This window comes from Manis javanica, chromosome 3, assembly GCF_040802235.1.
Source record: "Manis javanica isolate MJ-LG chromosome 3, MJ_LKY, whole genome shotgun sequence".
Taxonomy (NCBI): domain Eukaryota; kingdom Metazoa; phylum Chordata; class Mammalia; order Pholidota; family Manidae; genus Manis; species Manis javanica.
Window position 1 is genome coordinate 71,639,242 of NC_133158.1, and position 144,179 is coordinate 71,783,420.

The 144,179-nt window shown below is 40.0% G+C and overlaps 1 protein-coding gene across 4 annotated transcripts; it reads left to right on the forward strand.

The window, feature by feature from the left end:
- The first annotated feature begins 61,533 nt into the window (after nucleotides 1–61,533).
- CD47 (CD47 molecule) lies at nucleotides 61,534–104,978 on the forward strand. 4 transcript variants are annotated; one of them, XM_017672169.3, is made up of 11 exons: nucleotides 61,534–61,966; nucleotides 73,787–74,134; nucleotides 82,613–82,702; nucleotides 90,343–90,450; nucleotides 93,093–93,185; nucleotides 94,171–94,263; nucleotides 95,597–95,689; nucleotides 100,753–100,784; nucleotides 102,193–102,217; nucleotides 102,842–102,874; nucleotides 104,753–104,978. In XM_017672169.3, exons 1-11 carry the CDS (start codon nucleotides 61,855–61,857, stop codon nucleotides 104,755–104,757), a joined length of 1,032 nt encoding a protein of 343 aa, XP_017527658.2. In that variant the 5' UTR covers nucleotides 61,534–61,854; the 3' UTR covers nucleotides 104,758–104,978. The 4 variants fall into 4 exon arrangements, with proteins under 4 accessions (XP_017527658.2, XP_017527659.2, XP_017527660.2 ...); XM_017672172.3 differs by lacking the exon at nucleotides 61,534–61,966 and adding an exon at nucleotides 62,115–62,574; XM_017672170.3 differs by lacking the exon at nucleotides 102,842–102,874 and having other exon boundaries at nucleotides 61,560–61,966.
- The last annotated feature ends 39,201 nt before the right edge of the window (nucleotides 104,979–144,179 follow it).

The window sequence follows — 144,179 nt, forward strand, 5'->3', positions numbered from 1 at the left end:
ACAGGGGCTAAAAATCATAGCCAGAGTTTATTAGATTTTCCTTAGTTTCACTGACCTTTTTTCTTGCATGTGACCTTATTTCTCATATGCTTCCTGGACCTTGTTAGTCATTAAATGTTAGCCTATACTTATGCCCATGACTGGATATTTTATTTCAGATAGAGATTGTGATAATTTTTTAAATTATCATTTAGTTATTGAAAATCACTCTGTAATCCATGAGATTTACAGAAGGTACTGCTTACCCAAAAGTGCCACCTTCAGTCATGTTACTGATCTCTTGGTTTAGACAGATGCTATGTAGTATAAATACAACAAAAATGTGATAACTACTTTATTTTGAGCACAGAATTAGGTGCTGAGGGAAACAAATACAGTAAGATATCATCAGCTCTCCCAAGAGCTCACAGTCCAGTGGGAAAGATATGGGCATATAATGTTACAATGGTAAGTTTCATAAAAGAGAATAAACCAAGTGTTATTGAAGCTGGGAAAAGAAGTAAATCTAAGTTGGAGGAAACAAAGAATTCACAGAGTTGGTCCTTGATGGATGAGTTAAAATTCCAGTAGGAAAGAAAAAAGATAAAGGCCATTCCAGACAGAAGAAAAAGCACAGTCATGTAGGTATGGAAAGGCAGGAGGGGATCAGGTGGTGGAGACAAAGTATTAGAAAAACACAGGGAGAAAGAAAAGAAGGGTAAATTGGAAGGTTTTGAATGCGAAAACAAGGAGTCAAGCCGGAAAAGTGGTAAATCAAATAAGCATAATACAATAGCATATAATAATAGACCTGGCTGCAGTGGAATACAGGAGGAAACATGAGCACCCTGAGAGGAAAAGATTTCAACCAGGTCTCCTAGAATTCTGCAAAATGGAAAAAAGGAGAAGCAGCATTCCAAGAAGACCAACAGGAACAAAGGCACAGAGAGAGTGATAATGATCATTCTTAACATTATGTGTGCCAGGCACCGTGCTAAGCATTTTATCTATATCACCACATTTTATTTTGCAGCTGAGTAAGGGAGATATTATTTCCACCTTATAGATATGAAACTGAGATCCCAAGAAGTAACACGGTCAAGGCCATATAACAATGGACTCAGAATAAAGAAATGTAAAGACATATGACATAGGAAGTCAACAGTAAGTCAAGTTGGTTATAATTAAAAATTTTTTAAAAATTAGAATTACCTTTTATTGAACTGTTATTATTTTGCAAAGAACATATGTATGTATCAAATCATCATAACAGTTTGAAGAAAAATGACCGAAGTCACCTAAATAGTGGCAAAGCTAGAAATTCCTGCCACATAAAATGGGCAGGAAATGAGGAAGGGAGAGAGAGAGGAGACCAGTCATGACCTTCCAGAGAGGTATCAGTGGAGAAATAGCAAGAAAGTTTTATGGGTGACAACTACACTATTCCATGCCTACTCCCTTTGACCCTTCTTACAAATACACATGAAAAAGGAGCCAGATTCAGGGTCAGGAGAGACACCCTACTTGAGCTCAACCTTGTTGAATTTGAAGCATGCTGAAAGCATCCATGTGGATACACTCATTTAGACAGCTGCAAATACTGTCAGTCAAGAGTAGTAATGCAGTATCCTGTAATGGGAGATGGAGGAAGGACCTGACAAGCCGCCAAAATGGAACATGAGAAAATGGACCAAACTTCCGTTTCCTTACATGGGACCAGTATGTCCAAGACTAAGTTTTCCCAGGGCTGTCATGATTTCCTCCCGTGTGGAATCAGGAAGTGGCAGTCCTGGAGTTCCAACCCAGAGGCAGCAGGCTAGGGATCAGAGACAGTATGGTACCAAATCTAAACTAGGTAATGTCAGGTCATGGAGGAGGAGGGTAAGATCTGGTCTTCCCAGGGTCTGGGGCTGATAGGGAAAGAAAAAGTAGGTAGGGATACCGGTGGGATTCCCCTGGCAGTGACCACATCGCACAAAAAGTCCAGGACTCCAGAAAACAGCATGGCCTTCAGAAACCATTCAGCAGCCTCCCAGCCTTATTCCGGAAGGTGCGGCTGATCCAGAACTTCCCCCTTTGGTCTGATTTCTGATCCCTAGGTTTAGGCAATGCTCTTTAGTCCTAATCTCACTGGATTCTGGAAAGGCCAGAGTGACTCTGGCCCAACACATCCCAGCTGGCCATGAGCACTCCAGTTCCTCATTTGCAGGTACAGGCGGCCGACTGGGAGCGGACGAGCCTAAGGTGGCTCTGGAACGTAGGACAGAGGCTGGACTAGAGGTGGGGGTTGTAGCGTGGGTAAGAGCTTTCAGAAACTGAGATGGGGAGAAGAACCAAGAATTAGAAATACTTAACCTTAAGGACTGGCAAGAAGAAGGAAACTAGGGAGGATTAACCAGATAAATTAGCAAATGAAGAGAGTGTAGCTTCTAATGATTCCCTTTCTCCCCTTATTCCTTCATTCCCTGTGTGTCACTTTTATTTCACACCTTGATTTTGTAATTGTAACAAACCTTCAAGAAGAACACTTGCTTCATTGTAAAATGATGTACTGATGCCCCGGTCTGGGGAGGACGTGATATCATAGGCAACTACACCTATGAGGGGCTCAGTGTGTGCTCCCTCTTACCACCTCTGGCTCCACGACCCACCTTCCTCTTTCCCTGGGTTTATATTCTTTAGCTTATAAATCCTCTGATCTTATCAAAATAGAAGCAGATGTGATTAAATTAGTGTGGTTGATTTCTACATACAGGCTTAGCAGTGAGAGGAAAGAATCCGAGCTTTGCTTTCCAAATCAGCCTGTGCAGTGTATTGAAAGGGTGTACTTTGGCCGTACCCTTTTATGGGTGAGAAAATTGAAATAATCAGCTGAACAGAAAGACCCTTTCCAAATTCATAGTTGTAATCTGTGCCCTGGCAGTCACATTCTTGCGGGATGCTTGGCATTTGGGAAATTCCAGGGAGTTGGAAGAAGCAAGATAACAAATCCCTGGTAGTACTTCTTTCAGTTCAGGAGCAAACCAGGAATCACCTTAGAGAAGGTCTGCTGTTTAACTGTTGTATTTCAACGCTGCCTTTTTACAAATGCACAGATGGTAACCATCGACCTGTTACCTTTCCCCTAATTAGAAGCAGCCCATGTTTATGATGATGGGGTCATCGTTAGGTCCACTTCATGGACTCACCTTTCCTGTAATATGGCTCACATAGTTTATCTGAGAAACTCACATGGCTTTTAAAGCCTAGTTCCATTATCCGCACACGTTGTCTCCTATGGACGGAGGGACCCATGATCTTTGACAAACCAAATGGATCTTAAACAGCAGTAAAGGGGCCTTTCTCAGCTGCAGTCCCTATATAGCAAGACGATCATGTCCCAGAAGCCTCTCTGCCACGCCTTGGAGGCGGGCAAGCTCCAGAAGGAGTGAGAGTGACAGCGCTGCGGCTGTGCTAGGTTACATGCAGTCCACTCCTCCTGGCCGGCACTACGCTCCCCTCTCCACCACCAGAAGGTCAAAGGATCCCCAAGGAGATCACTCCATTTTGCCTCACATAATGATCTGTGGGTGTATGCCCGAGTATGTATATATACACACTGACATTCAAAAAAGAGGAGAATGTCACATAAAAATCCAGCTTACACACCTTGATTAAAAATCAGAAGATGCTACAGCATGAAGCCAGTGTCCTGCTGGTGATGGCGAGACCAAGCGGAATGATGCCCTCTGCCATCCCTCAGCCCTCACCACCCCAGATGCAGCCCAGAAGCAAGGCCCTCACCTGCCGTTGTGAATACTAAAGGTAATGGTGCTGGGGTAGAAGAACCCTTAGCTCACATGACTCTCTCTTCTCCATTACCTGCTTAGCCCAGGAGGCATTTAAATAGCAGCAAGGGAGTTCTCACTGCCTGCTAACCTCCAAACACCACCACAGCCACCAACACTACAGGCCCCACTTAGTCATCCATAGATTTTTTTCCCCTCTCAGTGAGTCCCTAGCGTTCTTAGGATCTGTACCAGGCTCCTAAGGCATCCAAAGGCCGCAGGACAGTTCCCAGGACTGGAATGCATGCTGGCAGGGCTCTGAGTTCAGCATTGGGCCCCTGTGACATCTCCTTGCTCTTCCAAAGGACAGAAAACCAACTCCCCTCAGAGGCCAGTTCAACATGACCCAACTGAAAGGAAGACTCTTTCTGTTGTTTTTATTATTGAAATATTGGTGTTCCTGTATTTTACACCTATCAATGCATATTTTTCATATACCCTAGGACATATTTATACATATATGGGCCAATATGATTTTGAAGTATCACAGTAGAAAATTTAGATATGTTATTGATCTATAGTTCAGCTGTGGATGGGAAGCCCTGGCCTAGAGCAGGCAGACCTTGGTGCCCAACATCTCAGTTTTATTTCCAATTTGAGGAAGTACCTAGTATAGAAAAGTTTAATATTCATATTAATCTTTAATGGGCTTTCTTCTTAGGAAAAAGCTGTGTATCTGTTCTCACTGCACTTCCCCATTCCTGCACAGAGATGCACAGAGCAGAAATCACTATCCTGCTTTAATGACAGGGAAACTGAGGCTCAGGTGGAGGGAGCTGCTCCCGGGCATTCACGTGGTCAGGGTGGCATCAGAGAAAAGGAGACCTCCTGGCCGGCACCCTGGGGCTCTTTCCAGGACTGATGCCTCTATTAGAATCCAGGGAACACTTAAAACAAATCTCCCGATTCAATAAACTCCCCACTGTCCCTAGTAGTTAGTACATAGGAAGATAAAGCAGAATATTAAGAACACATATGCACAGCACTGGCAGTTCCTGGATATTGTACTGGGGTTGGAGGCATAGACCAGTGTCAAGGTGCTCTATAATGAGAAACAGTCATGGTTGGACAGTGCTCCTTTATCTGACTAATTCTGTAACCCAATTTTTATCAAGGACCTCAGGCCTGAAGAGCTCAAAATGCACTTTGAAGCTTATCTCATTAATATTCACCACCACATCCTCAAAGGGTAAGGGGCCTATATTACTATCTTCATGTTTCAGATGGAAATAAAGCAGTGGAAAGAAGCACAGCCCTGCGTATCTGGGCAAAGGATTCAGACACTGTTTTCTTTTAGCACCATCATCCATGTCCAATTCAGCTTTGCCGTTCCCTGTAAGAAATAATACTGACATAAACCAAGTGGGAAGCTGTCATTTCAGCCTGATGTCCCCAGTGTCACAGTCTGACCCAAATAATAAGATCAAAGCCCCAAAGCTAGGAAGGAAATGAAAGGGTATGATAAAGCAAGATTGGCAAAGAAGTATTAGATATTGGCCTGGGTGCTCAAATGTACTTAGGAAAATATTAAAAACACAGATGTGTATTATCATACAATAGCAATTAAAACCTATATCTCTCAGTGAAAACAGCCAGCCTAGAGGTCCAAGCAGTGGTCACATTAGAGCCAGGATTTTAAGTCTGATTCTACTATGAGATTCCAGCATGATTATGAGCAAGCATTTGTCAATTTCACTGCTTCCAGCACTTCTCACTGTTTCTCATTCTACAAATCTGTGTTTTTTTAAAAAGCAGGGAAAAGATACCTGGCATTAGCAACCCAAATGACCACTGAGAAGAACATAAGAAATGTCAGTGGGGCAGATCAGTGGTTCATTGCTCAAGAATTATGTCACCATTATCTAAGTCATTTGGGGGTGACTACTTAAAAACTGGGGTTGTACTTCTTGGAACTTATCTTACAAGCTCAGAAACCACACAAGCTTACTCATTGCAGGAATGTTTAGAATAGCAAAACCTTGGGAACAAAACAAGTGGCCGTTAATGAAACCGGTTGAATAAATTATTGTACATCTATCTATGCAATGGAATATAACTCATCTCTTTAAAAAAAAAAAAAAAGATAAAGAAGGTCTTTATGTGCCAGTAAGTAAAGGTCTCAAAGACATATTGTCAAATAAATAAAATAAGATTCATATAAGTGAGTGTGTATAGGATACTACTATTTGTTTAAAAATTGTGAGAGTGAATATACTGGATCATTTAACATATATGCATTGAACACCTTTAATGTGCCAGGAATTTTTCTAGGCACTGATATGTCAGTGAACAAAACAGACTGAATTCCCTGCCTTCAAGGAATTTATTTCTATTTGCTTGTATATGTACTTAAAAATTTTTTTTAAAGACACACTGGAAACTCATAACAGTGATCACCTGTTGGGAGAGGCAGGAACTGGGCAGATGTGGAGACACAAGAGAGTAAATTTTTACTTTATGCCCTTTTATATTTCCTAAATATTTAAAACAAATGAAATACAAATGAAAAATAAACAGAAAAATCTTAAATGCCTTTCCTTATTAATCTGATGTGGATTTTCACTCACTAATTTATCCAAACCTGTCTTGAATCTTTTTACCAATTTTATCAAGTATCTCACCCCATAAGCACAGCCTTTTCCATACATTTATTTGCAGAATTTAAATAAAATAGCATTCCTTTTGCTTATCCCATAGGCATTTCTTTCTTGTTTGCAAAACACCCCTTTTATCTAATATTCTGAGATGAGATGAACATGTTTATGTTTATTGTCCTCAAACCATTCATTAATCTAAAGTCTTAATGAACTCTCTCCATTTGCTTTTTCTTACCAGAGAGTTCTTGTTGCTGTTAATAAATTCCTTATTTCCATTCTTCTAGTTTCATAAACCAGCTTCTCTGCTTGTGATGAGGTGACTAGGACTTCATTACTCCCCCTACTAGAACCAGCAACCACCAGCCTTGACTACCTTTCACTTTCATTTTTATCCATGAACTCCTTTCCCTCAGAAAACATTCAAAAATGATCATTCTGGAACATAGAAATTCTTTTAAAACAAATCCTGATGAACAGTAAATTCATCTTTTCTTGTCCCCCATCCTTCCTCTAACTCCCAGTTTCCAGCCTGTCACTCATTCCCTTTATACAGTCGTCTGTGGGTGACGCTGTGCTGTGGGCCCGTTGAGTTTCATGGTACAGCCGCTCTGAATTGTACCAATGTGATTTTCACTCCTCTTCTCTCTCCCATGTCCCTAATTGCTAAACTAAAAGATGTCTCCCCACTCTGATCATCCTCAAGCCCTCTGCAGTGTGTGAAATAGTCCAAAACTATTTACACCTGTCACAGGTCCACAGGCTATTTTCACTGAATGTCCCCTTGGCTGCTAGTTGAACTCCAGCATCCCTGGCCTCTTACAGAGATGTCTCTGTAGGGTCCTATGGGCCCCACTTACTCCAAATTGCAGGTGTTCATGCATCCACTGCCCAGGCACACTGGAATCCCTTCCTAGGATGGCCAACTGTTTGGTTAGCCTAGGACAGAAGGGGTTTCCACATATGGGATTTCCATTTTAAATACAGATAGTCCCTGGCAAACCAGGATGAATGGCCACCCTGTCAATACCATTTCACAAGTCTGCTTCTACATGTGCCTTCACTCCCACAGGGCAGCACCAGAGTCCCCTTGTTAGAGGGCTGCTAATATTCCCTAACCTGCTCCCTCAGGGAGCCAAAAGGGACTGGGAGTTTACATATCCCTGGGGCAGCTCCTAACCAATGACCGAAGGGTAGGGGAGTTTAGGTTTCATTATCTTAATTTCAGTATCTCTCTTTGACCCTGATAGGGACACAGTTAAGACTTACACTGTCTCCAGAGCTCTTTGCAATATTAGGCCAAGCTAACTCTCCTGGGACTTCACTTGGGGCCGCCCCGCACTTGGGTGTCTCCTCTTTGCTGTCCCACTTCCCCATGCTACTTCTAGTTTTCCTTGATATCACACCCTAACAAACCACTTCCTTACCTCAAAGTCTGCTCCAGGATCCCAGATATTTTGGTTCTCCATTGCTGTGCAGTATGCCCGCCCACAATGCAGTGGTTAAAAGAACCATTTCATTCTCTCTCACAGCTGACGGGCTGGTATTGAGTGGTCTGGGCTGGGTGATTCTTTTATTTCACATGACAGCAGCTGGGATTGCAGTCCTCTGAGGGATGTACTGCTCTGGAATTCCAAGATGTGCCATCCATGGACCTTGTGTGTCTGAGGCTCCTTGACAGTTTTGCTTGTCTCCCTTGGGATCTCTCGTGTGGTTGTGGTCAAATGGCAGCTGAGGCCAGAGCCATCTGAAGGACCAACCAGAGCACTGGGTAGCGAGTCTTCATCCCCTCTCTGTGTAGTTACAGGAACCTCCCCTTGAATTAGTCTTTAATTAGTCTGCTGAAATAGATGACCAAAAACTGGTGGCTTAAAACAACAGATATTTATTCTGTCATCATTCTGGAGGCCGGAAGTCCAAAATCAAGGTATCAAGGGGTCATAATCCCTCTGGATGCTAGGGAAGAACCCTTCCTTGCCTCTCTCTAGCTCTCGGTGGTTGCCGTCAATATCGGTGTTCCTTGGCCTGCAGCGCAATCACTACAATCTCTGCCTGTGTCATCACACAACTGTCTTCCTATGTGGTCTGTGTTTTCAGCTGGCCTTCTTATAAGAATAACAGCTATTGAATTGAGCTTCCATCTAATCCAGTATGACCTTATTTTAACTTGATCACATCTGTAAAAACCCTATTTACAAATAAGGTCTTGTTCATAGTTTCCAAGTGTGCACATGATCTCTCCACGTGGTCTCTCCATCAGAGGAGCTAAATTTCTTACAGGCTGGTCAACATTCCCAGAAACACAGAAGTAGAAGCTACCAGACCTTCTTAAGACTTACCAGGTCCTTGTAATGTGCCTCTCCTGATATTACAGAGTAGAAGAAACCGGCAAGGTGCCTGCTGTCATACATTTCCAGTGTAGCAGAGAGAATATCATTGGCTATTGCCCTTGCCTAGAACTCTTTGAGTTAGTGTGTGTGGGAGTGCGTGAAGAATAATGAACTACATCTGACACCTGGACTCTGACAACTGTGCTTTGTGTTCCAGACAGAATAAAAGATAATATAGCCTAACTTCTGTATCAATCACATAATATCCCTGGGCCTCCATTTCTGCATCTCCATAATGGAGGGTTTGAACTAGATAATCTTGAGTAGCTTCCAGCTGAGGTCTCCACCATTTACACAACTGCTTTCCTTTGTCCACACAGCTTTCAAACTCTCATCTCCTTCAGGTCTTGAAAGTAGCTAATGCTCTGAGGGATGAGTAAGGAGGGGATGAGAATTTATAGAGGAGAAGGAAGAAAATGAGGTTCCTGGGCAGTTGAAAACTACCTCTCCCATTACACAAGATATTCCATATTCTTTTACTCTTTCCTTTAATTTATGACACTTCCATAAATTATTAATACACATCTGCTCAAATTACGGTTTCCATCTCAACTGACCCATTTGGCAGGAGTGACAGGCTGCAAATTGTGATCTGGGCCAACATCATATGATTTTTTACCATTGCTATCTTGAGCATACACCTGTTACAGAGAACACCAGGTGTTAGACAACAGATGTTTATGGGATTCACAAAGAAAAACAGGTAACTGTTTCTCTATGCTTATTAGCATAAAAGCACAATGATATCCATTAATACACTTATAAGGAAGGGATTAGAGGGCTAGCCTATGTGTTGACACATGCATATCTTTCATCAAGTAAGTCAATAGAGCCAGAAATACAAGTTGTTTTTCTTAGAAAAAATGTTAACATTTCTCTAAATAAAAGGTGTCTCTATGTGTATTTTCTCAAAGCTCAGTATAGAGACCATATGCATCAAAATTACCTGGACTACATATTAAAATACAGATTTCCATGTCAGTGTCAGAGTTTCAGAGGTAGTAGACATAGCCCTAAATCATTTCCCCAAAACACAGTGTAAATAATGAATCCTATAGCATCTCACCCTTCCATGCTACTTAGCTACTCTCTGCTCTTTCTTCTGGGCAGTCCACCACATTCCAGGTCAGAGCTTCACAAATTCCCCTCCTGCCAGGGGCCAGGAATTAGCTCAGCCATCAGTTAGTTCACCACCCCCACTCTTCACTCTAGTCAAAGCTGTAGGGACAAAAAAATCCAAGGCTACAGCAAAAATCGAGTCTGAAGAACCTTCCCAAGGGCCAGCAATAGGCCCTGACTTGAAGGCAAGATAGCTAGGAAGCCCAGAAGGTTGGACGTGCAGGGGCGTGTGATGAGTCGGGGGACAGCGGAATCGTGGCCCCCAGATGCAGGGCATTGTGCTCTGCTTGCCACACACTGCACGGGCACCAAGGCTCCAGACCCAGGGTTGGGTTTCAGGACCAGGTCATAACCTATAACCTTTTGTTATATGAAAACTAAAAGGATTATACATTGAGATATTCATAGTGTGTTAAGAAACATGCAGTGCAAGAGAGGAGCTTTGAGAGGAAGAAAATTAAACCTCCTTAAAATTTAATATATGACCTATAGTTCAACAGAAATTTAGTTCTTATCATTTAATCTGTTACATTTCATATTAAGTCTGGTGCCTTTAGATCATTCATCTTACTTATTCAATGAATATTTATCAATACCTGAAGGGGATACAGTGTTCAGCAAAACTGACTTGGTTCCTGCCCTTATGGAGTTTATATTCCACTTGTTATTGGGCAAATAATTACATAAACAAAAGCATAGTTACAAACTGAGTTAAGCCTTATGACAGGAGCTTCATGGTATTATGAGGCTGTTATTACAGGAGAACCAGACCTACTCTGGGTGGAGGGTGGGGTAAGGGGAAAGAAGGTGTCTCTGAATAATTGACTTGTGGTCTGAGAGCTGAAGAACGAGTAAAAGTTAACCAGACTTGGTGGGGGTGGGGAGAGCATTTCAGACAGGGAATAGCATGAACAAAGGCTGTGCCCTCAGATGAAACTATACAAGTGAGAGATGGTGAGTGTGCCTGAGTACAGAGAGTAAGCAGGAGGGTCCCACCTGAGGCTGGAGTTTTAGGCAGAGGCCAGACATTGCAGCACCTTGCTGGTCATGTGAAGTAGACAGGTCTTTATCTAAGAGCAATGAGAACCATGAGAGACTTTAGGCAGGAGATGATGTCAATTTGCATCTTGAAAAGCTTCTTAGATTGCCATGTCAAGCACAGATAAGAGGGCCAAACCTGGGTGTGAGGCCAATCAGGTTCTATGGCGGTGATCAGATAAGAGATAACACTGGCTTGGGAGAAGGTCGTGGCTCTGGTGATGGAGAGAAGAGAACTGCTTTTTACACACGTCATAGTTATTAGGGACAGAATTTAATAATGGATTAAATAGGATTGAAAGAGAGATGAAGAATGAATCAAGTATGATGCACAGGTGTCTGGCTTGCACCACTGACTGGAGGATTGTGCCCTCTACCGATGGAGAGCGCTTCAGAGGACTGGGTTTGGAGGGGACAATAACTGAGTTAACTTCAGGATGCATTTAACTTGAAGTGTTTTTGACATTATCAAGTGGAGACTTAAAGCAGGCAACTGGACTCATAAGTGTGGATGAGATCACCATGAGATTCCATATAACCTGGTAGTGTTAGAGAGCACTGTTGGAAAGCAGGGATCCTGGAGTTAAGCTGTCTGGATTTGCAGCCCAGATAACACTTCCTAGCTGTGCACCAAGAGGAAAAAAACTAGTTTCCTACTCTAGTTACTCTAAACCAAATTTTCCCACAAATAAAACAGAAAAAATAGTATTCACTACCTTATAACACAGTTGGGAGAATCAAACAGCCTGATGCCTTTAAAACTCATAGCTGGTTCTCAGGATCTAGTAACAACTTTATTAACCAGTCAGTAATTGTGGACTGGCCTTCTTCCAGAGAGCACACAAAGTTAGCAAAGAGGACCCAGAACTAGGCCTGAGGAAATCCAATGCTTAATGGCTGGATAAAGAAGGATGAAGAACAACCAAGTTATGGTCTGAAACTGTGCTGTCCAAATCCACCCAACAGAAACTAGGTCAGCAGCCACATCTGGAGCTCACTAGGAAGGGTTATCCCTCTTAAAATAGCTAGAAAGGGAGGCAAGAGTCCTTGCAGAGAGCTCAAAGTGAAAGGCTTGGTCCAAGGAATAAAGGGAGATAATAAAGCAGAGTTGGGAGAAGCCTGGAAATAGGCTGGGAGCTGGCTGGACATCGAGGAGCTGGGGGCTGGGGAATGGTTACTAGCTGTGGGATGGTCAGAGCTTCCTAATAAAGGCAGGAGGACAGGGTGGGATAAGCCACAGTATTTCATAACATTCTTAGAATGTTACTATATAACATGCTACTCAATCATCTACCCTAGAAATATTTTAAATGTTGCTATATATATAAACAAGGAAATAACAGAATATGGTAGCCCTTCTAGTTCGAGTTGAAGAGTGTCCTCTTCTCTATGAGTTTAGTCATGACACAGTATGAAATTTTGATACTTATAAATTAATGTAATATTACCTTTAAAAATATATCTTCTCTAGTATTCTCAATTAGTATTATTGTATTAGGATACTATATCAGAGAGGAAATATTTACTTTATTCAAAAACCATTGACAGCCACATTCAAAGTGTTCTAACCATGTTCAATATGATAATGGTGACATAATAATGATATCATCAATATCATTATCAACGTTGTCTAGTGACTATAGGATCTGGCAAAATGTGATACCTGTGCTGTGAAAAAAGCTTTATATATATATATATGTGTGTGTGTGTGTGTGTGTGTGTGTGTGTGTGTGTGTGTGTGTGTATATATGTATGTGGTGTGTATATGTGTGTATAGAAAGAGAGAAACATACAATGGCAAGAAAACTTAATTAAAAGCAAATTTGGATTGAGGCCAAATACACAGCAATAGAATTTGCATTATTAAGTAAAGTATTGATATTGGCTCATGCTCCTAGCAGTCTATTCTCATTATTATGATAGCTTCTATTTCACCCATTAGATTGATGAATTGCTGAAGGAAGCAAAAAGCGAATTGGTCTCAGTAAATGAAAATCATTTCATTGAGCATGAAGTTCTTTTGGTCCAGCCCCAATACTAAAATGGCCACAGACTGAATATCAAATGGTCGCTGGCCTGGCTAACCTGTCAAAGCAAACATACAATGCTTATTCAAAGGAAGATATATTATCTGCAATTTAATAAAGCTCGTGGGAAATATTTAAGCAGACTAAATATACCTTTCATTTTTATTTTCCAGAGTAGAAGTGTTGTTCTAAAAGGTCTTCAGGTTGACATTGTCTGTCTACTTATTGATTGCACATTTCCTACTGTGCCAACAGCCTCATAGTTTAATAGGGATCATTTTTGTGCATAGCTCTTAAATTTTTTAAATTAGGGCATTGAAATTTATTAAAAGAGGAAGAAGTGAAAAGTAACTCTATCTCTATACACACCCATAGGCACACATATGCCCAGGTAATAATCTCTCTTCTCCACCTCCACCCCACCACCGTGCCCTGTCCCTAGTCTCCTTGCTGCTACCCTGCCTCTCTTCAGGAATCCTTGGTTTCTATGGGAGTTTGGGGACAGGGTAAAAATCACTCCCCTAGTCTGCACCTTCCAATTCTACAGCTAAGAACTTGGCAGAAGGAGCAAGCGGAGGATCAAAGGACAGTATCAGCTTTACCAGCAGTAATGCTGGATTGAATAACACTGCACGATCCAAGCCCAGCTTCAGCTTTACGTTATGGGCCAGAGAACACAAGGCCCTTTGTTAAACTGTGCAAGAAATAGAGCCCAGACTTAATATTCTCTGCTCCAGGTCTACACCTGGGGCCCCACTAGGCTGTTACTTATTACCCAGCTATAAGTGGAGAAGCAAGAACCAGAGATGTAGCTGTACCCACCAGTGACATGCTAACCAGCTGGAGTCTTGAGGCAGGCACATGCAGCTCCAGGGAGCCCTCAGGTCTGAAAGACCATGACAAGAAGAGCAATCTTATCAACTTATCAAACTTACCTTTGCCCAGTAAAGATATATGGCCACAAAGGCGGCATGTTTTCCCTGGTCTAACCAATAGGAAACTGTCTTCCTCTCAAAAGAACTGGGTATTCAGGGAAAGGCAGGGCTGTTGCATCTTTCCCAAGAGGGCCACTGACTTTTCTTGATGCACATAGAGAAACTATCATACTTCATTATTTCTCAATGGAAAAAAACACAGAAAAATGTTTTAACCTTTCATATCAAGCACTGGTTATAGATGCCCTAGAAATCCAAGGATGGGAAGGACTTTACTGAGGTAAAGTTTACTTATTCATGTTTACCATTTCAGTGATTACTAACCCTCTTTCTCAATTGGCAGAGAAGGATATCTGGAGATCAGCTAATTCATTCTCTCTGAAGAAGCTGATACAGTTTGTTGTAAATGTGTTTTGCTTCACAGACAATAGTGCTGTGATGGAATCTTTAGTCCATGAGTCTGTAAATAAATGAATAAATCACACACCTGTTAAATTGGGTGCTGCACATAATGAAGGGGTTATGATGTGTCTTTTTTTTTAAAAGCAAAATGTTGCTTCTCTCCGTTTGGTGCTCCCAAACAATTTCTAAATATAATGTCTTGTACATCTACCCTTCGGGTGAAGCTCAAAGTACTTCATGGTGTTTGTGCATATAAAATCTAACTTTATTTATTCTCTCCATCAATTTCCAGAATTGAAAATATAAACACTGCAATTTGGCATATGAGCAAATTAAAATACATCAACATTCTAATTTTCTACCAGGTCATATTGTAAGTCAGATGTGGAGGAGTAGGAGCAATAGAGTCTGACCAGGTGCCCCAGGCATGCCGCTCAACTGAGCAGGTACCCTGTGGAAGGGCGGACAGTGTGCAAGATCCTGGAGGAACCACGTAAGCCCTCGAGTCTCAGGCGTCAACTCAAGAACACCTACCACGGATGAGGTCTTCAGGCCAGGAACGCAGCCACTGTGTCCCCTAGTCCAGGCCAAAGAAGGAAGGGAACCACAGGGCTGCCGGCCTTTCAGACTCATGCATGGGTATCTTCTGAGGCCCTGTGAGTACCTCGTAGCTCTAAAGCTATCTCCTCTTCCAGAGTAGGGAAATGCACTCCATTATGAATGAGGAATTACAACTTTATCCAAGCTAAACAGTAATCACAACATTGGTTTTGTCCTATTTTGTACCTACTGTCTCCCAAGAGATGCAGGGAAGGGTGTATAGGCTTTGGAGTCAGACAATTTAGCTTTAAATTCATGATCCACATTCTAGTTGTCATTGGTCAAGCTACTTACTTACCTGAATTTGTTCACTCATACAAAAAATGGACATAAAATTATTATGGAGTAGAGCTGTTGGAGGAATTAAATGATATTAGGTATGTGTGTGTGAATAAAAAAGGTAACACTCAGATTAAAATAGATCTGTTTAAGTTAGACACTTTCACTGTAGCCACTTTATGTACTAAGCTATGTGTTGGTCTACCTGGTTCATATATGCTTATCTATAACAGCATCAAAAGAGGTTCTTTAACTTGAAATATCATAAAGACAAAGGAAGATGAGAGAGAGAGAAAGGGGATAAAGGAAAAAAAAAAGAATTGAAAACGACTGGATGTTGTTGTCTTGCCAGTAGGTTTCAGCACCAGATAAATTCACTATGGATTCAAGGAGACTGAAAAAAAAATGAAAGTGGAACATTCTTGGGGTGAAAGGGTTTACATCCAACTTTATTTCTACAGTGGCAGGTCAATCACTAAAATGCCGTTCACTCAGAGCGAGTCTGCATGCAGCAAGCCAGTCTCTGCCTCTGGGCCTCTCTGCCCACACAGCTGTCTCAGTCTCTGGCCTCTGGCCTTGTCTCTGCTCTCCTACAGCCCTGCAGCCATGCCAGCATGTCACCCAGAGCACTAGGCGGGGCTCTTTACAGAGTCAATAACGATGTATATTGCCCACACGTGTGTAGTGAGCCAGCTGACCAGGGCCAGGCGAGAATCCTAGCCACCAGAAACTTCACTTTCTTCACACTGTATTACTAAGAACTACATACAGTTGACTTAGCCACAGTTGCACTGAAATCTACATTTTATATATAGTACAGTTCTGATATAATTTATGCAGGGAAGCAAAATTTGACACTCCAAAATGTGTCTCTTTGCCATGTGGATATTTCTAGGAGGATTATTTTTAAGAAACAGGGGCCTCAGGAAGAACCTTTGACTTTTCCCTAACTCCCGGAAAGAATTTAGAGAGGACCACTCCAGGGAGGGAACTATCACCTCAGACAACTACAGCATCATATGAACTAGGGGTGGTAGACAGGAGGAACCTGGCAAACTCTTGGTTAAGAATTCCTCTCTGCGTCCCATTGTTTCTATGTGGCCCAGCAAACATTTGTTTACCAAACATCGAGCCTTTTCCATCTTCCTGTGAATTGTCTTTCTTCCCTCCGAAGTCCCAGACACCTACCCTCTTCTCTTTAGTTCAGAATGGCATATGAGCCTCCATTACCTGACTACCTGTGGGCCTCATATTCTTATGGAGCCCCTGTAGGTAGCTCATTAAATTTGATTTTCTCCTGTTAATTGTCTCATGTCAATTTAATTCTTAGACCAGCCAAAAGAGCCTTGAGGGGTAGAGAAAAAAAATTTTTATCCCCAAACACTTAAAATTCCTCCTCACCAGAACTGAAGAAGACTCCCACAGGAAAGATGAATAGAGTAATCTCTGGTCTGGCCACCTGCCTTTCCTCCTCGTATTAACTCAGCTGAGTTTTCCCTGACTGAGAAGTTGCACTCTTCCAGCTGTCCGCAGTTCTCAGCGTTTTCTCATTCACTTGAGGTTCACTTCACTTTGAGAAGAGCTCTTATCTCTGCCTTGCTCAGGTCTTCATACACTCTTGTAACTGAGTCAATATGCTAGCTGTTATTTACTTAGAATAACATTGAAATACTTCTCTTCTTATTTTTGTTTCCCTGAAGCTTTCTTTCTCTTTCTTACATGGCTGTTCTGTCACAGTGTGGGTGTGTGATCACACGTCTGGTCGATGCCCAACTGAGCGAGTTGTGAATGGGAACGAGCCCAGGAGACCCAAGCAAAGACCCAGAGACTGCATATGAGACATGAGGGTTTATTGGGACTGACTCACAGGGAGTCAAGGAGCCCCCGGCTGGACAAGGATGAGCACCACTATCGTGGACAAGGAGGAAACTGCTTAGGAGGAGCAAAACTTTGGTCAGAGATCTGCCTGCCAACAAGACGTCTCCACATATAAGGTGGGCCTGGATGTAGCCAGCTGCAGGCCATCAACATACTATATACTTAGCAGTCGCAAAGGAGTGGACTCTGGGACAGAAGGTTACAAGTGGGTGTTGCCTGTCCCCCCAGTGGGAGATGGGGAGGTTTTACTTTCGATTTTCTTTTCATTCTCTGATTCTGTTGTTAGAAGGAGTAATTTCCACATTGGTTGCAACCCAAATAATGGATTCTCTTACCAAATAAAACACTACTGCCATTGGCACCTGCTGTATAAGTTCTGTACATTAAAAGTAGCTGTAGCTATTGCAGAGCAAGGCTCTACTCCTTAACCATTTACACCCATGGCTGAGTGAGTTTCTAAAGCACTTGAAGTGGTATTGAAACCTGTACCTTTACCTTCTGGTAGCATTTTCACAGGCCTGCCAGCAGAGCCTTCTAGCCTTATAAAATACCTACTGACAAGGCATTAATGAAAGCCACCCAGCCTCCAAAATCCTGCATACCTCTTCCCTCACCTATCACTTTTCTACAGCTAGTGCAGTGTTCAGCATTATTCATTCATTCTTCAGTCCGTAAGTGTTTACTAAGGCCCTCCAAGTGTTTAATCACAGAACTAGGTGGCAGGAAGTCAAGTAATGCTATGTGTATATGAACATATATGTAATATGTGTGTATGAATATAAATAAACTCTTCTAGAAGACAGGATCTCTGGTTGACCCATGAGCTGTGACCCAGCACCTGGACACTACCCCCTCTTCCCCTGTCCTTAGAATGTAGGCTCTGCCTGCCTTCGCACTCCCAGAGGCTGCCTCAAGGATGCAGCCTTGAGATAGTGATGTGGCCTTGAGACCATCTGGACAGAATGCGTGACTGAGCCCAGTTAAGGCCTCCATATAAACTTGAGATTCTGGCAGGCGACTGTAGTGACCTACTCATCTATCACCTAGTAAGAAGCCCGATGTGTAAGCTCTCTTGCTTATTAAACCTGCCACCTACCAATCTGGAGTGGCCTACCTCTGTTTTCAGTCTCTCCTTGCCCTCTGTGTATGTGGAAATTATATTTGGGAAGCTCCTGAGGAACCAGTAGGCTGTACACACACATGGCTATACAGTCAAGCTGGAAGGGGGACAGTTAAGTGACTACAATAATGGGTGTTAAGTGCCATGACAGGAAAAATACACTTTGCTTCAGAGCATTACTAGGAATTTCTAATCTGTGGAGGTGGAGGGAGGCAGGAGGTACTTCCTGGCAAGAGTGGTATTTTAACAATCCTATGGTGTCATTCTTTTGACTGAAGGCATTTTTTTTATACCCTTGTTAAAATGCAAACCACTTCCTTTGAACAAAAAGACTTTTAGACCAAAAGAAATATGTGGATATTAGCACAGGTGAATGTCTGTAAACAAAGGCTCTAAATATTAGAATTGTTAAATCTCAGATGGCTGCAAAAGGGAGACTATGCACAGGGTACTGTTTAAAGAGCAGGTTGCTGTTTCTGTGGGGGACTCTGTATCTGCAGAGATTTGGAGCACCTGGGAGTAAGGATAGGTCTTAACACTCAAGACACTGAAACAAGATGTAGGCTATAGCAATAATAGTAACACACAGCAAGCTACATTATAATTTTACCTAAAACCTATTCTACTTTTGAGCTAGTCTTTACAAGACCCACTCATCAGGAAAATGCTTCTCCTTGGCTCCTAGATAGTAAAAGTGAAGTGTGAGAGGAAAAATATCTTTATAAAAATCTGACAATATGTCCAAGGCAGACAATTGTGCACCAAGACAGGTTTGGCTACAAAAATTCATCTTGTTTTCCTATAAGTTATATCTACAACCCCCTTCTATATAAATTATTTATGTATAACTGTATGATTCTAAACCTCAGCATAAAAATTGGTTGTTCATTATTTGCTTACATTACATGCACACGTGCCAGTACCTACACTTCCCCATTCCGATTGCATTTCTGAAGGGCCAGTGAATGCGTCTCTTGCTTGTAGGTAGAAAAGCTTTCAACTAAACATCACTGCAACATAATTTATAAAGGCACTCCAGAATGTAATAAAAATCCCTAACCCTAATCTCAACCTATGTCCTTTTTTAATCCAGTTCAAAACATTCCTCAAATGATTTCCTCTTCCTGTTAAGCAACAAACAAGAAATATTTTCCTGTGCAAAAAAGAGAGAGAGAGAGAGAGAGAGAGAGAGAGAGAGAGAGAGAGAGAGAGAGAGAGAGCTCCTCCCAAGTCATCAACAACTAGGAATTTTGTCTCTGCTCCCCCTCCCGCTGTGAGAGATGAGAACTCTGCAAGCCCGGGTCCCTGGCTCGCGCCCTGATGGCGGTGTGTGTGGGAGTGGGCATGGGTGCGTGCACGCATGCGCATATGTTTGGAATAAAGAGGGAGGGAGCGTAGAGTTCTCCCACCTTTGCTGTGGGATGACGGCCTGTCCCTGGCGTCCCAACACAGCAGTGCAACTATGGGGCGTGATTCACTGAAATGATTCACAAAGATCCGAACAACATTTTACAGTTGCACTTTCATTTCCCTTCAACAATAGACCTGTGAATAAAAGCAGATTTGCAGATGCCCTTCTGTTTACAGACTTCCAACCTATGGATGCTCACAGATAAAAACAAAGCTCTCCTGAGAGAAGTAAAAACACACTACATGGTACCATGCTGCCTCTTGGACTACAGAACTGCGCTGTTTGCCATCAATGCATTTTGCTGCGTTTGTGTTTATTTTGAGACGTTTTTCCAAACATCATTAACCACATAAAGTCCAGTAAATTCAAGAGCAGTGATAGTGTTAAAAGTCCTTGTCAAGATATACAATTGCCATGGAAACAAGAGATTTCTAAACACTGAAAGTGGTCAGAAAAGGAGGAATGTTTCATGTGAATGTAGTATGAATTATTCAAGAGCAGAAATGATTCTGAAGGACAAAGAGCAAATCATGTAATGTGCAAAGTGTGTCGCCTGTGCTAATGGACAATATCAACAGAGAAGGGACATTTCTGAGGTGTGCAGCCAGGCACTAGGAGACTCGTGTCAATTCCAGGGTGGGCTAAGAATTGGAGAAGTTTAAGGATTAGCAGCAGGCTGGGACCTGATCCTGAAATTTTTACTCGGGCCAGGAGAAAGTCTCCTCCACTCTGGTTTGCACCCACACCAGGATAAGGTGGGGGAATAGAGACTGTGGCTCCTAGGGGACAGGCCAGGACAGCTGGGAGATCTCCAAGGAAGACATGCATCTGCAGACTTACGTAGACACAAACAAGGATGATTTGGAGAAAAGATGTCATTCACTCATTCAAAATGGGTATATTTAATGCCTTCTATATGCCAAGCATTTTTCTCTCAACTAGGCATACATGGCATAGGACATATGCATGAGCAATAAAAGCTTTAAGAAACTGATTCATTCTCCTATTCCTGGGAGTGCATTTGAGACTTCATGCTTAGCCACTCTGAACTTTTCAACAAATATTCACTTCGAATTTGATTTAAGTACAGGAATTTCTATATTAGTGTTTCTAGTCTACTGATGAGGAAAGTGGGCCTTGGAGAGGTTAAGGAACTTTCCCCAAGTAGTCAGAGATGGAATGAAAATTTAAATTCAGCTGATGACTTCAAACCAGTGCTCTCCTCTACTACATCATAATTCTTTAAAATATGGTCCAACATATTATCCTATAGATGGACCAAAAACTGATACCCCAAATTTCCCTCCTTCAGTTAGTAGGAGCAAATGACATTCGCTGCTCAGATTGTCTTGTTTATATACTATGAGAGCTACTTTCTAGTAACCTACAAAGTTTGTTACTAAGGATTACTAAAATATGGTATTATGACCTAAAACTAACACATTATTAGAGTTGCCAAGGACTTAATTCTATATTCTAGCATACATTTTGAATAGCACCAAAGTATTGTCAACTATGGCATGTGACTTACTAAAAGACATGATAATATTAGTAAATATGCTGTATATTTTGAGTGTTGCTATCATGAATGGGCTGGAGGTTTCAACTTCTACATCCTCACCTTTAATCACAGTTCACTGGTAATTTAATCTTAGAATTCTCAATTTAATTTGTGGTTAGTTGTTGGGTTAATCCTAGAGTGAATAATAATGTATCAATGGTATTTTGATTCAAAATTATCCAATGACTTTATTTTAAGACATAGGTTCATTGAAGCTCAAAATAAGAATTTATTTTGCTAAAGCTCATATATGTAGAATGCATCCTCACTCAACACATGTATTTGTATAGTGATACTTGATTATTTTTATCAAACTTTTTAATTGGAAAGTGGGACTAAGTAAAAGAGTGAACTCAGAGTATTTTCTAACCTGTGTTCAAAAACATCTGAGAGTCACTTTAACCAGTAGAATATGATTACTATTCTTCTTCATTTTTTTATTACTATGCCACTCACTTTCAGCTTTTCCAAAGCTGCTCCATATCCCTTTGCCTTTGCTGTCTCCCACCAGAGGCTGGAAAAACAATACATGGGCTTTCCCCATTTTTCTTGAAGCAGTTACGTGATCCTGCCTGGCCCATGAGATATATAAGTAGAGAAGTCTTCTGGGGGAGGTTACTGAGACATCTTTCCTTTTCTGATAAATAAGGGTACCCCATGCCCAAATCTTCTGGCATTGAAGGCAATATCTGGAATGACAACAGCCACTCTGCAACTATGAGGAAAATAGCAATGATTGTGAGGATGCATTGTTAAAACCCTGAACCTATGCAGACAGTTGCTTACCTACAAATTTCTTACTATGGGAGACAAAACAAACCCATATTTAGTAACGTCAATGGGTGTTGGTTGAGTTTTATGTTAGGGTGCAAGAACATCTTCAACAAATACTTATGTACAAGTAAAGATTTAGGTGCTGACTTTTGTGTATAGGTCTTATAATATTGCTTCCAGAGGGGTAAGCGTGGGTTCAAACAGATTTACAAATTTAAGATTTGCAACGTAACTCCCTAACTGTTAAACAAGTTCAAGTGTTCATTTTCATTATATCTCCCTCAACTCCCTCTCTTGCTAGCAGTCACACACACACCTGCTCAAAGACCTATATTTGCCCCTATTACCTAGTGTTGGGATGATAAATTGATTTCATCTCAGGCTCCAACACTGATAGATTGGTAGTGGCTGTTTGAATCACTATGCTGAGAATAATTTTGAGGCAGACAACACAACTCATGAGGAAGAGTGCTGCGATCAGTCGGCCAGGGCCACCATGAATGTGAAAAATGGAGTGGTAGCACCTTTGCTTTGGAACAGTTGACCTGATCCAGTGAATCAAATTTTAATTGCACAACCTAATGTAATCCTTTCTCCTCTCTTAACCCTGTAAGTAGGAATTTAGTATATTCAAACTGGGATATTTAGTCCTTATGTGGGCTATGTATCCTAAATAAATCAATATTCAGCTAGGGTACTTAAACTGAAATTATGGAGAAAATGTCATGTATTATGAAAAATTTATATGCTGTGCTGGCCATGAGGGTGCACAGCTTGCCTCTCTCTTCAAGAAAGAGCTTGCCGTTCAGCTGCAAGAAGGCAGTTAGGGGACAGCATTTGGCTGCAGTTGAGGAACCCACCTCAACTTTCAAGCCAAGGCCACAAGCTTCCCAGGCAGACCCAGACACTGACTGAACATTGTGGGGGCCCCCAGCCAGGCCATTTCTAGCCAAAGCAGGGCTCCATGAGAGCCATCCTCTGCCCTGGGACTCCACTTGTGTTGACTAAAACTTCCAAGATTTGGAACATGGCCTGAGCATTCCCACCTTGATTCTGCTTCCTTTTGCCTCTCTTCACAAGGGCCAGACCAGTGAACTTGTCTCATCTGCTCCCTCCCCCTTCATCTTTCATAGTTAGTACCCCTTCGTCCTCACACACTCCTCACTCCATCAGAAGGACTGCCCACTGGAGGACGCAGACACACTACAGACATGGCTACTTGAATTTACAAAGCATTTATATTATGCATACAACATTCCAGAAGAGGCAAAGTGCTAGATTGGACGTGGCATCAGTGAGTATAGATTAAAATCCCAGGCATTTATCGAGTGACATTAAACTAATATCTTTAAAATGAGGACACAAATGGTGACTTACTGATGGGACTGTGTGAGGATTAAATGAGATAATAGCCATGAAATTGATTTCTAAACTGTTAAGCACTGCATACATTTTACTTATCACTATTATTACTATCATTATTATTCCAAGTAACCTTAAATACCAATTGCCAGCTGATCAATTAACATTTCTTTAGAAATCTTTATCTTGAACTTATTGCTACACTGGTGCTCAGCTAAGAAATGTGGTAGGGGAAATCCCTGCTCTGGTGAAGCTTGCATTTTCTAAATTAACCACATAAATTTTTGAGTTTCATTTTTAGAATACTGAGTCTTATTTTTAAAATATTGGTAAGTGACAACAGTTCACGATCAGGGGAGGCCCCATCTCTGACTTGGCTCAAGTCTAACTGCAGTTCGGTCATTCCCAGCATTTGTCTTGGGGAACCTTTCCAGCTGAACTGCCTTTCCTGCCTCTCAGCTTCACGGCCCTTGATGCTGGGAACCCTGCAGGGGGTTAACAGACTAGCTTCTGACTCCACCCATGGGTCCGTTGGCCCAGCTACTTGCCATATACACTTGCTATTTTTCTCTTGCCTTTCTCTCCTTACTGACCTACCCGTCCTGCACGTGGGCTAATCTCACATCTCTGCCCCTGTTGCTCTTTTCTGCAGGTTTGCATTTCGCCTTCTGCTGTCACCCTCACAGGGACAGCTCTCTCTGTTTCTTCAGATGGCCTTGTTTTCACATGCAACAGCCAACTTCCTGGCAGAAATAATAGAACGACACACCTCTCAGGAAACAAAACCTCTGTTTTTCGCATTTCCTAGAGCCTTGTAGCCACATGAATCAACATGTGTCTCTGAGAGGTTTCTTCACTTCTGATTAATTCAGGTATCAGGAGGCAGAGCAGGAAGTAGCCATCCATTACTGGCGGTGGTCAGGGCCAGCTGGTCACTGTCCACGAAGAGGCTGGCGGAGCATGGCTATGCAGACTGTACAGTGTCAAATATCTGCATAAAAGCAGAACCCTCTGGCCCAAAATACGAATATTTCACCAAGTCCCATACCTGTAATTTTTTAAATGGATTTTTAGTTTTACCCTAATGTCTAGCATCCTATAGATCAGCAGCTATCAAATATTTTGACCATTCTTTACTGTCCAAAATAAATATGTTATGTATAACATATATATACATATTTGTACACATATACATATTGTATATCTGAAACAAAAGTTTCACAAAACAATACTTATCCTTATTACATGAGGAGCTGAAATTGTTTTATTTCTTTTTTAATCAAGTCTCATAATAACTTCTTTAAAATGCTGGTTTTGACCCTGGGACTTTTTATCTTTTTTTGGTGCCATTTCCATTCAGTGTGGTGAAGTTTATGGATCTCTTTTTGGACTAATGTTTTTTCAAATGCATGAAACAAAACTCATAGGATTACAAAGGGAACCAATTAGATTGAGATACAGTCCTGTCCTTGGGCGTCTGGGGGGAAGAGGGGCCGTGCCCATGGGCCCCACGCTAAGACCCCTGCAGGACCAAACTGACTTCACAACCCATTGCTAAGCTATGACCTGCAGTGTGGAAAATATGGCTGTAGACAAAGCCTCAGAACATTTTGTAGTAATTAAGTATTTCAGATGCTTATTATCCTGTCATGGTTTTAACATTTGCTTTTCCCTCCCTTTCCCATGTTTCCCCTTCCAGTCTCCCCTCCCCTACCCCTGCAACACACACACACACACACACACAGCAAGTGTGCATGAGATCTGAGGTAGCATATCTGAAATCAGACGAAGCACTAGACTACTGCCTCCATCCGGCCCCTGCTATCTCTTCCGTCCCACTTCCTGACTGGCATTCCATCCTACCCCCTCTTGCTCCCATCCCAGAACTATTTCAGTGGCTCATTATCACTGCAGGCCAGCACTCAGAGTTGTGGCTTTCTTTATTTCCTTCACAGCTGTGATCCTATAGGTGTATTCTGCCCCAGAATAACGGTCGGTCTGCCCGCAGCCCGGGACCTTCATTTTTGCTGTCTTCAGTGAACCTGCTGTAGTGTCAGGTGCTTCTCTGTGATGGGTGGCTGTGCCTCCCAGCACAAGGCAGTGACTGTGTGTGTCACTACCAGAGGCTGAAGCTCTAACTTGGCTCAAGGTGGCCTTGCTGAACATGCTGTACCCCAGCCCACAGCAGCTCAGCAAGGGGGCACTGGGAGGAAATGTAATTACTGCCGCACTGAATTACACTGGGGTTAGCTCAAATGCTACAATGGTTTCCCCCCAAAATCTACACACGCCCGTGAACAAGGAAGGAAACAGAGGAGGAAGGGGAGCCTGCACTGACTGCGTTTCTGGCATGAGAACAAGTCAGGCTGCTCCAGAACCATTCTGTCAGCAGGACACCCTGAACCAAAACAGGAACATTTTCACTACACCCAACACTCGAAATTTTAAAAATAGATTTTCTGAGTTTCACTCTCACGTTTAGTTGCCTATAGACCAGTGACTGTAGAAGGTTTTGTTTTTTTATCATGTTCTACAATTAGAAATGCAGACACATAATAGAGTCTCAGAGGTGTTCAATCTGAGGTCTTCATGCAGATAGGAGGGCTCCGCAGCCCTGAGGGGGGTGGGACTGAGCCCAGGGCACACAGCAAGAAGAAACGGTTTGGGGCCTCACATTCTGCCCCTTCTTCTACCAGGCGCCGTTACTACCAGGCTTCTGTGGTACATCCTGCTAAGGTTTCTGCTATAAACATCAATACCATGAAAACTAAATTTTTTAAATCATGCCTTGCCACCTGTCTCTCGAATTAGCATTTAGAAGTTGAAAGGTCACAAAGGCCTCATAAAATTACCCAGAAGAACTGAAAGGGCAGCTAATGGCAAAAGCCTTTATTTCAAAATCTGTTTTTCATGAAGCCAGTTTTTTTCTCCCCTCAGAGGAGATCAATTTTTTTCTCTATTTTTCCAAGGTATTCTTTTAATTGTGCCTAGGCCTTCCTTTTAAAAATGGCTTGCAATGGTTTTTTCCTGTACATTAATCACCGTACAATGCTCTCTTTTTTAGCAAACAGAATTCTAAAACTTTTTAATCTTCATTTTTTAACCCTTAGTCTTTCTCCTTTATCATAATTCACTTTTTCTACCCTGTTCAATGAGTTACACAATTCATTTTTCAGCTTCCAAATGGTTCGCTATTGCGTGTGTCATAGTTTTCTTCTGGATGAGAAAACTCTTATTTCACACAATAGTGCCATTGCTTTTATTATTCTTCCCGTCACTGAGGGGGGAAAAGATCAAGAGCCAAACAATAAGACTTTTATTTACAGCCACTGGACAGCTGTCCCGAAGGCCACTACAAGCCTCTGCCATGGTGTGCATCCGTCTTGGACGTGCCATCCGAGATGCACAGAATGGCTGCTATCTTCTAGACCATGGAGTCTAATCCCTTCATTTCACAGAGGAAGAAACTGAAGCAGCCAGCTCATCCCAGGGTCACACAGCTAGCTAAAAGTAGATTCAGAACCACACCTTGAGCCCCTGATTCCCAACATACTGTCTTTTCCACTGCCCAGTCCGTCCCAGGAATTCCTTCTGAACAACCTGAGTTCATCCCAAGTTAGTATTGTAACCCATTTGTGTTTATCTCAGTAATATGGAAGAATGAGACTATCATGACTCCTAGCTCAACCGCATGAGTTTACATAATTGGCATAGTCTGGCCAATTAGTTTCAGGTTGGTCCAAGTCCAATCTTCAAACCCATCTTCAGAAGTTCATTCATGTATCAGAATCCAGAAGCTATCAGTAAGGTCCCACACAGGACCTTGTGGTGGCCACAGGATGGGATCTAGCACTAAACATGACCACATTATTAAATGCCCTCTGCCTCAGTTTTCCCATATGTAAAATAAGGATGTTGATAGCAGGGGCTCATGCTGCTGTCTTTGAGAAGTAAGAGAGTGTTTGGAAAAGGCCTGATATTCATAACTGAATAAATATTAATGTTTATTATTCTAGTACCAGGAAGGAAATACTACTTGATAGTATTTCAGTAAAAATTTAAATGGAAATGAAAAAGGACACCCAGTGCAGCTGAACCAAGTTCAGTGCATCGCAGTAGTCAGCGTCTCGGGCAGTGAACTGGGAGACCCCAGCCCCAGGCCCAGCTCTGCCACTAATGAGCTCCATGGCCACAAGAAGCAGGCTCGTCTCTGTGGGTCTCAGTGTTCTATTCAGCAAGCCTAATTCTGATCTCTAAATGCGAGAGAGGGACTTCAGAGAAATAGACCTTATCAGACTCAAAGCCAGTCAGAGCAACCCCATCTCCAGCCAGAAGAAAGTGAACTGCTGCTGAGAGTCACTGTTCTGTGTGCAGTGAGGAAGCTGGGTCCTTGGTCCACTTCCTTGAGGAAAACAGTTGCTGGGACATTACTCTGAAACACCCTGTCCCCAAAGCAACCCAGGAATAATTCTATCCTCCCCTCTCTGTGAGCCACCTGCCTGAGTTTAAGCCAGAGAAGAGAGCAGATGAACAATGAATGTCATAGCAATTAGTTTTGGCAATTAGGCAGGCAATTAGTTCTGCAGCGTGTTGAATGGGAGGAAAAAGTAAATCAGCACTGAGAGGTGACAGGGAAATATGATTAGGACATCAGGCTCCAGTGACAACGGTGAAAAGGTGTGCATCAGGGTCCCAGCCTCCCCCTTCCAATCGCAGCCATGGTCTTTGAAAACAGCAGCTTTAATAGGAGGGGTCTTGAGCCAATGCTTCAGTCCCTCTCTCAGGGTCACCTCACATTTCCAGCTTTCACTCCAGACCAAAACTCATGCTCATTTCTCACCAGGAATTCTGCCCACTGTCTTAAATAAGTGGACCAGTAGTTTCCTGGGGACTGGTTTTCACTCAAGGCAAGGAAAAGCCTTTCTAATGGCTTGCTCAGAAAGGACTTGGAGTCCAGGCCCGATGCTTTAAAGCATCAGTCGAAAAGCTGGACATGACACTCTGGTAAGTCCCTTCCTACCCTATGATTCTGAACTGGTATTTTAAGCTGCTTTTCTCAAAATTTAGGACTGAGGACACTTAGGAAGAGACAGTAGTGAAACCAGGAGTGTGGGGGATGTACAAAGAGCCCAGCACAGCAGCAGTTTGTCCAACACACTCACAGTGGTTCTTAGGAAAATTCGAGATGGGATCCAGGGTAGATTTCACATTTCACAGTACTTAGTTGGTGTTCTGATGACCCACCTAATCAAAGGCACCTTCAGGTTTTGTGAGGCTTGAAGCTTATACAATTATGGAAGCTGCTTCAAGAAAAAGAATGCAGATTTATAAATACAAAATTAGGCATGAAAGTGAATATTTACTTAAAATGAGAAAACAGATCATGACAAATTACAGGAGCACTAGAGAATTAAGTCCCTTTCTTCTGAGATTTCATCAAGCCATTTACCAGAAATGCTGACATAGAAATGTTTCTGATTGTAACAGCTCCTTTCTCCACCTGGAACTGTCTACAACTCCTAGCAACTCTCTGGGCCCATGCAAGTGAGAGACCTGTAGCTTACACTTGATTAGTTTCATAGTATATCTTCTCCTGCACCTCACTAAATACTTTCATCAGTATGCTTATTACATAAGCAATATCGCATGAGTGTTAATGAAAGCTAAAAGGAGGCGGCAGCACTCATAATCCCACCATCTTAATCAAACATCCATTTCCTTTTTCCATATTCCTTTTTCAGTCTGTGTTCATATGTGCATAATTTATGTACTTGAAATCATGGTACAGATACAATTTCATATTCGTTTTCACTGAACATGCCATCATTTTCCTATGGTTCTCCATTGTCTTAATCAGTGTGATACTTAAAAGCTGCATAATAACCCACTATCCTGCCATTGTTAGAAATCTGTATTAAGTAAATGACAATTATGAAGATGGGAACAGAATTTTAGCCTATGGACAACTCTGATAACCCAAATAACTTTTTAGAGAAAGAAATGGACTCTAACAGTACTGTAATCCACAGAAGAATATATAATTTGTCAATTTAAGGAAAAAAATCAGTCAAACCAATTATTAGGTGTGGGCAGTTAAAGAAAGTATCAGCAGGTTGGATTTCCACTTTTCAACTAATTTCTTCAGTTAGGCAATTGAAAATCCAGTGCAAATGACCCTTCACATGGGATTACTGAATAGAATAAATAGAGATTTCCATGTGACTGGATACTACAGTGGCCTTTTTTTTTCCTAAAGAGTATTTCCTAATGGAAAGTGTGTTCCTACTAGAGTCACACCATGCAATTCTATGGCAATAATTTAATTATGCTAATTAGCATGCAAATTATTCCACAAATAGTTTGAGGACCCTCTGTCTGAGAAACTTGTGAATAAAACACTTCAATAGTGCTCAGCAGTTTTGCCTGCCTGGGTGGAAATGGGGTCAAGTACAATATGATTCATAACTTCACAGAACAGTTGGTGTGGGTGGACTCATGTCGCTCATGTCCCCCTCTCTGCCCAAGGCTATACCTCCTTATCTTTTACTTCCTCAGCTTCGCAGTGGGACCCAGCAACCAAACTGCCTTGTACGGGATTAACTTTTTAATACTCCACTATAAAAAACTTGGGTGGCAAAGAAGTGGTCAAGGAATCAAGAACTCCTATTCCAAATTCTTCGAGTGCCATGTCAGGTGGCAAGATCAGGGGTTTAAAACGTCCTTTCTGTGATTCTGAACTGCACATAATCCACCCAATTCATAAATAAAGGTGATTACATCTCATCGCAACTCACAGCATTATACCAAGATGGGTATAGGCTACCAAAATTAAGACTGAGTCATTTTTAGAATGAACCTTCATGTTAATTAGCATGACTAACTTCATTTTGGGGTTCTTCAGAAGTTGTTGCAAAGGTTCCCTATTGAGGTTTTAAAACTGCATCTCTCATGCTGTCATATTTAGGGCAGACTGGGGGATCTCAGAGCATCTGAGTAGAGGCTGCATCTCTGTTGTCCTATGATGTGACCATGTCAAGGCTTAGACCTGCCCTAAGCCTCAACCCATATCATCCCCTCAGACTTTATGGCTTTGGTGCCTTGTAATGAGAAGCAAGATAGAGGGGGTGAGGGTGGGTAACTGCAAATAACTGATTTCACAGGGTCTCCTAAGGTATTAATCTTCCTTTTACAGCAGTGACTCACCTGATGTCACAGGGATGGTGATAATCAATGGGATTTTGCCTGGCAAAGACAAAATGTGTATTTTTTTTAAATTTTATCAAAACCAATGTCTATGTGATTCAAAAACATGGAAGGACACTCTGACCAGCCAATTTTTTCTCACTGAGGCTTTTGTAAAATGAAATTTTCTCTGCTTCCTATTTTTATGCCATCATATAGTGTTGCTGGCATGGGTAACAATCACACTTGGCGCTTCCGTTGTGCTTTTCATCCAAAGATTTCAAGATGCTCCACAACAGGATTTCATCTTCACAGCAGGGCAAGGAGAAAGGTCAGCTCTGCTATGCCTATTGAGCAGATGGGATGCCAAGAGGTGACGTGACTTATATGTATGCCCTGCAAACCTGCAGGAGCCAAGCCAGGTGAGAGCGCCAGGCTCCTAATCCCTGCCTCCGTCTGCTGCTCACTTGCCCGAGCCGACGTAGCCTCTGCTTCAAGGAGTTGCACATTAAACCCAGCATGGTACATTGTGAACAGCTGGCTAAGTGTTTCACTGGAAAGCCACCATGCCAAGGTGACTGACCTCAAGGAGAAACCAGAAGTCCAAATAAAAAGACATTTGGTTTGTTCTTGAGAATTACTTTTTGATACTTGGACAAATAAGCCTAAAAAGTTAGTGCGTATCTTCTCAGTGAAAAATGATCACCAGATTTCAACACTTGAAAATACCAAAGATTGGCAAGGAAGACAAGCAATGGAATCTTACACTCTGCCGTTAGGAATGTGATTAGTACAACCACTCAGGGAAACAGTTTGCCAATCGCTCGTGAAGTTGAACCCTCACATATACATCAATACAGCAATACCATTCCCCACGTATACACATCAGTACACATACACATATAATGTGCATATTCATGAAATGAAATATTATCCAGTGGTGAAAATGAATAAATTATATCTTCACATAAAATATGCCTAAATTTTATATATAGTACTTAATGAAAAAAGCAAGACTGAGAAGACGAGAAGATGAATCTATTTTAATAAATCTCAAAAATATGAAAACCAAGCATATGCTTAGAGGCATAAACATATACAGGATAAAACTGTGTTGTGTTTTTTTCCCCAAAAAAAACAAGAGAATTATAAAGGCAAAAGCAGGATATAACTACATCTTAGGAAAGGCAGGGACCTGAGATTGGGGAGTGTATTAGTGAGGCTCTGTAGAGGAACACTACTAATAGCATATGTATAGGAAGAGATTCATTATGAGGAATTGGCTCATGTGATGGTGAAAGCTGAGAAGTCCTATGATCTGCCATCTGCATGCTGGAGGCCCAAGAAAGCCAGTGCTGTAATTCCAGTAAAAAGGCCTGGGAACCAGGGGAGCCAATGGTGTAAATCCCGTTTGATGAGAGCAAGAGACCAATGTCTCAGCTCAAGTAGGCATCCAGGAAGCAAAAGGAGTAAATTTTCCGTCCTCTGCCCTTTAATTCTATGCAGACCCTCAATGGATTGGATGGTGCCCACCATATGGAGGAAGGTTATCTACTTTACACTTCCAAAGACACATTCAGAAATCATATTTAATCTGGGGCACCCCACGTCAAGTTGACATATACAATTGGCCAACACAGAGAAGAACACAGAGTGGTTGGTATGTCTGAGTTCTTAGTTTGGGCGGTGGATTCATGTGATTTTGTTTTATCATTTTTCTTGAAAATTACCTATATGTTACATGCATTCTTTTCAAATATCACAAAATAATTTAAAATCTGATGAGCTAAGCATGAAAAAAAAAACCTTTTGAAGGAAACCATAGACCTCCCCTAAGAGTTGTGTGTGTGCATGTGCATGTGCTCAGAGTTAAATACACAGCTTAACAGTCATAAACATCTAAGATTTTTAAGGGTCAATATTTTAAGATATTTATCCAAGGTCCAATAAATCAAGAAAAGTAATTGTGCCAACTATGACATAAAAAGAGTTATTAGAGTTAGTTTGTAAAGAGTTCATAAAAATTAAGAAGCAAGACAGAAGTCAATATAAAATCTGGTAAAATATATGAATAAACCATTTATAGGAAAGCTCAAATGAGAAGGATGTGGAAGAGGTTTGAACTTCATTAGTAAACAAAAAAATGCAGATTATTTTGGGTAACATTTTTTTAACCTGTAATACTGGTGAAGGTTGAAAACTATTCAGTGCTGGAAAGAGTTCAGTGGAACAGGCAATAAATATTGGTGATGTACAAAATGCTTTTCCAGACGTATTTTGGAGATAGGATTTAGTAGCTTAACTAAGCCCATAACTTTTCACCCAGTAAGGTCCTGGAAACCCTTCCAAAGGAAAGAATGAGAAATTCAAAGATGCTCACAGCAAATTTTTGCTGTCATTAGCCTAAATGCTGAACAGTAAGAAAGTGATTAAATAAAGTATAGTATATCCTCAATGGAAATTATGCAGCCATTAGCAATGGTATTTCCAAAACGTGTTTATTGATATGGGAGGATGCTCATGTTAAGTGAAAATCAGGATTCAGAAATGTTTGACCTGCACAATTTTAGATTTGTAAAATATACTGTATACATACACACAAAGAAAAAACCCTGGAAGGTGTCAAAAGGTGTAAATACTGATCTCTGTATTTATGAGTTCTTGTGTGGATTTTGGTTCCTCCTTTCTTTCTTTCCATGGTATCTACATTTTTTAGTATAATAATAAAATACAAATGCTTTTTGAAATAAAAGAAACTGTCTACAATAGAAGGGCAGGCATTTTTTTTTAACAACAGTGTTAAGTTATATGGTGCCTATGGTAGGATGGTCAGCTCTCCCAGTTTGCCTGGGACTCCTCCAGTTTCAGCAACGACAGCGTCACATCCGGGGAACTCTCCCAGCCCAGCACAGCTGGTCATCCTACTGCTTGGCTTAAAAGAATTACTGGACTGGAAAGATTTCCCAACTGTAAATTACAACAACAGTCTGGATAAGTCCCTCAGTCTCCCTTACAGGAGTGGCTATTTTGACCTTCAGATTTACAATGATTTTTAAATTAGTCACATTTTAAAGAGCTTGTTGAAAGCAGAACAGACTGCATAAATGCTAACTAGGCTGGTTAAGCTGCATTATACAAACTCTGAATATACTCAAATAGGTCAGGAAACAAGAACTTCCCCTTGTCTTAGGGAAGAGAAGCGTATTTATTTCTTATTTTGTTGGGGATTTTTGCTGTGCGTATTCTTTGCTTTTGCAAGAGTGGGAGTGGCAGGTGTATTATGTATCAGAGGGAAACTGAGCTCTGGGGCACCAGCTTAGAGGGTGAAGTGATGCCCTTGTTAGGATGAAAGCCCTATGGAAGAACAAGGATCCAGGGTAGAAATGCTTTTACCTGCCTGTCTTACATCATCAGAACAAATCCCCTCCCATGCTAAATCTGCAGGGAATTTTTCTACATCTTTGCTTAGGAAAAGCAGCTTGAAAATATCACAGAACTAGGATACTGTGTATGCTAACAGCAATCACTGTGTCACAGAGGAAAACTGTCTGTGACTGATCTGGGATGACGGGGATGTCAGATGTCTGCGATTGAGCGGAGCCCTGCCACTTCCCAGCTGCATGAATCCCTTTGGGCAGTCACTTAGCCACTCTTTGTGCCTCAGCTTCCTCACATATAAAATGGGGATGCTAATAGCATGTGCTTCATAGTGATGTAAAGGTTACATACTCACAGATAGTAAGAGTTTAGAGCAGGGCCTGGAGATGAGCGGTTTATTAGAGAAAGCATCTAAAATCAGCACCAGGTGCAGCTAAAGGAAAGAAGCACAATTGAGAAGCGGAAAGTTGAACTGTAATCTCTTGTCAGAGCCTCAGTAGAGACCCTCCGAGTTGAGGCAAGAGGGCACTTGGCCTTGATATCCCTGCAATCAATCAAATGAGGACCACCATGAGAAGGGAGCCTGACCCTGGTGTTGCAGCCATGGCTGAGTAAGCTCTCAGGTCTCCTGTAGCCACAGCAGCTGGAATCTACATCCATCCTGTGTGTGTCTGGCAGGGGTGCTAAGGCAGATCCCTTCCTGGGAAGTTGGCAATTGGAGCTGTTGGAGCTCCTAGCTGATTTTTTCTGGAGAAATCTCTGACAGTGTTGATACAACTCCTAGATCTCATAGCAATCTAAGATGCTTTCATCCAGGCTTCTGCCCCTCTGTACGTTACTTAGGACCTGGTTTCTTAATATTTGTGGTGAACACTGTGATGTTCCTCCCCAATTAGTAGCAAATTTGAAGGTTTGGGGTTTTTTTAAATCCTTTTATTTTTGAATATGTAAAACTTTATGTGATTCCAGAGCCAAAATTAAATATACTAAATAAACAAAAACATGAAATACAGTCAGAGAATTCAGATGCTCACCCAGAAAAGCAGAAAACAAAGTAGAGGAACTGTTCTGGACTAAAAGAGACTGAAGAAACACAGTGACCAATTGTTTCAGGGGAAATAAAATCTAGTTATGGCTAGGTACAAAATAAATAAATAAATAATGCTAACAATTCTGATCTAGGTAAAAACATTGGATTATTGTTTGAGTCTTTCAATGGTTTTGAAAGTTTTCAAAAATACAAATTCAGGGGAAAAGTAAGAAATTTCTCCTTATTGAAGTGTCCAGCACTTGGGTTCTTACTTATTTGCAACATGTTAAAACAGGGAAGACAGTCCACACGGCCTGGAGGGACAATGATTAAGTCAAACACTAAAACTACACCCTAATTTCTTATAAGTCAATCAGGAATTAATAGAGAGAGATCTCTGGGTTTTAATATAAAACATGCTTTAACTCTGAATGAAATTCTAGACAAAAGAATTAAACATACAATCTTTGAGCACTTAGAAAAAAAAGCAATGATAATTAGGAGACAGTATATATTCTTGAAGAATAGCTGATGCAAAATATACCTTTCCCAGTGGGGAACACTAACAATATAATTTAATTACAGCAAAGTATTTGAAAAAGCTGATTATATTGGCTATGTGATTAAAATGGATAAATACAAGCTGGGTTATTAGCTGAACTTTCCTTCCCATCCTTCAACCTTCACCCCTTCACTCATTCATTCAGTATTAATCATATGTCCAAACACCCCATTAGAATTAACACATTACTGTCAACTAGTCTTAAAGAAAACTTCTAAAGATGTTTCTACAGTGTGATCTAGGACCAAAAGTATCAGAATCACTTGTGGTACTTTTTAGAAATGTACATTCCTAGAGTCCCATCCATTACCTACTGAATCACAATTTCCGGAAATGAGATTGGGAATCTGCATGTTCAACAAATGTCCCAGATAATTCTTTTATATGCTAATGTTTGAGAACTACACTAAAGGTCTCTGCCCTCTGTCCTGAAATCTTAAACACATTAATCAGCGAATTAGGTGAATTCCAATATAAATTTTGCCTATCAAATTTGTAGATGACTGATAGTTGGAGGAAAAGCTGAGAAACCATATTAAAGAATCTAACTTGAAAAAGACCTTGACAAAGGAGAAGAAGGATGGAATGAAATTAACAATATACAACTTAATAGGGTGAAATGTTAAGTTCTACATCTAAGTTCAAAGAATCAACTACTTAAATACAAGGTAGGGAAGCTCTGTTCTGACAGCAGGTCACTTGGAAAAGATTTAAAGTTCAATGAGAGTCAGAAGTGTGGTATTATTTCAAAAAAGCTAATTCAAATTTTAGGATGCATTAATATAAACTGAAACTAAGGAAGGGGAGGGCACGGTTGCCCCCATCATATTTTGCATTAGCATAGCACATCTATTTAAAATATTTAAATACCTATTTTTTTTTAAAAGACATTGTCAGACTAGAGTGTATCCAAGGAAGGGTGACTAGGTAGTAAGTGTCTTAAACCCACGTCGTATGAAGAATTAATTAAGCAATACAGTATGTTTCACATAGAAAAGTGAAGATTCACACACCATGAGAACTGATTTCATGGATTAAAAGGCTTTTGAGTTGAGGAAGAAATTGATCTTTCTGTAGGGTCCCACAGGGAAGACCTGGGAACACTGGGGCAAAGTTATAGGGAAGTTATTTTTGGTTTAACATACGAAAGAATTATCTATCTAAGAATTAGAGGGCTCTGTATGTGATATAAGATGTTCCCTTTAGAGATTGAGAGTTCCAGAGTAGGTTAAAACAGAGGATTCCAATTAATCAGTAGATCAATCAAGGGAGGCTTTGCATGGACCAATAGAGATGGTGAACTAGAACTATGGAGTTTGCTTAACTCAACCTTCTATAACTGAAAAAAGAAACTTTTTTGTAAGGAAAGAAAAATAAGAAAGGATTCTGAATTACATATGTAGAACCTTCAAAGATTCCATTCTTTAAATTGCTATGTAAGTTTACCCAGAATTTTGTTTTCATTGAAAAGCCTTCAGACCATTATCAGCTGTATCAGTTGCTCATCCTTCCAAAGAAATCCACTTCTGACATCTGTAGAGAGGCTACTTTAGGAAAGGCAAGAGTCAGAAAGCCCATGACGCACTTCCAAGATTTCCTGCAGAGGAAACCAGACCCTGGTGGATCCTTGGTGATTTTAATCCTGAAACTGTGTTTCTCCACAATAACCAGTCTCGCAAGGAGTGGAAAGTGAATGCAAGGGCAAACAACAGGTAGGCCATTGGGTGCTCAACACAAGGCAGCCTGGCACAAAATCCACGTCAAAATTGGTGATTAACTAAAGGAATTATAATCCCTCTCTTGGAGAGTTTCATATTTAATACACAAAGGAGTTCATGCATTTGGAAGACAAAGCAGAAGTAAAATATAACCAGAAAGGAGATAGGTTGTAGAGGCTACTAAAGACCATACATACCAAAATGATTAATAGGCAAAAGCTATTAGAAAGCAGAAACCAAAATATCCATAAAAGAGTGGGGAGGGTGGGAGTAAGAACTTTTGAAGCAGACCTATAGACCTTTCTTTACCAGAGTTCTCTTAAGGGCAGAGCATGCAGCATTCAACTGCTACTGAGGTCATTAAAGATAATTGATTTTCCAGAGTCATCCTGGATTTTTTTTTAGTGAACGCTGTTCTTTGAACAACATTCCAAGCTCCAACTTTAACTGCTCTGTGGCTCTTGATATTGTTCTTATTTCTATGTGAACCCTCTACAATGTTTCTCTGACTTTTCCACTTAACCAAAGAAAAGAATGTGTATTACTAGCAGTCTGGGACATAGCCCAAGCAGCTCAGCACAATTTCAATTTTCTCTGCAGTCTCATGATATTTTTATCTTGAAAATTGCATGAGAAATTTGCACTCTCCTCCTTAGGAGGTGCATACTCATTTTCATATAAAAAATGTTTAATCCATTGATTTAAAGATACAATTTAGGGAGATATGCAACATTTTTGTAGTTGCTTCCCATAAATCCTGGCTGATAACTCATGTAATGCTCTGAGGTATGTTTACCTCAGCTTGAGAGAAACACGATCTTAACAATAAACCTAAACTACTTGAGGTGATCCGAGTGACTATTCCTTGAAGATTCTTACCCATGCAGTGGTTCTAGGGAAATACAAATGTCTCTTTGTGTCCCGACCTCTTCTGAGTCACAAAAGGCAGAACAAAGAGCATTCTAGATGTTTTAAATACTTGTTAATTTTAATAAAATTAAATATGTGCTGCAGAAAAAAAACATCTGACATTCAAACCCAAATACTCTTATTTGAAGACATTTTTCCTTTCTTCCTGTATATTGTAATTATATTTTGTTTGCTTTTCTTGTCACTGTTAATTCCCCCCCCCTTTATTGTAGGTCTGAAGAAGTCCATCTTTTTTCACAAGAACCTCACTGAGGAAACAGTCGGTGGAAAGAGAAAGAAAGCTGCAGACATGAGCAATACGAGGAGAATCAAGGATGAAGATTAGACCTGAAACTTGGTCATGGGTTAGAGGTGTGTGTAGAGTAACTTTTCTATTATGTTTTATTTTAAAATTAATTGTGAAAAATTAAGTGTTTTTATATGCTGAAGAGTCATGGGAGTTATCAAATGTTATTACTTATTAAAGCACTAATAAAAATTAAATTTTTAAATTAAATATTGACTTGCAAGAAACTAAATTTAAAGAATTAAGCCTAATATCAATGGTGAGGGATTACAGAAAAGGAGGATATCCACTGTAAAACCCACATTTTATAAAAAGTTTTGTACATAAATACTGTGTTAAAGGTTATGATATTCCAAGCTCCTTTTGCCTATTTCTTTAGAAACTGGTTTGTACTTCCTGGGCACTATTACAACCCATGAAATTTACTCACTAGTAATTATACACACTGGTTTGGTTCAAAAGCCTCTACTGGGTAGTAATATGGACCAGATGCAATGAGGGAAGATTCGGCTCTGCCCTGCAGGAGCCCCACAGCCTGGAGAGGGAGGAACATACAAACACAAACTACAGTGCAGCATGATTCGTGCAGGAGTGGAAATGTGTACAGGGCATCAAGTCAGGGGGCTCAGGAGAGTCTTCACAGATATGGTGGTCTCTGGATAGGATTTTGAATAATGGTGGGACTTTGACAGCTGAATATCACACAAGAGCATTCTAAGCAGAAGAATTCAGTATGTGCAAAGTTGTGAAGCAGCATGCATGTTAGAGGGACAGCTATTATTTCAGTACGTCCTGGTGAGGTTAGAGGAAATGAATGGTAGTGTGAGTGAGAAAAGGAAATGCGGGTCAGGGCTAGATTTGTCATTTCTTCTCTTGGTGTGACCTTACGCAAATTACCTGACCCCTATAAGCTGCAGTTTCCTCATTTATAAAATTTCTTGCTAGAGTTATTGTGAAAACTGCATGAGGTAAAGCAATTTAAGATATGGTCAAGGACTGGCCCCTATCAAGCAGTGAGACTAGCTGTTCAGGGTGTTTGTGGATTTTGAGACAATTAAATACAGGAATGGGACACCAGGCCCATGACCTCACAGGACCACCTCACACTCACTGCCATGCCAACATTCGCACTCTGTGAGGGGAGCAAAATGTGTGTGTGCGTGCGTGTGTGTGTGTGTGTGTGTGTGTGTGTGTGTGTGTGTAAAGTTGTGTGCACGAGAAAGAAACTGATCCTGGGGAGTAGGAAATTCATAACTCCTGTGTCTTCTACACTCTGACACTCATCTGATTATAATACATAATCCACTGTCCATAATAAAAAGCATGTGTTGGGACTGCTCCTATTCTTCTCGCCCTAATACCTGGCCTGGACAACCACGGGACTTGGAGGGATAGACATGTTCCCCCCAACACTCCTGCAAATCCACTGGAGTTCGGCAAATGAGCCTACGTGTAAGAGTGATGCCTGTTAGACTGAAATATAACACACTGAATTTTAAACCACTTTATTGTGGTATGATTGACGTATGAAGAGCTGTATGCAATTAATGTGCACCATTTGATGAGTTTAGAGAGAGTATACACTCTTGAGGCCATCAGCACAGGCTATGCCATAAACATATCCATTATCTCAAAAAGTTTCCTCCTACCCTCTTACTTATTATTATTATTATTATTTTGGTGGTAAGAATAGTTAGCAGCTATCTTCTTAGCAAAATGTTTGTAGTTAACAATACTGTATTATATATTTAAAATTCCTAGGACTTAATGTTGTTTATCTGAAATATTGTGCCCTTTGGCTAATACCTCCCCCTTTCTGCTTTCCCCCAGCCCCTGGCAATCACCGGTCTACTCTGCTTCTATGGGTTTGATTATTTTAGATTCCTCATATAAATGGTTCATGTATTATTTATCCACCTGTGTCTGGCTTGTTGCATTTAGCATAATGTCTGTCCTCCAGGTTCTTCCATGTTGTCACAAATGGTAAGATTCCCTTCCTTTTTACGGCTAAAAAATATTCCACTGTATGTGTATACCACATTTACTTTATCTCTTCATCCATCAATGGACACTTAGGTTGTATTCATGCCTTGGCTATTGTGAATAATTCTGCCATGAACATGGGAGTGTAGGTATCTCTTTGAGATCCTGATTTTAATTACTTTGAGAATATACCAGAAGTGGGATTGGTGGATCAGATAATAGTTCTATTTTTAATTTTTTGAGGAAGCTCTAAACTTTTCTTCATAGTGGCCATGAAAAATACATTCCCTTTTCTCTACAACATAATACACTTTTAATAAATGTCCTCACATCAAAGTCCAGTTGCATGACTTACTAATTTTTGACAGGACAGGCACCTCAGATTCATTTATCTGCAGGTCAGTTTTCCTGAGCCTTGCCACCAAACTTTGCTTGTCCTTCTTTGCCCCCTGTGCTGGTCAATGGCATCAAGATACTCCCAGGACTCAGGCCAGGAACTTGCAGGTAGTCCTTGATCCTCCCTTTGCTTCATCACCCAGTCAGTCACTTAGCAAGGCCCGGTAAATTTAATTCCACCTCTTCCACCTCTGTGGCTTTCTAAGTTGAGGTCCTCATTATTTCTATGTTCAGGCAACATAACTGTAAAAGCCTCTTCCCTGGCCTCCCTGCATCCGGAGCAGCCATGCCATGCGGTAACAGAGTGATCTAATTACACACCTTTATTGAAAATCCTTCCAGGGGGCTTGTGAAGTCCAGACAGAGTGGACAAGGTCCTGCCTGGTCTGACCCTGTCTCCCTTTCTAGCCTCAGCACCCACTACCTAGCATTTTGCATTTTGTGCTCTGATGATACCGAGTTACTTGTTGTTTCCCAGAAGAACTCTTCCAGGGCTCCGACCTGCACATCTGCATGTCCTTTGTCTAGAACTTTGCTTTGCAAAGTGTTATTATCTATGCTCATAATTTTTAAAAGATCCAATGTGATACTTTACATGAATATGGAAGAAGGCATGTAATAAAATATGTATTTCTGTATGTAAATGCTTGGGCACAGTACATACAGAGACATAACTGTGTAATGAAATGCTTGTCTAGATTCCTTGGGGATAGGCAGATACAAATGAAGACCGATTAAGGTGTATTGTACAGGTGACATGAATACTGGGAGCAATGAGACAGTCAGTGACATGACTTTTCAGGACAGTGAGCGACTCGAGCGACTCTTAGCAACGTTCAAGAGAGAGAACAAAACACAATCTTCCTTTGTCTTACAAGGGAGTCGGATTCCTGGAAAATGCAGTTTTTATTAAAACTGTGCAAAGCATTCTTTGTGTTTATACGTGATGGGAGTTAGGTTTTAGGCTCAGATAATCATAACCAGATTTTTCACCTACATAAATGTCTGACGGGACTGTCAAATGTCATTGGATGTAGGACAATTCTTTGTTATAAAGGATTGAACCATGCATAGCAGGGCACCTAGCATTTCTAGCCTCCATGCACTAAATGCTAGAACCGTCCTCCCATCAGTGACCACCAGGCATGCCCCTAATATTTCCAACCTTCCTGAGGGGGCAATACCTGTCCAGCTGGGCCCTACTGGCCAGCCAGTTACACTGTGAGACTTCTTTCAAGCCTCAGTTTTCAGTCAACCTACATCCCTGATGCATACACCCCCCCGGCTATTTCTGTTGATGGACTCTCTCAAATTAGAACACAGCTCTGTCCCGGCCCTCATCTTGAGGGAGGGCAGATGTGCGGGCAGGGATGGTTCTTAATTACCTTCACACCTCCCAGGGAATCACACCATCTGAAACTAGGTAAATGCTCAGCAAAGGCTGTTGAATAAATGACTTTAAAAAAAAATTAAAAGAACAACTCCAAGAGCATGTAGATTAGAGATATTGTCATCCATAACAACTGAATGCTTTCTAATACATCTACTTTACCCTGAAGATCGTGTGATAAAAATGGACAGCAGTTGGTAATCTTTCTTTCTTCTGCTTTTAACCATGAGTATTTCTGTATAGTCTTTATTCTTTCATTAAATATATTCAGTGCCAATTGTGTGTCAAGCACTGAGCTGCACATTCCTTTGAGGAATTCACAGTGTATCATGAGAAAGAGCTAAGTACATAACTCGGTATATTTAAATGTGACATTATGCCTCCCTGGTGGCACCAAAGGAGGAGTGATTAATGCTGATCAGGCGATTTGGGATCCACATCTTCCATATATAATAGTGCAAAGGTTCAAATTTAGGAAGCTCATACAGAGGTAAAGAAAAATGTGATTTATTCATTGATAACAGTTAACACAGTCTCTCAAAAACAAAACTGAGGACAGGCATTTCTTCAAAGTTTCACTGTCATGCCTATAACTCTGCCCTCTGTTGGGTGACAAGGAGCCCTTCTACAGACCTGACATCAACTGTTCAATTGGCCCTTCCAAATGGGATAGCATCATCCTAGAACTCTTCTCAGATAGGCAGTTTGCTATTAATACAGTTTTTTTCTCACTAATGTACTGTTTGGTACTTGTGCCCTGAGGAAATTTTCTACTAAAAAATGCACTTCTTACATTCAAATAGTAAATAGAGTAGGTCTAGAAAATATTTTTACTTTTAAGGGTGGGTTGTGGGGATTGTGGTAAAAAATTGAAAAAGAAAGACTTGACAATTCTAATTTCTAAGAATTACAACATGTATTCCTGCCTGGTTCTTCTCTGTCCATTCCACAGCTCCTGGTATGGCTGAAGCATATAACAAATATTTTTCAAATGAATTAATCAATGACTACATAAATAAAGTGTTCTATATCCCCATGTGTTCCAAGCTTCAGCATTTTTATCAAAATTACTAAGCTTTAGCAAAGTCAGAAATGTTAAGGAAAGCAACTGTGAAGGGCTTTCCTTCCCATCCTGGGGTGAATGCGGTCTTTGAGGCACTGAGAGTCTCTGTCAGGGAATGCTGTGACCTCCCGAACCCAGCACAAAGGTGGCCTGTTTTGTTTTCCTATTTTTCTTCACTGGTTTCATGAGCTCGTGCCAGCTGAGTCTCGATGGTGCACGCTTTACACTTGAATGAAACACTCCCTGCCCTCGGTTCTGGGAGCTCCACTCTGCTGCCTCCATCTGCTGCTTCAGATAAATGTTCATATTCTAAATATATTACTATCTGCTCACTCCCAAAGTGATTTGCTGGCTCTCCACACAGCAAACAATCCCACTGACACAGAGCACTTCTTGGGTAGAAAGAATTGGGGCAGACAGAAGACATATCTCCCAGTGAGGACAGATGATAAAGAAGAGGGAGGAAACTGCCTGGAGAGGCTAGTGACAGAGGCCATCCCTGTGTCCAGCAGGTCTCAGGGGCCTTCAGGATCAGGGCACAGCTCCTGGGCATCTACACAGAGGGAGAGCCTGTCTGACGTATGGCCATTCTGAGAGTGAAGCTGAAGAAATGCTCTGCTTTTTTTCTAAAAACAGTTGAACATTCACAGTCTGGCTGGCTGACAACCCTCCCTAGTGAATAACCTCCAAGAAACCAAGATACACAGGAATTTGCCTCCAGCCCTCAAAGTCTCCTCGGGCACATATACCATTTAAGCAGCTCTTCCGAGTCCCCAGCTGGCAGTTGCCTCTCTTCCAGTGTTTCTTCCTTCCAGCAACTGATCTCTAGCCAGCATAATCACCAACTGCATTTGGGAAAGATGGAGTAATGCAGCGTGCAAGGTCTCCCTGAAGAACACGATCACAGCAGAAGCTGCCAGGGTAGATGTTGGTTCTTTCACAGTTGTGGAATCACAGAATATTAGAGCTAGAGGGAGAGTTAGGAACATCTCATCTAATTCCTTTATATTAAAGGCGTCTTAAAATTTCATGTCCTGACACCCTTTCCCAGCCCCCCCAACAGGCTTCCCCTCCAGCTTTCCCCATGCAGTAGTGGTGACTCCATTTCCCCAGTTTCTCAGGCCAAAGCTTTAGAGATGTCCTTGATTCCGTGGTTTTTCTCATTCCCCACATCTGGCTCAACAGCAAATCCTGTGGGCTCTACCTTCATGTCACCAGTATCTCACCCCTTCTGCCCTGTCCCCTGCTACAACCCTGGTAGAGCCACCCTCCATTTCTCCTTTGGACTATCACAATAACTCCAGGATCAGCTTGTGTCAAACCTGGCTCGCCACCCATTTTTGAAAAAATATTCTGTTGGGATGCACCCACACTCAGTAATGACCTTGTGCTATGGCAGCAGGGTCAAGGAGTTGCAACAGAGACCTCCTGACCTGCTAAAGACATTTACCATCTCTGCCCGACCCATGAAACAGCCTATTCAATTGAAAGTTGAATAATATCACTGCCCTGCTCAAAACCCTCTCACTCAGAGTGAAAATTAACTCTTATTGGGTCCTGTGTGAACTGGTACCCCCCAGCCCCCTGTTTTCTGACTTTATCCCCTACTATGTTAACTCTCATCTGACCATACTCCCTGCCCCCAGGTCCCCCTACCTCCTCCATCCCCTGCTCCTTCTCAAACAAGCCAGGTGAGCTCCTGATGAAGTATCTTGAATTACTGTACCTTCTGCCAGAAATGACCTCCACACTGACATCTGCCTAGCTTACTCACACTTTACTCTTTACTTAAATTCACCTTCTGCTGAGCCTTCTATGGCAACCTTATTTACAATGGCTCCCTCCCCATCCCCTTTCATTGCTTTATTTTTCTTCATAGCATCTATCAGTACATAACGTACCACATTTCCCTCATTTATTGTGCCTGTTGTCTCTCCCCAGCTCCCCACTAAAATGCAAGCTCCACCAGGGCAGGGTTTTGTCTGATATGTTTTCCTGATACACCACCCCCAATGCCTAGGCATGTATTAGGTGTTCAATAACTATTTTTGAATAAATAAACAAATCTTTGGAAGTAGTAATGCTGCAGCATATGTCATATGTATCAGTGTCTCAGCAAAGATTTCTACAAACACTCTTCTTAGGAAAGAATTGCAAGGATTTCTAGGCAGAAATGACCTACGGACTTGGGGAGGCACTTTATTTCCCACTTTGCTATTTCCATCTTATTTTTACCATATAACTAGTATCCTTGTGCTATTCCTTGAGCTATGGCTATAGTTTCCATAGTATTTCAGATCTCATTCTTTTTCACCTATCATTATTAAAACAGATCTCTCTGGCTTCTATTACCAAAAAATTTTGGCCAATTCTCTTCTAAGCTGATAAACTCATTAAACCCCAAATATTAATGAATAATAATGTCTCTACCTCCTAGAAAATAATTTGCATTTAAACAACTTTCAGTGCCTGAATCCAAAGAGGTCAGTCATGTGGGAATTCTCAGCAGGAAAAAGGCCTGGGCCAGCTGGGGTAGTCATGGAGAGGTCCCTGCAGCAAAATCAGATCACAGCCCATCAGCAGCTGTGCACTCTGCCACGACAGGGTGAAAGCAGCCATGTATACTCTCATCGGAGTGTGTGCATTCAGATATGTGGGGTGTCAATTAGAGGCACTGAGAACATCTTAACTTGCATGGAAATGAGCCTGTCACTTGTGATAGATGTACACACTTACATGTATTACTATCGATTCCTTCCCTTAGTGCCTTGATAGCTTTTTATCTAGCTTACAGTCCCACCAGCACAAAGCCAGTTGGGGAGGAAAAAGCAGCTCAGTCCCCAAATAGGCAAGACAGAAAGAGGGTGACTACTGGAGCACAAATTACAAGCATGTTTCATTGGCCTTCTGGGGCCATATTTACCATACTCCACAACACAGTGAGGGTTCTGAGAATGGACAGGAGGAAAAGATTGAGAAAGGCAATCTTTTTACCAAAAAAGGACAAAAAAAAAATCTTGGTTCACAGGATTTTGTGCTGTGCAAGGAAACTAGGAGACTTTTTTAGGTAATCCAGTACCAAGAGGCAAAATTAAGACAATCATCTGAACAGTTGAAGAAGAGGAATATATCCATAAGCAAAACTGACTAATCTGTCCATCAGGAGCTCCTTTTACATCCCTAAAAGAAGGACTGCTCATGTATATTCCCTGGAAAAGAATGCCTTAAGATGAGTCCTTTACCTTAGTTTACCAAAGCCAGCTCCAGATGGTCTATCCTGTGTGGTTGTGAAAAATGAACAAATCACTTCCTTTTGAATTATGATAGAGAATGACTCCTTTCTCCCCTCCAACACGTACTGCCCTGTAGGTGCCTCTGAATTTGGCATCTGGTGAAATGGGCATTGATCTGTCGTTCCTCCAGGGAATCCTCCCATTTCATTTCTTCTTCATTCTTTAGACAAAGAGACACGCTTATGTAATCAAATGGAAGATTTCTACATTTTATCAATGTGTCATCTCGTAAGTGGAAACTCACAAGAGATTAGCTCAGATTTCAGATACTAAGTACCTTGATGGACATACAAAAGGTAGTTTGTAAACTACAGTGCAACCAGACTACTTTACTCTTCTAAACTCACTAAATGTAGAACTAAGGTGATCCTCAAGCCACTCTGAAATGCACATTGGTTTCTATCAGATCAGAGTAGGATATGTGGTTCTTCACCATGAGATACTGGAGAAACCCTGCTTCCATCTGAGAGGCTTCTCTTTTAGCTGATACAATTTTATTTTTATCTCCTAGCTCAATGAGCACTTGTGACCTATAGCTAAAATACATAAAATGCCCCCTCGGTCAGGAGACAACCAAGGTTCCAAAAAATTCTCCACTGTATATTAGGTGGGTCTTTCCCACCAATTCAAAGGGGACAGAGGAGTTGATAACACATTTATCAAATTGGATCACTCCAAGGAGGGCCATCTGACTTCCGAGGTCAGATCTTAAGCCAATAGTGCTCATACTCTTTTTTCAATTTTCAGACTTTACTTATTTATTTTTATTGAAGTGTAGTTGATGCAATATTGTATTAATTTCAAGTGTACAACATAGTGATTGGACATTTGTATATATTACAAAATGCCATGATAAACATAGTTACCATCTGTTATCCCACAAAGTTATTAGAATATTATTGACTATATTCCCCATGCTATATTTGACACCCCCATGATATTTCATAACTGGAAGTTTGTACCTATTGATCTTTTTCACCTATTTTGGCCATTCCCCTAGCCCTTCCCCTCTGGCAATCATCAATTTGTTCTGTGTCTATGTATCTGTCTTTGTTTCCTTTTGTTTGTTCATTAGTTTTGTTCTTCAGAGTCTACATGTAAGTGAAATGATATAATATTCATTTCTCTGTGTTTTACCTATTTCACTTAGCATATCTTCTAGCTCCATCCATGTTGTTGCAAATGACAAAATTTTGTTCTTTTATATGGCTAATATTTGTGTGTGTATATATATACCATATCTCCAAATTTATTCATCTATCTATGGACACTTAGGTTATTTCCATATTTTGGCTACTGTAAATAATGTGATGAACATGGACGTGCATGTATCTTTTTGAAGAGAGTTTTTGTTTTCTTTAGGTAAATACCCAGAAATGAAATGCTGGATTGTATGGTAGTTCTATTTTTAATTTCTTCAGGAACCTCCATAGTGCTTTCCAGAGAGGCTGCACCACTATGCATTTACCTTTCCCACCAAAAGTGCACAAGGCTTCCCTTTTCTCCACATCCTCAATAACACTTGTTATTTCTTGTCTTTTCGATACTAGCCATTCTGACATGCATGAGGTGATATCTCATTGTGGTTTTGATTTTCATTTCCCTGATGATTAGTGATGTTGAGCATCTTCTCATGTGTCTGTTGGCTGTCTGTATGTCTTCTTTGGAAAAATATCTATGCAGGTCCTCTGCCATTTTTTAATTGGATGGTTTGGTTTTTTTGGTATTGAGTTTTATGAGTTTTTATGTAATTTGGATATCAATCCCTAATCAGATACACCATTTGCAAATATCATCCTCCATTCAATAGATTGTCTTTGTGCTTTGTTGATGGTTCCTTTGCTGTGAAAAAAAGCTTTTTAGATTAGTGTAGTCCCAATTGTTTATTTTTGCTTTTGTTGCCCTTGCTTGAGGAGGCAGATTCAAAAAAATACATAATATGAAGACCAACATCCAAGTTTACTACTTATGTTTTCTTTTAGACATTTTATGGTTTCCAGTCTTGCATTTAGGTCTTAACTTATTTGGAGTTTATCTTTGTATATGGTGTAAGATAGTGGTCCAGTTTCATTCTTTTTCCTTTTGCTGTCATTTGTTTAACACCATTTATTGAACAGAGTGTCTTTTCTCCATTGTATATGCCTCCTCTGTTATACATTATCTGACCATATGTGCGGGTTTATTTCTGGATTCTCTATTCTGTTCCTTTGATCTGTGTGTCTAGTTTTGTACATACCATACTGCTTTGATTACTTTAATTCTGTAGTATAGTTTTAAATGTGGGAGCACAATACCTGTTGCTTTGTTCTTTATTCTCAAGATTGCTTTGTATACTCAGGGTCTTCAATAGTTCCAAATAAATTTTAGGATTATCTTTTCTAGATCTGTGAAAAATGCTATTGGCATTTTGATAGGGATTGTACTGAATCTGTAGACTGCTTTGGGTCGTATGGCAATTATAATAATAATTAATATAGTAATTAAGAATATTAATTAATCCATTGCATGAGCATGGTATGTCTTTCCATTTACTTGTGTTATCTTCACTTTCTTTTATCAATGTCTTATAGTTGTCAGAGTAGAGGTCTTTCACCAACTTTGTGAAAATTTATTTCTAGGTATTTTATTATTTTTGATGCAACTGTAAATAGGATTGTTTTCTTAATTTTTTCTATTTTTTTATTTATATATAGAAACACAACAGATTTATGTATATTGATTTTGTATCCTGATACTTTATTGCATTCATTCATGTATTAAGTAGAACAGTTTTTTGGTGGAGTCTTTAGGGTTTCTATATATTGTATCATCTGCAATAGTGACAATTTTACTCCTTTTTTGTACCAATTTAGATGTCTTTTATTTCTTTTTCTTGTCATATTACTACAGCTAGGACTTCCAGTACTATGTTGAATGAAAGTGGTGACAGTGGGCATCCTCATCTTGTTCCTGATCTTAGACAAAAAGCTTCCAGGTTTTCTCCATTGAGTATGATGCTGCTGTGGGTTTGTTCCATATAACCTTCATTATGTTGGGGCATGTTCCCTCTGGTCACATTTTGTTGAGAGTTTTTATTATGAATGGATGTTGAATTTTGCCAAATGCTTTTTCTTATTTTTTGGAATAATCATATGGTTTTTAATCCTTCATTTTGTTAATTTTGTGTATCACACTGATTGATTTGTGGATGTTGAATCATTCTTGTATCCCTGGAATATATTCCACTTGGTGTTGTGAATTATCCTTTTAATACATTGTTGAATTCAGTTCGCTAATATATTGCTGAGGATTTTTGCATTTCTGTTTAGATCAGGGATATTGGCCTATAATTTTCTTCTTTTGTAGTGTCTTTTTCTGGTTTTGGTATCAGGCTGGCTTCATAGAATGAGTTTAGAAACGTTCCTTCCTCTTCATTTTTTTGGAGTAGTTTGAGAAGGATAGGTATTAACTCTTCTTTTAATAGAGTTTAACTCAGAAGCCATATGGTTCTGGACTTTGGTTTGTTGGGAGTTTTCTGATTACCAATCAAATTAGTAATTTTTAATTACTAATAATTGGTCTGTTCAGATTTTCTATTTTTTCCTGCTTCAGTCTTGGAAGATCATGGATTTCTAGGAATTTATCCAGTTTCTTCTAGGTTGTACAATTTGTTGGGAGTATAATTTTCCATAGTATTTTCTGACAGTCTTTCATATTTCTGTGATGTCAGTTATAACTTCTCTTTCATTTCTGATTTTGTTTATTTGAGTCGTCTCTTTTTTCTTGATAAATCTGGCTAAATTGATAACAATTTCATTTATCTTTTCAAAGGACCAACTCTTCATTTCATGATCTTTTCTATTGTTTTCTTAGTCTCTATTTTCACTCTTTTTATTATTTCCTTCCTTCTATTAACTTTGGACATTGTTTTTCTTTTTCTAGTTTCTTTAGGTATATGGTTAGATTGTTTATTCAAGATTTTTGTTTATTGAGGTAGGCCTGTACCACTACAAACTTCCCTGTTAGAACTGTTTTTGCTATGTTTCAAAGATTTTAGAATATTTTGTTTTCATTTTCATTTGTCTCAAGGTATATTTTAGTTTCTTATTGATTTTTTTCACTGACCCATTGGTTGTTCAGTAGCATGTTTTTTAACCTCCAAATATTTGTTTTTTTCTTGTAATTGATTTCTAGCTTCATATAATTGTGGCTGGAAAAGATGCTTGATATAATTTCAATCTTTCTAAATTTATTGAGACATTTTGTGGCCTAACTTGCGATCTATCCTGGAGAATGTTCCATGTACACTTGAAAAGAATGTTTATTCTGCTGTTTTGGGATGGAATGTTCTGTATATATCTGCCAAGTCCATCTAGTCTAATATCATTCAATGCAGTGTTTTTTTATTGATTTTCTATCTGAATGATTTATCCACTGATGGAAGTGCAGTGTCAAAGTCCCCTACTATTATTGTCAATTTCTCCCTTTATGTCTGTTAAAATGTGCTTTATGTGTTTAGGTACTCCTACTGATGTGTATAGATATTTACAATTGTTAGATTGATCTTTTATTATTGGATTGATCTTTTTCTCATTATATAATGTCCTTTGTCTCTTGTTACAAAGTCACTTGGTCTGACATAAGTATTGTTAATCCAGCTTTTTTTTCTTCATTTCCATTGGCATGGAATAGCTTTTTCCACCCTTTCACTTTCAGTCTGGATGTCTTTTTTCATCTAATATTAATTTCCTGTAGGCAACATATGGATGGGTTTAATTGTTTTTATCCATTTTGCCACCCTCTGTCTTTGGATTGGAGCACTTAATCAATTTACATTTAAAGTAATTATTGATAGGTGTGTACTTATTGCCATTTTAAAAATTGTTTTGTGGTTGTTTTTGTAGCTCTTTTCAGGTCTTTTTTCTTCTCTTTCTCTTTTCCCTTGTGATTTGATGACTTTCTTTAGCATTATGTTTGGATTCCTTTCTCTTTTATTTTTTGTGTATCTATTATAGGTTTTTAGTTTGTGATTACCATGAGGTTCATATATAACACCTATGTATATAGCATGCTGTTTTACATTTATGATTGCTTTAAGTTTGAATACATTATAAAAACACACATTTTTACTGCCCCGCCCATGTTTTATGTATCTGACATCATATTTCACATCTTTTTGCTTTGTGTATCCTTTAACTAATTAATAGATATGGTTGATTTTACTACTTTTGTCTTGTATCCATCATATTAACTTTAGAACTGATTGATCTACTGTCTTTAGTATATGTTTACTTTTACTAGTGAAATGTTTTCTGTCGTAATTTTCTTACTTCTAGTTATGGCCTTTTCTTTTCTACTTAAAGAAATCCCTTTAACATTTCTTATAAGTCCAGTTTAGTAGTGGTGAACTTCTTTAACTATTGTTTGCCTGAGAAAGTCTACTTCTCCTTTAATTTTGAATGACAACCTTGTCAGGTAGACCATTCTTGGTTGTAGGTTTTTCCACTCAGCACTTTGAATATATCATGCCACTCCCTTCCAGCTTGCAAAGTTTGTGCTGAAAAACCAGTTAATAGTTTTATGGGTGTTCCCTTGTATGTAACTATTCTCTTTTTTTCTTGATGCCTTTAAGACTTTTTTATCTTTAATCTTTGACATTTTAGTTATTATGTATCTTGGTTTAGACCTCTTTGGTTTCATCTTATTTGGGGCTCTCTCTAATTCTTGGACCTAGATATTTGTTTCCTTTCCCAAGTTAGGGAAGTTTTCACCTGTTATTTGTTCAAACAAGTCTCCTGCCCTTTTCGCTCTTTCTTCTCCTTCACATATCTCTATAATGTAATCTGGCTCTGTGGCTTAGGTGGCTAAAGCACCTGTCTCACAAATATATCACTATAATGTGAATGTTAGTACACTTGATGTTGTCCTGGAGATATCCTAATCTATCTTAATTTCTTAAAATTATTTTTTCTTTTTGCTGTTCAGCTTGGATGATTTCTACTACCTGGTCTTCAGATTGCTGATCCATTCTTTTGCATCCTGTAATCTGCTGTTGATTCCCTCTAGTGTATTTTTCATTTCAGTTTTTATATTTTTCATCTCTGATTGGTTCATTTTATATTTTTTATCTTTGTTGAAGTTCTCACTGTATTCACCCATTCTTTTCCCAAGTTCAGTGAGTACCTTTATGACCATTATTTTGAACTCTTTTTCAAGTAGTTTGCTTATCTGCATTTCATTTAGGTCTTTTCCTGTGGTTTTGCATTATTCTTTTGTTTGGAACGTATTCCTCTGTCTCCTTATTTTGCCTGCCTCTTGTTGTTTGTTTCAGTGTATTTGGTAGGTCACCTACATCTCCTGGTCTTGAAAGCAGTGTCCTTAAATAGAAGGCATCCTGTGGGGCCCAGAAGTACAGCCACCCCTGGTCACCAGAATCAGGAGCTACAGGGTGTTCTTTGTGTGGATTTCACATGTCTTCCTGTTATGGCCTGGCCGTGGCTGCTCCTGGTGTGCTGGTGGGTGGGGTTAGCCCCCAGCATGGCTGGCTGTGAGGCCCATAAAAGTGTTGCAGGCATATAGGTGCACAGGGCTTCCTCCCTCACTGGGGCAGTAGTACTTTGGAGGCGTGCTAGTCCCAGCTGATGCTGCCTACTGTGTGTAGTGAGGTGGGAGCCTCTGTGAAGAGGTGCCTGCTGGAGCAGGTAGGTCGGGCAGGGTGGGTCCACAGAAGAAGACCAGGATGGGGCAAGTCATGCTAACCAGGTAGATAGAGAGTGTCAGAACTGGCCCCTGTATCAGGCAGCTGGACCCTGATCATCTACCATCAATAAGTAAACTTCATGAGGCACTGTACCTCCAAGCAAGCATCAGGGCAGCTACTCTGAAGGACAAGAAAAATTGTGCCTTCCAGCACTTCCATTCCCAGAGAAAGTTCCTAAGGATCCCTGCTCCTCTGGCACATGGCCTAAAATTAGTCAATAAATCTTCATGTATGGCCTGGGTGCTTTTTAAACTGACACCTCTGTGCTGGTCTTGGAGAAAGTGAGACTGTGCATGGATCTTTTAGGAGCAGAGTCTTGGTTTCCCACAGTGTTCTGGTGATCCCAGAGCTAAACCCCACTGGATTTCAAAGCTCCCAGAGTTAAGCAGTGCCTCTCACACTTTAGTGTGCACTAGAATCACCTGAAAATTCCTTAATACACAGAAAGTTAGGCCCCACTCTGGAGTTCCTGGTTTAGTAGGTTTGGGGTACAGCCCAAGAATTTGCATTTCTAACAAATTTCTAGTTGCTATAGTTGCTGCTGATCTAGGTGCCACACTCTGAGAACTGCCCTCCTAAGCCAAGTGTTCATACAACTTTTTCCTTTCCTCCTACTGTGTGGTTCACAGATCCTGTGGTTGGGGAAGCGAGGGTTGAAGGTGCAGCCACTACAGCAGAAGCTGGCATGTGGGACCCTGCGATTTCACGCTGCCATTCAAGACTAACAGAGAAGTGAGGTTAAAGCCACATGGAATCATAACCACATGGAATCAGGCATTCTTTTTCATGATTCCAAATACATACATCTGCCTTGTCTGGCAGTTTGATCCTAGTTTATCCACGTCACTTTTAAAGCCCATCTGATGATAGTTTGATTCCGTTGGCCCACACCCATAGCAATTAGACCAGTATTAGAGAGAAGGAGATTGGCAGATGTACCCAGAGAACTCATGTAGCATCAATAAGCAAACTTCACGAGGCACTGTGCTTCCAAAAATTTTGTGTATGTGACCACAGCAGGTCAGGGAGAACACAGCTAGAGAGCCCTGGTTTAGGCAGAGAACAAGATTTCTCTGCAGACGTTCTGGCTGTTGCAGGAGGGGTACTCTTCAGAGATTGTCACCTGAAACACACACAGCTGCTCTGCAGCTCATTTCAAAGAACACCCATAGGCTCCAGCCAGCACGTTTTTTTTTTTTCCTAGAACACTTGCCCCTCTAAGGATACAACAGGCAGTGTTTAATCTATTTCTTTCTCCACCTCGGCCCCAAACAGGAACACTGATGTAGTAAAATGTTGCCAGTGCAGTTGGGACTAAGAGGAACAGTGAGCCTGCAGAATGGTGTTGGTGAATGTTACTATTTAAGGGTGTATATAAGAAAGGAAGTGGGGAGCTGCTGGGAATATCACTGAAGGGCAGTTAAATACTGTAGATGGTATCCATCAGGAGAGATGACACATTGATTTCTATTCTTGTGTTTCCTTTATAGGTCAGCTGTAGCTCTACTCTGCTTTGTCCTCACTCCAGGGCCCAGGCAGAGGGAGCAGCCACTGTCTGGAGCGTTACGGGTTGCCGTGGTGGAGGGAAAGAGGAAGTGGCAAGTTGCACACTAGGTCTTCTGCTTTTGCCCAGAAGTAACACATTTGACTGGCTGTAGTGGGTTAAATACCCCTTCAAATGTGATGTTATTTAGAAATAGGGTCTTTGCAATTGTATTTAGTTAAGGATCTGACGATGATACCACACTGGATTTAGGGTGGGCTCTACATCCAATGACTGGTGCTCCATCATTGGACAAAAGAGGACATACAGACAGAGAAGGCCATGTGAAGACAGAGGCAGAAACTGGAGTGTTCAGTTAAAGCCAAGAAACTCCAAGGACTGCCAAGATCTATCAGAAGCCAAGAAGAGGGAAGGAAGGATTCTTCTCTAGAGCCTTCAGAGGGAGTGTGGCTCTGCTGACGTCTTGATTTCAGACTTCCAGCTATCTTTTGTTTTAAGTGCTCATTGACGGTACCTTGTTAGGGCAGCCCTAGAAAATTAACACACTGGGCAAAGTCAGTCACATTATCACACCCAATTTCAAGGGGATGGGGCGGGCTGATCACCCCATTCTGGACAGTCCCTCTTGGCTCAACTTTCCACCCTTCCTTACTACACTCTAAACCTGGAAAGCTAAACTTCAAGAACTGCAGGAACAGATTCTTCCCCCTCTGACTTCTGGTTGAGATTTGCCCACAGCAGCAGGTCAGAGGAAGGGAGGGATGAAGGCAGAGTATTTTGGTGCCTTCCTCTCCCCCAAGCTGGTAGTGCCTGAGTCCCTCCATCAGAGGCCACAGCTGCTGCCAGGCAGCCCTCTTTCAGGTTCCCTTTCCTCCCAGGGCTCTGCTAACCATTTCTCCCCCTTGCGCTTCCAGACAGACCTAGGGACGTAGAGATAATACCGTTGTTAGCTAACAATACTGCCATTCCTCTTCAATTTCCCTTAACCCTGCCCACACCCTTGTAAACGTTTCTTTATTGATTGCCTCTAAATAACTTCATATGAGTGTGTTCCATCTGTTTTCTGCTAAAGCCATTGGAAACACATATCAGGTTCCTAGGAGGGGCACGGGAAGTTTGGTGGAGACAGCGGTGATGACCTTACTAAGGTGAGAAGCAGCACTAGTGAAACAGCAGTGGGAATAGTGTCCCTGCAGTGAGAGGGACACGTCACACAATTGCTGGTTTCCATGATTCCTTCTCTCCAGCAGAGGGAAGTGCGTGAGCTCTGAAAAAGATTCAGACTCCAGCTCTACCATTATTACCTATGATATAAATCTCTCTGAACCTCAGTTTCTCCACATTCACAATATGTGTAACAATGCTTCCCTTATTGGGCTGTTATGAGGATTAAAGGAGATAAAGATGAAAAGAACCCAGCTGTGGTAGACAGAATAAAGCAGCTCAAAGATCGCCAGTCTCTAATCCCTGAGAATCTGCAAATGTGTTACTTTACATGGCAAAAGAGATTTTGTGGATGTGGTTAATGTTATAGACCTTAAAATAGGGAGATTTTCCTGGATTACCTGTGGGACCCAATCCAATAACTTGAGCGCATAAAAGTAGAAGAGGAAGGCAGAAGAATCAGTCATAGAAATGTGGCAGAAGAATGGGAGGCAGAAGGGATACAACATAAGAAATATATAATGTACTTCTGTTCATTCTGAGGTATTTGGGGACTTACATGCAATACATGCAATGACCCAAAAGATGCTAAATGGGCTCCCCAGATAGCAGCCAGCAAGGAAGCAAGGACCTCAGTCCTACAGACAATGAATTCTGCCAACCACGTGAATGGACCTGGAAATGGATCCTCCCCAGGAAAGCAGAAGGGAAAGCAGTCCAGACAACACCTTGATTTTGGCCTCATGCAACCAGAAGCAGAGAAACCAGCTGAGCCCACTAGACTTCTGACCTACAGAACTAGGAGGTAATGAATGGGTGTTGCTTTTAAGCCCTTCAATTTGCATTCATTTGTTCCAGCAGTAACAGAGAATAAATACATTAGCATGGTGAGGTCTTTGTACATTGTAGGTACCCACTACATGTATGTTATCTGCCCTGAAAGATGAGAGTTAAGCAAGATACAAAGGGGCCTACCCAGGACCCCAAATATTGTATGTTTTCAAAGAAAAAAGCCTGCTATGATTTTTCAACCTAACCTAGAAGCTGGCTTTCTCTAGTGCTTTCTAGCTGCTACGATTATGGGCCCCCTGCATGAGCAGCCTCTAGCAGCCTTGGCAGGGGAGGATGAGGAGGACAAGGGGAAGGAAAAGGAGGGGAAGGGGATAGGGGAGGAAGAGGAAATGTTGTGCTTCTCCCTGATCTAGGCAAAGCGAGCCTGTGCATATCTGACAGCCAGAGGGAAAGTCGTACTGAATCAGACTGTTAGGATATCCCTTACCTGAAACCCTTACTCCTGAGACCTGGAGGCAGTTTTGTTTCTAATATTTGCCCCTAATTGAAGTGCAGGCTAGGAAGATTATTTATTGCTCTGGAGTCTTCATTCTGTTTTCCTAAGCCAAATCCATCTCTCCAATCACATGTCAATATCCTCCAGTGTCTTAACCACCCAAACTCAGTCCTTGCCCAAAGGATGCAGATCCTCATTGCTGCACTGCTTTATTTGATGACTGGGGTTCCTATGTTTTAATAACTGGGTCATGTTGAAATAACTCCCTAGGACACTGGGCCCTGAGCCAGGTGTCAGAAGTGTGGGTCACTCAGTGTTCAATCGCTCACAAAGTATACAGAAGATAAAGAGGATTAAGGGCTACCCACTGGGCACAGACATGTGCCTCTAACTTGAATCAAAATCGTAGACTCTTTGCCAATTCAAGGTGCTTCTTTAAAGCTCCAGACCAGAAACTGGTGATCCCTTGGAAAATAATTTTCCCTGCCTTGCTAGGAGACCCATCTCACTATCAGAAGACTGTAGTACAAGGAGTTACTATTGATTATGTGCTTAATGGGCACCAGGCACTGCTCTGTGTAAAAGTGTTAACTTCTTACATTTTCACAGCAATTTGAAGAGTTACTTTCTATTATTTTTATCAATTAGCTTTGTAAATGAGGAAACTAGGCCTGAGAAAAGTTAAGTAACTTGTCCCAGGTTAACTGGTAGTACATGGCTCGAGGTGTAACTCAAACGTTGGCTAAAGTGTTTCTGTGTAGTACATACTGATTTCTCTGAATGGATTAACACACACAGAGCCCTTAGGTCTCTATCAGGCACTGCACTAGACCCTGGAGACAAAAATATATCCAGGAACAATTCCATTTCCTCCTAGCTAATATGATAGAAGAGGAGAGAGTTATGTAGAAAGAGATATATATTGTCACATGTTATTAGCAGCATGAACAAAGTGTGCAGAAGAGGTCATTAGGCCCACATAGTGGTGGAGAGTTATAGGAGAGGGAAGTAGGCTTGAGAAAGGCTTCTTGGAAAAGGCAAAATCCAATCTTGCCCTTGAAGGATGAGCTGGCATTCTTTGGACTGAAGAGAGAAGAAAACTGGGGAAGAACATATGAAGTAGAGGGAACAGCATGATTGAAGCACAGAAAATTGGAAGTACAGTCTTGGCATGGAAAAGCCTAGTGTTGCTAGTATAAACTGCCTGACCATTGCCCAGAAGTTAGCTAGGATCACATTGGTCAGAAGTGCTAAAAATACAAAAATCTTCATTATAAGAAACAAACCAAAAAAAAAAAACACTCAGAGACACAGAGAGGTAATACTCATGTATTGCAACCAGCTTGGTGATTGATAAGCCAAAAATCAGAACTTAGTGATGCTAAGAACCTCTGACATGTTGGGTTAGTTCAACTGTTCAGTTCACAGATGTTTACTGAACACCCCTTTATGCTGGGTACTTTGTCAGACACCCCAGCCTTGAGAGGTTTTTTTACCCTTTCATTCATCCTTTTAACAACTACTTGTTGATTACTTAAGTTGTGCCAGGCAATGAGGATAGCAGTGAACCTGATTCATACAGTTTCTCCCCTTGTTGAGCTAACAGTCTAGGAAGGATTGGATTAAACAGGTAGGCAGCCACGGAAACCGACAATTGCAATATGATAAGGTAACTAACATGTACTAACATGACTATGTAGGGGAGGAAAACTTGTTCTTTCTTCCCTTCATTGGCTGATCTAATAATTAAATTGACATAAAATCAATAGGAGAAAAACAAATTTAATTTTGCGTATATGGGAGCCTATAAAAATATGGTACTCAAAGAAGTGATCAAAGCAGGCAGCATCTATACCTTTTAGACAAAGAAAAATAATTTGTGAACAACTGACAAGACAAAGGGGCCTAGGGGTAGTAAATTAGTGAAGAAGTAACAAGATTTGCTCATGCCACCATCTTGGTCCTAAATTCCCTATCTCTGGAAATGAAGATCTCTCTCTTCCTCTTGGCACAGAAAGGGTACGTTTCACATGGGAGATTTCTTTCATGCCTTCAGAGGGGAATAACGAGGGTCAGTGTCCTCCTTGCACTGGCTGTTTAAGTAACTTTAATTCAAAATAATCAATATGCCAAAAATGGCATATTTTGGGGTAGTATATTCTGCTCCCCTTCAACTAAAATACAGAGAAGGGGCACTTAACCTATACTGGCATTATCTTGGATTCTCATCTACTATGAGATTCTTTGACGTGGGTCCACTTACGAAGGTATATTTGACCCTGTACAAAGCATAAGCCATGTATAGTTAGGCATGTACACTTCAGAGCCAACTCTCAGGAGTATCAGGACACAATGCATGGTGCAACAAGGGGCAAAATATATCTGTTGAATGAAAAATAAGGAAGCAACTATCAATAAACATGTTTAAACAATATCACATCAATATGCACCATGTGGTAGGATGTAGATATAGTTTGGAGTGGAAAACAAAAGTAGTTGCATTGTTAAGATAGGAAGTGAAAGGAAGGGGAATTGGTCATGGATTGAGAAAGGAAGTTTGAGAATTTTTTCACTGGTCTTGGAGTCAGGTAAACTTCAGTGCAAATACAGTCCTCTCCCTGAGTTTGTGAGCAAGCTTCACTTTCCTCTTCTGTGAAGGGTCATGATAATGGTTGTTTTGGGGTTGTCAGTTTCTTCATCCATAAAGGGAAACTGTAACATCTTAGATGTAATAGAGTGAAAAGAAAAAGTAGAGACTAGAGGACAGGAAAAATAGACATAAACAAGAGAGACAGAAGCAAGTATGATCTGTGACCATGGACACATGTCACAGCATCCCTCCTTCCCTTTGTTTTTCCCAATGCTAAAAATGAATATCATTTCATTTCTCAATATTGTTTTCATCATGAATATTGTTTCAAGGCTGTAATGAAGATTAATTTAGGTAATAGTGGATTACCTCTGCTCAAAACATTCTAATATGCATTACTTCCTCACCTTCCACTCAATATAAGCCAGAAACCCAAATAAAAATGCTTGGAAACATAAAAAAAGGAAACACAAATATAAGGTGGTTAGATCCAGGAGAGAAAAGGCTAAGGTTATCTCAGAAGGTAATCAAACCTAGGCAGGCTGCTTTGGATTCTCTCCTAGAACAGGCCTCCTCTGAACCACCATGCAAACACATCCCAGCTAGATTCCCAAGAGCAGAGTTGCTCTTCTGTATCTGACTTAAGCCTGTTCTATTTCCTGCACAAAGCCACCTTAAGCACAGGGCCTCAGTAGCTCCCAGTATAAAACAGAGCATCCCTCACTCTCCTAAAGATTGGGGACAATCCTTCTTCAGCTTTAGGGGGGTTGGTTGGTCTCAGGGACAGCTGACAGCCTTATTTAGCCAACCAGCTGCTCTGTGATACACAATGTCCCGAATGCTCAGAGTCTGGTGGACGGTTCTTTTGTATCCATATAAGCAGCAGTTGGAGGAGAATCCATCAGTCCCTTTGGTAGCCTCAGGGTGTCAAGGCTGCCATTCAGATTATTACCACCATAATTATTAACCATTGTTTTAGTGAGATATCTGCCAGGCAATTGTTTTTCTTTTTTCAATCATTAAAAAACAATCACGTTTCACTGGAGCAATGCTTGCCTCAAGTCACATAAGTACATTTATTAAACCCCTTCCGTTTTCCGCTTGCCTAGTTCAATGATAAGTCTTGGAAGAGGGAATATTTAAAACACTCTGATTTTAAAGAATTGATAACACTGTGGGGAAGAAGTTTACACACACACACACACACACACACACACACAGTAGAAAAAAGTTACATAGTACATAATGATCTGCTACAGCCTGTCAGAATGGCAATTTCATTCCCCGGATTTTATTATGATGGGGACAGGGTGCAATGGATAAAGACCATCAGTAGAGGATTTGGAGAAATGGGAGATAGTGGTAGGAACTGCTTCCTCTACCTGCGGGGTAAGAGAAAAAGAACCAGAGGAGCTGACAGGACATACGCCCCCGTCAGAGTAGCCACCAGAGCCTGACTTTTTGACAAGATAGTTCATCATTTAGAATAAATATTAAAGGTAGTTTTAAAAGGGCTTTTGCTTCAGGATGAATGATGTGGCCTGTGCTATTCAGTGGAATATTCAAAGGCCTTGTGCATTTTGTAGCTTGGAGACACTTTTGGAACTAATTTTCCAAGCTTGCTAAACCCGAGCAGCGCCGAGGGCTGCCCAGGGCGCGCACACTAACCGGGCTCATGAGGTTCCTGGCAGGGGTCTTGCATATTTCCGCCAACGTTTGCGGCTCTGCCAGATTGCCCCTGGAGTTTCAGCGTTAATCACATCTCAAAATATTTATCACCACGCGCGGAACTAGTTAGAGCAATCCTGTTCAAATGATGAAAACACTAACGAACGTGACGAGAAACTCACGAGAACCGCAGCAGATACAGAAGCAGATGGGGGCCGGTGAACCGAGGGGAGCGCGGGACCCCCAGAGGGGCGAGTGAAAGCTCCCTACGGACAGGCGCCCGGCCACTGCCTTGCCCTTGGCGGGGCCAGCTTGGACGCTGACGGCGCGGGAAGTGCGGAGACGCCCCCGCGCGGTGTGGGCTTCAGGGGCAGGCGGCGGAGTTTCGGGGTAAATGGGCAGAGGTGAGAGGCCACGAGCGTCAGGGTGGACGCGCGCGGCGAGCGTCGGGCCCTGGAGAGGAGAGCGATCAGGAGCGCCGGCGGGGCAGAGGCTTCGCGGCCGGGGTGAGCAGCGCTGGCGGCGCTCCCGAAGCATGAGAGTGGGCATGAAAGCGGGCGAGGACAAGGAGAGGGAGGGCAGTGGGGCCCAGGGCGGAGCGAGAGGCACGACAGGAGCCGCGGGGCGGCGCGGGCGCGGAGAGGTCCCCGGTGAGCGTGGGAACACAGGCGCAGCCGCGCGGAGCGAGCAGGGGCGCGGACTGCGGGGGTGGCAGGGCGCGATTGGGACGCGATCGAGAGGTCCGGCGCGCGCCGCGGCCCGGCAGTGGGTCGGGGTTCCGCGGGAACCGAGCGGCGGAGCGCGGGCTCGAGCCGGCTGGCTCCGAGGGCGCCGCGTCAACAGCTGCGCGGGCGGGGCGGGGGCGGGGGGGAGTGCGCGTGCGCGGCTCGTGCGGTCGGGGGAGCGGGTGTAGGGCTGCGGGAGCGCGCGTGCGCGCGGCCACCAGCCTGGGCGGCTGGTCCTGCCCGTGACGAAAGGCGGCGGCCGGTCCTGTCTGTGACGGCGGCGGCGGTTGCTCCAGACACCTGCGGCGGCGGCGGCGGCGGCGACCCCGCGGCGGGCGCGGAGATGTGGCCCCTGGTTGTGGCGCTGCTGCTGGGTTCGGCGTGCTGCGGTGAGTGGCCCTCAGTCCCGGGCTCTGCGGCTCGAGTCTCGCCGCCCCCGCGGCGCCTCCGCGGGCGTGTGCCCTGCTCCCTGGCTGGCCCCGTGGCGCCCTGGGGAGGGTTTCCGGGGCGCGGGACGCGCGGGCCCTGCACGCCCGGGTGCGAATGTGGGAGGGCCCGTGGGTGATCGGCGCCCCTTTCTTTTCTTCCCTCCCCTCTTCTTCCCCTGGGTGAGAGCGGGTCTCGGCTTCCCCCGTTCTCCCCCTCCAGAGGCACCAACCGAGGAAGACTCCGAACCGTGCATCTCGCGCAGAAATTAACTGGAGAGAGAGAGGGCGCGTTCGGAGGCGAGCGGGCGGCAGCTTTAGGGTGCCCCCTCTTTCGCACCCCTCTCTCTCCTCAGAGCTTAAACGCATTTGGGGATGAAGGGGAGGGAGAGTGAGAGGGCCCGGGCCTTTTTCGATGGAAGTGCGTATTTTGGCGAAGTCTGCAAGACTGGGTTTCTCCTGCTTGCCCTCCCACTTGAACAGAGGAGTTAAGGGAACGTAAAGGACACAATTAAGTTTCACTTCCAACACAGCATTTAATCAGAAGTCTTCCGGTGGCTTTTTTTTAAACCCTAGAAATAAGCTTCCTGGAAATTCTCACCATACCCACGTCCCATCAACCACTTTAATACAGTCCAAATTGCACGTTCAAGTGTTTTCACCTTATCTCCCGGAACGGGTTTAAAAGTAATCCAAATTTCGCTTGAAATACGAAGGCAGTAACCTCTAGTCAAAACACCCTTGGAGCAGAGTGGGATTTGGTGTCTTTCATCGCTAAAGGCGTTTTGGCCCCCCAGGCCTTTGGAATCCATTTCGCTTTTTAAAAATGTGTGCTTCCTCCGTAAATTCTGAGGAAGGAATAGGAATTTTCATGGCTCTGCAATGCCAGTCACACTTAATATCTATACAGCCTTCTGTGAACTTTTTGTAAGATTCATAATTGAGTTGAGTAATACTGAAAGCAGTTGGCTCATTGAATTCTAGAATGCTACGTTAGATTGAAAACTATTAACCTCACTGCCTTTTGTGACTTCATTTCCAAGATGTCTTTAAGTCCCTGCTTACCACTTTCTCCCCTCTCTGAAACATCCTAGGATGTGGGACCTGGTAATATTAATTCTGTTATCTAATTCTTATATTAGATAAGTTAATGTTTCCTGTCATTACTAATGGCTTGTCGTCATTACTATCGTTATAGCTAAAATAATACTGCTTTCAGAAACCTGTTATATGATTAGAAAATCTTTAGATTAAAGCAGATTATAAATTTGTCATCAAATATCACTAATTCGGACTGTTGGCACCAAAGCTAGACTGAAGAGTTAAACATATAAATCATGTACTGTTTTAAAAATGGGTCCTGTTTTCAAGTAGAATAGAAAGAACTGTTAGAATGGTACTTGTGGGGGTACAAATTCTGTTAGGCCTTCTTTAGTCATGGTTAAGATCACATATAATTAGCACTCAATTTACATACAACATTAATGTGTTCAAGTCCCTACAAAGTCATAGACCACAATTTATGGTATTGTATTGTACTTGTTAATAATCTGAAAAAAACAAAATAGTGGCATTTTGCATTTGAGTTTTGTTAAATGTTGAATATAGAACAGGAAGTGATAGTGTTTGTCAGAAAATACAGTGAATTTTTGTCCGTGTGATTTATAATGTAGTTTTAAAAGGATGTATATGAAAAGGTGTTAATAGTCTCAGAACACAGATAGTTATAAACCGAAGTATTTGGGAGACTGAATTAAAATTGAGGATGAGTCAGGAAGTCATGGATTTGTACATTTATTTGTACTTAAGTTTGATTTTGCTTTGTTTCATTTATAAATGACTACAAAGACCATTTCCTGGTAGTCACTACAGTTTCAGTTGATGTTTAAAGTAAAATAAATGTTCAAAAATGCTGACTCCATCTAATTACAGGCAAACTGCAATGCCTTGTATTGGTTTACAAGATGCAGAATGAATTACTATGCTCCTTTCCCCCACCTACCACATATGACCAATTTTATACTTTGTTTAAAAGCACTTAAACAGTTTCAGTGGGATTCACTAACTAGTAAATAAAAACCCCTTACTCAAATAATGATGTGAACTGTATTTTCAGAGGTTCCATGATTTTTCATTGTTCAAAGTGAGTTTTAAAATCAAGGGTACACATGAGTAAAAAACATTTTTATTGTCTAAGCCTAGTAGTAATTTGGCTTGCTTAACTGGAAATGTGTTCTTTTCTCCTAAAGAACATATTACTTTTAAACACTAGTTGCCATTTTAAGGAAGTAAAGGCCTATTTAAAAGTACTTATTTATAGGGCCACCCCAGCAGTCTAGAGGCAGTGTGTTAGAGCATTACACTAAATGCCTGCCATTAGGACACTTGCTCATGCTGTCATCTCTATTTTGGCAGATATTTTATCTTTGCCAATGAGTTGTTAATGTAGATTTGAGAGGCCAGGTTCTAAAGAAGAAAAATAGGTGTTTTTTGCAAAATTAATAACTTTTAAGTCCAAAATTATCACTCACATTATTAAAACTAAGTTTGCATTCCTTAGCGTTTATTCAACTATGGCTAGTAAAGACATTGTTTTTTAATACATTAATGTTCTTTATGTGATATAATTTTCACTTAACTATTTTAACCATCCTTCAGGTTTTTGCTGTCATGGTTCTTTATACAAGATAAAAATTTCTATATTTTTGCATCTTGTGTCTCAGCCTACTATAATGTACTCTTGGGTTATCATAAACTACTTTCATTTTGTATACTAGTACAGATACTTCTTCTGACAGAAAAAGAATAAGAGTGTAGGGTCAATTTTGCCAAATTCATTGTAGTACTAAAGTAAGAAATATAAAGCATCCCAGAAATTTGATTCTGATAAACTTAGACTAACACAGTAGAACCTGGATTTTCCCTCTGTGTGTTTACATGGAGTTGAAACAGGAATTAGAAGGTAACAACCTCCTCTGAAAATGTCATTCCATATCCACTGAGCAGTTGTGTAAGGCTCAGAATCTGGTCAACCCCAGAATTTGAGGTTTAGATTAAGAGAATAAATGGGAGTATTTTAATACATGTCACATATACAGGTTAAAAGTCAAGGCAAGGGATTTGACAAGCACAGGACCTATCAAAAATGTTTTTTCTGTTCCAAGCACCTATGAGCCCATGCTATGCTCCAAGCACTTTGCAGGGCCCTCTTGGTCATACAGAAAAATTTCAGGATGCCTCTTAATAGCTTAAAACATAATTTATAGAAGTAGAAATTTTTTGTTTTTATCCCTCACTGATACTTAATAAATTTTAAGTGAAGTGCTTGATAAGGCCATAATTCTGGGTATTACTGACTTTAAACAGTCATGCCCCCCGTAATTCTCGGTTCACCACTTCCATTCTTATAAGGCCACTTTAAAATCTAGTAGGGTAGTACTCTGCATCAAAAGTAAATACTTTGTGGACATCGTCACTATACCCCATACCTTATTTAGTCTATTAACAAGAGATATGACTAAATCCTTTTTGACCCTAATTCTAACCCACCTCAATTTGAGATGCCAGTTCTTCACACCAGGAGCTAGGTCTGATGGCAAAACCTGGCAGGACTCATTTCCAGCAGGTATCTTTATTCTGAGGTTAGCTTCATTTACCTTAGTGACTGCTGTGGCTTCTTACCCAATTCCTGAACATCTGTTCCAAGCACATAATTAACTTCCTACTCTACTGCAAAAAATAGTGATGTGTGGTGTGGACTCTCTCAACTTCCCTCCCACCATTGCTAAACTTGTCTCTAATATCTTAGGCAACCTTCATCTCATTTTCCTCTCTTACCCAGTTTCAAAAGTGTACTCATTCACCTTTCAGAGGAAAGGACCACCTATCTATGGCTCTTGGACTTCTACCGTCTTGGAGAACTGCCCAGTCAGCTTACTTTTTCAGTCCTGTACTTAGATCTTTCCCTCTCCACTGGTTCTTTCACCTTAGCTTGCAGACATACTCAGGTTTTACCCTATTAAAACAAAAACAAGAATCCAGAAGCTTTGGCCTTCTCCCTATTTCACACTCCATTTCTATCACTGCCTTCTCTTTCTTTCTTCTTACACTGCCAAGAAAGAATCTCTGCTTCTTCTTTCTTCCCTCCCATTCACTTCTCACATGCAATCTGGCTTCTGATCCCGCTAGTCTGTTGACTTTGCAGGAGATACAGAAGCTAAAGAAGTAATTTTCAGTCTATAGGCTGTTTTTTACTTATGTCACTTAACATCTGTTTTGTCTGTAATAAGCTTCCTTGGTGTCTTCAGTGGTGTTCTTGGCTGTTTCACTCCTCTCACTTCTTTTTCTCACTTCCTTGGTTGTTCCTCTTTAACTGTTTTTTCCATAAATATTGGTGTTCCCCATCATTTTATTCTCCAGAACCTGATCTATTTGCTTTGCAGGAACTCTGGCATACCTTGATTATCCTCATGCTTTCAGTTACCAGCTTTATTCTTAGTAATCCTCAAGTCTTTGTAGCTTGATTCTTTCTTCTTAAATCCAGATGTCTTTCCATTTTATTATATCACAGGTCCTTTACTACTCAGCCTATTAAATATTGAAGAATATTCCCCCCCTAAATCTCCTAAATCTCTTTTCTGTATAGTTAATCCGCAATCTAACTAGTTACACATACTTTATAGAAATGTGTGTATGGAATTAACAATTTCAGTCCTTCCTCCTTCTCCTTCACTTCCCACATCTGACTTATGGTAATTTTACTTTTTTGTTTTTTTTACTATATTTTGGCCTTCTCTGCAGTTTTCAGTCACTGGAACTATTGCAGTGATCTCTTAATGTGTCTCCTTTTCTCATCTACTTTGCTGCCCTCAATTCACCTTTCATAACTGCTGTATTTTTTTTTAATGTTAAGTAAATCTGTTTCACTGTTGCTTATGTCATTGAGTCCAAACTCTCAGAAGGATATTAAAGGAAAAGCCTTCACATTGTTTCTTAACCATCTTTTCCATCCTCTTTCCAGAGCTCACCTGAACGACCTTCTGCTTCCAGTTGTTTACTTCTTCTGCACATGTTATGCACTCTGCCGGGAAAGCCCTTCCTTTTCTATAACATTCCTACTCATCCTTTAAGACCCAGTTTAAACATCACCCTTTAGAAATAGCATTCTTGGACACATTAGTGTAATTTTCAAGAAACTCTTCCACCCAATCGGCAACTGACTTGATTGAGATTTTCCATTAAAATATGTAGCTTCACGATTCTATAATCAGGTCTATAGAAGTGAAAAGCAGTGAAGGATTCTCTTAAAATACTGAAGAAGACTAAATCCTCTTTGATGGATTTTTAGATTTTATGTTGTTGGGACTTATACTTTAAATTTTTTACATTCGTAAGGAATGTATTGAATCCTATTTGCTGGACCCTGGATTAGATCTGTAGGATACCAAATTAAGACATTATCCCTGCTTTTCTACCTTTGAACCTAATAGATTAGTTAAATTAAAAAAGTAATTATAAGAGTCCATAGTTAGTACAATGACAACACTTGAATAGGGGGCAGCAGGAGTAGTAAGGACAGGATGAACATGGTAGGGGTAAGGAAGGGTAATAGGATTGAACATCTCCACATGTTTTAGCTGGAAGAGCCAAAGTTAGCAAATTATAGTGGCCTTTTATTGAGCATTTGCATGTATGTGAAAGGCACTGCAATAAGAATTTGGTGTTCATTATTTCAAATCTTAACAAAATCTTTATTAGGTGTACACTATCACTATTCACATTTTATAGATGAGGAAACTGAGGTACAGAGGTTACGTAACTTTCTTAAGGTTATACAAATAGGAGACGCTAAGTCTTGAGCCAAGGTCTGATTCCAAAGTGTATGCTCTTATCTGTGTGCCCAGTGAAAGGCATGGGCCTCTTTGGGCTGGGGAACACATGTGCAAAAGCATAGAGATGAAAGTACATTTGCGTATTCATGAAATTTCAAGGTCATTATTATGATTGGAGCATAGTTTGGAAATGAGGGAACACAGGAGGTGGCACTGGACAAGATCTTGAAGGACCTAGTTTGTATTCCATGCTAATGCATTTAGAATTGAGTCTGTAAAAGGGGGAGGATGTTGCTGAGGTATATTAGGTAAAAGAGTGCACATTTGCATTTAGGACAGTTATTTTGGGAACTGGAAAATACATTGGGGCTGGGATGGGGAAATATTGAGGCTGGAGGCAGAGAACTGGTTAGGAGGATATGGTAGTAGTTCAAGGGAGAAAGGATGAATGTTTAATCCACTTATGCAACAGGCAATGAACTTAGGGACTATTCAATAGGTTGAGCCTACAAAAATTTTCCATGGCTGAGGAGAGGAGGAATTCAGGATGAGTCTTAGGTTCAGATCTGGTTCACTGGTAGATAATAGAAAATACTTCATGGAGGTGAGGATTTGGGAGCACGGTAGGAAGAGGGTAAATGAGATTTTGTACATGCTGACTTTGAAGTAACTGTAGTATCCCCAAGTGAAAATTCATCACTGACAGTTGGCTTTCCAAGGTCAGCAGTTAAGAAGAACGATGTGGCCTAGTTAAATAAAAAGTTCATAGGTAGTTAAAACTGTGGAGTAAGGGAGAATACTGGGCTGGGGGGTGGGCAGATGGAGGTAGTGCTAAATAGGAAGCCCTTAGGAATGCTCGAATTTATTGTGAGTCAAGAAGTAGATTTAAATGAAGAAAGAAAGCTGCAATGGGGTGGACAGAGCAATAGGAGGAAATTCAGAATAAAAAGATAGAAACCAAAGGACAAGAACAAGAAAGGGGCTGCCCACTGGCTCCATAACTGTAGAGAAGTCAAGATAGAAAGTGAACTATGCACATTAAAATTTTCACAAGGAATTATTGTTGACTCTGGCAAGAGCCATTGAAAAAGGAGAGGCAAACGCCAGGTAGTAGAGGTTTAAAAAGTGAATAGGAGATGAAGAAAAGCATTGAGATTATTTTAGGATACTAGGGAAGAGAGAGACAAGTATGAGGGATTTTTAAAAGTTGGCCAATATTCAAGCATTTTTTAAATGTTAAAAAAAATATGTAAATGGAAAAGGGGGGTCTAGGAGGCTGATAATCAACCAGGAAAGTCTTTGAGAAGATTGTTGGATGTGAAGGCACAAATGGAAAATAGCTCTCAGGTGAAGGGATCAGTTCTGAAGAGGAGGAAGTGGATTGTGGGGATCGCAGGTAAGTTTGTAGGTGGGGAGTATTGGAAGCTTCTGGCTTCTCATTTGAAGGACTCAATTTGAATTAAGTCGGGAGAAAGGGTTCCTTTGGAGCATATAGGATAAGTTCTTGCCTAAGAAGAGTGATTTAAGATTTGTTGCAAAGCAGAGATATTTTGATGTGGAACGAGTTAAAAGATAAAAGACTGAAGACCCAGATGGTTGGGGACTATGACAATCTTCTTTACCCCAGGGCCTATGCAAATTTTCTTAGAAATCTGCAAGACTGATAACTCTCTTGCCCACCATAGCACTTTGTTCATACAGGAAGATAAACATTTATGACCTTGTGCTACAGAAAGTATGAATCATTATCCCAAGTGAGAATTGGAAGCTTCTGAAAGATAATTCCTACATTTTTTTAACCATTGTATCCCCACATCCTATCACAATGTTTCAGATCAGGTAATTCTCAATAGATGTTGCATTTTTAAATTTATGAGCTAGAATTGTGTGCTGTGACCACCAGGTATTGAACCCACTCCTCAACTACATAGTAGCTCTTTTTAAGACAGTGGTGTGATAGATTGGGCTAGTGGTCTATATTCACTGAGGTTATAAGGTCCAATGTTTTTGGCATTTGATATAAAATAACTTCATATTTCATTTGGTAATTTATATATAACTCTGGCATCACAAATAGTTATATATTCCTGTCTGATTTAGACTGCTGTAGTAATATCATAATTATTCAGATTTTTCTTATTTATGTTAATTACATATGTCCCTTTATTTGCTCTCTGTGTTTTAAATATTTCCTTCACTTTGCTGTTTCATCTAAAGGCAATAAGCAAAACAGAAAAAACTCAAATCAGATAATTTTATTACTTAATGTTTCTTAATAAATGTTTTTAGAGGATGAAGTTGTTAACTGCTGGTGGTGTGACATTTTGGACTATAGTTATACATTAATTATTAGTACAGGGTTATGGTTTGCCAGGCCAGTTTTACTTGAAGTTTTATTGACAGCATTTATTCTACTTAACTTGCTTCGGCTGTGACATTTTTTTTTATTACAACAAATAATGCGGTGCAATTAAAGCTTTCTGTACATTTAGAAAACTGATTCTCAAACATAAGTTATGGAATTGTTGAGTGTTTGTTGACTACTTTTTGCTTAACTCTGAGCCTTCTAATAAAGCTTACCAAGATAACTGAGCTCTCCACTTGCATCTGTTATTGAAAGGTAATTTTTAGAAAGTAAATCTTGACTCAAATATAAAATGAACATGTGTCAAAGATTTTATTTCATGTATTAATTAATAAGCAAACCAGCAACATAATAAAACCATCTTAGTTTTAAAACAAAAAAGGATAGACACATTTTATAGGCATAGGCACCCATGAATGCTGAAATGAATTTTTAAATAGACACAAAACTGGTCAATATCCTCAGGGCAATAACGTGTAACTTTTAAAAATCCTCTCTTCCACCAGGTGGAAATCAATTGCAGAACAAACTTTGTCTCTCTATGGACATTAATTATTTGTATTACCATTAGTTTTCTAAACTTAATTGTAAAATAACATAATCAAATACAGCAAAAGGCACAGACCCCTACAGAACTGGTATTCCCAAAGTATCTCTCAGACAATGCCCAGCACTCCATTAAAAGGACACCCAGTAATAATCTTGTCCATTTGAAAATCATTCACCTATCTTCCGACTTTACTTTCTTTCTAATTCTAACATCATCGCCCCTTTCTTCTCTCCTTATTGTACACTGTATTCTTCCCTTAAATGCTGCTTTCTCATGGGAAATAATTTACAACCCCAAGGTTTTGAAGTATGCATTTGGAAGTCCAGATTTTCCTGGGGATTTCTAATATTTGGATGGCAAGAAATGTAGGAAACTGGGAAGACATGAGCTGTGGATGCCCACAAGGTTGGTTTAGATTGCAAATTCCAAACGTAACAGTTTGGACCTACAAGTCAGAGAAGGTCCCAGTCATTACATTAAAATGCCATATTGCCTAGTTTGATGGTATCACCCTACATATTTATAGCATGGTATTGTTAGAGAGCACTTGTCCATGTATTTTCTCCTTTGATGTTCACTGCAATTCTGTGAAATAGCCCGGTGTTCATTTTTGATCCTCTTACTCACAGAGAGTAAACTGAGGAATAGCTGAGGTCAGTGAATTACTTAAGGTTGCATACTGAAAAGTGACAGAGTTAGGATTTGCACATTCATTAGGCTTTCTGAACATTTCTAGTCCATATCCAGTTCACATGCCACTATACATCCATGCATTCAGTTCAATGGGGATTTATTGAATAATAGGTATGTTCCTAGAATAACATCCTGTGTCCCTGATTTCTTTTCCCAGTTTATATAGAAAGAAGAAATCTTAGGGATGAACTATTGAAGTTGTATTTTATTTATATTTGTTAGTGTTTGTTTTGTTTTTTGAAAGAAAAGCCAACTAACTACTTAGATATGATAATTGATAAGTGGCTGAATAGGAAGACAACTGCAATTTCTCCACATCTTATACCTTGCACATAAAAAATGAGCAGTTGCATTTACTTTCCCAATCACTCTTTCATAAGGCAACAACTTGTAGTTTATCCTACTGAGATGAATTGATAGAATGCAGTAGTCCCCCATTACTCACAGGGGGTACTTTCCAAGACCCCCAGTAGAAGCCTGAAACCCCAGATAATGCCAAGCCCCATATAAACTATGTTTTTCCCTATACACACATCCTTGTGATAAAGTTTAATTCATAAATTGGGCACAGCAAGAGATTAAAAACAAAAAGCCAATAATAAAATAGAACAATTATAACAATATACTGTAAAGAAAAGTTATGTGAGTGTGGTCCCTCTCTGAAAATATCTTACTGTACTGTACTGACCCTCCTTGTGATAATGTGAGGTCATGAAATGCCTATGTGGTGACATGGAGTGAGGAAGTGAGGTGAATGATGTAGCCTTGTGACATAGCACTAGGCACCTGTTGACCTGATGATACATCAGGAGGAGGATTATCCCCTTTAGACTGCAGTTGGCTGTGAAGCCATGGAAAGCAAAACCACGGATTAGTGGGGACTACTGTGCATACCTTACTTACTAGCAGTATCAGCTTTTTTGATTTCGACTTGTTTCTTAGCTTTACTTTGAGTGGTTTATGGTTTCTAGGAAGAAGGAAATCTGAAATATACATTTGGAAATTGTTACTCTTTAGTTTCAATGAAATGTAGGGGTGGGAAAATGCCTTTCAACTGTATATAATCCTTTATAATACTTGCCTGCAAAACATCAATTGCTGTCTGTATTTTGCAATGGGAAAATAGCCACAGAGAATGTTTTTTCTGCTTAGTATTCTAAACTTTCCATCCTAGTGGAAAGATGTGATGTGATTCATCCAATTTATTTTTTATATTAAAGTACAGTAAAGCCTGCCACCTTTTTTGGAAATGCAACCTAAGGATAGAGATAAACTTCCTATCAGTTTAGCGGGTTCTGTTTGGAGGAAGTATATAAAATTGAGACTGAATATAATATTTGGTTTGATTTTCTGTTCAGAATTTTCCCATGGTAAGGAGAATATCTTTCTACATATATCAGTAGGCAGTAATAATTACTTCTTAGTTTCTAAAGCCAGATACTTTACCTGAATTTTTCAACACTCATTGCTGAACTTATTCCCAAAATGCATTGTAATGTATACTTTGTATTACTGAAAACGAATAAGGAAAAGTTATAATGTTGTCTACCAGCTGTGTACATTAATATTACAATAATTAGTTTTTCACCTTGCCTGTCTTCTCTTCTCTTTAGCTGCATGCCTGCTTAAGTGAACAATTTAACATTGCTCTTTATCTTAAGGATTTGTAATATACTTAAGATCTGAAAGTACAGAATTCTATAACAAACTGAAATAATTTTTCTTTTTTTCCTCTAGGTTCAGCTCAGCTAATATTTAATGTAACCAAATCTGTAGAATATACAATTTGCAATAAGACTATTATCATCCCATGCTTTGTTAATAATGTGGAGGCAAAGAACATTAATGAAATGTATGTAAAGTGGAAACTTAAAGGAAAAGACATTTTTACCTTTGATGGATATAAACAGTTGTCCACTACCAGCAATGAATTTCCAAGTGCGGAAATCTCACCGGCAGAATTACTAAAGGGCATTGCCTCTTTGAAGATGGATAAGAGTAATGCCGTCGTAGGAAACTACACTTGTGAAGTAACAGAATTAAGCAGAGAAGGCGAAACCATCATAGAACTAAAATACCGTATTGGTAAGACTTCCATATAAAGCTTCTCTTTTATTTGTCATGTATCAACCTTACCCTATTATGGGGCAAAATGGGGCCAGGAACTCCTTTGAAACTAAAAGCAGATTCAATAAATGTTGATGTAGTGTTTAGCATCTATAAGATTATGATTTTTATCTAATTTGCTCTACTATTTTGCACAGTAAAACTCATTTTTTGTTTGTTAATTTGTGTCTTGTGTAATTCTCACGCTTTTGTTCTGAGAACTTGTCTGTTGGGGTGAGCTGTTCTGAGGTCCCCAGTTCTGCACTTCTGGTTGTTGCCGTTAGAAGTACTTTATTTCATAGAGTAATTTTCCAGACTGTTTCCAATTATTTAGCCTTTGTTTTTTTAATCTTACACTTTGGCCAAGTGTTGACAAGTCTCAGCCATGCTCCTCTGGAAAGCATAGGTTAGGTGATCAGGTTATCCTGGAGATTCCTTGAAGTTTCCTGGGTTTAGCCCTGCCTTAGCATTCTTTTTTCCTTGTCCAAAATGTGGGAGAGCCAGGGATCTGATTTATTTTGAAGTCAGCTTTGGTTATAGGACTGATTCTTCCCTTACTTCACAAACGAGTTGGTGAGTTTTCTGAAAAGCTGGTGAAGTCAAGTCTGCTTTCTTAAGAATTCCTTGCTGTGCCTGATTTCTTCATCTACATTCCTGTGCATTCTGAATGTGTATTTTGAAGGCTCTGTTTTGAATTACCAGACACCTCAGGATTAGATTGTACTTTGAGAACCTCTGCTTTAGATGGGATCACAAAAGTTCAGTTGGTTCAGCTGTTTGCCTTCTGTTCTTCTACATTTACTGCTTTAAAATGTCTGCTACCAGACTGGGAACAGGGTCTTTAGTCTGATGGAATATTTTGACATTGTTTAACATTAGGAAGCAGGACATCTGAATTGTATCTTGTATTCTGCAACTTAACTATTTGCCTATATGACCCTGGGAAGTTACTTCACTGAGTCTCATATTACCTCATCTGTGAAATGGGAATGAAAATAGATCCTTGCTTTGATGTATTCTACAGTCTGATGAGCATCAGAAGAGATCCCTTGTGTACAAGTTCTTTGTGAACCCAAGTGCTTTGTAAATGTTACTGTGTTCCTGGGATGTTTATTTTATGAAGTAGGTATCATGTTGTTGAAGCTGGCCTGGGGTGTTGTGAGAGGGACTTCTGTGCAATGAGGAATGGGTAGGAGATAACATGACATAACTAGCAGAATTTGGATGGCTTTTCTGCTTGGGAATCTCTTACATTTGTAACTTTTATTAATTTGATATTAATTTGGACTAAGGAGCTTTTTTAAATGTATCCCTTTCAGCGGGGGTATAATTGTTCAATCATATGCATTGTGGGTGAATGGAATTAGATAATCTAATATTTAGTGGAAACTTTTCTGAGGGAGTGTGCAGTTTTGTGGGAATGAAAAAACAAGACATGGGGGAGCACTAATTCTGGAGTGGAGTGTACATACGTCGCTGAGAGGTGAACTGGTCAACTCAAAATACGAGACTTCAAAGGCCAGAAGAAAGACTGAAGATGAATAGGAAAGGAATACCAATATCTGAAATGAAGACAGAGCTTATAATTGTTTGTGTGATTGTTTTATCTTTCCTGGTTTTCAAAGTACCTTCTAAAAATATGAGCTGTGCTTACTTTTTGACCCATTAAGATGAGTAGGTATTATTTTATTGTAGAGAAACTAGAAAATTCTACCAGAGGTCTCAGACATTTGGCTTTACATACATTTTTATTATTTTTTGAAATGATCATAGATTCATAGGAAGTTGCACAGATAGAACAAACAGGTGCTGTGCACACTTTGCCCAGTTTCCCCAATGGGCACATCTTATGTAACTGTAGGAAACACCAAAATGAGCAAGCTCACAACTGGTACAATGTGTATATTTCTTAGCCATTGTGTCACATGTGTATATTTATGTAACTATCACCACAATCAGGATGTAGAACTATTCTATGAACACAAATATCTCCCTCATGCAATACCTTATAGTCATACCACCTACCGTTCCTAACTTGGCAAGCTCTAAATTGTTCTTCATAGCTATAATCTTGTCATTTCAACAGTGTTATGTAAATGGAAACATACAGAATGTAACCTTTTAAGATTGGCCTTTTTCATTTAGCACAATGCCCTTGAGATCTATCCAAGTTGTGTGCATCAGTAATTCATTTTCTCCCTCTCTCTCTCTTTTTTTCTGTGAAGTATTCCATGGTATGGGTGTATCACAGCCTGTTTAACCATTCACCTGCTGTAGTACATCTTGTTACCAGTTTTTGGCCATTACAAACAAAGCTTCTGTGAACAGTTGTGTACAGATTTCTATGTGCACATGGTTTTTATTTCTTTGGATAAATGCTCTGAAGTACAGTTACTAGGTTGTATGTAAGCATATGCTTAGTTTTTAAAGAAATTGCCAAACTGTTTTACATAGCAGTTATTCTGTTTTACATTCCCATCAGCAATATATGAGTGACCTAGTTTCCCCACATCTTTGCCAGCATCTAGTGGTGTCACTATTTTGAACTCATTTTTGATTAAAAAAAGAAAAATAAAAAGAAAACCTCTTCTGCACAGAAAGGTTAATTGGGGTAGAACTTCTACTGTGGAATATATGTTTATTATGATAATGATACTTACCCATCATGTGGACTTTGGGGATTTAGGCGATAGAAACCATTTTTACTGTGTTACGGTTTTTTGCAAATATAGGCATAAGTGAGGAATAGAAATTGCTTAATAGAGAATTCTACTTGGTAGAGTGCTGAGTAATGGTGGCCATTCTCTATGCCCTTTTTTAGAGCACTAGGACTGAATATGTGGAAATACTATCTATGAGATATAGTTTTACATTCCTCTGGTTTCTATATGTATAGTTTAGTACCATGGATGGAGCATAAGACTTGAACTTAGAAAATTTTTCTATACTTCACCATTTTCTAGTTTAAGAAAACTTAGATAACAAACAACCTGTCTGGTCTTCAGTTTATCTATAAAATGGAGATACCATCCATATGACAGGATGTTTGAGATGTAAATAAGTTAACGATCATCTTACTTAAAAAAATAAAATATTTATTGAGTACTTACTATGTGTGAGGCACTGTGTTAGTCACTGTGGATTGATGACTGAGGTGTGACTGACCCCTGCTTTCAAGGAAGTGATAACAGTAGTATAAATTAGAACAGTAAAATAACCCAACGTTTATTTGAGCACATGCCAGGTATTTTGTATGGTGTGTTCTGTGATCTTCCATTTTACACATGAAGAAGCAAGACAGATTTAGGATACTTGCTCAAGGTCAAAGTCATACCAGGATTTTAACCTACATCTATCATCTTCAAAAACCCAGTATTTTTCCAACCATAGTTTATGGTTTCTGTGAAAAACCTTGTAAACAACCAAATGTTAAATGTAAATAAATACTAGTTAAAAAATTTGTTATTAATACTTATATCTATGTTTACATTATTAACAATATAAAAATTTGCCAACTTAAAGTTTTATGTTTCTTCAAAGAAGCTATTACTGTTTTGTTTAGAAAGGTCAGTTCAAGTTCAGCAGAGTTGCCATTTCCATCATTATCAACATGATATACCTTATGTTCATAATGTTGCATGAAGGCATTGCAAGATCCTTGTATTAGTTTTCTAATGCTATGTAACAAATCACTGAAAATGTAGTGGCTTAAAACACCCCATTTATTAGCTCACAGTTTTTTAGGGCACAGTTCTGGTCATGGTATGACTGGGGTCTTCACTCAGTGTCTTTCAGGGCTAAAATCAAGGTGTTGACCAGGCTGCTGTTCTCATATGGGCTTTGGGGTCCTGTGCCAAGTTCTCGTGATTGTGACAGAATTCCTTGTGATTGTAGGACTGAGGTCCCTGTTTCTTTGCTGGATATTTTCCAGGGGCTTCTTTCTGTTCCTGGAAGTTGCCCCCATTACTTACCACACAACCTCTTCCATATTTAAAGCCAGAAAATTTCTCTTATTGAATCTTTCTCACATATTAACTTTCTTTTGCCAGAAAGAGCCTAAACTTTTTTAAGGGCACCCTTGATGAGGTCAGCCCCTCTCTCCAAGGACAGTTTCCCTTTCTTAAACTCAACTGGTTGGGGACCTTAATTATCTCAGCAAAATCCCTTTTGCCATATGACACAACATAATCATGGGAATGAAATCTGTCATATTCAGAGTATCATCTGTCCTTCAAGGGGAGGGAATATACAGAAGGCTGATTGCAGGGACATGGTTTTGGAGAGCCACCTTAGATTTCTGGATTTGATTAAGTGATTTGAAACTATAACCTCACCAAATTGACACATCAGAAAAGCTATCACAATCCTTAAACAAGAAAGTAAAAACTTGGCTTGAATTTTAATGTTGTAAATTTTATTGCAATCTTCTTTTGCAAAAGCTGGCTCTCTCTGTGAAGCTTACCATGTGTATATTTGAAGGAGAGGCACACCTAATTGATTGGAGTAATCTCTTCACTTTTGGGGGGCTATCCCATTTTGTACACAGCAATAAGAGAAGTAGTATTGGGTTTTTATAACACTTAGGCTTGGCCATAAAATTTAAACACTCATCCATAGACCAAGGCCTTCTTAATATCACTTGTTTGCGTTTCCACTAATAACTCAATCCTCCTGGGAGCCACTCTACCTCACCAGAAACTGGGGGAGACTAATGGGCAGAGTTGTTAGTCATAGTTTGAATGGAGTAAGAGTATGGATTTTGGATTGTCTTTCTTAATCCTGAGGTGGAAAAAGAGCTGATATTGTTCTTGGTCTCTTTTAAGTTTAATTCATTTTCTTAGTGCCATGAAATTTAGAACTGAAAGGAACTTTAGTGAAATATACTGTCTGCTTCTCCCCTTGGAGAGTGAAGAGTTAAAGTCATGTGACAGTACTACCAGAGCAAATCAACACCATAATGGGCATGCAAGTGGTTTTGCATGAAACACTGGTTTTTGTTTCCCCTGGCACCTCATATAGTGCTTGCACAGCCAATTCAGTGATCCTCAGACTTTTCCTACCTTAACAAATTGGAGAAAAGTAACACATTCATGCCAGTGAGAGCAGGTGAATTACAGCAGAGTTCTGCAGCAGTGATTTTAAACAGAGAATCATCAACATCCCCACCCTCAACACACACACACACATGTAGTGTGGGTGACATATTAAAATCTTGGGGTGGGAGCTGAGAGGGGAGAGTGTGTGAAGTTGAGTAAACTGCCTGGTGATTCTGATAAGCTCCAGTTAAGAATCACTTAGACAACAATGTTTTTTGTTCTATAATCCCACCCTCTTTCTGTTACTGAAATATTTTTACACTTCAAATTATTTTTTCATAGAGGCTGGGGGTCATCTAGCAGTCTTCCAGGCTGTGTTGCCATCTGATTCATGAATTACTTCTATCACATTCCAGGTAGACGGTCATTCATGTTTTTTACCTAAATTCTTGACCTAAGAGTTAAAGTCATGTGACAGTACTACCATAGCAAATCAACACCATAATGGGCATGCAAGTGGTTTTGCATGAAACACTGTTTTTTTTTTTTCCTCTGGCACCTCATATAGAAGAATAGAAACTCTTCTACTTCTCAAAGGATCTTGGTCTATTATCAGGCAGTTCCAGTTCTTCTTTAGGTCAAGTTAAAACTTGCAACCCTAAAATCAGTCTCACTATGATGAGAAGGGCTATAGTATTTCTATCCTAAGTTTAAAATTCCCTAAGTTAGACTGTCCACCCAATTCTTTCAGCCATTGTTTGTGGTTTCAAGATTCCTATTCTGGTCACCTTCCTTTGAAGCAAGTCTCTGTTATGTTTTTGAATGTGATGAGTAAAACTACATTCAAGACTGCTGTTGTGGGCCATGCCCTTCCTTCCTGCTGCTAACTGGTGGCTACAGTAACTTTCTGGTAAGTCTTCTCTGTAATCTGTTCTCTGCATGGCTGCCAAAGATTTTAAATAAATCAGATTATTTTTCTTCCTTATTTGAGGCTTTCCAATCACTTATCATGGCTCTTAAAATAAAAGCCAGACTCGTAAAAAGCTGTTAAGATCCAACCTGATCTTGGCCCAGCAACTCCCCATCTCATCTGACTATCACTAAATTCGAGCAACAGTAGCCATCTCTTGGCTGCTGGAACTTGCTGTTCTTTTGGTTTCTCTTCTTCTGTGTGGAAAAAACATGGCAGGTTTCTTCCCCCCAGGGCTCAAATCCAGTTCTCCCCATGGGCTTCTCCTTAGTACCCACAAGAGTCTGTTCTTCAACCCTTCCCCCTTCTCAAGTTCATGGCCCCACCTGCCTTGTTCACTGCTGGACCTCAAGCACCTAGAATAGTACCCTTCCCATGAAGGGCTTTCCTTAAATGTTTGTGGAATAAGTGAAAATGAGTGGTCAGACCAGGGTCAGACACACCTCTTATTTTTACTAATCAATTTCCATCAGTACAACCTAAGATTGTTTTTGTTGTGTAGGGAAGGACATCAGTGAAAGCACATTTCATTGTCAGCTCATCTTGAACATGAGGTCAGATATCAGACCAGATGGGGGTCTGAGAGAAACTCCGGGAGCCGAGGGTGACTCCAGGGATTCTGGCCTGAGTAGCTAGAGAGATAGAGTCACCGCTTTTGAAACGGGGAAAACCCAGAAAGGAGGTTTGGCTGGGGAGTGGGGAAGGATGTCAGCATTTAGTTTGAGAAACAAACATTCAAGATAATTAAGATTCTTAATTCACCATGCTTCAGTTTCCTCAGCATTAAGGGAGGGTTACTGACTCCTCATGTAATATTTGTGAGGGTTTGAGCAGTTAATGTACACAACTCCAAATAATAGAGAAAGTGGGTAGAGAAAAATAACTAAGAATAGTCACTAGATCATAGAGCTTTTATCTAATGCTTTGGGCATTAGATGTGAAAACCTAAGCATAATTTACAGTATTTTTCCTGGTAGGATTTTGACTGAAATGAAATGCGTTTCCTTTGGTGTGGGAAGATGTTCAGTAATAGTTGGAAATTAAGGCATTGAATCACAGTATCTGAGCATGTCAGTCTCTGCGTGGAGACCTGCAACCATGGGGACATCAAAAACTCCATCTTCTATTCACCCATTAAACTATTTTATGGCTTGGAACCTTCAACAACAAACCTGTTGAGTCTCTACTATATATGGGGCAAAATGCTAATACTGAAAAGCTAATATCTCTAAGATAGAATTTATAATGTTATATGCTGGGGATTATTGAGAACATGTATCAGTTTTAACATAATATTAAGGCAAGAAATGGGTGGCCATCATTCCGGAACGAAAGCCCACAATGTCTGTACACGCTGATGGGGAGAAGCAGAGCAGTGGAGAATCCGAACGCAGAGGGTCGGTTTCAGGAGAGTGTCAGCTCTTGCTTTGGGCAGCATTCAGAAATGTTCATCAAACAGAAGATCCTCTTCTATAGGCAAACTTTGAAATGCTTTCAATGCATTTACTTGGCTTCATTGTTAGAGAAAAAATTTTATAGACAAAGTTATGGTCTTATGAGTTGATAAGATACTATTAAACCTCATTTTGAAAAAGTTCTCAAGAAATCTTATTTGATGTCTTAACATCACAATTTTCTTTATATAGAATGTGGCTCTGTTTTCACTCTCTATGTGACATGTGACCCACGTAATACCTAAAACCCCTCATGTTACTTTACATGTGAACAATGGTTGGAAGCCTAATTATACATGAATATGTTTTCTGTTACAGAATAAGGTCGAGAAAAGGTAGGGCTCACATCTATCTCAGTCTTAGTCACAGTAAGGTAAGGGTACTCTTTTGTACAACCTCATCATTTCATTCCCTGAGTTTGTATTTACAGAAAGACTTCATTGTTGCTTAAGGTAAACCCTTAGCCATCACACAGTCATTCCCCAAAGGAGCCCGTGATAATTATTGTAGTTAATATTGACTGAGCCCTTGGTAAGGGCAAGCTTTGTTTCAACCCTTTTCATATATTAACTTTGGAACAGTCACAAAAGCCCTGCAAGGTATGTACTGTGTTGTACCAGTGTAACAGTTGAGGACACTAAAGAACAGAGAGGTGTTAAGACTGGCCGGAGTCACAAAGATGGTAAGCTAGGGTTAGGTTTCAAACCTAGGCAGTCTTGTGGCAGAGCCCTGCTCTCACACCTGTGCATCACTATCTCCTTTCATCAGGCATAGGTTAGGGAAACTGAGGTAGAGAACACTTAAATAACTAGGTTCTCATTTCATAAAATTTGTTATATAAATTATATGTATAATTGGTTATATGTTTATTTTAAGTCCAGTTTTAATTTTTTAAAATTTTCTATCTCCACAATGAAATGTATTGTTGACCATTCATCGATAGGACTTAAAAGTGCTTATAATAAATACTAATTGTGATTCTTTGTTTTCTTGCCAGTTTCATGGTTTTCTCCAAATGAAAATATCCTCATTGTTATTTTCCCAATTTTGGCTATACTTCTGTCCTGGGGACAGTTTGGTATTGTGAGTAAGTACTTACTTCTATTTTTCATTTATGTTTTAGTGTGAAATTGTTATTTCTGGTAGGCAGTGTATGTGAAATATTTCATGTAACTAAGTGGTATTTGGAAATGTGATAATGTGAAATATAAGAATATACAATCTTAGTATTCTTGAAGTATATATTAACCCCCTATAATTTGCTACAGTTCACTTTTAATTCCTAAGAAGGCTTTTTTTTTAACTTCTTAAGACTGAATAAGGGGAATTCTAATAAAACTAAGACCTTAAACTCATGTAGATTTTAATGTTTACAGAGCATTATATATGCATTATTTTCTTCGGTAAAGAGATGGTCACAGCCTACGTAGGTGTTAAGATACATGTTATACTTTTGAGCATTAAGACTACCCTCTCTTTATTTTCCCAGTTTGCACTTCTCTGTGTACATGTGTTCATCCTTGGGAAAGCCTAGTTGGAGCCATGTTTTGTCATCCTTTCGGTGCAGTTTTGCAGACTCTAAGTCATAGGAGAGCTGTGTTGTTTTTTTTTAATCATGGTTTGCTGTAATAATCATGTGACCAAACTTCTCAGGCAAATCTTGATATGCTGTGTCAGATTCAATATGACAATGTAGAATTGTGACTGCTAGGTAAAAAGGTAATATACCTGCTGGCTGGTGTTTATACTGAACCATATTTCCATACCAATTTAGTAAAGAAAACTTACCAAATTAGTGAAGTTCTGGGGTGACAGCCTAAGTCTTTTAACTTTTAAAACGTTAAGATTTATTATTTGTCTCCCTGTAGTACACTGAAGTAATCAGTCATTGAATGCAGTACCCATTTATACAAGGCAGGGAGTAAATACCGCTGATTTCATTTATTTATTTCATTCTGCAACCTTTAAAAAAGTGAAAGGTAGTTAAGTACTGTAGTGACTTGGCCCATTGTATAGCCTGTGAACTTTACCTTTACTCAGAAGTTTAAGTCATGCATATCTAAAGTGATATGCAAAAATGGAAGGGAAATGACTGATTTTATATTCTAAGGGGTCTTCTCAATGTATGACACTGTGGAAATGCCTCGTAATTTCAAAGCTGTTCTCAACTCTTGTCTAAAAGGCAAAAAAGGGGAAGAAAGGGCTAATGGTCACAAATGTCAAGATATTCCATAGCTCTTACTTTCAAAAAACTGTCTAGACTTCTTGTGGGAATTTTCATGGAATTTCAATAAGCCTTTTATATCAAGAAAAAGACTGGTACAGTGTCAAAACCTATTCAGTCTTCAGTAATGCTAAGGAAAAACCTTTTAACCCTATGAGTACACCCAGGCCTTAAGGCCTACATCATATGATTAAGTAGAGAATAGCCTTTTTTTAAGATCATGAAATTATTTCACAGTTGTGTGATTTGTTGCATTTGGGTTGATAGAAGTTTTAGTCATGACATTATCTTTAGTGACATTATTTTTAGTGGACTAAGCCAGGAGTGAGTCTACCAGTTCACTACCAGCCATATTTTTACAAAATAAGCTTTACAATTTTTTCTCATTTAAAAAATATCTGTATATTATTTTAGGATTCCCTATACAATATAGGAAGTTATATAGAGAAGAAACAAAAATCATCTAGTGTTCCACAACCTAGAAATAAACAATTGGGGTATTCTAGTGAGTTTCCTGCTTCTCTTTCTGTCTTTTTTTTAAAAAATACATTTTTATTATCTTTCTTACAAAAAGAAAACCATAAATGAACTTATATACTTGTACATCCTATTTCCCCCCATTTTCAGAAATCTTTTATATCTGCCTGTGCTCTACTTTTATGGATGCAGTATAGTTTACTTAACTCTCATCTTGATGGTTATTAAGGGTGTTTCTATAATTTTTGATATTATGAAAGTAACTGCTAAAGATACGGAAGACTGGAAATAGCAGAGAAATTTTAAGGCTCTTGAGGCATACTGCCAAAATGTTTTCCAGAAACATTGTATCAGTTACTGCAGATAACAACACCTGTCTTTCACCTCACAGTCCTGGTATCATCATTATTCTAAAATCTTTGCTAATTTGAAGGGTGAAAAAAACATCTTGTTTTAATTTTCGTTTTTGTGTTATTGATGCTGCATGTTCTTTTTGTATTTATCCTACTGGTCTTATCTTAGGGAGTGTGCTTAGAAACCTAAAAAAATATTTTGGTGGCAATTTTTTATTTAGGATCATCTTGAACAAGTAAATGTGGTGTGAGGAGGGCTGGTTGAGGAGGCACATATATACGCCTGACTCACCCAGAGTCGAGGCTCATTCAAAGGTGTTTATGGTGATAGTGCCTACAGGTTTGGTGCTCTTGCTCTGTATGATAGACACTATGCCAAGGACTCCTCATCTGCGGTCACGTTTACTTCTCTCAGGAACTCTGTCAGGGTAGGTACTATGTAAATGTTATCATCCCTGTTTTATATAAAACAGAGGCACAGACAGATTAGATGATTTGCCTACATCTCCCAGCTGTTTCCTGGTAGTGCTGGGATTTGAGCCATTGCTGTTTAATACTACACTTCCTCCCTGTCTTGTCATTATCTTCTTCTTCTTTTTTTTTTTTTTAGGAGAGCAAGGAACAGGCTTTTATTTAGTAATAAAGTGAAAGGACAGAGCTCCTGGCTCACCCCAGGAGGGGACAAGAGAGTCCCTGTCTTGACATTATCTTAAGAATTTTTTTTCCCATGACAAGTGAACCTGTATCTGGGTATATACACTGAGTAGATGAAACTGTTATTTATAGAGCAGGATATGGACCTGCTTTGTTTATTTATTCAGCAACTGTCTATTGACAGGGTGACTAGTGGTAACTAGGCACTGTGCTATAGGATCAAGATGTGGAAGTGAAATGCATATTGCCCCTGGCTTTGAGCACACATTTCAGTTGAAGAGACATGTAAGTGTACATGTTCTGTGCCTTCTGTCACATCTTGGAGATAGACATGAATCTAAATCTACTTTTTAAGAGGTACGCTTTTTAAGAAGACTCTTGTTTATGGCCTGGGGATTCCAATAAATGGAGAGCCCCTTTGTTTTCCACCCACTGCCTGGTTATGCATTTTTTAGAGTGCAGTATCTAACAGCCCCTAAAATATTAATAATAACTCAAACCCATGACTTTCACTTTCTAGGTTTCTAGTTCTCCTAAACTTTTTCTGATTACTATTTACGGTCTGTGTTTGACCACAGGGGGTTTCTCTCAGTGGTTTTTCTAGCTCTGCTGGAAAAATTTGCTGGTTTTTCATGTCAGTCTTTTGGTAGACCAAGATAAAACCTGGACTTTCCTTAGGCTAAATATTCAGTAAAGACAGCAGATTGTGCCTTTACTTTGAGGAGAAAGAGTTTGTTTATGCCTGAACTGTATCTCAAGATGCTGTTGATCCTACTGAGGAAGAAGCCTGAGTAACAAATTGAGAATTCTAAAATTTTCCTTTTTATATCTTCTATAAAATAACTAAATAAACTAAGATGATAGATTTTATTTGGTCTCCACTTTGTCCTGATAATTTCAGTAGATTTCATCAATCACAGCCTGCATTCTCCCTTATATTTGATTTATTTCAGTCACAGGAGATGAGAAAACCTTAATGGAGTATCTATTCATAACATTAGCTGTTTCTTCAGTTGGCTAGAGGGACATGTCAGTACTTCATCTGCATGAATTTGAAAGATTAAATACTTAAAGGAGCTTTCTTAGACCACAATTAACCCATATCTTTTAATTAACTGGAGAAGATCTTGGGAGTAACACCCTCTATCGTTTACTCCTCCCACTCCCCAAAATAGACCCTCACTTACCCATTAGAATGTAAGGGCATTCAGGAAAGAGTATTGTCTCTTCTGTTCAATGCCAGCATTTAAGATAGTGGTTGTAACATTGTAGGTGCTCAGTTATTGTTGAATAGACTGATCTACTTGTACTTTGATTTGGTTGATATTTCAACTAAGAAAAAGGCCTACTACATTGTCGGTATACACTAAATATTTGTAAAATGAATGTATGAACCAGCCTAGCTCATTTCTGAGAAGTAGCTGGCTGTATGTAATTATTTTATAGAAGGGTATAAAGGGGGAGATTTTTAGAATACCTAATTTGTTAAAAAATAATGTGATATTGCCTCCCCCATATATTGGATATTACTGTATCAGGTAGCACTAAGTTTATAAGTTTTTGTTAAAAATGTAAATACTGACCATACCAAATGATGGTGAGACTGTGGAGCAACAGGAACTCTCATACACTGCTGGGGGCAATGCAAAATAGTATAGCCACTTTGGAAATCAGTTTGGCAGTTTTTGCAAAACTAAAGGTAACTCTTTCCATATGATCCAGCAAGTATGCTCCTCAGTATTTATCCAAATGGAGTTGAAAACTTATGTCCATACAAAAACCTGCAAATGGATGTTTACAGCAGCTTTATTCATAATTGTCAAAACTTGGAAGCAACCAAGATGTCTCTCAAAGTAGGCAGATAAACTGTGGTACATCCAGACAATGGAAAATTATTCAGTGCTAAAAAGAAATGAGCTATCAAGACATGAAACAACATGGAGGGCCTTGAAACAACAATTAGTAAGTGAAAGAAAGAAGCCAATTGGAAAAAGTTATATGCTATGTGATTCTAACTATGAGGCTTTCTGGAAAAGGCAAAACTCTAGAGGCAATGAAAAGATCTGTGGGCACTAGCAGCAGGGAGATGGGGGAGAGATGCATAGACAGATCACAAAGGATTTCTGATACAAAATACTCTGTAGGACATAATGATGGACAGATGTCATTATACATTGTTCCAAACTCATAAAACATAAAACACCAAAGTAGCCTTAAGGTAAACCGTGAACTTTGGGTGATTATGATATGTCAATGTAGGTTCATCCTTGGTAAAAAACATACCATTTGGGTAAGTGATGTTAATAATAGGGAAGTCTATGCATGTGTATGCATGTGTGGGGTAGGGTATATATGGGTTTACTCTGTACCTCCCTCTCAATGTTTTTGTAAACCTAAAACTATGCCAAAAAAAGTAGTCTTAATAAGTGTAAATACTGTTATTTCTCATATTTTGTTTTGATTTCAATACTGATTTCAGTACTCTTAACTAAAGGGAAGCTTAAAGTGTGCAGATTTTTTAAATGACTTATACTCTCTTGCCAAGCAGCCAGAAAATCATACCAAGAAGTTTGACAAATACCTGTTATTAAGAACATATTAAATTATCTTCATCTTAATGCTAAATGTTTGGGAAATGGCTTGAATTTATTTTCTCTGTTACAATTAAAGTTTTGATAGGTTTAATAAATAAGGATAAATCTATTTATCAAAGGATAAGAAAAGATTACCAATAAAGAATCTTTGAGATTATTGGGTTCTATGGCATCTATATTAGATTCCTGACCCTTTAGCTATACTGGAAAACTTGACAACTGGGCTAGCAACAGGATAGCTTCACACTTCCTAGGGACCTGCTAAAATATGGTCACTGTGAGCAAAGAAAATAAGTCAAAAGAAATGTTTTTTAAAGGTTTATTAAATGGAATATGGAGGTATTCTTTCATTGCTTATGGTTACTTAAATAGACCTTATTAGTATATTTGTTAGAAATGGCTGCTTAATTTAAGGAAGAGTTGAGATAGCCTTGAAAATAAGTGGTAGTTGACCTAATCAACAGGAACTAAAGGTACCTCCAGTATGAGTGTCGTTAAATGCAAAGGTTTTGAAAAGGCCATTCTGTGGTAAAACATTGTCAATAGGAATATTTTGTGTTGCTTTATTATTATTACTATTGTTGGCATTGTTTTTCTTCTATAGCTCTTCCTAAGCCTGAAGAGGTAGAATTTTATATGAGGTTCAGACTCTTACTTTTGTTAAGAATGGAACGCCTACCCTTTTACATGAACTTCTACTGTACTCTAACTTGAATTCTTGCTGCTTGATCTAAGTAGCCCTTTTATGTATTGAATTGAACCTGGAAGAGTCTCTTAGGAATGTTTGATTGTGAGGACCTTTGAAATGGCTTCTATTTGATAACCTTTTTGCAGAATTTTCAAGTTCTATTTAGATAACAGTATATATGGAATTAAAATGGGCAATCTAACACGCGTCTAGAGAAAGTTTCTTTTTCTAACTATGTCAGTGCCTTTTATGAGGTATCCATGGAGTTTCATCCTAGCCTGTGTTTGAAGCTAGAAAATAGTGAAGCTGTGAAAATCTGTGCCTCGTGAGAAGGTGGGGCCACAACTGAGTCATCGTCACATGAGTTTCAAGGCTGGATGGATCAAGTGAAAGCCTGGGGAATTTGCTGCATTGTTTCTCACTCTTCTGATTCGTGTAGATTCCAGTTACCCAGCTTCAGGACTGATAATTGCCTAACCTTCCATCTCCCCCTAATGGGTATAAAGTTGAGGTTACAATCTAACGTATGAGAAGGGAGAGATTTTTTAAAAGTCAGGTGCCTATGTTATTATGCTGTATTATACCTTAAATGCCTTAACCATAGGTTATAATATAACCCTAGGTCATAATACCTGTAACATTGAATTTAGTGTGATCATTTAGGATTTATTTGTTGGTTTGAGTATATCTAATCTGTTTGTCATTTTAGTGGAAGCAAATTTAAGTGCAGCACTTTAAAAAACTGTGCCCCTCAAGACAGTTACCCTTGATTAATAGCATGGAGAATATCGTGTGTGTGAAGCGCAGCAGAATTTCAATCACGCATTCTGTTTCTTTGCTACTCAGTCTGCTTTTAGGCTACTTTTAACAACTTTCTTAGTGAAAAATTGATTTTACTATTAACCCAAACAAAATCCAAGTGGTAAATATATAGTAATAAAAGAAGTAATATTTTTAGGCTTATCTATCATACTCTTCTTTCAGAGAAGGTACTAGATACTTGACAGTAGAGCTCGTATCAAAAACAATAACATGTATGATGAATCTATTGAGTATTTGTAGTTTATTTTTGTGAGATTATTTTACTTGAACAGTTTAAGCATTTCCCCCCTCAGGATTTCAAGAGGGTCTGATTGTCCACTGTTCATTCTACTTTTTCAAAATAAAATATTTAGATTTCTAGATGCTTTACTAATTTTATATAAAGTGGAACAAAATTCTCTTTTTCTTGATACTACTAATTTGCCAGGTACTTCTCCTCAGCATTATATATGTCAGTTGTAAGCCTGAAACAGGTTTGATTCTCAGGGGACATTTGATAATATCTGGATACATTTTTAATTGACCCTACTAGGGGGCTGTTACCATCGTCATGTAGTGTTTAGAGACCAGGGGTGCTACTAAACATTTTATAATGCACAGAGCATCCTCCCAGCAAACACTTATCTGGCCCAAATTGTTAATAATGCCTTGACTGAGAAAGCCTGATGTATATAATAGCATTCTTTAAAATACAGAGAATTGAAGTGTCACCTATAAATTTATCACCCATATTTACGGCCACAACACTATTTAGTCATTGACTTACTATTAAGAAGATTTGAAGTGACCTGACATGATATGAAGCAGTTGTTCCTTATGGGTTATTCAGTTATATAAGTTATCACTTTGTCTCTGCACTTTATAAGCTTCACTTCTTGTGACTGAGTTAATGTAATTCTTTGATTTCTTTTTAAGCACTTAAATATAAATCCAGTTACACGAAGGAGAAAACCATTCCTTTATTTGTCGCCGGCCTAGTGCTCACTGCAGTTGTCATTGTTGGAGCCATTCTTTTCATCCCAGGTAAGCTGAGGGGGGCAGGACCAGCGTGGACAAGGGCATTCCTAGGGCTGCAGAGAGGTGGTTTCCTAGGGCGGTGGTAATGAATCACCTCAAACTGGCTGACTTAAAACAGTAGAAGAAAGCCCTCTGAGTTCTGAAGGCCTTAAGTCTGAAACAAAGATGTCATCTGGGCCATATTCCCTCCCAAGGCTCCCTGGGTTCCGTAGCCCTTCTGGCTTCTGGCATTTGCTGGCAATCTTTACAGCTCCTTGGCTTATGGCCACATAACTCCAGTTTCTGCATCCATGATCATTGCCTGCTCCTTGCCTCTGTTTCTTTTCCTCTGTGTCTGTCAAATCTCCTTCTGCCTCTTTCTTACAGAGACACTTGCCATTGGATTTGGGACCCACCTGGATAATCCAGAATAAACTTCTCCTTTCAAAATCCTTAACTTTAATCATATCTTTTGCTATATAATGTAATGCTTACTCTTTTGTCATGTATGTTAATATTCACATTCTGGGAATTAGGAGGTGATCTTTTGGGTTAGCATTCCAAGGCAATACAATGGCAAACTTCACTGGCCAAAACATGGAAGTGAGAATGAATGGGGGAAGCAAGTCTGAAATAGTAGTTAAATTTGGAGGGAGGGAGTGTGAATGTAAAATAAAGGTATGCAGCACATGGAAAGAAGAGCAAAGATAGGCTGGGACTCAAAGTGTAGACTGTAGAAAGCCATTGTTTTTGAACAGGACACAGTATAGGTGTAATGTTTAGGAGCATAAATTTGGCAGCTCTCTTTGCAGCTAAGAATTAGTGAAGACATGCGAAGGAGGTAGATGAATTCAGAAGATAACTGTTTTGACTTTGGGACAGATTGAACATAGCAAATGAAGGAAATGGTGAGAGATGACTCCACAGTTTCTCATTGGAATTCTGTTTTAAAGTAGTTAAAAGGAGGCAGAGACAATTCAGGGTTTCGGCAAGTTGAGACTTACATGATGACACTCAACTATCTTAAGTTTGGTCTTAAATAATAAAAAGGTAGTCACTTATTTTGTGTGAAGTTTTGGGGGAAACATACACAGGCATACCTTGGAGATACCATGGACTTGGTTTCAGACCACTGTAATAAAGCCAGTGTCACAATACAGTGAGTCAAAATAGATTTTTGTTATGTCTAAAAAAGAAAAGTGTATGTACCTTAATTTAAAAATATTGCTAAAAATTGCTAGCCATCATCTTAGCTTTCAGTGGGATGTTGTAAGCTTTTTGCTGGTGGAGAGTCCCGCCTCGATCTTGGTGGCTGCTGACCCATCACAGAGCAGCGTTTGCTGAAGGATGGGGTGGCTGTGGCAATGATGTTTGCTGTGACTGGCTGCCTTTCACAGTTTCTCTGTGAAACAGGATGCTGTTTGATAGCATTTTACTCACAGTAGAACTTCTTTCAAAATTGGAGTCAAACCCTGCTCCTGCTTTATCAGCTAAGTTTATGTACTATCCTAAAGCCTTTGTTGTCATTTCAACAGTCTTCACAACATCTTCACCAGTAGACTCCATCTCAAGAAACCACTTTCTTTTCTCATCCCTAAGAAGGGAACTACTCATGTGTCAGTTTTGTCATGAGATTGCAGCAGTTTAGTCACATCTTCAGCCTCCACTTCTAATTCTAGTTCTTTTGCTATTTCCACCCCGTCTACAGTTACTTCCTCCACTGAAATCTTGAACTACTCAAAGTCATTCATGAGAGTTGGAATCAACTTCTTCCAAACTCCTGTGAATGCTGATACTTTGACCTCTTCCTATGAATTATGAATGTTCTTAATGCCATCTAGAATGGTGATTCTTTCGAGAAGGTTTTCAACTGACTTTGTCCAGATCCGCAGAGGAATCACTGTCTATGGCATTTCTATTATTTCTGTGTTCACTGGAGAGTAGCACTTTTAATTTCCCTTAAGAACTTTTCCTTTGCATGCACAACCTTGCTAATTGTTTGGTGCAAGAGGCCTAGATTTCAACCTGTCTCATTCAGTTTTTGACATGCCTTCCTCACAAAGCTTAGTCATTTCTAGCTTTGATGCAACTCTTCCTTTCCCTTGATCATGTAGAGGTCATTATAAGATTATTAATTGGCCTAATTTCAATATTGCGTGTCTCAAGGAATGAGGAGGCCTGAGGAGAGGAGAGAGAAAGACAGGGGACTGGCCTGTCAGTGGAACAGTCAGAACACACACAACATTTATTAAGTTCTCCATCTTATATGGTCATGGTTCATGGCACTCCGAACCAATTATAATAGTAACATCAAAGATCACTGATCACAGACCACCATCACAAATATAATAATGATTCAAAGTTTGAAATACTGCAAGAAATACTGAAATGTGACACAGAGACATGAAGCAAGCAAATGCTGTTGGAAAAATTGTGTTAATAGACTTGTTTGACACAAGATTGCCACCAACCTTCAATTTATAAGAAATGCAGTATCTGCAAAGTATAACAAAGTGAAGTGCAATAATATGAGTTCTGCCTTTATGTTTTTAAACCTTTCACAGTTTAGAAGAGTAGTATTGACATTAATATATTTAATAATTTCATTTAACTTCCCATGGGGTTGGAAGTATGTAGGAAAATATTTTAAATATTGTTTTTATTAACAGGTGAATATTCCATAAAGAATGCTTGTGGACTTGGTTTAATTGTAATTCCTACAGCAATATTAATATTACTTCAGTACTGTGTGTTTACAATAGGTGAGTATTTGCTTAGCATGACTTTGCCCATTTTTTTTCATTTAAAAACAGCACTTTTGGTTAAAATATTTTCTTATTTTTTTAACAACTCAACAAAAGTCAGTTTATTAAAATATTTACACAAGCCTTTCTAAGTGACATTTTCCCCATATGGATTAATTTTAAGGTTAGCTTAGGTTTTCAAGGCATTCAGTTATTTTGCAAAAAGTGATTTCCATATATTGACTATCTTCATATTTTTACTTCAGTTTTATGAAGTTGTAAGTAGATATTGAATATGCTCTTTCTCTTCTCTGCTAAGCTTCTCTGTTAAAAAAATAGTTCTGCAAAATGCTGTTTAAATTACAAATAGTAGAAATACATATTTTTTTAGTTACTGGCAGATCTTAATATTGTACTTTTAAAAAACAACATAGACATCCAACCTATACTTGGTATCACTTCTCTGAATTTTTGGAATAAACCACTAACATAATTTTGTTTTGTTACAGTCTGTTTTTTTCTATTTGCATATTTAACTCTTGGTCTTAGAGCCTATCTCTGGCTTGCTGTACATGGGAGAGCTATTAATTTGTTATAAAATCACAGACCTAAGTTCACAAGATAGAGGTTATAATGTTTACAATGGCGTGTTTGCATAGTGGTTCTTTGCACCAGAGAACTTGCGTGTGCCGTGTGGCAAAGCCATGCACAATAGCCATTCTTACTGTAGAATGCATAAATATGGTAAAAGCAGCATTGTCCTATGATTTTGGGTAAAATCTATGGTCCAGCTCAGCTCAGTTGAAAATAAAACACTTGAGTATGTGAGTCTGGAGCTTACTACTTGTGTGGAAAGGCAAGGTTTGATCACCGGGAAAGAGTACTGCCATCTGACGAGGAAATCTGGATGTCAGTCTTTGGTCATAGGATATTATTCTTGACTGCATGAAATACGAGTAGGATTGCCACGTCAGTGCTCTCAACCTGCTTTTCCTCTCTCCAGCTATTGGGCTGTCCTCCTTCATCATTGCCATACTGATACTTCAGGTGCTAGGCTATGGGCTCTCTGTGGTTGGACTAAGCCTCTGTGTCTCAGGTAAGAGTCCTATTCCTCTCGGACCCAGTTTGTCTTACTAGGGGTTTTCTTAGAGCTCTTCTTTCTCTTTCTTCTTTTATTTTTTTAAATATATAAGCTATATTTTTCAGAGCAGTTCTAGGTTTACAACAAAACTGAGTGGAAAGTACAAAGATTTCCCATATTCCCCACATACTCATAGCCTCCTCCACTCTCAGCACCCCCTACCAGGGGGGACATTTGTTACAATTGTTGAATCAACACTGACATACCATTATTATCCAAAGTCCATACTTTTCATTAGGGCTCACTCTTGGTGTTACACACTCTATGATTTTGTTAATTGTAAAATCAGTGGATCATAGATGCAGTATCATACAGAAAAGTTTCTCCACCCAAAAAATCCTCTGAGCTCTGCCTATTCATCCTCCCTCCCCTAAATCCCCACTGACCTTTTTACTGTCTCCATAGTTTTGCATTTTCCAGAATGTCTTATAGTTGGAATCATATAGTATGTAGCCTTTGAAGATTAGCTTGTTTCACTTAGGAATAATCATTTAAGGTTCCTCCATATCTTTCTGTGACTTGATAGATCATCTTTATTTAGTAATGAATAATATTCCATTGTGTGGATTTACCAGTTTGTTTCTTCATTCACCTATTGAGGGACATCTTGGTTCTTTCAGCTTTTGGCAATTATGAATGAAGTGGCTATAAACATCCATGTGCATATTTTTGTGTGGACGTAAGTTTTTGACCCCATTTAGGCAAACACCAAAGAGGTGGTTGCTAAATTTTACGTTAAGAATATATTTAGTGTTGTAACAAATTGCCAAGCTGTCTTTCAAAATGGCTTTACCATTTTCAATTCCCACTATCAATGAGTGAAAGTTCCTATTGCTCCACATCCTTTACAGCATCTGGTGTTGTGCACTTTTTTTTTTTTTAACTTTCATTTCCCCCACACTGAGAATGGTGTTTTCAACATTGCCATGAGAAGTTTTTACATGGCTTGTGGGCTAATTGTTACAGCAGCCAAACCACTAGGACTGTGTTTGTGGGAGAACTTTTGAAATAACCAGGCTCCAGTTGGTTGAAGCCTTAGGCTTTACACACTATTTTCCATTAGTCTTGATATGATAAGGTACATGTTATGCAGACAAAGCTTGTTTTTTAACATCTGGAGTCATTTCACTAACTGAGTTAATAAATCTATGTAGATAATTTTTGGTTTTGGTGATTAGGAAAGGAATTATCCTCCTTAAAACTTGATAATCACTGTTATTGTTGGTTCTTTTTACAAATTTGGTTAATTTATTTGAATTTCTAATTAAATTTTCATTTGTTTTTACAGAGTGTACACCAGTGCATGGCCCTCTTCTGATTTCAGGTTTGGGTATTATAGCTCTAGCAGAATTACTTGGATTAGTTTATATGAAATTTGTTGGTAAGTCAACTTTATTTTTGTTAGCTTATCCCAAGAACTTCAAATATATGATTTCAAAAATGCTTTTGCTTGGTTCTTACAGTTTAGGACCAAAGAAATGAATTAGTAACTCCAAAAATGAGAAAGCACATTGAATCCTATTGCTGTTTTTTTTTTTAAATAATAACATTGGAATGATTTGTGGGTAACAAAAGAGAAAGGAAGTCATCTGAATTAATGAAAAGTTTAGATTGTAAACTAGTTTACAACAAAATGGTTTGTGTTTTAGAATACATAGACTTTTAAGTCACAGGAGAGATTATTGGGGATTCATTTTAATTAATAGAAAAGGAGTTTTAATTGACCCATTGTTTCTATGATAGAGCTCTTTCACAGAGACCAATTTATCGCCCACTCTTCTTATAGATTTTTTAGACCTTGACTCCTCTAATAGGAATTATAATTCAAACTTCATTACTTATTAAAGAGCAGTGTCCTCTGACACTTGACTTTAAAATATTTTGTTAAAACCTATGTAATAAAAACATTGAGTTGCAAAATTTAGGCTTTTACTACTTTTAAAATCAATTTAATAAATACAGATTTAGCTCATTGTTTCTAGACTTAGTGTTCAGTCTGACAATTTTCATAACAAGTTTCTTTATAAATTCCTATATTTAATAACATTTTTAGAATAGATTCTCCTAATAGTGCCTATAACTAGTGCATGGTCTTCCTTAAACTAAAGAAGGTCCTACAATCTGATTTACATTAGTCTGCCTTAAAAAAGTATCTTTTTTATTTATGAAGTAAAGCAAATTCTTAATCACTTATCAAAATAATCAAAAGTTAAAATTAATGAATTGGAAAGATGGATGTTCCTGCTTTGCTTTAGGTGAACTTTACTGTATTTCTCAATATAAACAGTCAAGTAATTCCAATATAACTTGCATAATACTTTCAAGAAATTTTAATTTCTAAACTTCAGCTTTTGCTGATTAATCACTGAATTTCAGAATTCTGTGATATGTTCCTTGTCCCCTTTTAATTAATGCTTATTAGATAAACAATTGATGTACTTAACTAAAATTTATATAAACAATTAAAATATTAATGAAAATCTACCTATCTTTAGTTTATGTGTTCATAAATCAGAGGTGTTTTCTCAATGCAGTTTTCTTAGTTCATGCCTCGTAAATCCATAAAACACAATTAAGACCTATAAAGCAGAGTGGCATTCATTTGGTAGCTATCAGGAGCATCACATTATGAATGTTGATACATATTCTATTTTTGTTGAGTCTTCTAATTACCATTTATCTGGTTCTTGAAGATGACACTTTTGATGATGTTGCTCCCTATATATACTTGTGAGCAATATGTGATCTGTACAGAGTGATGTGGCATTAGGTGTCTTTGACTGATGGTCAGCTCTGATCATTGTTCTTTTTTGTCCTCATCATCTGGATCGCCCTCCCTGCATTCCCATGTTCCCCCATGCCTAACAAAGAGTGATATTCACTAGAGTTGCCAGCAGGTCTGGAATGCTGACTCAAGTGGACTTAGGCATTGTCTAGCTGCCACCCCCTTTGACCTTGCTTTCCCCTTTCTCCATTGCTTACATCCCTAAGAAACCCATCAAACCAGTGTAATTACAAATGTACTGTTCTCACATCAAAATCAAAGCAAAAGTGAAATCCTGAAAAGTTCCCCAAATTATTTTTTCTTCATTGTAATTTAACATATAAGTATACCATATATAAGTTGAGAATTGAGTTTATAAATGACATTTTGAGAATATTCTAAATTAATTTTTCAAATCAATTTGTCTGATTTTGAGAGTATTCTCAATTAATTTTTCAAATCAACTTGTCTGATGCCAGAGTTCAGAGGTACACCTTCAGTCAGTTGAAGGGCAAGAAGAGAAAAGGTACTGGAAATTGCTCTTTAGATGTGGTAGAATAGGAAAATTGATTTTTTCCTTATATGAATGTGTAAATCTTGAGAATGTGTAACAGTAAGGTTACAAATTTGAGCATTTGTACCAATTAAAAATTGCAAATGTTTCTAAAATAATTCTTATTCATTGCATATGCTCTGTTTTGGAAAACTCAAATGAACATAACTTAAGTGCAATAAAATCCTCAGATAGTTTTTCTTTTAAAAATACAAGTTACCTCTGTAAGAGAAAGTTAATGAACCTATGAGAATTTTAAATTTTATAGTTTTTATTATTTCCAAGTTTAAATTTGTGGCCTTGTTACTTTAAAGAGTAGTGTTTTAATCTGCATTGCCTATGATCTTTTCTAACTATGTTGGATTTTTTTTTTTTTTTTTTACTGGAAGCATTTAAATCTTATAAAATGAATTCAGGGGATGGGAACAATAACAATGTGAGAACATATATAGAAGATTAAACTCACTAACATTGGGCTTGATATTTATAGGACTTTCTATACCCATTATTTCTAAGGGTCAATCTAATTCATTTTTTAAAAACCATTACCAATTCAGTATAAGGGCATATGATCATGTCTTGAATCAAATCAGCCTTCTAGCAGTCAGAAATCATATTTATCACATCTCAAAGATATTTTAGAAGACACGGAATATATATATATATAATTTAATGATATTGTCTCACCCATTTTTGGAAGAAGGGAACTCTGGGATCCATAGGAAAAGTATTTCTGAAAATTCAACACCTAAAAATATATTTATGGCATTGCAAGTCAGTTGATATGGAATCCTTGAAGCTTTTATTTTTTAAATACGTATTATCAGAGCTATCACAGCTGATAGGTATCCCTTTGAATCCTTGTTCTTTATAGAACCTCTTTTTTCCACAGTGGACTAGCCGAATGTGATGTTCCTTGGAACTCAGAAACTATTCTTTACACATTCCTAGGGTAGAAAAGGAGTTACTTGGCAGTTCTCAGTATGAATTATGATAAACTTATGAGTTCAAAAATATGACTCTAAAATCCTACCCCTGAACTTTCACATTACCAGTCTGAAATTTACATATCTGTTCAGTTCTCTTTTCCCTGATAGAACATAGATATAGAGCATGGTTTAGTTGAAGTAAATTATATATACAATTGGCCCTTGAGCAATGGGGGAATGGGGCACCAATGCCCTGCACAATCAAAAAATACACATATAGCTTTTGACTCCCCAGTAATTTAACTAGTAATAGCCTACTGTTGACTAGAAGCCTTACCAACAACATAAACAGTTGATTAACACATATTTTATATGTTCATGTTATATACTGTATTGTTACAGTAAGGTAAGCAAGGTAGAAGATGTTTTTTCAAATTGCTGCATATCTCCAAAAAAGTTCCCAATATAGCTATTGAAAAAATCTACATATAAGTGATCCCACGCAGCTTAAACCCATTTTGTTTAAGAGTCAACTGTACATATAACTTGTGATGGTCCCTAGTAAATTTGTGTCACTCTACTTGGTTTCTATGGAAGGCTACTAAATGTGATTCATCCATATTGGTAACCCATTTCACTCCATAATACTTTAAAAAGGAATTGTCTTCCTGTTTGGTTGCAAAGACCCAACCTCTCCCCAAGTGTGGCCAATAAAGGAGATTTACTTTAAAGTCACATGACACTGACAGAGATAGGAATCTAATGACAGCAGATACATAACTGGACCTCCCTGGAGCAGAACAGTGAGTAAGTTAGGAATGGGAAGGATACAATACATCTCTAAGGACTGAGGCCTCATACTGCCCTCCCTGCAGTAAGAGTCCATTGATACCCTCCTGCCAGTTTATGTTACTTAGTTTCTGTCTCTTTAGTTCTCAACTAGCTCATCCTCTCTTTTTGACCTTATATTTTTATCTCATTCTTGTCTTCTTGCTAATTATTTTCCTTACCTTTGGCTCTAAGCTTTGAGTATCTCCTTGCCACATTTCTTTCCCATAACCAACTCTCTAGTTGTCTTCTCTTTCTCCTCTTTAGGATTCAGTGGGAGAGAGAAACTTTGCAGGCCAGTTGCCATTTTCCCTGTTTGAGAGCCTTGCCAGCTTCTGGCTAGACTGTAGATTGGCTGCCCTTGGGTCAGGTCTCACCCTGTTTCCCATCAGCTTTGGAAGCTTCGTGGGGTAGGCGTGGAGGAGTGGCAGTAAATAAATAGCACAGAACCCTAGAGCAGTTCTGGGGCGTGCTCATTTGGCTCCTAAGCAAATCCAGTGCTGTCCAATCCAGGGGACAGTGGGATGACAACATTATCCAGTAGCACCGCCCTCCTACTGACTAGTTCATAAGATGTTGCTGGTTGAGACTTTGTGTTTGTGGGACTCGTGTTCTGTATTTAGGACTGGTTTTAGTTGCTCTGGGACCTTCTCCCTTAGTTTTTGTAAGGAAATTCTCTCTTCTTCCCCTGTGCAGCTCTGTCACTTTCTTAACGCCCTGTGTTCCTTCATCTTCATTAATCAGTCCATTCAGAAGCAGTGAAAAGGGTAACTTGGAAAGCTAAGAAGGAATACATAGAGAAGAGCTTGATTGTGGCTAAAACTAGCTGCTCAGAATAATTCGTTAAACTCAGAGGAGATCTGAATATTTTCTTGAGTTTGTTAGCTATCTGGAGCTTTGAAAAATGGAAAGGTAGAAGGAGAAAATAAAAGAAGAGTGGGCTACAAGGGGCAAGAGCAGTGAGCTAAGGGCAGGTGAGGAGTAGAGGTGGAGACTGGTCATTGCCACATTCTGTCCTCATTCTGGCTGGGTGGAGTAGGGAAGGATGTGGAGTCCAGTGCAGGTGAGGAGATGATAGTGTTTTTCCACCAGGAAGTGGCTGATTTCTGGGGATATACGGCATGCACGAATGAGAGAATATGTATGTTTATAATTTGATGCAGGTGGGTTATTTGATCACTGTATTCTATAAATGCATGTAATCAAGAATGTTCTATATTTTTTAATAGACTATCAAAGCTGGAACTCTTTCAGTGGAGTTTCTGGCATGTCTAGTTTCAGTCCTGAACATTTTATCATAAAATTAAATGTTATATTGCCTGATTTCTTTCATTTATTAAATTCATTTCCTTATTTTTTAATTATATCAGCTTCCAATCAGAAGATTATACAACCTCCTAGGGTAAGTTAAAATTTCTTAAATGAATTGAGAATGATCACTTGGTGGTTTAGACTGAGGAATGGTAATTGAAATATTGAACCCTTTTGCTACTGTTCAGTGTAATATTAAATTAAGAGAACATTGAAGTGATTTTATGACTTTTGCATGAATAGGTCCAATTCTATATTAAAACCTATGTTTGGTCATTTGGTAGCAATGGGATAGAATAAATGATTCTTAAGATGGGGCTGACTTCTCACACTGAAACTGGAAAGTTTATGTGTAAGAATGATGGTTATTATCTCTGTTGAAGAAAGCTGATCCCAATATATTGCCTCATCTATTGGATCCATTTGATGTATATGTACAAAATGGTATTTTTAAATAAGGGGGAGAGATTTACATTAGATATTGTGAAAAATAATAATTGATAAAATGTAAATATTGCTGAAAAATATCTGCTCTGAATTATGATTCACTTCCCTCCTTCCCCCATCTTATAAGCATTTTCTTCCTCCAAACAGTACTGTAGTTTTCACTGTATCTTGAATACCTTAATAGTTACCTGAGAAACTTCCAAGAAGAGGAGAAAATTTAGGAGATAAACTGAGAGAGATCAAGGAGGGGTATGAAAAAAATCCCTTATAAATAGACACTCATCATAGTGACAGGCCCAAGGGCTATTTTATGGAAATAAGCTCTGGAAAGGACTGTATTGCACTCATCTCCCTGTGAAGGATTAGTGACAGCTCTATGGAATGCCAAATCCAGACCCCTGTGTGTGGTAGGAAGTGGGATTACCCATGCTCCTAAATCTGATAAACCTCAACACAAAGGCCTGCAAGGCTGGAGCAGTTTGGGGAATATATGCATCATGGGGGTCGGGGGGTGCAGGCCACATACGGAGTGTGTGTGTGTGTGTGTGTGTGTGTGTGTGTGTGTGTGTGGCATGCACACATGCACATCTTACCTCAGGTGTTTATTCTACATTGGTCACAAACAGCCAGCACTTTTTGAAGTTCTTCTGTTTAAGGTAATCCAACCATTGGACCCTTCAATCCTAATGCATTCACTTTTCCTATTACTGAGTTCAATTTTGCATCACCTGAAAATGTTTCTGCTTTGCTCTGCTCTCTTTTTTAACTGTACTGATTATCCTGCTACTTATGTTTGCACTTCAATAATTTTTTCAAGAAGTTAGGATTTCTTGAGAGAGGTAGGATGGGTAGGGTAAATCTGCATAGGAAAAGAATATTAAGAAAATGATACAGTTACTATTAAACTATTAGGAAGACAAGGTTTGCTTTTTTTGTTTTTAGATTATAGGATTCACTGTTTACTATATAATTTAAATGTTAGTGTATATAAATTATAAAAGGATATGAAATAAAATCTATTTTTATGTAAATATATTTTAAATATTTTCCAGAAAGCTGTAGAGGAACCCCTTAATGGTATGTGGTTATTACAAACTTGTATATTCTGCTTGATCCATTACTAGATTACAATTAGAACTAGCTCCCAAAGCAGTTAAAATGCTCCATCTATACCTTGGGGAGAAGGTAGTTTTTTTTTCTTTCCTTGACCTCTCTTGATTATTCACCAAGAATTAAGAGTACTGCTCTGTAATATTTTCATCTCTGAGAAAAATACACTGCACTGTGTTGCTCAAGTAGTTGCTTGTGCTAGCCAAGTGATGGTTGGGTGAGGGGACCATTGCCTTTTCATATTGGCCAAAATGACCTGTAATATCCCCATTAGAGAAGACTCTCAATTAATTTCAACTTCTGATTTATACATTTCAGAAAGATACAATCTATCACTGGAGTGAGAACAAAATATCTCTTTCTTTCTCTCTAAATATAGATCTGTATCCCAACTGACTTTGTTTCCTTTGTGGAGGCTGTGGGTATGATCCACAGAAAGCCTTTTGTAATAAATGGTAGCCTTAAAATTAATTCGGCTTTACAGCTATGGTATATAGTTGGCATGATATTAGTGCATTTTTGTTTATTTAGAAATGATTTCTAATTGTGTAACCTTACTAACTGCTTGCTTGGTTTACTACTAATTCTTAGCATTTAAAGAATCAAAAGGAATGATGAATGATGGTAAGTACAAAGTGTACCTACAATTATAGATTGGCTAAAATATGGACACTGAAAAGAAATAAAATTGCTTCTTCAAAGTATGGCTTTTTTTTTAGTAAAAGGGACACTGTCAAATCATAAAGGTCTACATTTCCTCATTTATGAAACTTAAATCTGTTAAAAGTTGCAAAGCTGGTGATAATAAAAGCTGTAGGGTATTACTATCAGACTCTCCAGTCACATTGCTCATAGCAAAGAGAAATTACCGCTTTTTAAAAAATATTTTTCAGTTGCAGTAACTGGCAAGTAACTTTACAGTGCTTTTTATAACACATGTAGATAATCTGACACAAATCTTTATCATCTTGACAGAGTTTCTTTTGTGCTTGTGTTGGCAATTTATTGCGTTTAACTCATGGGGACTTAATATCTCTGCTTTTCTAAGCAGGAATTTGGTTCTAGCCTTTTGGGAATGGATTTAAAAAGAGAAATGTTTAGTCTCTGCAGCTTTTGCTTCTTATTCTGGAACTTTGAGCTACTTCTACTTTTTACTGAATATTTTAAAGACATATATATATATACACACATATATTCTTAAAGATCAAGAAGTCTGAGATATTGAGTGCTATAAGTATTCATTTTATTTTACTTTAACATGCCACGATACTTCAGTTCTTTTAATATTTTAATAACTATGTATTTTTAGTTTATCAAAAATGTCTTCATACCTTTGATATTTGCAATCATTCCTTGATCATGTAAATAGTTTGCTGTCTCTTTTACTATTTTAAAGTCTGTGACCTACCCGCTCACCTCTGTAGCAAAGCGCATTTAACCCAAGAGGCTTTATTCCCCTGAGCGAAATTAAGTTTTGCACAAAATTAAAAACACACTGATTGTATGTTGATTGACTTTTTGAAACAATGCTTAGGCTGTGTTCAACAGGGAGTCACAGAATGATCCTACTTTCATAGGTTTGTGTCACAGCCCTTATTGCAAAACTGCATGTTTTGTGTAGTTAATAGGAATAAATTAAATGACCTTAACAAAAGAACTGGTACTTGGAATTGTGGCATGGTTTGTCCATGTTAGCATTCTGGTGTTCTTTCTGTTAAATTCTTTTCTCTTTCCTTTTCCTACTATGGTGTCATTCTTCTGTAGTTACATGAAGAAACTGAACTTCTCTCAATTTTCAGAAAGCCAGTATAAGAGTCTTGGGTGCCTTTTCGTATGTTAATTTCCCTTAAGATGTGACTTTCTTTGAATCACTCTATCAGGAGATACAGTAGTTTTTATGTGCTCATAACATAATGATATCCATGATGACCTTTGAAATTTCCTTAATTTTGTAAATATTTAGCTGTTCATAATTTGTTGGGGGTTTTTTGTTGTTGTTTTTTAATATCTTACTGTGGACTGTTCCTACTGATAGACTGCTTGACAGTGTGTCTGCCTGGTCAGTGAGTGATGTCCCTCCTCAGGACCCCGACACCATTTCCTCTTCCACTTACACCTAATTACATGTTTGTTTCACTTCCATTCAATGGATGATGTAAATCTAAAGTGACTGTGCCAGAATATTATCCTGTGATCAATATATTTTGCTTTGAAAAATCAGCACCTCTTTGCTTCTCAGCTAACCCAACAAACTGAGATTATCAGACCTTATCAATTTTTATTTTCATTTGGCACCGGCCTTTTTCTTACTGCACCTTTTTTAAAAAAAGGGTAATGAATTGCCTGGTTTATGTCTATGGCCTTTGCAGACCTAAGATCAAATACTTTATTTTTAGATCCTGTATATTTGAAGAACAATTCCAAATTTTTAATGTATCAACCTGTGAATGCATAGAAAGTAGGCACGAATAATGATTATATATTTATTTTTTAATTTTCCAGAGTAACTGACGTGAAGTGATGGACTCTGATTTGGAGAGTAGTAAGACATGAAAGGAATATGCTTGTGTTTCAGCACCATGGCCTTGATTCGTGGTTCATGAGAAGAAAACAAGTAACTGGTTTACATCTTTGGGAGAATATAAATCATTGACCCTTAAATGATTGTTACAGTTAAGTTTTTATTCAAAGCATTTGTAATTTAGTTAATAAAAGAGTTATGATCTGTGTTGTGTGCCCAACTGAGATCCAGTTTTTTTATTGTTACTTTTATTCAGTTAGGGGCAAAAGTGAGTGAGCAACTTCCAAGAATTATGCCTTTCAGATCATAGGGCCTCTTGACTCTAGGTCACACTAGTGTAAATTTGTTCAGGGTGAGAATAACCTGGTGGTTACCCAGAGATACCTATGAACAACAATGGTTTCCATCAAACCTTAGCAAACTCACAGCCCCTTTGGCAGTTATGGTGTTCGCTGAATAATGTGTTTGCCACTTCTGGTCAAAGAAATAGCAAATCCAAGTACAGACAGGAATTTGACTGGGAACTTGTATGCCACCTATGTGTGATGCTGTATCAATGGACATTATGGTCGTCATTCTTGGGGGTTGCCATTCACACAGCATTTTCCTTGAACATATAGTATAACAGATCCTTTTCAGATTTAGGGTAATTTTATTGGCAGATGTGTTTTTCTTCTGTTCACACAACCCTTTAAACCCTGTCTTGTCCTCCTGTTATTTGCTTCTGCTGTACAAGATGTAGCACCTTTTCTCCTCTTTGAACATGGTCCAGTGACACAATAGCATCATTGCAGAAAGGAGCCAGACTTATCTCAGAGAACTATGTTCACACTTTTCAGAAAAAATAGTGATGGTTGTAACATATGTATTCCCTTCCTCGGATTTGAAGGCACAGTCTTCAGTGTTTCTTCACTTCTTTTCTGATCTGGGGCATGAGAAACCAAGATTGAGATTTGAACTATGAGTCTCCTGCATGGCAGCATAACGTGTTCACCATCAGGCCAGTCAGCCAGCCCTTGAAAGGGTGGTTTAATTATTGTTGTATCTATGTTGCATGATAAACACTCATCATCTTCCTCCTGTAGTCCTGCCTCATATTCCCTTTACTCTGAGATTGAGAAGTAAAACAAAACTCCCACGTTTCCTATCCCCATTAGAAGAAAATTAACATTCTGACAGTTGTAATCGCCTGGAGTACTTTTAGATTATTAGCACTCGTTTTCCTGTGTGGGTGTGTGTTTGTATGTGCACATGTATAAGATAGGCACATGCGTCTTCTGTAAGGACAACAGTGGGGTACCTACGGGAGAGCAAATGTTAATTTCATGCTTTTAGTAAAGACATTTAAAAACAAAGATCTTTATTGGGTGGAATTATATTTGATCACTTAAAACTTTAAAAACTTCTAGGCAATTTGCCAAGCTTGTTGACTGCTCACCAAAACCCTCTAAAAATACTAGTAATTCTTCCTCTTTGTGTAATAAGAACTTCCTATTTGTAGTTGCATTACTAATAGTTATTAGTCCACTGAATGTTCCCATGTGCCTCTTTTATGCCAAATCAATTGTCATATTTCATGTTGGGACCAAGTGGTTTGCCTATAGCAAACTAAATTTATGACCTACTGATGCCTCTTAGAAAACTGAACACACTAGGAAGTCAGCTGTTCTTGGGAAAAAAAAGTTTTTCTTCCCTGATTGTGTTGCTATCTGAAATATTATACGTAGAGGGAGTTGTATTCCTTTATACACAGCTGATGGCTCCTGCCGCTCTTTTTCCTTCTGAAAATATTTGTATTTTACTAATGCCGTTTGTTACTTTAGAAAACAGTTTTGATGAAAGGAGAAAAAAAGCAGACAGACTTGAAAAAGTTCCAAACTCCTGTGCTCCACTAAGACAAAAGTCAGGTATGAAAATCTTTATAGTGAACTTTTTTATAAACTACCTTTTAATATGTAATAAGCTCTCATTTATTTGGGGTTCAATCTTGGGACGTTATCCTTTGTGTTCCCTTTAATGCTGCCTGTCTTTTGAGGCTTTCACTGCCCCAGACAACGCACAGAGGTAGCAGGAGAAGTACCAGCTGAAAGCAACTCTTGCTCTTACTAGTTGTCACCTGCTCTGGAAAAGGACTGCAGCCGCAGGAGCCCTGTTGCTTGGGCATCTTTGGGCCCGTTCATTCTCTTTAGTGGCTCCCAGTTTCCTGCCACACCAAACAGAATTGCTCACAATGTTTGGAACATCATGTATCTCTTCCCCCCATGATCTGCTTTTTACTCACTGATCCATTTTTGCCACTGACTCTTAATTCGGTTTTATTTATTGTATGTCCTCAGAGTGACACGATTTGTCATTTTTGCAACTTTTCCAACATTTTTGGCCAAATCAATTATTCCCTCTCCTTCAAAACATCCTGCAGCCCTTTTTTCCTCAACTGGCTCTCCTTTGCAGTTTGTCCCCAGCTGTCCAGCCACCTCTGGACAGCTGCTCCGAGCTGCCGCTTCCTATCCTACCTTTCCTAATAGTTCATGTGTCTCTGCTTTGCTCTGTTAGCCTTTTTGTCTTGCTTCCCTCACCTGATTTTAAAATTCCTCCATTGCAAGAGCTTTTTTTACTTCCTTTTTTTTCCTGCAATGTTTTTCATACATTAGATATTCAGTACATAAGTTTGGTGATAGAGAGTTGGCTGTATGTAGATTTCCCACTACTTTTAATAGGATGAGCTAGACACTTTTCTAACAAATTTCACATGCTCTGAAAACCTGAAAAAAGTGATGATTTTTTTTTTCATGTGGAAACTCCAGGTCCATTCTGTTTAAATTTCTGATAATGTCAGAATTAAAGTAATGAAACTATCCCATAATTGGGAGTATTGCTCTCTTTCAGGATGGTGTAGTCAGTGTAGTAAGTGACCGACCAAATTGTGGTTTGAGTTAAAGCTCAAAAAGTGACAAGTTTACTCCTTCATCTCATTAATAAGAATTAAACTCTTTATCACCTTCTAGATTTCTTTTGTCCTAAAATGAGTATTCAGAACCAGAGATCTGTGGTGTGCGTATAAAAATACATACCCCTTGATCTGTCATTGGAAACTGGAAAAATGATTGTGGGACAACCCTCATCTCTGTATTGTGTTTTATTTGATGGAGAGTTTGTTTAGAAACATTAGTTTTACATGTGTCATTTTTTAAAAAATCACTAACTGCCGTCACCCATGAGGTCCTTTGTTAAGTCATTTTCCGTGGCTGCTAAGGATAATCCAGGTAACTTTGGAGATAAGCAGTGAACAGAAAGTTTTCCTGCCTTTGGTTTTTGACAGCTCTTACTTATCATTTAAGACCAGCTTTCCCATAAATTTAGCCTTTTGAAAAAAAGAGAGCGTTTGTATTACATAAGCTTCTCTGTAAGGCAACATCAGTGGAATCTTAAAAGTGTTGTTATCAGGGTTGCGGGAGAGAGAAACATTTCTGTTTTTATTAAACAGAGCATTATTTACAAAAAGCCATTGTTGAGAATTAGATCCCACATTGTATAAATATCCATTAACCATTCTAAATAAAGAAAACTCCAGCGTTGCTATGTGCAAGATCCTCTCTTGGGGGCTTTTTTTCCATAGCAATTAAAGGTGTGCTATTTGTCAGTAGCCATTTTTTGCAGTGATTTAAAGACCAAAGTTATTTTACAGCTATGTTACCGTTAAAGGTTTTTTTTATATGTATTAAATCAATTTATCACTGTTTGAAGCTTTGAATATCTGCAATCTTTGCCAACGTACTTTTTTTATTTAAAAAATATAACTTTGTAAATACTACCCTGTAATATTATATATACTTAATAAAACATTTTAAGCTATTTTGTTGGGCTATTTCTGTTGCTGTTAGAACAGACTACCAGCACATTTCTGAGAAATGTAATTAATGTGTTCTCAAGTTGCCCCTATTCTAGGTAACTGCAAAGGATAACTTAAAATTAATTCATGAATTATTTTTAAAAGTATAATACCAATAAGTATCCTTTTCTTTGGAGCAAAGTTTTAATTTAAAAGTTTAGGACAAGTCCATTGTGCACATTTTTCCCATGGTGTAGAGCAAACTTCACATGTGAAAGTGGGGGACCTGAGTTGTAGTCCTGTGTATACTGTGAACTAGCAGAGGACCTGGGCAAGCCACCTCACCGCATCTCATTGCTCTCCTATATCTGTAGAATGAGAGGTGCCTCTTCCAAGTCTGAAATGTTCATTGAAATGGTTCACCTTAATAGGCTGTCGAGAACTATTTTGATTGCAAGTGAAAGAAAATCTATATCTAAGAAAAATGGGATATATTTGCTAATGTAACTGAAAATTCAGATACACACCTGGATACTGGGCCTCCAAACAGTGTCACACAGATGCAATGTCTCTCTCACTATCTCACACTGGCCCTCGCCTTCCTTAACGGTGTACACAATGGAAAAACAGCCACATGTCATCCCAGCCCCAACTTCTGCCAAGTTCAGGGAAAGCAGTAGGAGAAAAAAGAGTGCATCTCTCTTTCTCTACCTAAGATTGCCCTCGGTGCTTCGACTGGGTCATGTGCCTCCCTCCCTAAATCCCTGAGACCAGTCACCTCTGATGCTGTGATCGGGCCGGTCTGGCCTGAGTCTCATGTCCAGCCGGAAATGAGGCTGTGGGCTCCCTCTGGGGTGGGGATGGAGAACAGAGGGGAAGGTATCTTGAAGCAAAGTCAGGGGTTGTTAGCAGATGATGAGATGCCATTAGGTTTTTGAGTACAGCATTCCTCACAGGTATGTACTCTGATTCTGCATTGTATGTGTGATTGTAGACTATTTGAATGGGAAATAATACTTGGCAGCAAAGTACCACCTCATTCTTTACCTCATAGGCAATTTAGTTTTTATGCATTTATGAGGACTTTTTCACTCTCAGCAGGAGTAACTAATGGAGTTCAGAAAGCATTTAATGGCCTACCTCCTGCACTGAGAGCTGTTCTATGCAGAACAGAACCGCACTCAACCTGATTAGAACTCCCACAGAGGTGTAGGCTTCCAAATGTAACTGGATTTCATTTTTGCGTGGCTGCTTTCCAGCTCAAGGCCTCAAGTTTGACAGCTTTAGAAAATAATGGATTATGGTAACACCATCCATGTAGGACACGATTTCACCAGTAGCTCAGGGATTTAAGCACAATTGTGCTGTGTGTGTGTGGTGTTAGAAGCAAGACTGTGCCGGAACTCTACCCCCAGTGTTTATTTTGCTTATATATGCTTTATGCTTAAGTACCCATCCATCACATCAGAAGGAAATGAAGTCTTTAACCCTGAGTTATGGATAATTGGACTGATTGTTTAATGTTGAAAACAGTGCTACAGACTGCACTGAAGTGATAATGGGCTTAATGATTATTAACTCTACTCACTGAGAGGTTATTTATTTAGTCATTTGACTAGAAGACAGCAACTCTTCAGCTCTGATAATGACCAGTTGGAAAACCAAGTATCTTTTCGCAATTTGAACCATGGGAAATGTTTGTTAAGGAGTCCAGTTTGGAGAAATCATCATATATCTGAAAACTGCAATCAGCTGTCAGTCTTGATGACTGGTACCGTGCCGTTGCTGCAGATGGGCAAACTGCTGCTCTTAGATGTTGCAACCCCATAGCATCGTACTAGTTAGTATCTGAAATCCTCCTCTTAAAATAATCTTACCTGATCATAGACCTACCTTCCAAGAAACAAGATTATCATTTTGCCTCCTAATTTTCTTTGAATTGCCTGTGAAATTCCTCAAGGTTAAACTGACAACATATAAGCTGATAGATTTCCTAAACAAATGGATAGTTTACAAAATTTAAGTGTATTTGTTTAAAACGTGGAGTGTATCTTACATGGAAGCCCTCTACTAATTTCTTTTTAAAATAAATAATAATGTAACTTTTTGAGTCCATAAGAGCTTTCTTAGTCATTTTTATTAAAAACATTGTTTTTTGGGGGATGCTATAATTAAGTTGCATTATGGGTGAAGAAAATTTTTGTATATACACCAATCATCATAAATGTAACTGTGGGGAAATACATTATTCTGAGGGCATCAGGAAAGTACTAGAATCTTTGCTCTCTCTGCTGCTACACCTCTTTCCCTAGCAGTTGTAGAAAGAACGGCCCCCACCACCTTGAGTGGCACACTTCCAACCCCACCTCCCAGGCAGCTCGTTCTAGGAATGTTTCTCACTCTCCTGGGAACTTCCGCCCCCAGCTCAACCAGATATTTTTAGAATGTAATGTTCATCTGCCCTGTTTTTGCAAGTTAGAGGATACATACATTTGGTTACCTGAAGAAACCTTTATTTTAACATTATTAAGTTTTCGATTCTCACAGTTGAATTGGTGAGGTAATATATGGCAGACTTTTAAAAATTTGATTATCTTGCATTCAACAGAGCCCATGTCTCCTTATATCTTTAGCTATATACTTTGTTCTCAATAGGGATTGTTCTGGTAACAACATTATTAAATGGAACAGAAAAGATAACCTGGACCCTGTACAGGAATGTATTTGAAAGCATCAACAAATATAAATTGTTCTCACTTCATTCAAAGAAAGTTGTCAAGAAATTATGAGATCTTTCTTTATGCTTTAAGCTGGTTTGTGGATTGTAGGGCATTTATCAATTACCTAAAATAATTGTGCTTGAAATAACCAAAAAAAACACTTTTTTTTCAAAAGCATCAATCACATTTAGTAAAATGCTCTTGTATTATTTTTATGTCTCTGGAAAAGTATCAAATATAATATCGTGGAAAACATTTGGCTAAAGGGTTTGACTGGAATAGTTGCCAGATCTCATCCTCGGGCCTTCAGGCTAAAATCATTTTTCTTTACTATGTGAATAGGTGGGACTCAGCAGAGAGACCAACAAGCTCCTGGCCTCCCTCCTCGAAAGCAAAGGGATTCTCCAAAGGAGCCATAATGGAAAGTGATGGGAGGGTCTCAGAACAGATTTTTCCTCAGTGACGGGGTCCCCTGGGAGGCCACTCAGTTACTTTAACGTATTAATGAGGCCAGTGAATCCCACCTGAGCCAGCTGCTTATTCACGTAACTGTGTCTTAGTGCTCAAAGGATTTCAAGTGCCCTGTTTGGGTGAGGTCTCTACATGGAGAAAAGCTGCTTTCCATGATCACACCACTGTAAGTACTGTCACACATTGGTGTGGGCATCGGAGGACACCAGAGAGAAGGTGGTGAACAGCTCTATGCAAAAAAATTGTGCCTCCAATGTCTTGCTCTAAGCTACCAGGCACAGAGGCCAAGAGATTAATTTATTCATATAAAGAACAGTTCTTTATTTTTCTCCTGAGAAGCACAGCCACCACAATAATTTTCACTATACGTAGAAAAAAAATTTATTAAAAGAAAATTCCTGAGTCACCACATTCCAAGTGCATGGATGCCATCCAAATGAACTTGGCAGTGACACAGGTGCTGACAAAAACAATCTGTATACCTTCTCTGGTCCTCCTGGGTATTTTTATTCTTCAAATTGGAGATAAAAATAAGGGTTGATTTCTCAAGGTGAGGAGAGAAAGAGCAGCATGTGTCCTTCCAAAGACTCAACAGGATAATAGATTTTTAGAGCTGTTGCTGGGTGTAACTTACAGTTTCAAAAGGCTTTTTTTAAATGAAATCTTTGTAAGCAATAGTAAAGAAATCTAGAGCCCCCTGGGGAGATGGTTAGAGACCTGTCAGGGATTTAAATCTAATTATTAGCCTGAAAGTAAAGAAGAGAGAACTGGCCAAGTGTCAGCCCAGAACAAATAACAGCCATGGAGTTGTTCAGCAGCCCAGTCATCAGTGCCTTAAAGGATAGCTCAACATGTTTATTCCTACCCTTGAATGAAAGCCACAGAGGTTTCAGTGTTTCTGATCATCGTTTCATTTTCCCATGGAGCAGAGATGTTGTCTACACTTCTAGATATCTCTCCTGAGCCTCTGGTAGACCTTGGGCAGCTCTCAGGGCAGGCACTCGGAGGAGAGGCAGTCTGTGCAGTCAGAGCACACCCCACTCTGCGCTCTGCCAGCTGTGGGATGTGGAATGAGTCAAGTAACTTCTCTGTGACCTCACTTGTAAAACGAAGATCAAATGAGACCATGCCTGTAAAGTGTTCAGCACAATGCCCAGCCTGGTGGAAGCACTCAGAAACTGCAAGCTGTTTCTCTTCTTCCTCTTCTCATTAGACATTGCCTGCCAAGGAATTACTTAACCAACAGTCTAGAGATGAGCAGAACATATAATGAATGTGTATTTCCCTCTGATTATTTTGGGTTATTGTCAAAAAAACAGATAGAACCTAAGACGACTGGGAGTCTAAAATGATATGACAAGTGCAGGTATGTTCATTCCAAGCACAATATTCTTGTTAGGACATTCTCTGGTTCCATTAGGGAAACAGGAGGACAGGAGGTGATATTAGAGAAAGATATCAGATGATCTTATTTACCCTTTTCTGGAATGCCAAGAAAATGCAAGAGAGGGAATTCATCTTTATAGTAAATGGAGGGTATTTGGAACCCCTCTTCTGCCAGTTTTATTCAGCTCATCCATTCATTTGTTCATATCAGTGGCTAATTCTCAAGACTTCTAAAAAAGCCTAAAAACAGGCCCTCCAATCACCCTAGATAGGCTATGATCAAGAATTGAGAGCTGCCTTTAAGCTAATAACAGACAGAAACTAAATCCAAGTCTATGGGAGTGAGGATGGATATCATCAATATTGAGACCTGGTAAGTATTATTTCATGAATGAAATGTTTCAGTTGGGGGTTTTGGTAAGGCTTTGGTAATACTATAAGCAGACCACTCTCTTCTGTACAGTGATGAGAGTCTTTGCCATCAGTCCTCCTGGGTGGCTATAGAAAGCAAAAAAAGCAGCTGGAGACATGCTGTGAATTGGAAGTGACTTCTATTTGCTTCTTCTCCGCCTACTCATATGGCCACAGATGCCCAGTTCGAGGGAGAATCAAATGCCAAGTGAAGCTCTCTGGCCTGTCCTTTACACAGAGGGCAGAGACTTGCTTTAGAGAGTGCGCTTGATGAAAGGCTCCAAAGGCATTGGAAGGCATGGCTTCCCATTAAGTCTTTAATGCTTACAATATGAAATCCCTTCCATAGAGAGGGACTCTGAACTGTCCTAACATGCCTGTGTTTTAGCCCCTGACCCCTAACTGAGATGTGTGGTGAATCAGTCCATTAAGAGATGCCTCACTGTTTATGTTTGTTGGGTGTTTAGAAATGCAGTAACTATCCCAGAGTCTTTTCTTAGTCTGTCATCTGTCTCTGAGGGAACAGAATGTAACACAGAGAGCCAAGATGGCACCATAATTACGTCAGAAAGTGGGCGCTTCATCAGCAGCATTGCCATTCCATGCTGTAAATGAAGAGTTTTACAGACACCATCCACCCTCCCGTTCCTTCCTCCAAACCAACCCCTCCTTGCTTGCTTCCCCCCAAAATAAAAGTGTGCTGTCAATTGTATCATTATCAATGGATTTTCAGTGGGAAGGATGTTCTGAAAAGTGAAAAATACAAATAAATTGCTTCTACACTGGAATTAACTGTGGAACCAGAAAGATAAGCACAGCACAACTAATTGCGTCCAAGCAAGATTAACAAGAATGTTGTTCTATGGAAAGAAAAAAATCAACAGCGTAAATGAAAACGAGGCAATACCTCAGTGGAAGTAGTAAATAAATAAATAATGTCTATATGTTTAATTAAAAGCAAGACTCAATTATGTCTCATTTCATACTGAGTTGCTTAAATCAAGGAAGTCTAATGTTAAATGAGAAAAATCAACTCAGGACATCTTGTCGTCTGCATTTAATCAGTCTTCTGTGTCTCATACAGACTTTTAAAACACACAGAGGCAAGGAAGTATTCAGGATTTCTCATGTGAATGTCCCACAGATTGCAGTTTATAGCTCTATACATCTCCAATTTGGTTATGAAAATCTCCTAGAACTATTGTGACTATAAGTCCACTTCAAGTATAAGTTTTTCTGTGATTTTGATGGAAAGATGACATATCAAGCTAATATAAGCAAAGTTTATATCTGCAGCTATAGCTAAAATTATTAGTGTGTTGCTTTTCTGATAGCAAAAGTGATACAGAAATGCTCAGCAAAGCATTTACCCGAAGTTTTGCTTCTTTGCTGCTCAATTTCCCACAATGTTCTAGGAATCTCGGTACACGTTAAGGGTCAGATTTTGAGAAGAAGACTTATTTGTTGGGCTGTCCCTGTCTGCTTTGTCTAAATACCTTACCACAGTCAATTTTAAGTTGTTTCCTCTTCATCTCCTAAGAGCCCAAGGTGAAATTTGAGTGAATCGTCGTTGCAGAGTTCAAAGGTGGTGCACTCCTGTGATGGGGATGCAGTGAGAGGAGGAGGCCCTGGCCTAGAGGTGCCTGAGGACAGTACGCCCGGACTCAGAGGTGCAGGAAGGAGGCAACAGGAAGCAGAAGGTCTGGTCCCAACAGCATCTGGCCCTTGAGCTGTGTGTTTGGCTCTTACTAAAATCATTTCATGCCTCATGTCCCCTCACTTTTCAGGAATATTGCCAGGGCTGGTGAAAAGACAAGTGAGGTAACTTCCAGATACCTCAAAATCCTTGGAAGAAAGATGTGATAAAGTCATTTCTTATTTCACTATTAATTATGCAAGGCTCTTTCTTTTCTTCTCCATCCCATAGGTCTTTTTTTCATCCTTCATGAAGTTTCTCATCATTCACTGGCTCTTTCACCCTGAGAAAGAATATTACCAGCAACCATTTATTGAGCACTTGTTCTGTGCCAGGCCTATGAAAGGGCCTAAGAATATAGCCGGGATCAGACAGACACGGTCCCCCAAAGCTGGAGTGTACAATTTAGTTAAGTTTCTTCCTTTCTGTGAGTCTTGATCTTTTCAATTGTTACCTAGGAAAATAAAAATAAAAGCAGTACTCACACTTGCCAGCAACGTTTTGAAGGCTAGATGAGATAAGGCATACAAAAGTAGCTAGCAGAATATAACTAGGAGTTTAAAAATGTTATTCCCCTTTCCCAGTCGTAAGCAGGAAAAGAAAAAAATCTAAATCCATAACTTTCCCCATTTCTTTACAATTAAACCTTTTTATAAAAGGTGTCACTGAATTGACAGTGGAAGTTATTTAGGGTGAAATAGCAGATCATAGGTCAGAAATCACAGGATGAGCCCAGGCTTTCCCTGCCAGGAAATATTCCAGCAGGGAAAGCAAATCCTTCATCCAAATGAGAAATGTGAGTATTTGAATCTCAAGCAAGTGAAACCCTCTGAGCAGCAGGATAAGGGCGAGGCCTCTGGAGGTAGAGCCGGCCTCTGGGGCCTGCTCCCTGGCTGGCCTGCCCTGTGAGAAGGGCTCTGGGAAACCTGGAGAGCCGGGCAGGAATGCCTCAGCCAGGCCTGGCCTCACGTCTAGCTTGCTAGGCATGGTCCAGTAGACTCCACGTGAGCCTCTGGGTCTTTGTCACAGACCCTGGTGACAAAACAAGCAACAGGCCCTTTTCTGGGTGGATCTCAGGTGGATTTTGCTGAAATGAAGAGAAAACCAGAGTTTTTCAAATTTTCCCTCATTTCAGTTTTCCCAGCCTCAGATCCAATGCCAGGCATCTCCTAGAGAGGGTCTGGGCAGGCAAGTGTGCACAGTGCAGGCAGGGGCAACAGGACACACGGGAGTGTTGGATGGTGGGCCTGAAGGCTGGGGATCTCATTCCTGAGCTGTCACTGAGGGCTGTGGACCTGAGAGAAAGGACTTGGACTTTATGCACCTCAGCTTTGTGTGTAAAATGAGGGCTTGGCCCGGAGGCCTCAGTGGCTCAACTCAGCACTACTGGTTGGTCATCTCTCCCAAGAAGTTGGTCAGGACAACAGGAAAATGTTTCTTGCTTTATCTCCACCCAAGGAAATGTCAGGAGGTGCCCCAGCTATTACCTGAGGGTGATAAAGACTCTAGGAAAGATATTCTGCTGAGAAAAGAAGATCACCCCTCTGTCCAGCCTACACCAGCCCCTTGGGATCCTCAGAGGACATAAGGCCCAACTCAAGGTCAAAGACAAGGTCCTCCTGGTCACTCAGGATTCCTAAGGCTCCCAGCTGCATTTAAGAGGTTTACCTGGAATGCCAAATTTGGAGTAATTTGGCAAGAATCCTTCAGCATTCAGAGTACTATGCACAAGGTGGGATGTAAATGGGCCACAGGCAGATGGGTTGGTTTTATTTGGTGTACACAAAGTTTTAAACATTTGCACCATTAAAAGAAAAGATGGAAAACTTCCTAGCAAAAATAGGAGATTCTACATTTAAAAAATTTTGGATTTCTAGCTTCTGTTAAATAAAAAAAAAGTAGCAGGTCTTGTTGCATTAGGTCCCCGTGCCTGCCGCCCAGTGCTCAGCCGGGTTGCACAGCTTCTGCCTTCTTTGGGTGGAGCATTTGCTCCTTGCTCTCCATAGCTCTTCCATAGTTGCTACTCATGCCTGTATTTTAGTATTTTGCTTATAGTAGAGAAATAATTTCTCTGTGTACATGAATCAGTGAAAAGTGAGAAAACAAAACACACAGCCAGAGGACTGCTTGTTTTACCAGCAAGTGGAGAAAGCATCTTTGTGGAAGGGAGAAATACAGCTAATGCTTGTCATGCAACCCCTGGCATGCTCCACTCATTGCATCCCCTGCCTGACTCCAAAAGGCATGTTGTTTCCCATCCTCTCCCTGGAAAACTTGGAGGATGGAAACCTGCAGAGAGTTACTGCTCTCATCCAGCCCTCCCTCCTTCGGTTTCCAAGGTCATGACAGGATCGCCTTGGCACCTAAACTTGGCAGGCGTTCTGTTGCTTTTCACCCTTGCTTGATTCATTACTTGCAACAAACCCCATGAACCTCATTCATTAGTCTAAGGCAGGGCAGAATTGGGGAAACCAACCTTTAACTTGTTTGCTTGGAGTCCTACTAACAGGGATTTCTATTATGATCTTCGTCTTTCATAGAGATGAGGAAATTCAAGCTCAGACAGCTAAGTAACTTGCCCCAAAGGTAGAATTTCAGCATGGACTGGAAAGTGGGCTGGGAAGGGAACTTGCCTTGCTCCTTTCCCTGGGAAAGCGAGGTGTCCTCCACACCCAACCCCCTTCCCTCTCTCCCAGTACACATACCATATGCATACACACTAGCCCTCAGCTTGTATGCTGGCCAGCCCCTGCCAGCCTCTCCCCGGAGGCAACCCTCACCTAGCAGATGGGCGGTGCAGGGAGAGGAGCCAGCTGGTGTCTGCATGCAGTGGGCCAGCTGTCTGTGGGATGTCAGCTGCCAGCCACTGCCAACCAGGGCCAATCATGAAGAGCCAGGCCCTGGAGTGCTCAGCAGAACCACTGGCCTCGTGTGGACAAGGATGGGCCAGAGGATCTCCCAGTTTTCTACGTAGGCCTTTCAGTGCTGCCTGGTTCCCAGCAGGGACGACATGCGGAAGGGGGTAAGCACTCATCCCAGCTCTGAAATGGAACTGAGACCACCTTGCCAGGACGCACAGAAGTAAGATCAATATTATCATGATGCATGGTGGGTATATAATCACCTAGAAAAAGAGCAACCCTACAACTTTGGCATTGATGGGGAAAAAGTACTGACCTGGATATGGATTTTGAGGGGCCTTTCTCCCACCACACTCACTCATTCAATCCCTACTTGATGAGCACCTACTATGTGCTAGGTACCTAGACAAATACAAATTTTCCCCAGCATCCCTGCCTAAGGCCACATGATCCACAGAGGAGCTTATTTGCTGAGCATGAGTCAGATTTGGAGAAAATCCTAAGAAGGTTCCAAGGCTTCTGTGTCTGAATTTCCAAAAAGTCAATTGATCTGTTATGGACTGAACATGTCCCCCCAAATTCATATACTGATACCCTTCCTAGTGTAATGGTACTTGGAGGCAGAGCCTCTGGGAAGTGACCAAGGTTAGATTAGGTAAAAAGGATGGGGCCCTCATGGGATTAAAGCCCATATAAAAAGAAGAAGGTGGAAACAGGACGTGGGCTCTCACTGGACACCAAATCTACTAGAACCTTGATCTTGGACTTCCCAGGCACCAGAACTGTGAGAAATAAATGTTTGTTTTTTAAGCCCCCCAATCTATGGTAGTTTGTTTTAAAAGCCTGAGCTGATGAAGATTATCACCCAAACTCAATTCTCTGGCAATGAATATTCCGAAATGATTACTTTGCACAATAACCAATTAACTACGGATAACAGTCAAAAAATTGGGCCAAAAACTTCCATCCAAGAGTATATGCCAATGGAGCCTGACCTGGGTTCCAGAAAAGTGATAAGAACTTAGTATCTACTATGTCCTAACACTGCATTGGCTGCTTTTCTATAGGTTATTTCATTTAAATCTCAGAACATTTATAGTAGATTTTTCCAGACATAGTTTATCCATGTGAACCTTAAAGAGGGTAAGAAACACACTCAAGGTTACAAAGTTGGTAACTGACAGAGCCAGGTTTCAACCCAGTTCCTTCTGGCTCGTATGCCCTGTTCTCTGCAGCTGGGCCCTGGAAGGCTGTGCTGGAGAAAACTTTTTTGGTCTCAGACTATTGAATTCACCTTGAATCATTGGAAGCATTTTAAACCAGCTGCAAACAGTTTCTAAAGAGTGTACCCATAGTTACTTCTGTGTCATTGTCTTCTTTTAGATGATTTACACACAGTTGCTGGTGATAAAACCAAATTAACCTAGTTCAATTTGATAGCTGGATTCTGACATACTGGGGGGAAAAGTACATAATGAACAAAAACAACAATTACACTGAACACAATAATATTTTCTCTTAGGAAAACCTCAGGTTTTATAACCAAATATTTACTATAGATGCAAGAGAAAATAAGAATCAGCCATCTTCCTTAATTCTAAGATACATAGTTTGGATAGTCTGAAATCAGGATGTGTCTTAAAATAAATGTGTAATTTTAATGTGACAGTCTTTCTATTTTTCTCTCCCACCTCAACTGAGCTTTGATCTTTGATTCAGGGGAATTCAAAGGCTGTACTTCAAACAATTGTGTGTCTTAAAATCAATGGAATGCTAGAAAGAAGAAATATAAAGTAATGATAAGAAGTCTGGCTAGAAGAACACTAATTTGCTTTTATATCCGCAATACCTAATGGGCAATGTGATTTCCATATGTTTGTTAAAGAAACAAATGCCACAATAAAATAGGCACTGTTTTTTTAACAGGGAAAATTTCAAACCTATGCCCAAATATAGAGTATATTATAATGAACTACCAACCCCCACTTCAGTATTTTCAACTCATGGGCTCTCTCGTTTCTTCCTCCACTCTCTCCCTGCCCCAGATAATTCTGAAGCAAATCCTGTGCCAGAGAACTTCACTGGCAAATGTTTCCATATATATCTATAAAAGGCAATAACTAACCTTTTTAAAAACAATGATGATAATATTACCATACCTCCCTAAAGATCATCATCACACCCCCTTAAAATCAATACTAATAATTTCTTAATTTTATCATTTAGTGTTTGTATTTCCCATTATTCTACAACTAGTCTCTCTCTTTTCTTTTTTGATATCTCCTTTATCTCAGAATCCAAATAAAGCCCATACTCTTTTCCTATGTTTGTTATGTTGTTGTTAATGAAGGAACTTGGTCTCTGTCTGGTCATTTCTCACCATTTGGCTTCTGTTGATGACATCTCCATGACGCTGTTTAATATGTTTCCTTTCCTCCTATATTTCCTGTAAAGTGGTACTTAGAGATGGAGGTTTGTGCAGACCTAGTTTGGATTTTTTTTGGACTTCCATTAGGAGGTACATAATGCCTGATTGTCTCTGTCCATGATGTTATTAGCTATTGGTGATGATTGCTTAGGTCATAACCAGCACTTTTGAGGTGGCTGCCCTACTTCCTAAAACTACCCCCAAAATGTTACACAACAAGTAATGAAACTGAGATGTTGGATATGCTTCTGTTCATTCTTAGGTCTTTCTAATTCCAAGGAGAGCAATTAATTGTCTTGGGCAGGCCCAACTAGCCAAATAGCATGAAGCTGTAGTACAGTCATCTGCTGTGATGTGAGAGTCATGCACCCAGCAGCCTTACCTTCACACAAACAGCATTGTACAGATGTGTGTTTCAGTGAAACAGTGGGGTGGTGGGGGTTAGGGGAGAGATTGCAGGAATCTTTATAGCAAAGCCATTATTTGTAGTTTTAAGCATATAGTTGGAACACTTAAACGTGCACATAGAAGTGCAGCCTGGGATTCCGTCTAACTCTTGCTCAATAATTACATCTTAGGCCATCACCAGTACAGCACTCTCACATTTCCATCATTTTTAGCAGAACAAAGGGTTGTGACACTTCAGTAGCAGGTCTTTCCCTCTGTCTACACAATCTACTTCTGTATTGGTTGTAAGAGTCTGCAAATGTCCCCATTAGTCAAATCACATTATGTCCCATTTACCATATGAAAGCTCATTCTCTGTACACACATAGCAATAAGAGACATGGAGTTTCAGGGAAAGAACCAAGTGCATAAACAGACCTTCCAGAGACATCAACAGGGTCCACAGCAACTATAGGGACAAGGAGCCACTGTTAGTCTGCCTCCATGTATTCATTTCTGTTTGGCTTTGTCCCCTTCTCTTCCTAGTATAGACAAGCTTCTATTCACTTTACATGTTTCTGTGGGTGAGACAGCACCAGAATGTCCAATATATACAGCAGAAGCTTTGAAACTGTTTTGAAAGCTATTTAAGAAATTTTTATCATAACCAAGTACACACAACCATGTAGGTATGTAGGTGACTGTGTGTGCCATGATACAGATATATAGACACAAACACATACAATCATTCCAATAAAACTCCACATACTGTCATCCTTGGTTTGTGCGATATATTCTGATATTTTCTTTCTTATTCTTCCTTTGTAAAAAAAAAAATGCCAGCATTACCCACTAAATTTATTTCAAAACCTGTTGATGGGCCATAACTTTCATTTTGAAAACCATACCTTACAGTGAAGGTAGAGATTGAAGAGCATCAGAGTAAAGTTCTTGGAACTAGACTGATTCAAATGCAACAATTAAGACTCTTTTAGGATACTGGAATATCATTACACTGTGAATCAGATGAGAAATCAGAGCATGTTTTTATCTGTCATGTAATAGGACTTTATTATTGTGACCTGAGGGCCTACAGTTGTTATTTGTGATTAGATTAATTTGGGGAGTAAATCTTTTTGGGAAAGAGAAGCCCATTGGCCTCAGAAAGCTGTCCGGGAGCCCTGCCTCTCTTATTGGGGCTGTGATAAATCTGTACTTCTCAACAATAATCATTTATCATGTGAATCCAATTCTATTTCTCTAGCTCGACAGGGCATGTTGGGCTCTCTGGAGTCACAAAAAGGAGAAAATATTCCCTCCAATACTCCTGCATGGTGAATTCTTCCACCTCTGCATAATGCCCTGCTTGCAGGGCTTTTCTTTTTGGCTTTTTTAATGTCCCAGATATGACAGGAGAACTGGGTTAAAGATCAATAATGCTGTGGCTGCAGCCAATTCACATTGCCTTGCATGCTTCGCCTCCTCCCTTACAAAGTGCTCCCAGCTCCAGGGGAAGAGAAAAGATAAGAGGAGAGGAAAACTCACACTATCAAGTTTACCCTTGAGATTAAGTCACTCTCTCAGATGGTGTTTTTACAACATAAATTTTTTTATGCATTCTGGTTAGATTTTAAGATATTTGAACAGAAATCAAATTTCCCTCTGGCTTTTGTTCAGTTCCACCTTCTAACACACACACACACACATAATAGGTAATTTTTATGATAAGGTTCATTTCTCATTTACTACAAACAGGGAGGTCTTTCTCTAGAATATGATCAATTTAGTGATGTTAGTGTATGAGTTTAATAATATTTTGGTAACCAGGAAGGAGGAAATAACCCGTGAGTCATAAATAACCTGAAAAGGTTATTCTGATGTTTATTTATCTTGAACTAAATTTATAGGGAAATAAAATCACTCTGGCAACTAAAACTGCACACTCACATGCTTTTGTATGAATTAATTATACTTAACTGCTCTGTAATGTCCTGATTAATTATTTCATGTTCCAGTCAGTTGATTGTGCATTTTTGATACAAAACCTGCATCATGATGAGAATCTTGGTCCTATTTCTCATATTGCTTGAGGCCCCCATAGAGCTGATCTGAACAACCAGCTTCAAAGGAAGCTGGCATCTCCATCAGCGCCCTAGGAGGGCTGTGTCTGTACTGACAGTAACTGTGCAACTGTATTTTGGGCCCAGAGCACGGAATCACCACTTATACGTAGGCGGCAATGAGCTGAAGATTTTAATGCTGCACCGTTGTGAGAAGCATAATTCTGACTCTGAGCACACACCAGGCGCCTTGTCTCCCACCAGCAGACTCTCTGCTGTGTCTGCAGTGATGGGGCTGTAGGGGAGGGAAGCTTTCCCCTTCTTCCCTCTAGGATCTTTGGCTGGTCTAATAACTAAATTGGCAGATTACTGGGAGAAAGAGAAATTTAATTGCATACGTACAGGAACCCCACAGATATGAGACTCCCAGAAGGTCAGACCATCCTGAGCACAGGAGAAGGGGGAAGGGGTGTGGGGCTTCAAAGGGAGGAAGATGATTCATAGGGTGATGGAAGGAGCAAATGTTTGGTGAACAAACATCTGTAGGCCATGCAGGCAAGTCTTTCTGATATAAAAAGTTATCTCTGGTACAGCTTTCTTCAAAGTACAGGCCCTCTATCTAAATTCTTATAGGCAGTTAAGAGAGAGGTAAAAAAAGAAAATGTCTCCCACATTGGTAAGGCTTTACTCAAAATAATCTGCATACCAAAGTGGCATATTCCATGGTCCATATTCTGCTCCCCCTCAGAGCTCTAAGGAGCAGGATGGACTTTGCTCGGTAGGTCTTAGAGACAAGAAATGCTGAGTATATTAGGTCTTTGTTGCTGCTGTAACAAATTACCACACCTTAGTGGTGCAAAACAACACAAATTTGTTCTCTCATAGGTATCTATGTCAGTAATCCTAAAATCAAGATGTCAGCAGAGCCGCGTTTCTTCCAAAGGTTCTGGACACTCACTTTCCTCGCCTTTCCCAGCTTCTAGAGGCTGCCACATCCCTTGTCTGTGGCCCCTCCCTCCATCCTCAAAGCCAACAAAGTAGCATCTTCAAATCTCTCTTTCTCTGACCCCTTGGCTTCTGTCATTGCATCTCCTTCTCTCACTTTTCTTGCCTCCCTATTTTCTTTATAAGGTCTCTTGTGATAACATTGGGTTGGGAAAATCCAGCATGATCTCTCCATCTCACCATCCTTAACCCTGCCAGGCCCTTGGCTGTGTAAGGTACATGTTCACAGGTTCCAGGGATTAGGACCCCAACATCTTTGGGGGCCATTATTCTGCCTTTCACACTAAGTACCCAGGCTGAGAAGGAGGCAGACTAGGTCAGGCTGAGCCTGGCCATGCCACCCCCATGGCAGGGCAGGGTGTAGCCATGTCTGCCCAGACAGTAGGAGGGTGGAGCAGAAGTCAGGAGACATGAGTTCTGATGCTGGTGGGATGACATAAATTATACCCCCAAACTATCCTGCATTGTACCCTGTGGTTGATTTACACACAGCTTGTCCTAAAACCAGAGAGCTGTTACTACCTCCACTCAAGATTAAATTAGCTTGCAAACGTGAGGACAGCAGAGAGGTGACGCCAAGAACCTGTACATTGGGAGCACTTTAAATTACTAAAACCCTCACAAATGGCCTATTTCCTAAAGTTGCAGTGAACAGGTTAATTCCAAGCTACACTTAACATTCACATGTGGAAAGGAAGAGTATTAGGACAGGGAAGTTTAATAAGGTTGGAGCAGAGAGGTGCACAGAGGTCAGGGTGGGACAAGCCCCTCCCTTGCCCCTTGCCCCTGACAGATTCAACTGGCCTGTCCCCAACAAGAGATGGACACCTCAGACATAGAGCCCAAGGCCCTTAAGTCCTCATGTCAGATAACTAACTGCTCACTCCTCTGATTTCAGGCTTACTACAAAACCCTGGGATAATTGGACTTCCCAGGGAGCCTCTCTACACAGGGAGAGGATGAGCTGTCAATCTCTGGTTGCTTGACAGAGTGACTCTGTTTCTCATAGAAAATTAACAAACTGGCATGCTGGCTTGCATATTTTAATGCCTTGGGAGTTTAGTTAGCATGAGTCAGCACCTCAAAGCTGTCAATTTCTGGTCTGCATGACAGATACATACTCTTCGTATGAAAATTAGCAAACAGCTATGTTAGTTTATAATTGTTAATGCCCTGTAAGTTTAGTTAGCATGGGTCAGTACCTAAACTCTGACCAGCTCAAGGGTCCTTGCAAGATTTGAGCTGCAGTAAATTCTCTAAGATTTTCCTCTAACCAAGCAAATGCAATCCCACAACCTGCCCCCAACCTGCACCATATTTCTCAGCCCTCATTCTGGGCCATTTCCTGACACCTCTCCACAAAGCCCATTCGCTCACCCAGAACACAATGGGATAGGTGCTCACAGAGCTGCATAGGTCTGCAGGCTGCTGCCCAATCCTGGATAATCCCCAAGGATCCTTCAGGGCTTCCCTCAGTGCTGTTTCTTTTAGAGCCACCCCTAACACCCCTAACACCTCAAGGTGCTTCAGGCCTGCCTGCTTTGTGTTTTAAGGGTCCTGCTTGCACTCCTTCACCTCGTTTGGCATCTGTCTGCTCCACTACAAAGTGGAGCAACATTGTTTTACTCTTCTTAGATACCTGGTGCCTGGCACAGTGTAGGTGCTCAACAAATACCTGCTAAATAAATAAATGGATGCTGTCCTAACTTCCCCTTTCATGCCTCTTTTTCAGTCACCAGAGAGTGGAAAATGGATGCTAACATACCGCAAAATCCAGGAGTAGATATTGTACACCAAAGGAAAGGTCACAGTTCAGATAAGACAGAGAATGCCTCTGGTGAAGTTAACAGGAGGCTGTCTCCCCATGAGCAATGGAGAAGCAGCCCCTTAGCACAGACTGTGGCAGGGCAGCAGCGAGGCAGCTCTGACGAGCAGCTGGCCATTTCCATGCAAATGTCCTGACATTACCACACTTCACATGTCCCAAAGCAAGCTCACAGTCTTTATAATCTCTACTCCCAAATGCTCCTATTTCTGGGTATTTCCCAGGATCCTAACTTGGGAGTTAAGATTCCTTGCTCTTTAAAGTTCACACCAGTTCATAAACCAACACCTGGTGTGGGTTTCTAATGTTACTGCGGCCTTGATTCCAAACGCCACTGTGTCATACACCAGGGCAACCATAACAGCATCTCCGGTTTCTGGTCTCTCATCCTTCCTACCGATACTGTGTCTTGAATACTTTTCTTAAAAAACAAATACAGATATTTTAATCTCAACTCTTCCCTTTCTGAAACTTGGTCAATGACTGTCTGACTCCCTGTTATCAGCAAATGGGCCTCCGGGGCCCCGCACTCTGCCTGTGTGGCCACCCTGAGCCCCTGCTGCTTCCGAATGGCTCTCCATCAGCTGCTGCCTCAGTTCTACTGCCGTCTGGCGTCCCCAGCAGCGGGTTGGCACTAGGAGGACAAGGGCATCTATTAGGCTCTGCTGCAGCAACCTCAACATTTCAGTCAATGAGGGTTTTTAAAGGCTCTCAAAAAATACTTGCATTGAAAGAAACTCAAAGAAAATGGGTCACGACATGTGCGGTACTGCCCCTTTTTCCAGACGCCCTGCTGATGCCCCAAACTGTGAATAATACTGAACCCAATTTACACTCTACTTTTTTCCTGTACATACATACCTACAGTAAAGTTTGACTAGAAACTAGGTAAGAGATTGCCAATAAAAAAATAGGACAATTACAACATCATGCTGTACTAAAAGTTATGTGTGAAAGTGGTCACTCTCAGAAGGTCTTACTGTACTAGGCCTAGCCTTCTTGTGATGATGGGAGATAATGAAATGTCTACATGATGAGATGGAGTGAGGTTGTGATACTGAAAACTGGTCCTTGTCACCAAAGGCAAATCACAAAACACAATGACAAGGTTTTGAGGAAAGGAACAGCTTATTAAATTAAAGGTCTTGCCAGCAAATGAGGGCATGACAGGCTGGAGCCTTAGAGAGCCACGGTCCCCCGAAGCCCCGGCAGTCAGGGCTTTTGAAGGGCAAGTTATTGGCAGGAGGCTGTGCTGTTCACAGACACAGAAAGGAGCGGCTCGCAAGGACCTACGCCAGCAGTCCTGCCCCGATCCAGCTGCTTGTTGTTCCTCTCATGGGTGCCCCCCGTGCTCTGCTCGCCCTCGGTGTCTGGAACAGGATGGCTCTGGCTCTGCGAAGTCAGCTTTCGGCATTGTCTCTGACCCCGAGACTCAGAAAACAGCAAGAACAAAGAGAAACTGCCACCTGTTAGTGATTACAACGTTTTTGGGTTCATTTTCAAGTGAACGTTAGTGTTCAATTGTAAATCCCAAAGATTTAATTCTGCTTTCCTCTGTTATAGGTGACCGCAGGTGGCTGCCACTGCAGAAAGCGAAACCGTGGGTAAGGGGGTATACTATAGAAGGATATGAACGCAAAGAAGAAAGAATTTGGCTATGGGTACTTCCAGTCATTGCCAGATGACAAAGAGGCCTACTTTTCAGTGACACAGCCCAATTTCCAATGTCCGGGTAACTGGGCTACCACCACCCTCCTGGGGAGCTGATCCCTCCGTCCCTGAAGGAGCTGACAGCTGGGGGCTATTTGCTAAACATGCTCCTCTCAACTGGACAGTGTAGTGTGTTGAATAATGGGCCCCCCAAAAGGTGTGTCCCCCTCCTAAGCCCCATAACTATGCCTGTATTTGGAAAAAGGGTCTTTGCAGATGTAATTAAGTTAAGGGTCTTGAGGTATGATCATTCTGGATCACCTGGCTAGGCCCTAAATCCATTTAAAGGACAAGTGTCCATTTAAAGGACAGAAGAACAGAAGAGACAGAGAAGAGGAGGCAGATGGCAGCAGAGAGGAGTGATGTAGCCACAAGCTGAGGAGTGCTGGCCCCCAGAAGCCAGGAGAGGCCAGGGCGGCTCCTCCCCTGGAACCTCTGGAGGGAGCACGGCCCTGCTGACACCTTGACTTCAGGCTTTTTGCCTCCAGAATTGTGAGAGGAAAAAAAAAAACATTTCTGTTGTTTCAAGCCTACTGGTTTCTGAGAATTTGTTTCAGGAGTGTTAGGACACTGATAAAGACAGCAAGTGCCTTCTCGAGGAAAGACACCTGCTCTTCCTTGAGGGCCACAAAAGCACTGGTGGAGCAGAGAAACATAGGCAGGTCACGTCTCCTGATATGATCGGTGCTGGGAGAGTATTGCCAGGGTGTGGGGTCCCTCAGAGCAGAAGCCGTCATCCAGTTAGCACTGCCATGGGGCAGAGGCAAGAGGAAGGGGTGAAGAGAGGTGAGGTGGAGGAAGACAGTCAAGAAAGGCCTCTAGAAGGAGGAGACCATGAACCAAGCCACCTCGAGGAAGCTGGAGGAGCTGCCACGAGGTGCAGAGCACAGTAGTCACTGTCAACAGAGAACCAGGTGTGCGCCAGGGAGGGCAGAAGGCCACAGGTAGGAGTCAAGTATTTGAGAATTTTTAGACCATATTAAGAAGTGCAGACTTTTCTTTTAAAGGTGATTGTCAGTGGGGTGGTACCAGGGCATGTCTGAGCACATATATGTACATTTCTTGGTTGTCACAGTGACTAGGGAGTTTCTGTGGTGTTTAGCAGCCTGTGTCCAAGGATGTGTAATGTCCTGCCCTGTGAACGGGCAGTCCGGCACAATGCAGAATTTCTTGTCCCTCCTAAACTTTCAAAAGAGACCCAATCCCTTGAGAAAAACTGCTGGTGATAATAGGAAACCACTGAAGGACTTTGAATAGGGAAGTGACAAGATGGGTATTGCAGACAAATCGTGGTGGCACAATGGGCATGTACGATTCAGAAAGACGAGAGTGAGGGCTTGATGTTAGGGTCTAGGACTCCGGGGTTTCCCAGAGAACACGACACACGGACACGGAGATGAAAATCCAAGCAAAGTCTTTATTCAGCCAGCAAGCTGGGGTCGACAGCACCTCCCCTGACACACAGGCCGAGTCCGAGCTGCCGACCCTGAAGCAACTTTGGGTATTGATTATATAGGATCTTCACAGCAGTTACATCAAAGCCCGCGCAGTTCTACAACTAATAGGTTTAAAACACACTCTATATTGTAACCAATGGGAAACATTGTAACCTTTTTAGGGAACGCGCCAGTTGCCTGCCCGCTTCAATTGTTATCTCTTGCTTACCTAAGCATGTCTATGTGACTTACCATGGGTTACATCCCCAGGCGTTCCCAGGCTGTTGCCCACTTCTAGTTATCTAACTTAGGGTAGGCGCATTTCTCAGAAGCCTCGGGTAATTTACATGAGAAAAGACTGGGTGGCTCTCGCTCTAGGCAGTCAGGTTAAGTGTCATTAGTTCTTTTTCCTGACTTGATGCTCTCTGCACTCCGTTACACTTGAGAAAAATTAGAAGACCACCATCCAAGCACAGTGAAGGTGTGATAAATACAGGAAGACTTGAGCCAGCAGGGGAAGGAGGGATGGCAGGAGGTCAAAGAGTGAGCAAGGGATTGGGAGGCAAATTCAAGAGACATTTAGGTAAAAAATGTAAGAATTGTATTTGAATAAGAGACTGCCTCTCATATTTTCTAGTTCAGAGGTATCATTAACAGACATTAATAATTAACAGAGATAGCTAAGCAGAAATGCCCAGTAGGCAACTGAAACCTAACATTCAAAGGATGGGTGAACATAGTAATCTCTAAGCAGAGTATTTTCAACCAGACTAACAGAAGTGATTTCCAAAAGTGGACAATTTGAAGCCTATAAAATTACTAGTCTCACTCTAAATGGATTGGGTGCTTATAATTTAGTGCCATTTCACAAGAATTTGTTTCCTTTAAGGGAAGGACTAAAGGGACTCTTGACCTTCAAATGAAGGGCTTTGTTGACACTCAGATTAGTTTACAAAGAAAGATAACTGCTCAGGTTCTCAGGGTTCATGCCTCTTGTATGACAATGAAATAGACTGTTTTTGTGAAACAAACAGTTGGCAAAACAAAACATCTGAGTAGTGCAGACAACTAAGACTGGAGTAAATGTTGACTCTTGGCCTTTTGAAAGAAGAATCTAGCCTAAAAAATGTGGTTACCACTTTCAAAACATTTTTCTTCATTATGCTGCCTAGAGCCACTTGAGATATTTCGATTAGCTTATGTTTGAATGTAAAAATAACTTCACCATTTTGTTTCAGTTTAGTGGGGATAAAGTTTCCAGTACTGTTCATTTGCTTTAGCTACTTCCATAAAGCCTCCCAAAAGTTCTAGGAGCTTATTCCTACTTCTCAATGTGGTAGCTTTATGTAAAATCCATGAAGGCAAAGAACCAAATCTGTCTGGTTTACCACTGAATTCCTAACAGCCAGCACACTTCTATACACACAGGAGGCACCCAGAACACATTTGATTTAAAAAATTTTTTAAAGATTTCATTCCAATGAGTGAGCTAGCTTGGCATTAAATGACTAACTACACCAGTAAGTCCTGAATTGCTTTTTGGTAAAGTCTTCCAAGGGGAAGAACAGGATGGACAGTAGAATTTGTGTGTTTGCGGGAGAGGAAGGCTAAGGAAGTGTTATTTGAACTGAGATCTGAAGGCTGAGTGGCTGTTCAGACAGGACACAGGAGGAACAGAGGCAATGGATGGTAAGTGTCATGGTGGACAGCTTATGTAGGATCTGAAAATGAGAAATTCAGAGAAAATTATCAGTTAGTAGCAGGACAGAAGCCAACTAACATACAAAAAGAAGACAGTAAGCAGGAACCACAAAGCAGAAAAAACAGAGCAGTGCATAGTCAAAGAAGGAGACACCGAAAGCAGGAGGAGCTAAGTTAAGTCACCCATACCAGGATGGAGAAGGCATGAACACTAGCAGGGCTGCCTCACGAGCCGCTGACCTGTGCAATCTCATAGCCCTGAGCTCAGTGAGGCCCCTACCTGCTCTCATGGTCTAGCAATGTTTAGTAACTTTGAAACAACAGTCTCTGCATTTTCATTTTGAACTAGACACTGCAAATTCTGATAATGGGGGTGATTACAAAGACAACAATGATAATGATTAAAAAAAGAAAAAGAAACAGAACTGGGGACTTGGGTAGACCTGGGATTAAGAGATACTATTATTATCTCCTCCCCATCCCTCCATCCTGTTTTCCAGACCCATGACCAATCATGGCCTGTGCAGGATTCTGTCCACTGCCTACAGGTTAGCTTGTGTTACAACACAAACCACATCACTTCACTTAAAATCTTCCAATGGGGGCTCTCTTGTCCCCTCCTGGCATGAGCCAGGAGCTCTTTTCTCTTACTTTATCTCTAAATAAAAGCCTGTACCTTACTCTCCTACCTTGAGTGTTTGTGAAGCTCTTTCTTTGGCTTCGTGAACAAGAACCCTAGCATCACTTTTGGGGGTTTGTCTGGGATAACTTTGGAGGAATAACTGAATTTCCTTATGTCAACTGTCTTACAGTAAGCTCTCATTAGATCTTTAACCACTGTCATTTAAGCCACAAAACTGCAAATAGTAATAGAAATGGAATCTGGAATAGAAGTGCCCATCTTCCGAGGCCCTCTCGAATAACCACTAATGCAGACCTAACTGCACCCTTTGCTGTGCCCCTTCTCAGCATGAAGCAGCCAGAGTGGTCATCGCCCCCTTTACCTAGCAGCAGCTAGGGTCTCTATCTGTAGAAGGGGGAATGAGACAGGGACCCTGGGTGTAGTCAGAGTAGGGTGAGGGCCTCCTGGGGAAAAAGCAGGGTGGAATATTTACAGTCAGAGCAATGTAACAATGGGCAAAGAAGTCCCCATTGAAACTCTGTGTTAAGCATTATGTAAAGTCAAGGTCACACTAATTCTCTGGAAAAAAGATACCAGACTAAGAATATAGACATCTTCAGTGAGATCAGTTAAAGGTCAAAAGGCCAGGAGCAACTTGTCCTGGAATGTTAAGTGTTCCACAAGGGTATCTCAGCATAACCTGTGACTTCACTGTAAAGAGCCCTAGCAGACAGACAAAAGCCCAGCCCACCTTGAGGGCAGGGCAGGTGATGCAAGTCCACACCCCTAAGCCTTTTTTTTCATGAAATCCTCAACTGCCTTTAAAACCCCTAGACAACCCACCATCACAGGCTCTCTTGATCCCTCCTGGCATGAGCCAGGAGCTCTTTCCTCTTACTTTATCTCTAAATAAAAGCCTGTACTTTGCTCTCCTAAAAAAAAAAAAAAATCTTAGAATGGCTCCCAATATTTGCAGGTCAATGCCCCCTGTGATCATGAACTCAACACTTTCCAATTCACCTACCGTTTTTTCCTTTAAAAATTATTTTTTATTGAGATATAGTTGATATACAATGCTATAATATGGTTTCAGGTGTATAACATAGTGATTTACAATTATATATACATCATGAATTGCTCACCAAAAAGGTGTAGTTACCACCTGTCACCATACAGAGTTGTTACAATATTATTGACAATATTCCCTATGCTGTACTTTTCATCCCTGTGACTTATTTATTTTAATAATTGGAAGTTTATCCCCTTTACCTTTTTTACCTATTTTGCCCATCTCTCCACTCCAATTCACTTTTCCTCGTCTCAGAGACAAGTTAGGGTCAAGCTTGGAGCAATTTCATTGGACCCCCCCTAAGAGACACCAAAATGACCAGGCACCAAACTCTCACCAGAGAAGCATCTCCTCTCAGAGGTTACTGCAGGTACAGGTTTTTGGAAAGCTTAAGACACTCAAGTGGATAGGAGCTGATCAGGGGTAACATGACTCTCAGGAGTGGTGGGGAGAAACTGCCACCCCCAAGGGGTATGCTCGAGAAGCAAGAAATGATGGCTAACCTGGGATCAGTTGAGAGAGACAGTATGAAGTAGAAGATCCTAGTTACCATAGAACTTCAGCCTGGCTGAGTTGTATGTAATGATTTCTGAGGTCAGAGCTAAATCGAGACAGTGGAACAGATGAGCACAGCCTCTTTATCTGCCCTTTGCCAGGCAAAGCTCAGCCTCTCATTTAAACAAATGTTGAGTAAATATTTAAAGCACAAAGTTCTAAAGGGTGCCAACTTCCTGACTGCAGAGCTAGACAACGTGTCTCAGGCCAGCCTTGCTCTGCTTTCTGTGGCTGCTGCCTCTTTTCATACCACCCTTTTCTCAGTTCCTGGATAATGTTACTGCAGCAACTTCTCAGAGGCTCATTACTCTCCCTACAGAGTGCTTTCCTTCTGCTGGATTTGTAGTCTGATCAGCTGTGGGCAAGACCGCAGGATCAGATGCACTGGGAAGGACCCAGACCCCTACCTCCTTCTCTTTGCTCTGGACGGCATAGGAGTCTCAATTGCCCAACTGCCTGTGGGCCTCATAGTCTAAGGAGCCCCCCGTATTTACAGCATTAAATTTGATGTTGTCATGTTAACCTTCCTCATGTCAATTTAATTCTTAGACAGCTATGAGATCCTTGAAGTGTAAAGGAAAATTCCCCCCACCCAACAACTGCCACTCCCACCCCACCTTGCTCCCCCCAGCAGTGGCTAAGAGCACAGACTGGGGAGTTTGATGCCTGAGCCAGACTGCTGGCCTCACCACTAAATTTTTATGTGTTTCTCGACATGGCTTTTGTTTCGTTTTTTGTTTTCTTTCTTTTTTTAAAATTTATCTTTGTTCCTGGTTCCTTATCTGTAAAGGGATAACAGTAGCAGTTCTATTTACTGATAGTACAATACCTAATGTAGAGCCAATAGGATTAAATGAGATAATTCATTACTTGGCACCATAGTTACATAAAACATTTCAATTATTAATGCAATACCTGATGTTTTTTATTATTTTGAGTCTTTCAACCACATAAATGCTTTAATAGATGTTCCTTGCACTGAATTAAATGCTAAATTCCAATGCTCAGCTCTTACTACTATACCCTCCTTACCTCTCTCTAACCTTGCTCTCCTCCTTGACAGAATCCTATCTGAAGTCAAGATTAAAATGAAAGGAATAATCTGAATTCCCCATTCCTAGACCCCACAAAATATTTTGAGTTGCAAACAGAGGCAGAATTATTTCTGATGGATTACTGTATTTTCTTGAAAGACTCTTTAAAAATATCTGTCTACCATACTTGGTAAAAAAGAGGTCCAGTTTGCAAAGCAGGTGAAAGATATTATGAAGTTCTCAACTGAGCAGTAGAAGAGTGTCAGTTCATGGGCATTTATTGTGTGCAGTTCATTAGGCCCCAGGGTCTTGATGTTGGCATTTAAACGTCAGCAAGAATAGTGCTGAAAGCAAAGCTGACACGTGCAAGAGTGAGTGGGCCCCAGAGCTGCCTTCTTGTTCTTTCAGGAAGATTGCAGCGTATTCTTGGGGGCTGCTCTAATTCTTCCTCAACGGCTGCCGCATCAGTCTGCACACACCATCCTTAAATCCTCTAGATGGTCTATGGAGTGAATTTTAACAGTGTCTGCCCTCCCCCCTCCCTCCCTTCCTTTCTCTATCTCTCCTTCCCATTCTGTCTTTTCCCTTTCCTTATTAACTCAGTCGAGAATATTTAAGGCCGTCTACCACAGTCCAGGCAATAAGCTATATTGATTTGATACTCACCCTAATGAATCTTACAATCTAGCAAAGAATGAATATTAGTAAATTAGAAGTTGCCATGCAAATTAGAAGGGGTTGAACCTAATCTGGATGGAGGGTGAAAGAAAGCCTCCTGCAAGAAATAATTTTCCTCTGAGATCTGAAAGATGACCAGTTCAGCGAGGAGAAACTAGCTAGGGAGAGGGGTGTGGGATCAGCATGGGCTACAGGAGCCATTGTCAACCAGAAGGGCAAAAGGTCGCCTTGGAGCTTTCCTGGGGGCCCCCGTGGCCCTTCACTCCTGCTGGGTCTGTGCTCCGCCTGACTTTGCTTTCAGGTGAAATCAGCAGCCACTTCCTGTTGTGGTTTTAGGTGATGCTGTGCCCCACCCTGGGTTGATAATAATCAGCAGTTCCTCCATTTGCACGTGTGGAAGCCTAGACTACAGGGAGAAGTAGTTCAGCTTGCCCTGGACTCAGTGTTTCAAGAGCCAAAGCTGGAACTGAAACCCAGGATTTTTAGTCTCTAAAGCATGTGCTCTTCCCACACAGTACTAAGGCAGCTCTCAGAGAGAGAGAGGGCCTTGTTAGGTAAATCTTCCCGCCTAAAAATACCATCTCCACAAGGATGCCTGAAATTCCTGCACCAGAGAAAAGGGTAACACCTTAGAAGAGAATGTGGTTCTTTCCCCATGCCCCTATTTTCAAAACAAACTTTGGAATGTTGAAAATAGTCAGTTGTCCTTGCTGTTTAAATCATGAATACTTCCATATCTTGAGTTCTTCTTTACCTTGAACAAGTACATAATAAAAAATTTAAAAATTTTTAAAAAGCAAATACTCCTTGGGAGGGGTCACCTGTTAAGTCAGTAATACTTAAGAGCATATATGTTTATTGGGAAATTTTCATCCTAACAAGAGAATCAAGGGCAGTACATAAGTCATGGGTATCCATCAAAAGTTTGAGATGGAGAGTCAGAGATTACAGTGCTAAATATAAATTCATTCCTCAGGATTTTGCCTTGTACCACCTCTTCTAAGTTATTGTAAAATATTCTGTGTTCCCCTAGCCTAGCTCACATTTCCACTGGACAGTTGCTCAAAGTGTTCTGTGTGGTGTATCCTTCTTACTTCACCTCCTCTAAGGAACTGCTGCATATTCCCTCTGTGGTCAGAAATCATCTGTGCACACCCTCTTCCCATCTTGTGTGTGGTGCTATGTCTGTTATTAAGCCCTTACTGCTTTGATACTTGTCCTAAAGTTAATTAGGCATTCATCTGTTTTCCCTTTGAAATCGTCAATTCTCAGGAATCATACACATTAATTTGTGTAGCTTCCATGGGGCCCAGCTTAGTGCTATGTACATAGTAGGGACTTAACAAATCTTTAAAGACTTGAAATAAAAATACGTTCCTTCTAGCTTCAGAAAATCTTTAATAGGAATTTCTCCATAAATGGCCATAATGAAGAGTTTTTCAGCTTGAGCCATTTGCAGGATTGCTTTGGCCTTGATGAATTTTCTTTGATAGAGAAAAAAAAGTAACCCAAATGCTCTTTTCTATGATAAGAGTTATAATTTCAAGAGACAGAGTGGTTCATAGGCAAACGTTTTGAATTCTGTACTATGTTCTGAGCCAATTAGAAGCAATTGGATTTATGAATTTTTTATTTTCCTGATTGATTTTCTATTTAGTTTCTGCTGAATAAGTACTTAAAATTTTTCCATAACATTCACCCTTTTTGTTGATTTCTAGCCCTAGAGAACCAACCTTTCAGCAATTATACAAGCTCTTCACACATATTTTTTTTGAATTCCACTTCTTTTAAAGTAGTTTATTGAAATCCTCTCCAGTTAAAAAACCTTGAAATCATTAAGTAGACCACTGTTCAGAACCACATTAATTCTTCTACTTTTCTCCTTAAAGGAGATGACTGGTGGACAGCTTAGAATAGCAATGAGGTAGGACATTTATCTATAATACCTCTTCCATGATGAATAACTAACTTATTCAAAATCTCATTACTCAGAACATTTCAATCATGGTAGAATGATGTCTCCAATTGGGTTCTGGTTGACTGAGAAACGGCCTCCTTCCCTGGGGACATGCAGAGCTGCTGGGGCCAGCTGTTGATGGGGCCTGAGCTGAACACTGCAAAGTTGGTAATGTGAGCAAGAGCAAGATTCAGACCATTTACATTTATGTGATTATCAATAAATATGTGTTTATTCCATTGCAGGCTTAATTCCTGGTTTAAAATAGCTTGTGAGGTCTGGAGCCTTGTCCACCTCCGTTTTCTCCAGGGATTTCAGCACCTGTCCTAGGGATCCTCTCCCTGCCCTAGCACTGCCCAAACTTCCTGGATGTATTTGGTATCTACGGGAAATTGGACTTTGTCAGCACAAAGAGCTATTGAACTATGAGGTGCCCAGACGCTGGGAATCCCCTCCAACCACAGCCTCTCCTGGCCTGACTCTGGCTGCAAGAAGCTATGTTCTTAAACCTCATCACAGCCCCACCATTGCTTCCCTACTTGTAAAGGAAGAACTGTTGGACTCTTGGAGGTCACCTGGCTTAGGGATGGTCACCTAGGAACCCTTTCCTTAAATGAGATCACACGTGGGAGACCCCAAGAAGAACAGACAAAAATGATGCTGCTCTGATTCAAGTGTGTGTGGGGACTCCAACCACTCATCATGTCTTACATTCTGGTTTTATAGAGCACAGAATGGAGGCCTAAATACATGGATTTGGAGTAAGTTAGGTTTGTAGCCCCAAGCCTTTATTCCTATTGGTAATGCAGAGCCTCAGCCCCCAGAAAAATCCCCCTCTGCCTGCACTTCTCCCCTAATATACCTGGGAGGCTCCAGGGAGTTTCTCTCATGAGCATAAATGAAATTGCTCTACTCCCCACAGCAGTCCATTGTGCTGCCTCTACTCTGTCCCCCACTCTCTCTGCCCTTGTTGTTTTCCTAGGCTTTGCACAGGGTGCTCCAAAATCCCATGCATGTCTGCCACCCTCTGCAGGCAACACTCAGGTACAGCGAGAACTCCTGCTAGGGCAGTGGAGACGGGGAGACCCTGAGGTTGGCCTCCTCCTTGTAAGGACCAAGGGCAGGCTACCCCAAGATGTGCCATTGTGACATGAAGGTTTTTTTGAGCTGAAAACCATCAAGACCCAAAAGACTCAGAAAGAAACTTTGACCTCCCTCCCCACAACTGCATAAAAAGAATTTAGATGGAGGACCTGCTCCAGGAGGAGAGCTCTCCCCATCAATAGCTATATTACAGTGTAAACTAGGTGAGGTGGACAGGGAGGGATACGGCTAGTCTGTTAAAATTCCTCTTTGTGCCCCTTCATTGTTTCTGTGGGGCCCATCAAGTGTTTTGCTTATCAAACATTTACTTTTTTCTTTTTCTTTTTTTATTAAGGTATCATATACCTTATGATATACTCTCTACAAGATATACACTCTTATAAAGGTTTCACATGAAAAACATTGTGGCTACTATAGTCACCCATATTATCAAGTCCCCTCCCACACCCCACTGCAGTCACTGTCCATCAGCATAGTAACATGGCACAGAGTCCCTATTTGTCTTCTCTGAGCTACACTGTCTTCCCCATGACCCTCCCCACACCATATGTGCCAAGCATAATGCCCTTCAGTCCCCTCTCCCTTCCTCCCCATCTGCCCTCCCCCACCCTTCTCCTTTGGTAACTGCTAGTCCTTTCTTGGAGTCTGAGTCTGCTGCTGTTTTCTTCCTTCAGTTTTGCTTCCTTGTTATACTCCACAAATGAAGGATTGTCTTTCTCTACCTGGCTTATTTCACTGAGCATAATGCCCTCTAGCTCCATCCATGTTGTTGCAAATGGTAGGGTTTGTTTTCTTCTTATGGCTGAATAATATTCCATTGTGTATATGTACCACCTCTTCTTTATTCATTCATCTACTGATGGATACTAAAGTTGCTTCCATTTCTTGGCTATTGTAAATAGTGCTGTGATAAACATAAGGGTACATATATCTTTTTGAATCAGGGATCTTGTTTCCTTTGGGTAAATTCCTTAGGAGTGGAATTATTGAGTCAAATGGTATTTCTATTTTTAATTTTTTGAGGAACCTCTGTATGGCTTTCCACAATGGTTGAAGAACTTACATTCTCACCAGCAGTGTAGGATGATTCCCCTTTCTCCACATCCTTACCAGCATTTGTTGTTCCTTGTCTTTTTGATGTCCATCCTAACTGGTGTGAAGTGATATCTCATTGTGGTTTTAATTTGTATTTCCCTGATAATTAGCCATCGGAGCATATTTTCATGTGCCTGTTGGCTATCTGAATTTGTTCCTTGGAGAAGTGTCAGTTCAGCTCCTCTGCCCATTTTTTAATTGGCTTATTTGCTATTTGTTTGTTGAGGTGCATGAGCTCTTTATATATTTTGGATGTTAACCCCTTATGGGATATGTCTTTTATTAATATATTCTCCCATACTGTGAGATGCCTTTTTGTTCTACTGATGGTGCCCTTTGCTGTACAGAAATTTTTAGTTTGATGTGGTCCCATTTGTTCATTTTTGCTTTTGTTTCCCTTGCCTGAGGAGATGTGTTCAGCAAAAAGTTGCTCATGTTTGTATTCAAGAGATTTTGCCTATATTTTCTTCTAAGAGTTTTATGGTTTCATGACTTACATTCCAGTATTTGATCCATTTCAAGTTATGTATATGGAGTTAGATAATAATCCAGTTTCATTCTGTTACATGTAGCTGTCCAGTTTTACCAACATGATTTGTTGAATAGGCTGTCATTTCCCCATTGTATATTCATGGATCCTTTTTCATATATTAATAGACCGTATATGTGTGGGTTAATATCTGGACTCTATTCTGTTCCATAGATCTATGGGTCTGTTCTTGTGCCAGTACCAAATCGTTTTGATTCCTGTGGCTTTGTAGTAGAGCTTGAAGTTGGGGAGCATAATCCCCCCAGTTTTACTATTCCTTCTAAGGATTGTTTTGGCTATTTTGGGTCTTTTGTGGTTCCATATGAATTTTAGAACTATTTGTTCTAGTTCATTGAAAAATGCTGTTGGTATTTTGATAGGGATTGCATTGAATCTGTAGATTGCTTTAGGCAGGATGGCCATTTTGACAATTTTAATTCTTCCTATCCATGAGCATAGGATGTATTTCCACTTGTTGGTATCTTCTTTAATTTTCTCTCATGAGTGTCTTGTAATTTTCAGGGTATAGGTCTTTCACTTCCTTGATTAGGTTTATTCCTAGGTATTTTATTCTTTTTGATGCAATTGTGATGGAATTGTTTTCCTGATTTCTCTTTTTGCTAGTTCTTCATTAGTATATAGGAATGCCACAGATTTCTCCCAGCTTTGCTGAATTCATTTATTAGTTCTGGTAGTTTTGGGGTGGATACTTCAGGTTTTTTTATGTACAATATCACGTCATTTGCAAACAATGACAGTTTAACTTCTTCCTTACCAATGTGGATGCCTTTTATTTCTTTGTTTTGTCTGATTGCTGTGGATAGGACCTCCAGTATTATGTTGAATAAAAGTGGTGAGAGTGGACATACTTGTCTTGTTCCCAATCTTAAAGGAAAAGCTTTCAGTTTCTCACTGTTAAGTATAATGTTAGCTATGGATTTGTCATATATGGCCTTTATTTTGTTGAGGTACTTGCCATCTATACCCATTTTGTTGAGAGTCTTTATCATGAATGGATGTTGAATTTTGTTGAATGCTTTTTCAGTATCTATGGAGATGATCATGTGATTTTTGTCCTTCTTTTTGTTGATGTGGTGGATGATGTTGATAGATTTTCAAATATTGTACCACTCTTGCATCCCTGGAATAAGTCCTACTTGATCATGATGTATGATCTTTTTTATGTATTTTTGAATTCAGTTTGCTATTATTTTGTTAAATATTTTTGTATCTACATTCATCAGGGATATTGGTCTGTAATTTCTTTTTCTGTGTTGTCTCTGCCTGGTTTTGGTATTGGAGTGATGCTAGCTAGCCTCATAGAATTAATTTGGAAGTATTCCCCCCTCTTCTACTTTTTGGAAAACTTTAAGGAGAATGAGTATTAGGTCTCTACTAAATGTTTGGTAAAATTCAGCAGTGAAGCCATCTGGTTCAAGGGTTTTGTTCTTATGTAGTTTTCTGATTATCAATTCAGTTTCATTGCTGGTAATCTGTTCATTTTTTCTGTTTCTTCCTGGGTCTGCCTTGGAAAGTTGTATTTTCCCAGAAAGTTTTCCATTTCTTCTAGGTTATCCAATTTGTTAGCATATAATTTCCATAATATTCTCTAATAATTCTTCATCTTTCTGCAGTGTCCATAGTGATTTTTCCTTTCTCATTTCTGATTCTGTTTATGTGTGTAGACTCTTTTTTTTTTGGTATGTCTGGCTAGGGGTTTATCTATTTTATTTATGTTCTTGAAGAACCAGCTCCTGCTTTCATCAATTCTTTCTATTGTTTTATTTTTCTCAATTGAATTTATTTCTGCTCTGATCTTTATTATGTCTCTCCTTCTACTCACCTTTGGTCTCATTTGTTCTTCTTTTTCTAGTTTCATTAATTGAAAGTTTAGACTGTTCATATAGGATTGTTCTTCTTTTCTGAGGTAAGCCTGTATTGCAATTTCCTGTGTCCCACAGATTTTGTGGTGATAAGTTATTGTTTTCATTTTTCTCCATGTATTGCTTGATTTTTGTTTTTATCTGGTCTTTGATCCATTGATTATTTAGGAGCATGTTATTAAACCTCCATGTGTTTGTGGGCTTTTTTCTTTTCTTTTCATACTTTATTTCTAGTTTCATACCTTTGTGGTCTGAGAAGCTGGTTGGTACAATTTCAATCCTTCTGAATTTACTGAGGCTCATTTTGTGGCCTAGAATATGATCAATACTTGAAAATGTTCCATCCGCATTTGAGAAGAATGTGTGTCCTGTTGCTTTTGGATGGAGTGTTCTGTAGCTGTCTGTTAGGCCCATCTGTTTCAATGTATTGTTCAGTGTCTCTGTCTCCTTACTTATTTTCTCACTGGTTGATCTGTCTTTTGGATTGAGTGGTGTGTTGAAGTCTCCTAAAATGAATGCATTGCATTCTATTTACCCCTTTAATTCTGTTAATATTTGTTTCACATACGTAGGTGCTGCTATATTGGGTGCATAGATATTTATAATGGTCATATCCTCTTGTTGGACTAACTCCTTTGTCATTATGTAATGTCTTTCTTTGTCTCTTGTTACTTTCTTTGTTTTGAAGTTTATTCTGTCTGATACAAGTACTGCAACTCCTGCTTTATTCTCCCTATTAGTTGCATGAAATAACTTTTTCCATCCCTTCACTTGTAGTCTATATATGTCTTTGGATTTGAGGTGAATCTCCTGTAGGCAGCATATAGATGGGTCTTGTTTTTTTATCCACTCAATGACTCTATGTCTTTTGATTGGTGCATTCAGACCATTTACATTTATGTGATTATCAATAAATATGTGTTTATTCCATTGCAGGCTTTAAATTCGTGGTTACCAAAGGTTCAAGATAATATTTTTACTATCTAACAGCCTAATTTAACTCATTTAGTGGGCTATTTCAAACACAATCTAAAAGTATTTTTTTTAATTTTCCTCCCTTCTTTTTCTTCCTCCTCCATTCTTTATATATTAGGTATCATATTCTATACTCTTTGTGTATCCTTCAACTGCCTTTTGGGGTAGTTGTTACAATTTTACATTTGCTTACTAATTAATTGTTCTACTTCCTTTACTGTGGTTTTATTTTCTCTGGTGACAGCTATTTAGCCTTAGGAACACTTCCATTTATAGCAGTTCCTCCAAAATACACTGTAGAGATGGCCATCTGGGGGGATGGAGCTCCTGAAGCTCCTGAAAGTTTCCAACCTGCTGGGCTGAGTGCACTGGGATGGGATGATTTTGTCCACCTGTCCTTTCTCCTGAGCAGCAAGCTCTATGCACTCCTAGCCCCTTTAGCAGCCCTTTCACTGTTGGGAAGTCTTTCAGAGTGCCTGCCTTTCTTTTGTCCCAGAGCAGCTGGTTGTGGGTACCTATTCTCCACAAGCAGCTGGAATCTCAGTCTCTCTGAGTATTCCACCTTTCTTAGCTGTCCAACCCCATTAATCTCCAGAGCACCATGTAATGTAGATTTGTGCTCCCAGAGCAGATCTCTGGGGCTGGGTGTTCAGCAGTCCTAGGCCTCCCCATCCTCCCTGCCCTGTTTCTCATCTTCCCACCAGTGAGCTGGGGTGTGGGAAGGGCTTGGGTCCCACCGAATTGCAGCTTTGGTACTTAATCTTTTTCTGTGAGGTCTGCTCTTTTCCCCAGTAGGCAATCTGTTACAGCCTTCTTTCCTGTTGCTCTTTCAGGATTAGTTGTATTTGCTATATTTTCATAATATTTGTGGGTTTAGTAGGAGGTTTCTGTCTCACCTCTCATGCCATCTTTAAGCCTCTCCCTGCTTTTTTCTTATTCCTTGAATTACTTCCCTTTTCCTTTGAAGTCTCAGACCCCTACCCCCTTCTCTTTGGTTCAGGATAACATGTATACCTCATTGTTCCTGACTGTCTTGGGAACCCATGTCTATGGCTTCCCTGTAGATTCATAATCAAACCTTGGTTTCTTCTCCTGTTTATCTGTCTCATGTCAATTTTTATCTTAGACCAGCTAGTTGAACCTGGAGGGGCAGAGGAAATATCTTCCTTCCCAACATCCTTTATGCATTCCATCTGTTAAAAGGGCACCAAAGCAAGTTAACCTTTTGGAGAATCAATCATAGAGAGTAGCTTTTTGTATTTACTCACAGCCTTCTCTCTCCAACAGGCTAAATACTGAGGCAGTAGAGGTCTGGGATGAGGACCCATCTGGGTTACTGAGAACTAAGGCTTTAGTCCTGGATCTGGCTTACCAGGGAGATTCTGCTCTCTAAGATGAGTTTCCATCTCCAGGCTCTTCAGTTTCTCAGACAAAGCATTTCTTCTGGCAGTCCACTAGATGCATTGACCTGCAGTAGTGAATAAGGCAGTCCAGGGAAAATGGAAATTATCATAGCCAGGATCATCACCTGATCTGAATCTACTTGCACACTGTGTATATGCAATGATGTAATATTTGGCCTTCTGTGCAGGCTGTATACCCATTGGTGATAAGCCATTAATGCCTGTGTTGCTATAAAAAGAGCTCTGCCCATGCTAAGAGCAGAGGAGACCAGGAGAGCAGAGGCTGAGAGCAGACACAGAGCCTGGAGCAGAGGCAGCATCTGGGGCAGAGGCTGAGCAGGAGGCAGAGACAGAGACTTACTACTTGCAGACTGCCAGGTGCAGACATGATTCAAACAGTTGACCTACTGCCATGAGAATAAAGATTGCTATAAGCCCCTTTATACCCACAAAATTCCTTTGTTATTCAGTCTAACTGAATCCAGAGTGAACCTGCCCAGAGCTGAAATCCCCTTCAGCCTAGAGCTCCAGGAAGACATAAGGTGGGCCATTTCCTCAGGTCCCATTTCTAGACTCCT

Excerpts from the sequence above, each read along its gene's own strand:
- CD47 (XM_017672169.3), top strand. The coding sequence starts at position 61,855 with ATGGGCAGAGGTGAGAGGCCACGAGCGTCAGGGTGGACGCGCGCGGCG. Across the intron at positions 90,451-93,092 it reads AGCCATTCTTTTCATCCCAG|GTGAATATTCCATAAAGAAT; the intron begins GTAAGCTGAGGG and ends TTTTATTAACAG. Across the intron at positions 94,264-95,596 it reads ACTAAGCCTCTGTGTCTCAG|AGTGTACACCAGTGCATGGC; the intron begins GTAAGAGTCCTA and ends TTGTTTTTACAG.